The sequence below is a fragment of the Xenopus laevis genome, chromosome 5L (assembly GCF_017654675.1).
Source record: "Xenopus laevis strain J_2021 chromosome 5L, Xenopus_laevis_v10.1, whole genome shotgun sequence".
Classification (NCBI taxonomy): Eukaryota; Metazoa; Chordata; class Amphibia; order Anura; family Pipidae; genus Xenopus; species Xenopus laevis.
In genome coordinates, this window is record NC_054379.1 from 116,605,474 (window position 1) to 116,749,652 (window position 144,179).

At 37.7% G+C, this 144,179-nt stretch overlaps 1 protein-coding gene across 6 annotated transcripts; it reads left to right on the top strand.

Moving 5' to 3' along the window:
- The first annotated feature begins 8,882 nt into the window (after positions 1-8,882).
- On the top strand, positions 8,883-69,689 carry tbl1xr1.L (transducin (beta)-like 1 X-linked receptor 1 L homeolog). 6 transcript variants are annotated; one of them, XM_018261739.2, is made up of 18 exons: positions 8,883-9,267; positions 42,229-42,271; positions 47,917-47,981; positions 49,479-49,584; positions 50,963-51,108; positions 52,241-52,291; positions 53,260-53,479; positions 57,443-57,575; positions 58,088-58,229; positions 59,351-59,414; positions 60,032-60,129; positions 61,850-61,910; positions 63,947-64,068; positions 64,254-64,328; positions 64,661-64,788; positions 64,868-65,033; positions 65,211-65,312; positions 65,798-69,689. In XM_018261739.2, exons 4-18 carry the CDS (start codon positions 49,527-49,529, stop codon positions 65,822-65,824), a joined length of 1,593 nt encoding a protein of 530 aa, XP_018117228.1. In that variant the 5' UTR covers positions 8,883-9,267; positions 42,229-42,271; positions 47,917-47,981; positions 49,479-49,526; the 3' UTR covers positions 65,825-69,689.
- The last annotated feature ends 74,490 nt before the right edge of the window (positions 69,690-144,179 follow it).

Sequence of the window (144,179 nt, forward strand, 5' to 3'; positions counted from 1 at the left end):
TACTGGCACAGAAATAAGTATTCTCATGCCCACCTATGCACTGTAAGGAACATACAGTACTTTTCACCCACAATAGTGAAAAACACTATTTAATTTTTTTTTTTATTATGCAATCAATTTCCCTTAATTTATTTCACAAAGCAGCAGTTCTATCAAGTTTTATGGCTGACATTTTACCTAAATTGCAATTTTTTGAAAGCTCAGCAAGGCAGAGAAAACAGTCCAGTTTTATAATGCAACATATTTACGTATGAAAATAACAATTGGATTTATTTGGGCAGAAGACTGTCCAGCATTGCTTGAAACAGAGTATTCATTTAAGGTACATCTGTACTTAACAGGTTGATATAGTTGTTGGTGAGTCATATGATGGGAAAACTATGTGTGGATGAGAACAAGAAGCATATATTTAGAGAAAGTAAAAAGCAAGTGAAATCTAATGAAAATCAGGCTGCTTCAATTTGTGCCTTTTATAAAAGGAAGAGATGCTATGCCAAGAACACAGGCTGTTTTATATTCAGTTCATGGACTGTTATTTATAGATTTTCCTTTTCTTTTCCAGAGGAAACCCGCAGATCATGCAATTCTTCTTTGCTTCGTTGTTGCATGATTTGCCAATACACATTTTAAAATAGCAAGTCACAGGACACACAGACAAAGCACGTTCTTGCAAATAGATTGATTGTTTAAAACATTATTGGGGACTGTAATAAAAGTCGCAAAGAGAAAAACAATTCACACCAATAAGAATAAAAACTTGCATTTTGCAGTGTAATATTCTTCCTTAAACTGTTATTGCATTGTGAATTTTAATTGTGCATTGAGAATTTTAATTGCGCACTTTGGAGCAAACATAACTTTTTCAGTAAGACGTTTTATTACATTCACTGCGCATTGGCACAAACTATAACATTTGCAAACTTTCTTCCACTGTTGGAAGACGCTGATAAACAGTTTCCAGGTTTACAAAAGTTATATTAAATTTGTGCAAAGGGAAATTTGTTCACGCAAAGGCCTAACTTTTCACATTGCGAATAGTTTTTCCATTACTGACTTTTATTACATCCCCCCATAAGAAAACAAATCCTGCATTTCATCCCGGCCTATTTAATGTGGGTAAAGTTAAATATGATTTAGGGGGAGGATGTCATAAGACAATGTCCATATAAAACAATACATGGAGTGAGGGCTTTGTGCAACCTCTTTGTGCTGGCGTATAGGCAGACCAAAAATATTTTTGGAGACAACAAAAAAGTTGGTTTGGCAACATGGCCATTGAATTTATAATTATGTCACACACACCAAGGTTAATGACAAAAACACCTATCTATATATAAGAGAAAGAGACTGTGATCATATGCCCTTCTCAACAAATCTCAAAAAGAAGCCTCACTACACATACTCCATTAATGTAATTATAATATGTAGACTTTATTTAAAGATTTTCTAAATACAACAGAAATAATCATAACAGCATTAAAGTAAAAGTACAAGTAAACAAATAAAAACGTAATATAATATACTGTAATATAAAGGTTTAATATAATGCATGTTTAGCCTGAGCATCAACTTATTTTTTTAATAGTATTTACAGTTCAACTGAACCCAAATGCTCCCTAAACACTAAATAGGACAAAAGTTATCCTGAAGTCGGGGTTTTTGTGCCAAGGACTGAAAGAAGATATACAACTGAATGAGAAATCATTGTCCTTTAGGAATGTTGTCAATATTCAAATGAGGCAATAAAAAGCTATCAAAATGAATTCCTGTGAACATTTTGCGAATGAGCAAGTATTCAGTATTTTTTTATATATGTATCTTGCTATACAAATGTTCAATCAATGAATACACAAATACAGGACTAAATAAACAATGTTAATATAGTCACAAAAATATGAATATTTTTAAATAATACTGAGACCTACTAAGTTCAAAACTACTAATATATGTGTGGTAGATTTGCTTGTGTGATGGTGCTAATAGCTAAGTTACCAGGTGTGTATAATTTGTCAGTTACCTTTTGTCACAGACAACACTTGACTGGTAGGTGCTACTTGGTAGGTTAGGGCAGATGGAACTAAAAAATACTTACCATTGGAGAACAGGTCTTAAGACATCCCTAAAGACTCCTGGCTATGGTGAGCATCATGCCAGTGTCATCTTAGATAAAGAGCAACCCACTCGTATTTGAGATAAAGAATATCAAATAATTCTGTGTTCAGAGGCCCGGGGTCTCATACTCTGTGACCCACCAGCATATCTGCGCTTTTAGACCCTTTTTTTTGAAAAGCACCTACATTACATTCTGAAAGAGCTCAGATCTGTTGCCTTAACTACATGCAGATCTGGTGCCTACACTAATTGTTTTTTTTTTTATTAGTGGTGAGCACAACATTCCCTTGTTTGTTATAGTTTATACAGGAGCAGTGGCCAGCTCCATGTTGTAGCTCCTACCCTTCCCAGCTATAGTCAGGTGATCCCAGTGGTAGCCAATAAAAGGGCAACCATGTTGGGGAGTTTTAACCTTGAAAACAGCAAGTAAGTTGCAGGTAAAACTTAGACCCTGTGTAAAATGTATAATGAAGCAATATAATTCTTAATGAATCAGATGAAAATTGAGAGTAGGACTGGCCAGATATGGGATGATTTTGACGTAGTTGGTCAGCCTAAATATATTGCAATATATGGACAAAAAAAATCCCTGTTTTGTTTAAAGGGTAAGGCATATTTTTAGTAGCAGTATGCACAAAATGTCTCAATATCTTAAATATATTGATAATGGGTTGAGTGCTGAGGACCTCTTGTATTTGCCTGGGGCCTACACTACATTTTGAGAAAACACAGATCAGAACCCTACACTGCATTATGAAAGCACAAAGATTTAGCACTCTCTCTAAATGTAGTATAGGCACTAAAGAAAATATTTTATATGCACACCTGTTTCTAATGCCTATCACCACCCTAATTCCACCAAATCCTCTTGCCAGCACTCAGCTTTGTATTAAAGGAAAACTATATCCCCCAAACAATGATAAAAAGATATTGCATAAAACCGCTCATATGTAAAATCCTGCTTCATGTAAATAAACCATTTTTATAATAATATACTTTTCTAGTAGTATGTGCCATTGGGTAATCATAAATAGAAAACTGCCATTTTAAAAATAAGGGCCACCCCCTGGGATCATACGATTCACTGTGCACACAAACATACCAACAAACCATACATGTTAGGTCACATGAGCCAATTAACAGACAGAGTTCTGTCTTTTGCTTCAACACTTCTTCCTGTTACAGTTAGAGTTGTAGTATTTCTGGTCAGGTGATCTCTGAGCAGCACACAGACCATCACAAAATTGTGGCTCAAGGCAAGAGATTTAAAAAGGGCAAGGTTTACTTAAATATGTATACTAGTTTGGTAAGATTCTTTAATATGCCACTTAATTTGATATAAACTCTCTGTTGCTTAAGTATTCATTTTGGGGGTATAGTTTTCCTTTAAGAGAACATGGTATGTCTGGTGACCTATGCCTGACAATATTGCACCATTTACACACCTTGCAAATCTAATCATTTTAACTGTCTGATCAAATCTGATCACATTAAATAGATTGTTTTCTAAAATGAATAAAAGTACTATTTTGCACAGTAGAAATCATGTAAAGTTAATTCTAATGAAGTAGCATATATTAAAAGTACAACTGATGCTACAAAAGCATTAGTCATAAATTATACATCATAAATTAAGACATTAAAGGATGGTCTATTTCAGCTTTACTGCCATCAGTGTATACAAAACTGTTATCCAGCTAAGGTGATTCATCCCCACTGGAGGCACAAAAAGTAAAAGAACTTAATGCTATAGATAGAAAACAACCTATGCACATGATATCCTATTATAGTACATAAGAGCCATCAATATCCCATACATTATATCCATGACCTGTATAACACCTTTATACATTAATGGAACTCCTCTGTGATTTATATTATCCTTAAAGTTTACAATATGGATTATGTTATTCCTTATAGCAATATCCATTTTGATTTATCCACCAAATCCAACAGAGATCCAATGTTCAGTGTATCAAAGTAATATCTAAATAGTATATTTATCATTTGTGCACATCTTTCTTTCTTTGTTATATGAGGGAGTGCTTCCATACTGCTTGCAGCCTTGTAATTCTTCCAGTAAATAATTTAGCTAGAAATTAAAAAAGATTATATAAATAAAGGTTTCCTCTGATATGTTTCATGAGGCAGTTCCACAACTGAAACACCTTTTTTTCCCAAGTGAAACTTCTATAGTGATTGTTTCAAAGTGTATAGGACTCCTCCTATAATACTTCTTACCTCAATGTGTTGAAACCCAGGAATTGGCATTGGCAGATTATGGGGCTGACTTATCAATATTTGAGAACTGCTCTTGGATTTATTTTTTGAGCTTAAACTCATGAACTCAAAACTTTAATGTGCATATATTAGTGCAAAAATGTGTGCCAATGTAAACCTTCAACACCTAAAAGCTTGCAAGTTCATGTAGAAGTCAATGGGAGATGTCCTAAGCAATATTTAAGCAATTTTTTCATTTGGATTTTTTTTGTAGATGCATTGAAAATAATGAGCAGAATATGAAATCTATGCATTTATGTTTTGTTCACAGTGTTATTTAATCAAGTTTTTAGAATTAGATAGACTTGTAATGGGTAGAGGTAGAGGAAGTTGTTTTTGTACTTAGAATGAAGATCCTGCAGATCAAAAAAACAAATCAAAATTTCCAATGACCATTTGTAATTTGTTGTCACTACAAACAATGATGACTAAAAGCACAGAAACTTTTATAGACATTTCTTTTACTAAGTCTAAACAAAAAATTTACAGTGCATTCTTAAGCGCTTCATATTTTGCTGGTGATTTATAATCTATGTTATATTAATAACCTGGAGAAAATACTGGGAATAGAATGTAGGGACAATGCTGAGAACAGCCCTGGCAATCCAGAGCCAATTCTGCACACACTGATTAGTTGCTCAACATTAACCCACTGCCTCCACAAGTCATATTTATTCTTACAATTTTCCACAAACTTTCCAGAGAGTAAAGTTCAGGCCATATATTCAGAACTGTCAACATCTCGGCAAAAGGTGAAGGATATTCACTTACTATTCAGACTTATTTTGTTAAACTACTCCCACAGTACTTATAAAAAGTCCTCAGTATGTTTCACCAATACTGTCACTGATAGAGTTCACCCCATGCCTGTTCTGTGTCACAAATTGGGTATATATTTCCAGAAATGGTTGCAGAGCTTTCTCTTAAAACCCATTCAAAATCAACTTGATTGTCTGACTCCAAGCTAAAACTTGAGCTGAGAAAAGACAGACACAGAAAACATTTGTCAAAAAAGAAACTTAATGTTTGACCTAAAAGTTAGCAAATTTCAGTATTTAACCCTTTTTTCATATGAAGACATAAAAGCAGATCAATCAAAACAAGCAATCCATTATCATTTCATTTAGATATCTTCTTAGACTTATGGCTCACAGAGTGATTTGGAAAACAGCTTCAGGCAAAACACCAAAAATTGTCTGAAAGGTAGCTTGTGTTCAGAATTCAGAATAAATGTTTTAAGGGTAGGACAAAAATAATTCTCTTTATTTTTTTTTTTACAAAATTAAAGAAAAAAACAATGCAACATCATACAGGTAGCCAACAGTGATGTTTTCTCATAATCCTAGACTTATCCTCAAGCAAAGTTGTTAGCTGGAAAATTTACAGTTCCTAATTTCAGCAGTAGGTTGAGTTAGTCTGAAGGTATATGTTGATCTTTCTTGAACATCTCCAAAAAAGACCAAATATCATGGTAAGAGTCTAAAGCGTCTTCAAGTCAGGCCATTAGATAATACACAAAAATATGTACTAACATTTATTTATATAGCGCCAGTATATTTCACAACGCTGTAAGTAAATGTGTTTATACAACTAAATATAAAAATTCCAGGCAAACCGCAATTACTTTGTAGTTTACTACATGGGTGGACGTCAAATAACCTGTTCACCAAGGTTATAACTTGAACTCATTTCTCTCTACAGACAGCACTCCAAATTCTTGATTAAAATTCCCCTTTATTTATTCCATCTTAGGGCAGCATAGGTATACAACGTTTCGAGTGGCACTCCACTCTTTATCAAGCTTGAATGGAATAAATAAAGGCAAATTTTAATCAAGAATTTGGAGTGCTGTAGAGAGAAATTTATACAACTAAATAAATTAATTACATACATAGAACATATGGAGTTATATACATCACAACCAATACTGGTACAAAAGGTGAGCAAGGCCCTGTGCAAAGGAGCTTACAATCTAAAGAGAAGAGTATAAGACACATAGTGTGGGAGTGGGCAGGATCAGAATTAAGTGTGTGAGAGATGTAGTACTGTATGTGGTATTGAATTTGGTAGTTAAGCAGAGTGAGGGCAGGCTTCTCTAAAGAAATGCAAAGAGATCTTTTGAAAGCAGAAAGGTTGGGAGAAAGTCAGACAGACCGTTGGAAAGAATTCTAGAGGAGGGGTGCAGCCCTTGAAAAGTCTTAAATGCAAGCATGTGAGGAGGTAATGAGAGAAGCGTTGAGTAGCAGGTCAATAGAGGAGCGTAGCAAGCAGTTGGGTGAGTATATAGAAATGAGATCAGAGATGTAGGGTGGGGCAGAGTTATGAAGTGCTTTGAATGTCAGGGTCATTAATTTGAATTTGATTCTGAAAGGTTGAGGAAGCCAGTGTAGGGATTGGCAGAATGGCGAGGCAGAGGAGCGGTTGCTGAGGTTTATGAGCCTCGCAGCAGTGTTCATTATGGACTGGAGAGGTGACAGTCTTTAGAGGGGAAGGCCAATTAAAAGAGAGTTACAGTAGTCTAGACATGATATGACCAGAGAGTGAATAAGAATTTTGGCAGCATCTTGGGTGATAAATGATCATATTTTGTATGTTCCTTAGGTGGAAGTGACATGATTTAATAAGTGACTGGATATATAAATGCATTAAAGAATTGTAGACTATGGTACTACTACTGTAGTACTACTGCTACTACCTCAAGGGAAGTGATGTCCAGTGACAGAAGATAGTGGCTGGGCCATCTTTATGAAAAAATATATTAACAAAGCAAACTTTTATTTGACTAAAGTTCAATGGTATTCAATTGCTTTGCAAAAGTCCATTTCATAATGAATGCAATACATTTTGTTATCATTGCATTTATTTCTCTATAGACTCAGCAGAAATCTACAGCTTTTTGAGGGTTCAGCACAACTAGTCATACAGGTAATTGAATATGGATGAAAGTATTATTTTCTCTATATTTCTGATGATAGCAGCACATACATACAGCCAGGGATCTAGGTCGAGCTTTCTTTAAAAATTTTAAATTTTTTTCACTAAAAAAAAACCCTCAAATTTTTATTTGATTTTTGGGTGTTTTGAGGTATTTGACGATGGTTTTAGATCAAAAACTTGATATTCAAGTTTTAAGCCCATAGACATTAAAAAATTCAAGGTATTTAAGCCTAGAAACTCTAAACAATTGAGATATTCATAAAAACCTCAAATTTTTAGAGGTTTTTTTTTCAATCAGATTTTTTTAGAGTTTAATTATTAGTAAATTAGGCAAATTTGTGGATGGGAGTTAGGTTGAGTTTGTTATTGGTAAAGCTGGCCATAGACGCAAAGATCCAATTGTACGAATCGAGGATTCGCACGATCTGCATGTAATGACGATCGTACGATTTTCAGTGGGAGACAGTCACCAGCTTTGTCGGACATTACTTTTGTACGATTGCTGTCAGGGGCAGAAAATCGGCTGATCTGTTCTTTTACTACTTTATTTGATCGGAATGGTTAGTGGCAGGTCGGGAGATGGGGAAGTCCGATCATTTGAGGATTTGAACCATTGGATCTTTGCATCCATGGCCAGCTTTGGATATGAGAAAAAAAAATAGTTTTAGTAAATAACCCCCGATACTAATTTACAGAGCTGTCTTTATGTCTTGAGTGAGAAACTGTTCGCAACTCTTAATGATTGTAGTTTTGGTTTTCTCAGAAAGCAGTTCGTTATTTTTTCCCTCATCAACAAAGATATTTAAAGGGAATGTCCAACTTCATAAAAATGTAAGCAACTTTTCAAAATACATTAATGTCAATGTTTTTTTAAATGTATTTGAAAATCAAATTGAAATTGAAAGCAGCTTGTGACATTTGAAACAACGTAGCAGAAGCCAGTTCTCCTCCAGGTTTGTTAATCAGCTGGCTTATGTTACATTGTTTCAGGAGTCAGAGCCAGGAGTGCGGAGAATATAAACAACCAGCTACTGCTGTTGTTACATTAACAAATAGCCTTAAAACCATTGAACATTTTTAATAAATGCATATTGAGAAAGTTGCTTTGAATTACATTTATTATTCTTTCATTATGCAAAAAAAAAAGTTTAGGGTGAGGTCAGCTCTAATGACTATTGTGTATAATTTGTGTTTATATATTTACATGAATACACCCATCTGTTGTATAGTTGGTGCTGTATAAAAAAAAGACATGTTATATAATAATAATGCATTTTGATTGCAAGCTCTGCAGGCCAAAAAGAATTTCCTTTGATGCGATTCCCTTGACAATGCTTATTTATAAAGGAGCAGAGAGGCAAACAAATGAAAGCTTTGCCTGAGAATCCCACATACACAGACATCCCCTCCCCCCAGCTTGTCAGGTGAGCTAAGGCTTATTTTGCTTCTCTGCACTGTAGGACAGTGACAGAGAGGGAGCTGTCTCTGCTTCATCCTTTTTCCCAAGCAGGCAGCGGATAAATTCTCAGCCCTGGTGTGTTTGTTTTCCCTTTGGAATATGAGAGTGCTGTGGCTGCCCAGCTCTTGGCTGGGTTTATGTTGCTGTGTGCAGCAGTGACTGCTGGCCTACCTCACTTTTGCCTTGCTGGTCACCTCCGAGTGTTGAGTGTCTAAGAGCCGTTGGCTGCACTGAAACGTTTGGCTCTTTCTCTTAGTAACAGCTTTTTACATTCTGCCTCAATTCTTCTCCAATCTAATCACTTGCAATTGCCCCCTCCCCCCATCATATATCTCTTGGATTTACCCCCCTCCTCTCCCCAGCTCTGCACCCCCACCCCCACCCCTTTTTTTCACCAGGGTAATAACTGCATATTACCAGGCTTTGGAGCTGTGTATCTGCTTGGGGAGGGAGCTGCTTATCTTTGCAACAAAATCAAGGTAGGTCTCTTGTTTTGTCAGAGGCTTGGGTGGACAGTGGGGCGTGTGACCCTCACCCCTCCCCCCTGGAGGGGGAAGGGGGCATGTAGTGGGGATAAAGTGTGTATAGTAAGTAGGGTTGTCAAATTGCCCCTGTAAAACTGGACACATCCTACAGAGTTGATTAATTATTGGCAGGGGGTTTCAGGGGTTGCTGGGAGTTGTTGTCAACCATGGCTGGGGGGAGCAGGTTGGATAAACCTGTTCCCTAGCTGGGAGTGTTGTTTTTGTTGGAGGTGGGTGGGGGATGGGCAAGTGTAATGAATATTGTTATTATTTCCTTCTCCTAAACTAATTGTGTTTGCTCATGAATGTTTCTCCGTGCACAGAGCCGGCATTGTACATTGTGTTATGCCTTTGTTATGATTGTGTGTTTCAGAACCCAGACTGTGAGAAGGGGAATCCCTGACCTAGGAGCTCACTATCAGAAACAGTGTGGGGGGAGGGGTGTGTGTAGTTTTGAGACACCTTAACTCTTTCCTTCCCAGTCCTGCAATATTCCGGCTCTCTGAGGACCTTTAAAAAAAAACTGGGGTGGTTGGTTGGCGGTAAAACTGCATATATTATGCATATGTTCCCCCATATGTTTATTTAACTGTTTCAATGGCCCTTAGGACTCAGAAGCAGTCAGCCCCCCCCCCCCCAGATCATCTTAAAGTGAGCAGGGTTAGTGCTAGGGTAGGGCATTTAGATTGGTGTGCTAAACCTTTTTCATAAATTACCTGTAGCCATAGATAACATATACTAAAAATCCTCATTTCTATCAGTATGGATATGTGTGTGTGTGTATATATACATATATATACTGTATATACATATACACATATAGATATATATATATATATATATATGTGTGTGCGTATATGTAGATACAGTATATACACAAACACACACTAGTCCCCCTTGTGCAGATGTATCTATATATGTTGCTTCCAGGAAGCACGTGAGGTCTAATTACAAGGAAATGTACAGTATTGTAGTGCAGGAGAGGGGGAAGGGTGCCACAATCCCTCACTTGGAGAGGCTGCTTCTTGCAATGGACTTGGCACTTGTTTGTCTGGGTGAACTTTTCGTGGTCATCATGTTCTGTGATGGAACAAAATAGATTTTGCTGATAATACAGTTTATTTTGCTGATATAGCCATAAATAAGAAGGCAATTCAATTACTTTACTGAGTATTAGTTGTTATTTATGCTTCATGTTTTCTGTGTCGTGTTTCATATTATTTTGTCTGTTAAACACCACTTATTTGAATCAGTTTTATGAAATAGGGCCAATGTGCCATTTTTGGTGGCTGGACGCCCTACATGCAGTCATTCACCTTGATTCCAATGACAGTGTCTTCCTACTCTATTTCCATTGTGAACTGCAAATGAAGTGCACATATCTGTGTTCTGGGTACTTGAACCTGAAAGTAAAGTTTGCCATATACAGGCTCATACAGTATTAGCTGCTGACTGACTCAAGATTAAATCTGCAGCATATTGCCCATTGTATGATGTAAAAACAGTAGTCTGCACAACTGATGTTTACCTAGGGATCAACTAGATATCAACAGGCCAGACATGAAATTCCTATCAGGTAAAGACTACCTTGTGCTGTTTATGTGGTCCATTCCCAGTGGGTCTACATAGGTCACTGTTAGGATAAGTTATAACCAGTATTTTCCACCCCGATTCCAAAAGCTGATATAAGCAAGTGGGTGGGCAGCCAAGAGATAACTGAAGTGAAACCTACACCTGGGCTCCTTCACCGAAATGACCTTCTGCAGTGCCAGCTTGTAGTCTAACCTTCCTACTGAGTAGCAGAGTTCAAAATGCTGGATATCTCAGTGGATATCTTCCTGTAACTTCAATGAAAAGTGCAACAAGTTGGGTTTGGTTCATGATTCCTGCTTGGGAATGCTTCATTATACACTTTCATGCATCATTCACAGGCTGAGGCCTACTCATGTCATGAAGTGAACCATGGCCATCTGTGGCACTTTGATCAGCAATGATCAAAGTGCCTTGTGTGCTTTTGCCCAAAGGCTATAATATAAGTGAGATGTAGGTCAGTGCTCTGTTAAATCGCACTTGGTTAGTTGCTCCTGGCTATAGCTTGGGAATTATATTATGCTCTCTTGTGCAAGGATGCACTAGGCATGATAAATTGTCTATACACATTTGTTAGGATGAATGAATGGATCTCTGTGTCTTGGAAGCAGTGAAACTGCTGTATTTACAAGTATGCCTTTCTACTGCTAAATGTTAGTAATAGATCACTAATAGTGACTGCAGTATTTCTGCAATAAGTACACGAGAGCCTTGTCAGAAGAAAATACACATAACCCATTTCAATAAGTGATACTGAAGCGTTCCTTCATGTTAGTATAAAAAAGAATGAGGACAAAATAAAATACCTTACTTAAAGGAAAACTATACCCCCAAAATGAATACTTAAGCAACAGATAGTTTACATCAAATTGAATGACATATTAAAGAATCTTACCAAACTGGAATATATATTTACATAAATATTGCCCTTTTACATCTCTTGCCTTGAACCACCATTTCGTGACTCTATCTGTGCTGCCTCAGAGATCACCTGACCAGAAATACTACCTTTTGAGGAAGCAAAAGGCAGAACTCTGTCTGTTAATTGGCTCATGTGACCTTACATGTGGTTTGTATGTGTGCACAGTGAATCTTACGATCTCAGGGGGCGGCCCTTATTTTTTAAAATGTAAATTTTCTATTTATGATTACCCAATGGCACATACTACTAAAAAAGTATATTATTATGATAATGGTTCATTTACATGAAGCAGGGTTATACACATGAGCTGTTTTACTCAGTATCTTTTAATAGAGACCTACATTGTTTGGGGGGTATAGTTTTCCTTTAACCCTGAAACAAGCATTGATCATTGCCTTTGGGCTTATACACATTTAACTATGTAGTTCAATGACCCTTGGATCTGACAGCCACTATGTGCATAGGGTGGCACTAGCTTCATATAGGCTGGCATAATCTTTACAGTTATATGCCTGCCTATAGGAGGACTGGTCTGCCCCTAGCCCTGTGTGACTGATAGATCCAGTGCTTCTGCAAGTACACCATTAGCTTCTTGGGGTGTCAGAGCTAAGAGCTGGGTTGTGTATTTGGAGGGTATCTTCTTTAAAACAACACTGCCCAGGATGTCCCTTAGTGATATTGATGCTATTCCCACTATTGAAAGAAACATTTTAGAACTACTTTAATAGTAAATACCCTGCTATCCTTAAGAGTACCATCACACAGGGTTGATAAGCTCTTCTCAGCCCCTTGTGTCTGCACTGTTGCTATAAGGCAGACACTACGCCTGTCTGGGTATACACAGGAGTGAGCTATTAACTATATTAATATATATATATATATATATATATATATATATATATATATATATATATATATATATATATATATATATATATATATATATATATATATATATATATATATATATATATATATATACTGTTACAGCCTGCCTATGCAATTTTATGCCAGTACATGCTTACCTGTTGCTCTATCCATGTTACTAACTGAAATAAGACCATTGTATTAGCCTTTCCAATGAATATATTATACATTCCCAACACACACATGCTGCTTCTGCTCACAGTGTTCTTTATCCCTTCAATACCCATAAGATTTGCCTTCTCAGTCAAGCCACCATTTTATATTCTCTGGCAAAGCCTTAATCACTCTCTTAGAGAAGCATTATGGTATGTTTTGTATATTCTAATTTTTATAACTTTGTATTGAATGGTATTTAAAATGTGGCAGGTTGTATTTGAGCGAATATTTGCTACACTGGCCTTTAGAACTATATGATTCTGACATGGCTGCTTTATTTTTGCACCCGAGTGCATTTAGACATGGGAGTTTATTGTTGGCACGACCAGGGTGCGTAGGTGGTCTCTGCAGTTGCATGCAGCAGCTGTGACTTACATTTCAAACAACTGCAACAGACAGAGCATTTAGAATAAAATATGGCTTTTAGATTCTGTAATGGGTAAGGCTCCCTACAGGAGTAAATGCTTCAAATGCAGTGTCTAGAATTATTAAAATGAAAACATTTGTATATAAAAACAGCTAAGCTAAATAGTGACTGGGAAGTGGGAAGTTATTTCAGTAAGTGCAACCATGTTCATTCTGGTGGAGTATGGGAAGGTGTATGCAAGGGAAATTTGTGATGTTTTAGATTAAAAGTCTACATGTGATTTAAGATGAACAAACCTTTATGACCAACAGACCAAGCAAAGACTAAAACGACTGGTTCTACTAATGGCCCAGTGCACATGTATGGTCAGGAACTACACATACTTCTGCCTAGCAATAGCCTGATCCATCATGAAATGTTGCCCATGAGATCATCACTGTCCAGGAATTGGGGCCTAATGGGGCCAGCATTATTATGATAAAGGTCATCACACAGCAGCGAGTTTAAATCAATTGTTGGTTTATTCAAAAGTATATTTGAAAGTGTTGAAAGAGATTGCTACAGATGCTATAAACAAATGTAGAAAACTATTGGATCAGGTTCTAATGTAAATGAAAATCTGGTCTCGGAGATCTGCTGATCCAGGTTTAATGGATTTTGTATATACCAAAAATTAAATCAAAGGTTAGATTATAATTGAGAAGAAAAGTTGTTGATCTTGGGAAAAGATAAGCAAGTTATTGGTTTTACTGGTTTTATCTTTAACAGATATGAACTTTTAAAGACTGACAGTTTACATATTGAGTTTTATTATATTTAAAGGAATTTATTACACCACCACCTGAAATGCAAAATACTAAAACTGCTATTCATTTCAAAGGAATGGCATGGAGCCATATTGCTATTAGTTCCATAAGAATGGCATGGAATCTCACTGCTATTCATTCTAACGGAACAGTTCGGAACTATATTGCCATTCATTCCAACAGAATAGCACGGAACCATCCTGCTATTAATTGCAACAGAATTGCCGGGAACCATATTGCCGTTCATTGCAAAAGCATTGCATGGAACCATAGTACTGTTCTCTGCAAGAGAATTGCAGAGAACCATACTGCTGTTCATTCCAATAGAATGGCACGGAGCTGTATTTTTGCAACACTATGGTATTGGACCACTTGATATATCCAAGAAGCTCTGTATCATTTTATTTGCATTAGGAATTTATAGCAGTTTTGTCTTTCAGAAATGTTGGCCAGAGGCTAGCCAGCAAATAAGCCCCAGGCCATCCCTGCAAAAGGTTGGTTCTTAGCTGAATCTCAAGTAATAGAAGCATTAATGATGGAAAAATATCAATGTTGAATTAAACAGCTTTAAAAAATAAATATGTTTGAATTAAATAGATGCTCTCTAATGTTAGGTGTAATTATACTGCAATTTCTGCTGGTACTAGCTATATAAGCTTCTTTTACTTGTGGATAAATCAGGTGGTAGGTCCAATAGAATAAAAATTCTAAGAATGCTTTTAGCTAGCCACTATGTTTCTTAGAAAAATATATTGCTTTTTTTTTTTCAAATTATTTGATCAATCATATTCTATTACCATTCTTTTTTCTATGTATAATACATTTGTGAGCATAAATATGTTTGCTATTTAAGAGACAGTAACACCAAAAATTTAAATTGGCAGGTTTGATTTTCACATCGGATTGAGGACCGGATTGGCTCGTTGATGCAGTCCATGCCCCAACAGCACCATTCCAGTTTTTGTAATCAGATCATTTGGTTCTAGGGCCAAAAGATCAGATTATTCCGATATGACGCACCTTTGGTGGGCATATCAGGGACATAAGATGCACTCGTTTGGCCACCATTTGTGTTAAAAATTATTTTTTTTCAGAAACACTAATAAAACACTACTACAGTTTAAATAAATAAGATACTGTGTAGCCATGGGGATTACCCATTCAAGGTGAATATGGCAAAAAAGGGCACATGTTTACACTGCACATAAAAGATAAGCTGTGAGAAAAATACAGGACAGAACAAATTTAAACTTTTTGATGTTAATGTCCTTTAATAATGTCATAAACCCCAATCATATGTGTGCTTATCGTTATTTTCCTCCAAGAGGCTGGTGGTAGTTTCCATTTGCTAACAGAGTCTGTGCTTCTACAGACTTAGTGGGTTGTGGGAGTTGAGATAGGTAAGTATTTACCAAACAAGTGTGCATTGCCCTATAGAACTAGAAATCAAATATAGAGCTTTCTCATTTTACTATTTTATTTCTGTTTATAAAGTGACAGAGCAGTAGTTCCCACTATGTGCTGCTTGTTGCAAGTAAGGCTGGATGGCAGAATAGCGCCCAGGATCATTGCATCTGCCTGCCTGCAAATTGACAAGTCACTTTTCACTTTCATATCCAAAACACTATGCCATCAGCATTTTCAAGTTCCTAAGCTTACCTGTCTTATGTGGGGTATGCAAAAGCATATTTATAGTGACAAACAGCCAATATTAATGAACCTGCACTTGATGTCAGTATTTATGTACAAAAGACTTGCAAGTCAAGCTTCCGTGTCAGGCAGAACTTTGGCCATTGGGACTGGTGACACTAGTTTTATTGAAGTGTAAAGCTGAATACTGCATTACTTAGAATTGATAGGGTTTTTAGCGTCTGAAGAGTACTCATGTGAAGTCTGTACAAAGATCACAAAGCTTGAAAACGAACTATTTATACAAGATCAACAATTGCCAAGTGACATCTGACCCATTTGCAGCTGCCATGTAGACAGTGGTCATGGGTGTTTTACTAGTTGATAGCAATCTTTCTTTGGAAGGACGCTGCAGAAAGAATATTCTGAGGTTCAGTTGTGGATAGCTTAAAGAGGTGTATAACAGTAGCATACTGTCAGGGGCCTTGCAGCTCCAATCTTGGAGAAGTCCTGACCAAGGAGGAAGTTCTAGGGTTAAGTTTGTGGTAACCAAAGAGATCAGGAAGTAGCGTAAACAGGATTCAGGCAACTCTGAGGAAGTGCCGAGATCACAGGCACGAAACGCATTGCTATAATATTAACATATGTGCTTGAATAAAAGCCTACTTTGATATTAGAATGCCTCCTCTATCTGGATCAGCGCTCAGAAGCGAGGAAAATGCAGTACTGTTCAAGCTGGTAGAGAAGGGACCGGCAGCCAGCGATCACAGGTGGAAGCGAGGTTGGGAGAGCTCTGTAACAACCACGATAAGGTTTGCTGGATGTGAAGTCAAAGTCTAGGAATACAATTAGAATCAATTTACAACACCCAGGAATACAAGCAGCAATTCCTATAATCGGGCATTGAACCTGTGATCTTGGCATCCTCTTATTTAGCACTGGCGTCGTTGCCCACAAGAGTTATGGGCACCACCATCTTGGATGCGGCCCTGCTGGAGATGGGAGCGCCATCGGGCACTCCCGACACATACCAGAAATAATGATTTTATTTTTATTGGTTTCTATTTTTTTTTTATGAATTGAGGTTAGTTTCATGTTCCCCCTCATATAAACTGTAAGATGGCTTGCCACCTTTCTAAACTGTTATATTTGATAGAATAGTTGCCACATTGGAGATACTATAGACACTGCTGTTTGCTGCTGAGAAATGTATCAATTAATGTATCAAATTGTAGCAGTTTAGAAAACCAACACTGTGAGGGAGCTACTACTAAGCTACATGCTGGGATGGTAAATTATTATGATGAGTAAAGCTGGCCATATATGCACAGATAATAATATTTTTATATGAAAATATGAGTGTGTATGCCAGCCACCCAATATCCATGTACAATCTGGTCTGTTGATTGGGCAGTTAACAAAATCTCATCAGTGCATAGTGCATCGCAGGCGAGGAAGCTGCGGCTTTTTTTCATTTCCTGCTCTTCCGAATGTTGCACGCTAAATGAGCAAACAGGAAGGCAGCCTACCATATGTGGCCCCTCTGTTTGGCTTGGCATTAAATTAAAAGTGATTTGGGGGAACACACAAAAGAAAATACACAAAATAGACCAAAGAAGGCCTTGGAGAAAGATGTGACATATTCAAAACAGAATAATAAACCCCTGTCTTGTGGTCGGTGTCCACTTATGTGGACACCTTGTGCCAGATTTTTTTATCCATTGTGCAGGGGCAAACTTATGCAACTGTTAATGCCCTTACACACTTGAGCACTAATGGGCATGCTTTTGTCCTTGGTTATTGCAAACAACAGCACTTAGCGTAATATGCAAACAGGATGTGTAAAGACAATTGTCAGGATTATGACAGTATGACAATGTGTAAAAGCACCAAACAAAGGTGAACTTTTTGAAGGTCTAACAAGTTATTTGGTTCAGTTTAGTAAAAATGTGCAAGTTGAGGAAATATTTTCCTATTAAGGAAAATCCTATCTTTTGGCTCCCAAGCCTACCATCATATCAGAATGAGGGCCTATTGAGAACAGTATGAGGTCATACGGTCCTCGTCCAAAAACTTTTTAAACTTGCCTAATTTAAATCTGCCATATTTTTGGTCAGATACTGATCAGGCAGAACTTCCTGACGGCCCTATACACAGGCCAATAAGCTGCCAACTCAATCTGGAGGGGTCAGATCAGTAGTATTTATCAGGCCGTGTGTAACCAGCTTTACAAAATAAAAATAGGGGTAGATGGTAATTCTGTCTCTTTACAGATACAAACATTCAATTATTTTCACTTTAAATCATTATTAGCTATATATAGAATAAGTCACCATTGGCTACTTAATTGGAAAGCCCCATGTGCCAACAGTCACACACAGTTAACATTTACAAATGAAGCAGTGAACATTTTAGACAATAATTATGGGCACTGGATTGCAATGATAATTATGGAGGGGATAATATTTTTGCTATATTTATTTTGATCAGATATTTATGGTTGCAAGTTATTGATATGTTACTGACTGAAACATTTCTCCTAAGTAATGCCAGAAAACAAATCGCTGTAATAACCTGCAAAATATTTTTTCATGGATGTTAAAGATAAAAACAAAAACAGCAATTGGGTCTCTACCATATTTTTAATGAATGTAACACATGAACTTGCATCTACTGATTACATAGCAGCCGCCAGGATTTCCAACAGAGAAAGAGTAAAAATTAGATAAAATGTAGTCAGATAAGAGTAAACATACATTTAGGGCTAGTCCACACGGGGAGATAGCCACGCGTTTGCGGTCGCGGCGACAAAGCGCCGCGCCAGTCGCCGCGACCGGCGCAGGCGACAGTTTTGTATGGGCGCCTATGTAAAAACGCCTGTGCTAACCACACGAGGCGATGCGCTTTTCAACAGTCGCCTGAAAATGCCTCGCCTCTTACATAAGTGTAATGAATGCTGTAGAAAGGAAAGAGAGAAAAACAAAGGTACAGTTACATAGCACATATTAATCAATAAAATTGATTTAACAAGCAGGCAAAACTGCAAAATAAACAAATAAATACACTCAGGATTTAAAAAAACAGAATAGGTTAGTGAGCAATATTGTATACATAGTATGCCAAGAAATAAGTCTGACAGCTATGATGAGTCCCTGGGCCTTTCCAGTGTTATTAAAGGTATCTGCTAGTTTATGGGAACCCCAACTTGCTTACAATGGCCCAGTAATCCATTCAACTTACCTGCATTTTATTAAAAATCACTATGATTTAACCCCCCCCCCCCCAGTTTGGTCACCTGCTGTAAGTAATTTGCACCCAAATCTCAACTTTCCCTGCCACTGAAATACATAGAAGTGTCTCCTGAAACCTCAGAATCAGTTGGAGCATGGAGTGCTGTTGGACTGGACTAGAAGGAACTCGGTGTGACCTGTGAAGAATGGGGGACATGGCAGAATCGCATGGCAAGACACACTCAGATCCAAAGAGATCAAGTTTGGTGTATCAGCACCAGTAAAAGTAGAATATAGTATCTGGCTGTATATGTTTTGGAATCAAAGCATTTCCATCACACGACAATATTAATAGTATTGGCATCTGATTCACTTGGAGCAACCCAGTAAAAAAATCTTGAAATTACCGTCACGTTGAGGTAACCCCCTGGTGGTGGTTCCAGGGTTCTCTGGCATCCATGCTAGGAGCACATATGAGTGTATATCATATCTTCTGTAAATACTGTCAATGTTCATGTTTGTACATGGGCCCTCCTGTAGTTCAATAATCTACATCTATAGTATATCTTATACAGATAAGCGTGAGCTGTTGTGTCCAGACTAACTGAACCTTTGTTTTAATAGACAACTGTAAGTTGGTTAAATCATTTCATGTTTGTGAATATTTCTCTGTCTACTTTAAGCTGTAGGCCAAAGCTGTCCCAAGACCTACTCCAAGATGCAGCCTCCCGAGTGACTTTTATTGCCCACATAACATCACAAAAAACTGCACACTACAATAAAAAATATTGGACAGCACTGTGATGTTTAGATACAAGGTAGATCCCTTAGCTGGAAGTGCTCTGCAACATATTTTTCATTTAACGACGGGCATGCTATAGCTATGACAGTCCCATAAAATATTATTTTGTAAAACTGATTTTACAATATTTATTCACAGTTTTCCTGCTTTTAAAGGCAGCTGAAGGCATAAGAAGTCATTTTTTATCAATGCTGTCCTCTTGGGTAGAACTGTGGCAGTTAGAACACACTTCCATTTAGCATATGGCACACACCATTTCCATTAAGTGCTTATTGCTTGGGAATGCTGACTTCTCTGCTCCCAAGCGATATCTGTTTAATGAAAATAATGTGTTCCATGGGGGCATCTGTTTTTCCATTCACTAAAATGGGAAGCAACTGCTAGTAGGATCAGGCAACATGATCCCTGCAATTCTCTGTCTGCAGAATGCCCTTGTGCCTTGACCCCAAGGATATTATGTGAAATCTTTATACATCGTTTAACTGTTTGGGTTGGAATGGTCTTCATTTTCCTCAGAATTCTTCTGTTCCTTTCAGAGTAGTTTGCAGGATCTTTGCAGTAGCCTTAAAATGAAATTGCAGGAGCAGCTTTCTAGTGTGCTGAGCCGGACTGGGAATTTGCTACCATTTATGAGAGTTTTTTTCCCTAGAACCAGCAAATATCAGAATGCATCTGTATCTCTTTTATATCATGCTTCATTTCAATGTAACTGTTTTTGCTACACATCTTGATTGACATTACACTTTAATCAAATGAAAAACAACATATTTGTTTCTGGATATATTGTAACTTGGAAAGGTATTCAGATCCCAAATCTTGCACTGAAATGTTGTTCTGTGTGATGTGTTGATGTCTTTCTTATTGGTGCAAAAATAAATGTTGTATGTTTGCTAAAGCTCACTAGATGGTGATAATGACTTGTGGCAGAAAAAATGGCAGAAAAAAAACACCAGAGCTGAATTACTAAATTAAAAGCACTTCTACCACTGCAATTTTTTTGGCACACATATATAATGGTTATTATCATCACATCCACTTCACCTAAGCTTTTACACAAGGTTTACTAAAGACTATCACCATTGTTATCTTCAAATAAAAACAACACTGTAAGGGTAAGGTCACACTGGGCGTTTTGGAGAGATTTGGTCGCCTCTTCTTTACAGCGACCAGTCTCCCCAAAAGCCTTCCCTCACTCTGCGCTGGCTAAAATGAAAAATTGCCAGTGCTAATCACACGTGGCGATTCGTTTTCCGAGGTTGCCCGAAGTGATTACAACCGGCAATTTTTCATTTTAGCCAGCGCAGAGTGAGAGAAGGCGTTTGGGGAGATTGGTCGCCGCAAAGATGAGTCGATTAGTCGCCAGGTGACCAAATCTCCCGAAAACGCCCAGTGTGACCTTACCCTTACCAGTTTTTATCGGCACTCAGAAAGTGGCGTTATTACCTCTCGGGAGAGATAATGTAATGCGAGCAATGAAAATTATGAAGAAGAAAGATACCTACAAAATGCATTATTCATTTATTGCTAATAATGAATTAGTGTGAATATAATTTATTACAAATATTACTTCATTGGTCATGATGACATATAAATATTATTTTATATAAACTATTTATTATTCTGGTCATTTGCAGTGGTGACAAATCTACTGGATGAAATGCAGGTTATGCAGTAGGCCTAAATGAGCAGCAAAAATACTCATAACTCAATAACATAAATCACTGCCATGCTTCCGCAACTTACACCACTTATCGCAAATTACCACGTTGCAGTTTAGTAAACATATGAGTGGCATTAAATGTTGGCGGCGATAACAGGTGATGAGTAATAGTTTTTGGAACTTTAGTAAATGGCAGCCGTTGTAATTGTTTGGGCAGACTAAGACATAACCGAGGATCTCCCAATGGTCCCATACTAGGCTTTTTATTGAAATCCCTACAGTACTTACAGATACAGTGTTGCATAGTGGGTAAAGCCCTGGAATCTGTTTCAGCAATGGCTGGTTTCCAATGATTTTTTTTTCTATTTTGGCTGTTGGTAAATCAATAAAAAAGTTCTGTTGGTCAATAGTGTTTCATTGCACTTGATTATTGAAAGAGACAAATCTGTTTTGGATTTGATATTTTTTTCATAAATACTCTTTATTATGTCCAGTTTATGGCATATAGTTTTTCTCTCATCTATATTTAGTACAAGAGTAGTAAGCAAAGGTTGTTTGAATTAGCATAATGGATGTTTCACGCCATCACAGTGCAAATATCTAGAGATTTGCTAATGGCGCAGTAAGAATATGATTTGTTATAACTGAAGGAAGAAAAAAAAAGTGTAGCTTTATGCATGGAAAACTGGCAACAAATAACATGGCAAATAGGTTAGTTTATTTACATGTGTATTCCATTCATTAACTGGAACAAGGCTGCCTTATAATTAGGTATATTGAATTTTTTTCTAGTAAGAGACATTGCTTTGGCAACAATTAGGTCTCTGAGATTTAATTTAAGAAAAAAAAAACACATAGAGCAAAACAAGGTTATACTGTATTTCTATTATACCACAAAATGCATCTCCATAATCAGAATCAGAAAAAAACGTTGTATCATAAAATATATAGGAAACAAAATTGAATTGATATATAATCTTTCTTTCAATAAGTTTTTATTGAATTTTTCATTTCTTTTCGCAAATCATGTTACAAGTATTATAACACAATGCAAAAATAAACAAATAGAATGAACACATAGATTATAAAATGTAAAATAGGTAGGCTCTCTCTCTATTGGAAATCCTACAATGAGAGAAGTGTGGCAGCATATGTATCCCCATATCTATAAGTCAACCAGGGTTGCCAGGTTTTCTTGAACTTGGTATGTTTATCTAGGGTAATGCTAGTCAGTTTCTCATTTACCATTATACAGTCAACTGTACCTTTAAAATTCTTCTTTTCTTCCAGGATTACGCCAATGTCTGGCAAGCTGCCAGCAGTATGAAACTGACTAGTCGTAATTAGGCCTAAGTGAGGATTTCCAGGACCGCCCAATAGAGATTTGTCTGCATTCTTCCTCATGTTAACATGTAAAAGCTAATTTAGAGATTCGGGCTGGGTTCAGGTACCATATGAAGAGAACTTTGTAACCTGCTTCCAGCAAAACTGTATTGATAGAGCTGTGTTTCAAATTTGCTCAAAGTTTAAGCCACTGCTCCTCTTCAATACTATTACCCAGTTCTTGTTCCTAGGCTTTGATATAGGGTAGGTCTGTGACTCTCTTAGGGGACTTGATACTGTATGTAAATATATAAATGAGAATGCCATATGAGGAGGTTTCCCATTTAGACACCATCATTTGAAAAAGGTAACTGTTTGTTACTGAGAATTGGATAGTTTCCAATATGTGCTTATAATACACAAAAGCCAGGAATATTTTGTAAATTATATCCTTATAAACGGTGAGTTCTGATGTCATCAGTTATAAACGGTGAGTTCTGATGTAATTTCTGTCACATGACTCAGTGAAACTTGTGTATTATAATAAATAAATTACCACCAGTTGCAAAATATGAGAATATTAGAAGTTACCTCGGAGTTCCATGACCTGTATAAAAACACTCTTCGGCCTTGTGTTTTTATATGGTCATGAAACTCCTCGGTAACTTATAATATCCTTATAATTTACAAGAGGGGGTACTTTATTCACTATATAAAATGGATTTGGAAAGTTTGGTATAGCTCAGCTTCAGGGAGCTGAAAGTGTTCACATAGGGCATTGTGTAAGAACCCCAAGGAGTTAACATAGAATAAAAAGATTGAAAACGGTTAGTTGCAATTTTACCTGGTGCCGAATATATTTTTTTGAAATAGGAAGCAAATTGTTACACTATTTTAGACAACACTCCAGTTACTTGACCAGTTGATGTTTGTAGAGCTGTGATAGGGGTATGGAGTAATCTACCATTTAGTCGTTTAGCTAGTAGTTTACCTGGTTTGTTGGATTGCATATAAAATCACTGTTGTGTCCATTTGTTCGCTTTCTCAGCTCTAGTTGTCAGGGCCAGGTCCAGTTCAGTTCTTACCCTCTGGAGCTGGGTCCCGTAATTTATGTATATATAATTTATACTATACTGCAATGCAGTAAGATGATCTAGTTCCATTGTTAGTCTAGTGAGCTCAGCTAGCTGGCATTTTTTATGTTACCCCTTATCACCTCCTTATGGGCAGCCCAAATTGTGGTGGGTGATGTGACCGATGACTTAAAGAGGCTTCTATAGATTTCTTAACTTCTGGGATACTTTTTGATTGCTGAAATTAAAGGAAGGTTAGCGTTACTCGAGGAGTGATCTGTCCATGGCGTGTTCAAGATCCTAGAAGACTGAGGCAAATTAACCATTTTTTGGGATAACCATATATGGTCTATACATGTGTATAATCTATGAGCGTGAGAAAAGTTCATGCATGTAGCAATCCAATTTGTGACAGTTGGTTCTTTAGTACACGTGAGTAGTGATGAATTTTTCGCCAAGTTTCGCCCATAGACTCCAATGGATGAAAAAAATTGTCGCCCATAGACATCAATGTGTTTTGGCAAATTGTAACTGTTTCGTGGATTTTTGGATGAAGCGAAACTGGTCAGATTCACCCATCACTACACGTGAGTCTGAGTGGGATAGGGCGAAGTGGAAGGGGTCTGAAGCTATTGCCTATCCCAGTATCTATCAAATACTAAATTAGAATCCTCACAAGGTTAACAGCATCAAAGCTTAAGATCCTTTCCAGAAGGTGGGCAAATTGTTATACAATCTTAATAAAAAAAGAAAAAGTGCAAATTCAACTGCATTTTGTAGGGGTTTCTATTTAGACTGTGCATAGTTATGTTTATACTATATATCTGTAGTTCAGATGTGGTCAGTGCACCCATTAAATAACCAGTCTATAGAAAGTGAGGTATACTGTATATTAAACATTCCAGACCTAGTAAAATAGTGTTGAAAGCTAACTAATTTATATATTATTATATAAGCTATTTAATTTCCTTTATAACAATAGTTTAGGTTTAGCCACACTGCTTAACCTATCAATGTATTTAAAAAATGCTGCCTCTTTTGGTAAATGTAATTGTTCCATTAACATTCCCATCTCTCTTTCTCTAATCACATTCACTGCATTGCTAAAACCTGACACTTCGTTCTAGAGCTCCTCAATCTGTGACACTCAATATCTCTTCACTTGTGTCCTCATCAGTCCATGGGTGTCTCATTTGCTCTACAGAGCAGTATCGGACCAGGGGTGCAGTGCCCACCAGGTTTCCGTGTCAGAGGCCCCCACACACCTGCCACAGGCAGAGCCGCCTCTAACGCCCCTCCCCCTTTCTTTAGTGATGAGAGATGATCAGGGCCAGTTGGGGAGGTCAGGGAGCGTTGTGGGGCTATTGTCTTGACAAAGCCTCCCAGGTATCCTCTGAATATACTGTCCACTATCCAATCCAAGTATCCTGTTTGAGTATTGGTTCAAGTACCTTATAAGTTGTTCCTGCCCTATTCCTGTTGGCTTATTATCATGTCTCTCTACATGCAGAATTAGTGCAAAAGACATTTATTTTGTGGAATCAGTTATTTGAATGAGGCAGGAGTATAAAATTAATGTCCCAATAATTTTACTGTCTACTTACTGCTTAGCTAACTGTACTTTACTAATGAATTCTAATTGTGTGATGTTTAGATCAGTGCATATTTTACATATAGTGGGACAATTATTTGCCATTTGTTTGTTTGAAGGTTGGATTACATTGACATTATTGTGTCATCCAAAGAAAGAAGTGCTTGGAGAACCTCCATCTAGACAACCCAGGTTTAGATTAAACTTCATCTTTACTATTTTGTTACTGGAACATTCCACATAAGACCTATCCTTGTAAAATGTAGAAGTCTAGTTTGTTTTTCATTTTTATATTTTCAAAGGTAAATTCATTTTATTTATTGGTAGCAGTAGTCAATAATAAGCAATACTTGCTATGCATTTGTAACTGTTCCTCCACATTAATAATGCATGGTCCCCCCCCCATCCATGCCTTTTTTCAAATAAATCTAAAGCAGTATAAAAATTAATTTAATTATATAAAATTAATGTTGTTGCTAGCTACACAGATTCAGCAGTGAGTAACTCACGGGTACTTGCTGTTCGAGGCTCCATGACACAACGCTTTATTATAATATATCAATACAGAAAATGCTTAAAAAATCACCCTTTGAGAAATACATCCCTAAAAGAGCTGTAGGAGCCATTAGTAAGATTAAACTGTAATGAGTAATAATCACTGGTCATCACAATAGTATGAAGTGTGGGAGTAAAAGGCACATCTGTTCATTAACTGGCTAATATAACCTAGCAAGAATGTGTGTGTTTGTAAACACTGTGCCTCACACAAGTCAGAGGGTAGACTTTAGTATTTATAATGGTAATTTTTCTATATGGGATTTTCTAGTTAAACATTCTGCTGGTTTTTTGAAACCTTGAATAGTTGGAATTGCACTAAATATTTGATGATTTCAAGGCCTTCGTATTAGTATTCGGATAAGTTCCGCATTTTGTTATATTTATGTTCTGATCTGTTAATAAATGGCGTGGCATTTACGGGTTTATAAAACCACTAAAATCAGAATTATGATAAATGGGCCTCTAAATGAATTTGGGCTGCCATTGCATCTGAAAGTTTAGTAATGTTACAGTTCATATATATGGTTCCGGAATTTTAAGGTAACGTTTATAAATGGTGGCAGGTAATTTCCAAATTAGTTGGCTTGGAGTTAGCTAAGTATTGAGGAGAAGGTCATCTTCTAGTTGGAATCTCCTGGGTAGGTTGTCTGATTATAAAATATTTATAGACTGGGCCAGTATTGTTTTTTGATAGTAAACTTGATGAAGTTATAAAAAGTTAAGGGCTCCCAGGTGATATTGGAGTTCTAGCTTTTACTTCTTTTCATATGAAAAAAATGTGCTTTTGTGATAAAACTATTACAGATTAATAAAGGACTCCTTCTTTGTAAAGAAAGAAGTTATCTTAGCCATGAGATAGCAAAGAACATCCAGTCCTTAGTCATATTTTCATAATTGGATAATGTTATAAGTGTGCAAGGACTTTGTCAAGGTTGCTGTTTTGCCATATAAATGATAAATGACTGCTGCCAGACAAACAGATATAAAGTTTTGAGTTTTTGAGTAAGCTCCTGCGGAATACAAATTAGCAGGGTCTCTGACTTTGTGTTGTTACATTTATAATAATATAAAAGACTCTAGCATTTTTGGAAAGAATTGTGAATGGATCATATAGGGGCACATTTACACATTTACCCTCGATAAATACTTCGAATATCGAAGTAGAAGGATTTACCGCAATTCGTTTGATCGAATGATCGAAGGAAAAATCGTTCGATCGAACGATTTTAATCCATCGATTGAACGATTTTCCTTCGACCAGAAATTTGTTAGAAAGCCTATGGGGACCTTCCCTAACATTGATGTTTGGTAGGTTTTACTTGGCAAAGTAGGGGGTCGAAGTCTTTTTTAAAGAGACAGTACTTTGACTATCGAATGTTCGAATAGTCGAACGATTTTTACTTTGAACCGTTCGATTCGAAGTCGAAGTAGCCAATTCGATGGTCGAATTAGCCAAAAAATTCTAAGAATTTTTTATTCTATTCCTTCACTCGAGCTAAGTAAATGTGCCCCATAACGTACAAATAAGAAAATTATTGTGATAATTACTATTATAGTAAACCTAAAATGAATGTGCTGTATCCGATAGCTACAGCCCGAGGTTTCATTACTAATATGAGTATTGGTAGAGTGCAACCTTGTGGTATATCATTAATAACATTAAACTGGGGGGACTGATAACTGCTGGTTATCACTCATAAATAGGGTCAAATGTTCCTAGGAAAGTTTTGCTACACATTTTGTGCCAGTAGAGCACTAGTTGATTTACAGGAGGTCACAATAAATGGAGTAAGCTTTTGAAAACAGCTGGTCTAGGAGATACTCTTAATGGATTCTCTAAAAGTATTATATTTTTGCATTGTATTGTATGTTTGGATCATTCTTCAGATTAGAAAGTTCACAAAGTTTTGGGCAATATGCAGTTGGTTTGTTCGTATTTTGCGATCTTGTTTTTACATGATGGATTCTTGCTTGTTCGCTGACTAATCTCAGTTTGCTGGCTAGCAGTCTCCCGCATCTACTGGCTCAGAGTAGTACAGTTTTTTATGTCTGATATTAACTGAAATTTGCTTATTATTTTTTGTCATAAGATTTCCTTATATTAAGCACTCCTGTGAGGGGGATAAGTTTACTTTTATTGACTTCTGCAACTAGTGTGCTGTTGAGCTATTTCCAAAGTCAACCGAAGTTGCTGCGTGAGGCAACTATGGAAATCCAAAGCGATTCATATGCTATCCCGCCACCGATTCATATTCTTGCCGGCAGGAAGGCATTTTGGGAAGATTAGTCGCCCGCATAGAGAAGATTTGTCACTGGGCGACTAATCTCCCTGTCTGCCACCAAAGGAGTTGTACACCTATAAATTAATTTTTAGTATGACATACTGTAGGCATTCAGCTATTTTCCTATTTATTCTACACCTCTCCAGTTTGGAATTTAAACCACTGTCTGGTTGCTAGGTTCTTGTTTACCTTGGCAACCAGGCACCGGTTTGAATGAGAGACTGGAATATGAATAAGAGAGGAGCAGAAGAGAAGTAATAGGACTAAAAAGTAACTAATAAAATTGCAAGCTCACAAAGTTAATAGTTTTTTGGCTGCCTGGGTCAGTGACCCCCATTTGAAAGCTGGAAATGTGTAAAAAATGTAGGCAGATAACTAAAAAAAATAGGGATGCACCGAATCCAGGATTCGGTTCGGGATTCGGCCAGGATTTGGCCTTTTTCAGCAGGATTCGGCCGAATCCTAATTTGCATATACAAATTAGGGACGGGGAGGTAAATTGCATGACTTTTTGACACAAAGCAAGGAAGTAAAAAATGTTTTCCCTTTCCACCCCTAATTTGCAAATGCAAATTAGGATTCGGATTCGGTATTCGATAATCTTTCGCCAAGGATTCGGGGGTTCAGCCCAATCCAAAAAAGTGGATTCGGTGCATCCCTAAAAAAAAACATGAAGACCAACTGCAAAGTTGCTACAAATGAAACCTTCAAAACTAGATACATCTTGGCTAGTTCTCTTATTTTTTTGCCACCTGAAATAGCTACTGTCCTCCAAAGTCACCAAAAAATTGACTCAAGCTACTGTTTCCTTCTCTTTTGCCAAACTTAAATCAAAGCCTGCAATGTAAAATAGGTCCTCCTCTTACAAGCAAATTCAGTAGAGCAGAGGATTAGGGGAACATGTCAACATACTTCACTGTACTACAAATAAAAGATGCACTGATCACAGTGAAATAAAGAACTGCTGAGCATGGTGTAAAGGCATCTCAAGCACAATATAATGGGATCCATCAGTGCTTTGAATTCTGAAATTGCACAAGTGGGAGACAAGTGGGAGTGGGAGACAAATTCAGACTTAACTGAAGAAATATACTGACACATTTTCAGTTATATCTGTGAGCACATTAATTAGAGGGAGATAATGTTCACACCGTTCAAATGGTATGATCTTTCTATTGGCCTTACCAGAAGTAGAGATGAGAGTTTGCATAAATGTAACCTTTGATTCATGTTGGCACAGGTCACATAGATTAGTGCCACAGGCTTTTGCTTATCATCAAACTTGCTGTTTCCCGCAACTAGGCACAAACTTTAATACAGCATGGGTGCAAAACCTGCACTAGTTTATAAATGTCACATCATTGTATGCATCAAGTAGATGGGACATGCCATTCAATTAGTAAAATTTCATGGGCTCAAAAAATTGTGGACACAGTTTGCAAAGGGATACATGTACTTACTACTACTACTAGGTTGTGCCTTGTGCATCAGTCACAGTAACCAGAGCAATGGGCTCTCTTAGAAACAGGGCATAAAAAAGGCTTTGTGATGGCACCACTGTCATAGGCTGTATAATAAAAAAATATAATGGCACACCTCAGGTCATCTCATTCATTTTCTAAGTCGTTCTTGGGTCAGCAATGGCTATTTAGTGCTCAGCATTTCCTTAGAGGGCAGAAAAAGCCATTTGGATAGTGCTGTAATGTTTTAGAGATGTCAACTAACCACAAGTCATCAGGGAGGTATTGATCCAATCAAGTTTTTAAAACCTTATTCCTCTGCACACCGAATAGTAACATGATATAAGGCCTCAAAAACTCCCAAAGTGGATCATTATCTCCCTAATGGCATGGAGCTAGTTGACATAACTAAATATCCTTGGCAGAGATATGTGACTGTTTTTTCTAATGAAGAGCAAACGAAAATGAGACACCAAGTTGGCTCTTGCCAAAGGTGTAAATGATAATCTCTCTTCTTTGGTAGTCTAGCGAAGAATAGTACACATTTCTCTTGCAGTTCTATCTTTGATTAATGCCAATGCCAAAAGAAGACATTACTCTTGTCATGGTTCTCTGCTGACAAGGCTTAAATACAGAGAATAGAAATTACATTGTATCGACTAACACATTTGAAACTCTGTGAACTAAAGGTAACTTAATTACAAATATAAGGCTTTAGTAATTGGGACTAGGATTTCTGGCTCTGAGAATGAATGCTGGGTCATGAAAATAGCTGGTAGTCTACAGGACTCATACCCAAAATTTAAAATAAATAGAAAAAAAGGAAATTGTGTAGTCGTTGATGATAAATATTGTAGAGTACATTGTAAAGTACATTGTTAGGCACCCCCAAGTGATTGTATTGAAATCTCCTATCTCGAAATCTTCCGTCTTCTTCAAATTTCCCTGGGCAGACGCATGCGCAGTAGAAAAAAATAGCCGACTTTTTAGTTAAAGTTCAGCTTTTTCGTTCTACTGTGCATGCGCAACTGCACAAAGAAAAAGGAAGCAGGAAGAAGATCTCTCCATGGTGCTCACTAGTATAACCCCGGGCCGGTGCAGTTTTCTGCTGATAGGAGCACCGGTCCAGGGTTTCAGGTAAGTCAATACAATCACTTGGGGGTGGCTAACATTTGGCACCCCCAAGTGCAAACAGACTTTCCTTCTCATTAACAAAGAAGTATGCTAAAATGGTTCACATTATGTTTTGGGGATACCAAGTTGACCACAGCCCTTTAAGTGGGAAGATCCAGACCTCCAGTAGCTCCCCATCCTCTATTCTGATTTGGACTGCTGTCAGTTACCAGCATATATACACAGACTTGACACTCCTCATAAGACACAGTGTATATTTGTTTTTTTACTGAAACTACTCGACTAGGAAGTTGTCTGTAGCGACTATATACACTGTTTCGTCTTTACACTACTGATTTTGCCACACGATGTGGCAACAATGTATCATTCTACAGCTCTAAGGATATTATTTCGATACTATACTTATCATCACACTTACTTTACTTTTCTAGTTTGCAATTTATTTATTTATTTTGTATATCTCTTGTTTTGCATTGCTATATTGATGTTTCTACTTAGCCCTCCCACTTTCATTACACTGTATGACATCACTAATACCCTCTTCCTGCCACTGGTGTTTTAAAATGGTTGCTGTTGTTTGTTTTACTCACTTTGAGAAAGGCTAGGGACCTAGCCGAAACTTAAGTTATTTTTTTTGCTTGACTAAAACTTTTTTTCTCCACTTTAAGACTTGTGAGTGCTAACTTTTTTGGAGCCATTGTACATACTTCTATATAGCTCTGCACCCAGGCACCTTATACCTATACACGTGTTGTGCTGGCATTCTTTGCTCCTCTCTCTCTCTCCAATTATAATGTGAAAGCCAAAGTGGATTACTAATTAATCCAGATTAATTACATTGCAGCTCATAAATGCACATTGTATCAGAATATAATTATCCCTGTAGCACCAACCCATAAGCTTATTTGCAACAGCTGCTAAGACCACACTGAGCATGTGTGCGTGTCACTGACACTTCTAACAAAAACTCAAGATGGTGAGCTTCTGTGCACAAATAAGTATGCAGGCCTGGATCATTACTGCCATAGAGATGCAGGAATTCTAGGCTGGTGCAGTAAGTTCAGTATAAAAAGTACATAATTTTTAGCTATATTTAGAGGGTTCTTTATTATGGTTTGAGTTGTGTTTTTCACAAACATTTAAGTTTTTGTGGGTTTTTTTTTTGTAAAAAAAAACCACATTTGTTTTTGAGATTTTGTATACCAGACCCTGGAAATATCTGATTCTGAAAATACACCAATTTTGATAAGTCAAGTAGTAGTATTTCTGTCACACCTAAAGTTAGCATAAGCTGTCAGGTTATTGGGCCAAATAATTTTAAGATATAACAACCAAATTTTTTTAAAAAAAGAATGTTTACCCACACTCTATGGGGGTTATTTATCAAAGGATAATTGAATTTTAGAGCTTTGTGAGGTTTTTTTATACCTCGAATGAACTCACAACTCAAATTTTTAGAATCTGTGAATTCGAGAACAACCTGAAAACTCGAATTAATCGAAAAAAAAGGCTAGTAACATCTTCAAATGGTTCAAAGGACCTCTGCCATTGACTTTTACATGACCTCGACAGGTTTTAGCTGGAGTATTTTCGGATTCAAACTATTTCCAGCTTTGGGGTATAATAAATCTCAAAAAATATATATATATATTTTTTTTTACTGAAAAATACCCTTGAAAACTTACTTTTTTGGGTTTAATACAACGCGGACTTTAATAAATCTGCCCCTATAAGTGGTTGGTGCTGTAATTTTGTTGAGAAATCTTAGTTTGCATCAAGTACAAGGTACTGTTTTATTAATACAGAGAAAAAGGAAATTGTTATTAAAATGTTTTATTTATTATTTGGATAAAATGGAGTCTATGGGAGACAGTCTTTCTGTAATTAGGAGCTTTCTGGATAATGGGGTTCCATACCTGTATTTATTTCTTTTTTTTCATCTACATCAATGCTATATTCCCCTTTAAATAAATGAAAGACCATTTTATGCTACATGTTCCAATTCAGCACTTTAACATAATTTTACTATTCTCATAAATGCACTCAAGTTTACACTAAAAACATTGTGTGTGAACATAACATTCCTTTCCTTAGGTCCAGCTGTACCCCAGGTAAAAAGCCTTGGTGGTACACCCAGGGGGCCATAAAAATAATTCATTTTCTATTGCATTAATGAAGCAAAAAAGAAAAAAAAAATGTTACTTACACGGTATAGGTTATTTAAATTTTGTTTCATTCAGTACTTCACAGCACTTCACTATCACAGCAAGCAGGCAGCTGCAATTTTGTGGGTACTAAGCTTTTACTGGCAAGCTTAGCACCACCCCGAAATCTTGTGTATTCCCTAATACACAGTGAGTAGGCATGGACATGTGAGGAGTGCAGTGACACCTAGGAAATGCAGAATGTGATGGTAAATGCAATACAGGTATGGGACCTGTTATCCAGAATGCTCGGGACCTGGGGTTTTCTGGATAATAGATCTTTCCTTAATTTGGATCTTCATACCTTGTCTACTAGAAAATCAGGTAAATATTAAATAAACCCAATAGGCTGGTTTTGCTTCCATTAAGGATGAATTATATCTTAGTTGGGTTCAAGTGCAAGGTATTGTTTTATTATTACAGAGAAAAGGGAAATAATTTTAAAAAAGTTGGATTATTTGGATAAAATACAGTCTATGGGAGATAGGCTTTCCATAATTTTGAGCTTTCTGGATAACGGGTGATCACACTTCAAATTAAAATTGTGAAAATGTATCACTTTGTGGGTGTCCAATTTTTGGATACTGAAAGTTTGAATTTTAACTGCTGGTACCAGCACAATGCCATCAGTAACACACAACTGAACTCCAAAAAGGGATTTACAGGTTTTGCCACAGAGATGTGGACTTTGTGAGATTGTATTAGTTAAGTCACTTGCCAGGTGCCCCAAAAAAAGTGCTTGTGAATAGCACCTGTGGAGCTTTCCAGCTTTACCAGCACAGCCAGACTGGGTAAAATCATTAATAGGACATTCAGGTGAATTGTAAAAATCACATACATTTATACAATATTTATTCATTCTCTTACTCAGTGACATACGTTATGTTTTTTAGTATATATACTGTGACTTGAGCTTTATAATATTTGGGCTGATGGTATTTTCTCCAACGAATGTGTTATAGTAGGACGTCTCACTGAAATTCTTGCTCAAAAATACTCTAAAAACTGGTTTACCCATTTGCAATAAATTATTCTCTATTTGTTTCTTAAAACATGCCATGCTTACACTACACTATAGCTTAAAATCATATTCTTAAATTAATTTTGGGATATTTCAGCCAATTAATATTTGCATGTGAGTTGAATACTGAGCGTTCTGCATTAGATAATCTTCAGGATATCATTATTGCAAAATAATGTCCCTTGCTGTGATGAGCCGTGCAGTAGTCTAATTGCTTATTTAACTGTTCTGAGGGGGAATTATTGTTTCATTTCTTCTATAAATAATCATTGCAGGCTCATTACCCGTAATTTAAATTAATGCCTATTCACACACAAAATTGTTATCGCTGAAAATAAATCTAGAACTGGCACAAACATGTCCATAGTTTGATGAACTCAAAGCCTAGATGAGCCAACAATCTACAGCAAGAAGGTTTTATGATCACTACATAAACTATAGGCAACTTCGGATGCTACATGTATATACTGTAGATATGATTTCTGCATACTAGTAATTGGCAACAGAGACTGTTATACTGGGTCTCATTTACAAATGGTGGAGCAGGGTGCTAAGTACAAAAAAAAAAACAAGTGGGTTGAGTTTAGGGCGGGAGAGGCATTTCTGAAGCAAAGATAAATAAGAGGTACCAATTTTCTTTTTAGGAAAGTTGTTGTACGCCTCCCGCTTGTTAAAATAATTTTGTATGACACTGCGTAACTTATGAGTACTTATACTCATATGAGAACGTATACTCACTTATACTGGTGATATAAATAACTATTATTGATATGTGATGGAAAGGGTGACCTAGGCAATGACAGACTACAAGATAGTAAAGGTCCGATTTGCCTTTTGCTTTGTCCAGTTTACTGTGAGCAAACATTTATGAACAACAATGAGGCAACAAATTTCAATTTGCTAAATCTGTATACATTTTCAGTTCACTGCTTTTTTTTCCTTTTAACTTTCCCATCAATGCTGTAACGTTGGTAGTATCAATAATATATGATATATATTTTTTCTACTTCTGCCTAAATGTTTTAAGCATAATATTAAAGGCTATTGTATATGTGTGATATATATATACACACACACACACACACATATACAATATATATATATTTTTTTTATATGTGTGCCTGTATAAATAGGTCGGCATGAGTGTATGTATTTATGTTCACTGGCGTTCGGTTGGAGGGGTTGAACTTGAAGGACTTTAGTCTTTTCTCAAACCAATGTAACTGTTACTATGTAAGTGTATTAACCAAATCTTTATTGGTTCGTTTATTCTTTGTTGCAGATTCAGTAAAGTTATCAAATCTGCAACTAGGCAGGATCCCATAGCAACCAATCAGAGATTTGCTTTAAATATTCTACTCACACTTGGCTGAAGTGTACTGATTGCTACAATAGTGGCGTAATAAAGGGTTCATTTATTGTGAAGCTGATCATGTGGGGGAAGGGGTGTGGTTTTGTATGTTTTAAGGGAGGTGGGAGTAGTACTTTGATTGAATGTGACTTGAAACTGGAATACCGTGCTGTCGCAAAATGTTGTTTAATATGGTGCAACAAAAATACGTTTTTACATTACTCCTGGGCACCTTGGAGTTTCCATAAAGAAGGTTGTGAAAACAAGCTCTTAATGAATCATAAAATCCAGGAGAGTAAAATAATTTTGTACCAGCAAATTAGGGCAATTGTCATCTATTATTTTATCAGGGATGGGATTCTCACTTTTGTTAACACTTACAAAATCATTTTCCTCCCCAAAATTCTTTACATTCCAACTAAACAACATTCTTTCTCCAATCTGTTTTCATAAATCCATTCATTCAGTTAGTATATGGCAATTCTCTTTATCTGGGCCTATAAAAACCCAGATTTTCCTAGAAAACACTTAATGCTCCTCTATGTGACAGTAGCCTTGTACTTCCAGACCTCCAGATACACTTTATCGTTTCACAAGAAAAGTATACAGGGTGGTGGCTCACAATCAGCTTCTGGAACTAGGGGTCACTTGAGGGAATGGACGAAACTGTGTATAGACCTTTTTACAAAGCCTCTACTGGTCTAGCAGAGAAGTGAAAACACTGCAACGTTACTCAAACACTTTGCCCCCATTCACATTGTTCCAGTTGAAATATGCATGTAAAAATACCCACCAGGCCATCTATGCCAGACAAACCTCCAAAGGTGCTTTCCCAGATATACTGATTAAAAACAGAAGGGCCTTTTTAACTTTGCTTATGTTTAGTGGGATAGACTCATCCCATCTCTAGATGAGAACAACTGGAATGAAGTCACATCTAAACTTTCTTCCTTCTTTGTTTCCACAAGACATCACCTATTACAATGCAGAAGGCTGGCTTTCTCCATTTATTCTGGGACTGCCCATGATGCTATTTAGCCATTCCTGTCATACTGGAGCTTGAGATTTTTCTTGTGGCAAATTAATCAGGTAGTCCCCAAGAAATATTCGAGGGTGCTGATCTACACTGTTTTTTGTAAGGAATAACATGCTGCTCCATTGAATAGAACAAACGTTGGCTATACTTAATTGACTTTGGCTATACTTAATTGACAAAACCATTCCAATAATTAAATTACTGATTATGTCTGGTTTTATTAAAAAAACAATAACTAGATAACAGGTAGGTGCAATGTTTGGGACCTAGAGTTTTCCAAATAAGGAGCCTCATTAATAATGTTAATTATAAACAAACTCCCCAAATATTATGTATTGTGTCAATTTGTAAATAATGACTTTCTGGATAACTGCTTATTTTTGCACTTTTTCTTGCAGTTTAGTTGAAATTAAAAAATTTATGAAAAAACTTGCTTGAACCTGGCTGAGTGCACATTCTTTCTTTCACGTTCTTTCTTTTTTCATATAAACAGTTTTACCTCACAATTACATTTCCGAGTCTAAACAATGGACCAAATGTATTTAGCAGTTATCACTTGTTATAACCAACCCAAGCTGCTCCACTGCTACTTCAGTAACTGTAAATAAGTAAGAGAGAGGCTGGTTATTTTTAATTGTTTATCATGTTACAAACATCCACAATAGTATATATCCTGAAACTTTTAGAAATGCAAATTCATGTGACCCAAAACAATGTCAGCACAGACGTTATCCCCTGCTTCCACACACATATGTCAGTGTCCCAAATCAGTGTCCCAAGTATTTTAATAATATTGTTTTATGTAACTAGAGACGGGGTTGTATAAGTCTGAAGCTGGGCAGGGGAAACAATGAGCAATAGGTTCCATTAATTACAGCTGGTCACAAATGCCCAGATTTGGGTGGGTAGTTTTGCTTATTTCAACCATATTGCCAACCCTCTGGGCATGAATGGCAAGTCAAAAACTGAAATGCTATGAAGCACTCTACAATATTTATACTCCATGGAAACTGAACCCCCACACGGTCACGCACTAAAAACCCAAAGTGTAAAAGAATCAGAAAGAATATAAGAAGCAACACAACACCACATAACTATGCTATTCTGTGCTGGAACTAGGGGTAGGCAGAAAAGGCAGTGCCTAGGGCACAACAGTTGGGGTGAGGCATGTACATCTTTTCATCCCCTCGCCATCATCTTTGATCCTTGTCACTTGCCATATTGTCAATGCGCATGCAAACTTCCCTCACCACTGTTCTGCTGTTGTGTTGCTTCCTCCATTGTTTCTGATTCAGAAAATTTCAGTTCGCTGAAATGAAGTGGAGGAACCATAGCTCGAAAACTTGTCCACTTCAGTCCATTTATCCATCTTCCGCATCTTCAGTCTTTTTCTGTAAGAAGACCGACACTGAGCCATTTGGCACATGTGCAGTTTGAGCCAGACCGATATTTGCATAAAATGCGCATGCACCAAATAGTTCCTGAAATTGTGAAGGGAAGAAGACCGAAGATGTCGCTCTGCTGTGCTAATCTGCATGGATATGTGAGCATGATATTCAGGGACACTTTTTGGAATAATGTGCTCAGCGGGGAGGAAGCAGGGAGGGGGTTAGGTTAGTCTAGGTTAGTTGATGGGGCTTTTTAGGGGGGTTTAGCTCTCCTTTAACATCACAATGCCCTTACCAACAGACTCTGGGTTAGACACACTGAGGCCCATTTATTTAAATTCAAGATTTTGGTGGGGGGGGGGAGTCACATTTTTTTGTTTGCATGGGAAAAAAAGTTGCACGCTAGCAAGAATCACAGTGTTCCTTCACTTTGAGCGAGGGTGAAAATTTAAATTTATATTAACACGCATTTCTAAAACATTTTGCAGCGTTGTATAATAAATGGATATAATACACAAAAGCCATGAACATCTTGTAAATTATATACTTACTAGACATTAAGCCCGTTAAATTAACGGGCGCTAGAACGGGCCGCCAGAGATGGTCCGTGGGGCACATGCGCAGTAGCGCAATCCGACAAACACAGGGACTGGACGCAGAGACACTTCAACTTTATTATATAGGATAAACAGTGAGTTCTGATGTCATCAGTTATAAACAGTGAGTTCTGATGTCATTTCTGTCACATAACTCACTGAAACTTGTGTATTATAATAAATAAAGTACCCCCTGTTGCAAAATATGAGGATATTAGAAGTTACCTCGGAGTTCCATGACCTGTATAAAAACAATCGGCCTTCGGCCTCGTGTTTTTATATGGTCGTGAAACTCCTTGGTAACTTATAATATCCTTATAATTTACAAGAGGGGGTACTTTATTCACTATATAACTAACAGCCAATACAAGAAGTAAAGAGGGCCCTGCTCAAAAGAGCTTACAATATAAACAGCAAACAGCAAGATTGTAGGACGTTCCAATTCCATTCTGTTTTTGTCATGAAATCTTTAGACTTTATACAGAGAGAAGGAAACTCTAGTCTATGTTGAGAAAGAAAAATCACTGAGACCCAAGACTGTGCATAAATGAGTTCTAGTTCTGCATGTACAAGCAACATTGTTGGTCTCTTTTTATCTCGACGTGCAAAGGCTCACGTAGCAACCACCGCCTCTTCATTCATTTTAGCTTTCATGTAAACGCATTTTCCTACAACTTCGTTGGAAATTCATTGTAATGTGTGTTATCTCGCCCACTGAGCCGCCCCCGACGACGACAACCATTTAATAACCAAGCGTTACAATCACGTGACGCCGTCTTGTCTTTATTATTTCGTATTTTTTTCCCCCTTTCGAGAACCGGAAGTGAACGATCGCGTCACTGCGCCGAGCGACACAACCTAACCCGGAAGTGCGACGCGGCTTGGGTTGGTTGTTGTTGAACTCTTATGGGAGTGTAATTTGAATTCACTATCGAGCCTTTCGCACTGCTTATTTGTTGAAATAGTGTGTGTGCGCGCACGATCGGTTCACTGACTCTCTCTGTACCGAGGCCAGCACGATGGGTGTGTGACGTGAGATCCCGAGTCCGCGTGTACACGTGGTCACTCCAACAGGGCGCCAAGTATGTTCTTGGGGTGGAGACGGGGGGATTATTGTTCTGCGTTCTCGACTCGTGTTTCTGCAGCAAACGAAAAATAAAAACATCTTGAAAGTTAATCTTAGTACGAGTTTAAGGCCCGCTCCCTAGATCCCTTACACAGGCCTACTGGGAGCCCGGCTAGAGTTTGTTAGGGTGACTAGGAGCATGGCGCGATCTTTAACATACATACACGTATAATGTATTGTAGCTGCGCTTATGACACCAATTTTATGTAAAGCCATTTTTTATGGAAACAACAGAAAATGTGTAATTGCTTGCTGAATGGAAGCCAGTGATACGAATTGTGTGCTGCTGTGGTTTAATTTGCCATTGAGCCTTGCTGGTGTGTTCTTTTGAGGGTTTTTTTTAGCCTGTTTAAAGGGACAAGGAGTCAATCATTCTCTGTAGTTGCAGTGTATGATGTAAGGACAGTGGCACATGACCTGATTATGAACGTTTATACTACTTAAAGGAGAAGGAAAGGATTAAATTAAGTAAGCTTTGTCAGAAAGGTCTATATAAATACACCAGTAATTGTGCTTTGAGTCCTCTGTCAAAAGAAACACAGCATTTCTTTCCTTCTATTGTGTACACACGAGCTTCTGTATCTTCCTTCCTTTTTTCAGCATAAACCTCCAGGGCTTGGGCTTGAGCATGCTCAGTTTGCTCCGGTCTCCCTCTCCTCCTCCCTTTACCCCTTCCCTCCTCCTCTCTCTGCTGTAATCTGTGCCCAAAGCCATGATTGAGTAGGTAGAGACTCCGACATGAAGGGATGTCACACCAAGCTAATATGGCAGCTGCTATACTAAACAAACCGTTTTTAGAGCTGTTTATTTATTCTGCAGAATAAATATAGTGTTATAGTTTGCACTATTGTGGCTTATCTATTGGCAATAAACTTCTTTGCTGGCTTTCCTTCTCCTTTAAATGATTATTGGCTCCTCAATGATCAAATGACATCTCGCTATATTCACTTACATAGGAATAGCCCTGTAAGTGTGCTTACCTGTCAGGCAGTTGTCACTTGGAAATGTGGCACTCCGCAAAATCTCCAGGTCAGCAAGTAAATTTGAGTAATGTAAATGGGAGTGATTTTGATACTTTTGTTCCTCTGGAGTTATTTTGTTGCTGCAGGATAAAACTCTTGCTTTTGGTCCTAGCCCCAATTTCCAGAATGTCATCAATGATCATTAACATTTTCAAACAACATGCATCCCTACAGCTGTTAATGGCGATGTCACATGGGGCAATTCTTCTCATAGGTCGGGGGTTATTTACAAAGTTCCGGTCGGGCTTTTTTGGGCAAAACTCTTTAATTTTTAGTTTATTTTTTTAACATGAATTTTTTCGAGATTTATTAAAGCCCGATTCATCAGAAAGCCAGAATGCGAAAATACGCCATCTCAGACCTGCCGAGGTTGCGTGTAAGTCAATGGCAGAGGTTCCTATACAGTTTTGTAGTTTCTGTTGCCTGCACGATAATCCGACCATTTCTGGTAAAAATCAGTAAAATTCGGACTTTTCAGGAAAAAGCCTGAAAAAACCAAGTGATTCGGGGGGAAAAACATAAGATTTGAGTTTTCGCTAGATTTTATAAAGTTTTTTTACCCGAACCGATAAAATCAAGCTTTTTTAATAATAAATCAGGTAAAATTGGGTATTGGAGTTTGTTCATGGTTTTTTTATTAAAAAAAAATCGATAAATTCGGATTTTAGTAAATATCCCGCCCTATTAGCAAAATCATAGATAGTCATCTGACACGTTGCTGCTCCTGTAGATGCAGGCTATTCCTATAGGAAGCAGTTTGGTTTTGTTAGCAACCCTAAGGCAGGGGGTAAGGACAAGCCCCAGATGCGTGATGTGCGTCCTACCTTGCACCTCAATGACACACAAGGGAGGCGGGGGGCACCTATTTCTGCCTCTCTTGAATGGAGCACTGCCTAAAGAGGGCAGCGTTCTATTGAAAGCATGTTCTGCAGTCTTAGCACTCTAAAACAGAGCAAAGGTCTGGCTATATTTTGCACAATGCCCCCGAAGGGGAAAGTGCAAAAAAAATCCAATTGAGGCTTTTTAAAAAAAATTTTTGATGTCAGATTAATCATTACATTTTTTACGTGGTGTGTACGCATTCACATTTGTTTCATAGACTAAGAGAAAGTTGACTATATGCTAAATGATGGCTGCATAATGTTAAATGATAATAGTTGCTGTCCATATAATAGGATTTTATAAACTATTTGATTTTATAAAGTAATCTATGCATATTAACCTCTGACTGTGTGATTGTTGGGACTATATGGTCTCTATGTAACCATCTGGTAAATTCAGATAAGTTACCTTTTCTCCATAGATAACTGCAAATTATTGTATTCCCAACAGTTTTACCTTCACCATTCTAAGTAATGTGATATCTCTCATGTGGTAAGCCAAATGGGAAACTTTGCTCCAGGCACTGCATAAGATTTCCTAACCTAAGGTGTTATTTGCAGCATCTGTCAAAAACTGTTTTTTTTAGGGAAATTTTTTTTTTACATACACTCTGCTAGAGATCCTATGAAAGCTAATATTAAGTCTATTAATCAATCATTTGTTGTGAGGGTTTAGCTAAAGAAAAATTGCTTTACTTGCACAGTGTGACTTGTTTTACAATATTTACTATTACTCTTTCTCCAATTAACTCTTTGTAATTTCTTGCAATTTAATTCACAGGGTTTCTTCTCAGACTGTATCAATATCTATTAAAATATACAAGGTAAGAATGTTTATCATATGACCGGTTTTATGGTTATTATATTAGCATGTTTTATGTGTATATTAAATGAATCCAAGTGAGATTTCATGTTGTTATAAAATATTATGACTATTTTATTCATCCTTTCCTGAGTAGTTGTCTCTACTTGTGTAAGTGTGACTTTAGCATCCATATTTATTTGGGGGGAAATTAAGGAATGGTTATGCTTGCCATTAAATTTGGTTTTCTATCAGTAATATTGTTGGCAGACTTCGTCACACATAACTGGACATTTTAAATCCGTGACATGCAAAATATGATAATCTTATATAAAAACCATGGTGGTAAAAATACTCTGAATATTGATGGATACTTTCCATGAATCAGTACAAAACCTCCGTATCGTAAGAAGTCTCTGACTAGGACGAACAGGCATTGTGACCAATATGACATCTTATGTTTAGAGTAGGATTATGTTTTAAGTATTTTGAGTTACTGATCCTTTTGACTGGGCATGCTGGTTGTCAGACTGGAGTACCCTAGAAGTGTGGGAGACTTCAGTATAGCTGTGATAAAATAGTGCCTAACTTGATTCCATCGCTCTGGACAAGTTTAATTTAGCACAAATTGTTCTCTCAGGAATCAATCTCTACTGTTAATGTTCAGAATAGAATGTGTTGTTTGTCTGTGACCTCCATAGACTTATGATATGAGGCTAAAGACTTCTGAGTGAAAATTCAGTTTATTGCCTGCTCAGGATCAAAAGTAAACTAACTGAACAGTTATTTCCCATGTGGCCCCCCTTCAAGTTGCTGAGTTTAATATAGCCATACATGGGCAGATTTAAGCTGGCGATTCAGGTCCTTTAGACTGATTCAGCATCTTATCTGCCCATGCTATCCAGATGGACATCTGACCAGTTGTTTATTGGGCTCGTTTGATTTTTCCCCTCATAACGAGGCCTTTTCCCATTGTTGTAATCCGATCGTTTGGATATAGGGCCAACAATTTGATTAAGTCTGATATCGCCCACCTTGAGGGGGAAATTGGATCTTTGTGTATGGCCAGTTTAACAGATTAGAAAGATGCAAAGGAGGAAATTGTGTTCTAGAAATCTAACTTTTGGCACCTCCCAAGTGGTGTTCTGCTTGAATTTTAATTTATTTTCGGTATTTAATGTAACTGCTTCTGCTGGTAACCAGCATATCAAAAGAAGACCGTACGTGCACAACTGGGCACACTATGTGGGCCATTTGGACTGAGCTTGTACAAGGTGCTGTGGAGTCTGTGCATAAATCCTTTGACTCTCAACTCCTCAGTTTATGGTAATGCTGACTCCTCTGTTTTTAAAGGAACAGTAACACTAAAAGTTGAAAGCGTATCAAAGTAATTAAATGTACTATTGCTCAGCATTGTTAACGTCATTGTGTGTTTTGCTTCAGAAAGACTACTATAGTTTATATAAACAAGTTGCTGTGTAGCCAACAATGTAATTCTCCTACCGCACACCTGTAGTTCACCAATCCTGCAATTGGTGGTGCGTTCCTTCCGTTGACCCGGCCGGGTCCCTTAGCAACCAATGTGTATAAGAAACGGATCCGCACACACGCTGATTAATGCATTTGGGGAATATCTCCTTTTATTCAGCCACCAAACATCTGGCTGAATAAAAGGGGATATTCCCCGACTGCATTAATCAGCGTGTGTGCGGATCCGTTTCTTATACACATTGTGTAGCCATTGGGGGCAGCCATTCAAGTAGGGGTAAAAAGTAGAAAAAGCACAGGTTAAATAGGGCATAACAGATAAAACACAATTGTATTGGACAGGGTGTATCTGTTATGTGCTATGTAACCTGTGCCTTTTTTTCAACTTGAATGGCTGCCCCATGGCTACACAGCAGCTTGTTTATATAAACTATAGTAGTCTTTCTGAAAGGGCAAGTCAACCTCTAAAAAAAAAAAATGTGCCTAATAGTAGAAAACCTAATTCTAAGCAACGTTCCAATATACATTTATTAAAAATTTTCAGTGCTTTCAAAGTTATTTGTAAAAACCATTGCTATTGAAAGCAGCATTTGCCTAACTCCTAGTTGTTACTTTTTAAACAATTTTGCAAATATGTGAGTTCCACAGCAAAGGCAGGTCTGTTAATCAGCTGCTTGTCTTAACGTGGCCATAGATGCACCGATAATATCGTACGTAACGATATTTGGTGCATGTATGGTGAGAAACGAGATGACCAATATCGGCAGAAGACTTTGATAACAATTGACTTGTCAATCGGGTTGGCTGAAAACTTCACCCACTGTTAGTGCTGAATTTTTCAAAAACAGGTAGTATTCTATTGTTTCTACCTGTATATCTGATGATTCAGCTCTACACGTGTATTGAAACACTCAATCTCTCCTGGAAAGATGTTTTTCAGGACAATTGGAAAACCTAAAACAACTTGTACATTGAACTTGGTATATAGCTGTAGATTAGCTGTTAAATAAAATCCAAAATCAACTTAAATATTGTCCTTAGAAACAGAATTGCTTCCTTCATAGAAACTCTTAAATCTGATTTGATTATTTTCAGTGTTTGTATTTAAAGTTATCACGAGCTTGAGTTGGTACATTTTTGGCAACTTCGACTCCAGATAGCCAAAAGTGCTTCCAACTCAGACTCCACAACACTGCACATGGTATGGCTTGCCTTTTGTTTTTTCGGGTTGTTCATGTATAGAGCATGGAGGATCAGAACAGCAAGATGTAAAGATGACCTGCAATATGACAGCACCTTCTAAATGGAGGTGACTGAGTTTTAATAGCAGCACTCCCAACACAGTTTTTATCACCATTTTGTCAACGTTTTGTTGCCTCATGTGGTAACTGTATTCGCTATCCTCTGTGCACTGTATAAAAATAACCTGCCAGCTCAGTTAGCCGTCTTGGTAGACCTGGTAGATTATTAACTAGCTGCACTTGGCATAAGAGGACTCACCACATATATTAATGTAGCACCCCTTGTTTCACTTTAAAGCGCTCTGCACGCGCGTGTGTGTTAAAAAGCAAATGTATCAAGGTTTTTACTAGGGATACATCTAATCCAGGATTCAGTCTTTTTCAGCAGGAGTTGTCCTTGTGCCTGGCTGAACCAAATCCTAATTTGCATATGCAAATTAGGGGTGGGAAGGCAAATCACATAACTTTTTTGTCACAAAACAAGGAAGTAAAATGTCCCCCCCTTCCCGTTCCTAATTTGCATATGCAAATTAGTATTTGGTTCGATTTTCGGGCGAATAGTTCATGAAGGATTTGGGGATTTGGCGGAATCCCAAATAGTGTATTCGGTGCATCCCTAGTTTTGGACGCTGTTCAAACGACTAATTTTATGCCCTTATTCTACACCGCTTTAGATCTCAAATAATCATTTAAAGTCGACAGGGAAAATTCAAACCGCAAATTAGTTCCACCAGAAGTTGCTCTAGGAAAAAACACGTAAAAGCTGCGATGGGTGATCGCCATATTTTTTCCATAGCATTTTCAAGAGGCTGAATATAGTTACACTGGATTTGTTCAAGGAGGTACGCGATCACTGAAAGTCAGTACAAAACTTGATAAATACTTTTTTTTTTTTTTTTTTATTATACATGTCAATGTTCTGCAAATTTTGTTGCTTTTTTTTTTTTTTTTTTTTTTTTTTTTTACATAGAATAACACATAGGCCCCACAGCTTAGGTATGATGTGTATGGATAACATGAATGTGTATTTATAGTTTCCATCTCTACAGCAAGCAGCATTTCATTTTTACACCTCTGGGCTTTTTTCCTTACCTGCTAGGGTGAGCTGTGCTTTAATATAGAGATACAGCTGTGTGGAAGTGGAATACATAAACTAAGGACTGAATTATTTCCATAGCAACTGCTACAGTGCTTGAAGATGACCTTTGGATTTTTCTTTTATAGCTATCCTCACCAGGAGTAATATTTAAACCCAGTTTGTAGACAAAATTGAATGATAACTGCTACACTCTCATATAACTGAAAATATTCCAATATTCTTTTTCTTCCACTAACTGGAACTTTCAATTATTTACTGGATTAGAAAGCTGCCTTAGTTTTTCTGTGTATACATTGACATTTTAATACATCACTGATTACATTGTTGCTAAGTATTTACAGCATGTGTCAATGACGTTTCAACCTATTTTGAAGGAAAGTTCAAAAATCTATCTGACTCAAATGTGAGGAAAACTCCTACCTGACTCCTAAAGAGCAGTCCACTTCCTGGATCAACAATGCCATAAGATTTTTATTGGTAGCTTGGTATTTTCTCACCTACTGATCAAAACAACCATTTTTTTTTTTTAAACTGCTAGTAAGGTAGCTTTAGATACAGAATTGCCCAACTCACTGTAAAAGATTAATTTTGCACCTTAAGATGAAACCTCTTTCTAATAATCTTAAGGCATTCCCATGTTACTATAGAGTAGATATGTTGCACCCTATCTGTGCATGTGCATTACAAAAGTGCTGTAATGTGCGTAAGTAATGCGTCCCTTCCATTACCTTGATGCCTGGCAGATATCCACTACCCACTACCAGCAGATTTAGTGAAGAATTATCCAGCAGCGGTATATCTGATTTCAGTCAAACGCAAACATTTCTATGGATGATTTGAACAGATCCTGAACTTTATCTGAATCCCTATTTGCTTTGAATGACTGCATTTCTGATAGACGTAATTTATTGAGCTGGGCAACGTAAAATAATTTCTCATCCAACATTTTAAATGCTACTACCATGATTGCTGGGACTTAATGCTACTGACTAGTGGCGTCTGTCTGTAAGTGCCCATGCATGCACACAAGTGGTTTTGAGTATGAAATCCTCTCCATGGCAGATGGATGACATTATAATCAATAGCTTTACGGCTTGTTGGTCACATGCATGAGTGGGAAAAATACCATGCTTGACATTAATGTACCATAACATTCAATTGGCTTATTTCTAGCATGCAGTATGGGAAGATTAGCTTTTATAATGGTATTCAAGCAGGCTTCTTATATAGAGAACAGACAGGGACACAAAATACTGTCTTCTTGGCTTCCCCAGGGCCTCTCGCATACTCTGGTCCACCATATGATTAACACCCTGTCATTTTCAGTTCAGAGATAACGTCTCTATCAGCCAGGCCACACAGCCTACTTTCAAGACAGCTTCACTTTCATCAGGTACAGTCATAGGCCCCTTGGAACACTTTGTCTCAGGGTCAGGTCTTTTGTAGCGCTCTTTCTCTCAAGCTCAGGTCTCTTGGCGCTCTATGTCTCAAGTTCAGGTTTCACAAGCCCCTTGGGTTCTCTCTTAGGCTTCATCTCACACACTGGGACACAGCCAGAACACAGGTATTTGAGCTCAAAACCAATAATTGAACATTAATAAACAATTTGGAGGACACATTAACTTTAAAAGAGAACGTTTATTGTCACAACTTGAAAATTAAAAACACAACTCTCCTGAATACTTTTTTTAAATCATAAATGAGAGTTGTAAATATCCTTCTAAACAAACATTTTAAAAGGTGTGCAATGTTTGATAAATTAAACGATGTACTGCCTGTGCATTTGGGCTTGAAACTCTCTTATGATGTTCATTATAATATATATATTTTTTCTTCAAGCTGGGTCATCTAGAACTGATGTAAAACTATTTCAAGATCATTAAACGTCTTCTTCGTTTTCTCTGGTAAGTTAAGCTGTTTTTCTGGATCCATTTATTTAACCTATTTTTGGGGGTTCCACATATGAGCTGTTTCTTCAAGATTTTAGTATGGCATATTCGTCATGTCTTGCACAAAAAGTGTCCTGTTATATCTAGTGATGGGCGAATTTGTCCAGTTTTGATTTGCTGAAGAAATTAGCAAAACGCCTCCGGCATCTTTTTTGACGCCGGCGCAAATTCGCCGCAAAAATTTTTTTGGATGCTGGCAAATTTTCGCGGCACTTTCGAGAATTTATTCACCACCGGCGAAACAATGGAATTCGCCCATCACTAGTTATGTGTTCTCCCTATTGCATTATATCAACAGCTCATACAAAAAATAAATACTACAGATGTATTTACACTTATTGCTCATTAGTTTACACATTCTGTATAAATTGACAATATTTGACTGTACTAAGAATTATTCTCATCCAGTGCCCCATATCCCTTGAACAGTATTCCATATGGGTGGCTTATTTTAGTGACATATATAGGATGGAATTGGCCAGTCGTTTTTTATTATACTTTTCTGACTGATGCTATTTCAAAAAAAATAAAATAAAAACCTCACAGTAATTCTGAATATTGAGGGGTTTATGGAAAAAAATGGTACATCCTTTGGTAAATTTTCTGAAGCCAATAGCAACCAGTCAGCGGGTAGCATTTACTAATCATCAAAAGTGAATGTCTCAGATGTTGGCAAAGCCAGAAAATTCCTAACTACGTTTACAATTGACTAGGTGGCAAATGTTGAGATACAAGTAGTATAGATTCTTGATTTTTAGTTAACTCACGATGCTTTCTTAGATATGGAATTTGCTCTCGTATCTGAACTACTAGGCAATGTACTGTACATTTTTTTGCTAATCAATATAGAGATTATTTCATGCAAGGTAGAACTTTATTTTTTATTTTTCCTTTTGTTTTCTGTTTATATGTTAATGTTTTAACATGTATGAGAATATCCAGAACGATCTCTGCTTGTAATACAGAATTGCGGCAATGTCTACATATAATGTATTGTCTAGCACCTACCTCTGTAATGTACACATGTGATATCACAAGCATGGAATGTTTTATTTTTCTTTTCTTCTCTGGAGAATTTTATTCTTAATAAAAATGTTGTTACAAAAAAAAAAAAGTGAATGTCTCGTTGGTACCTATGGGTTGCTGCACCTGGGCAATTTTTTGTTTTTTTATTACAAATGCGGTTGACTAACTGTTTGGGAAAAATAAAAAAAAAATTCAGTTTTAAAGATGCCATGACTGGGGAGTCTGTTGTGACTGGCAGGAGGTACTGTGCTTTTGGGGCCTATTTATCATGCTATGTAAAACATTAGAGACATACATCACCAGAGATGTTGCCCATAGCAACCAATCCGATCTTTGCTTTTGTTTTCGAACTTGAAAGTTTAAAAACCATCAGTTTTGTATAAATAGTTATTACTTATTTAATATTTATGCAATGTATGCTTTTAGGGAACAACCACCGTTTGCTGTGAACTCATGGTTTAAGTGGGCATAAAGATGAGTATAAGCAGTGATGAGGTTAACTTCCTGGTGTACAGATACTTGCAAGAATCTGGTAAGTAAAATCTTTCCTTTCAGCTTTTGTAGATTAGCCCTTAAATTTTGGCTACACTAAATCCAAATACCCTGTATGCTAATACCCTAGGCCTTGCTTATCAAAAAGTCAGAATATGTAGTATTGTGAGCTAAAGATTCAGATTTGGTTGTGCTATAAGAATGCAACAAAATCCTGCAAAATGTGCTGGATCCCTACTAAAGGTATCTGCACTAATATTTCACATTGCATGTAGTGTGTGATTAGAATGTGCTCCTTAAAAAGTGAGCCCCTGGCTAAATCAATATCAAACTTCAAATGCTTCAGTACGCTAGTACACAATGGATTCTCAAGACATAAATGGGCTAATCATGCAGGGGGCCTATTTTTTTAAAAAAAATATTGTTTACCCACACCTCCACACAGTTCCTTTGACGTCCTTTGCAGTGCTAAAAACAAGTAAAAACAATCTTGGCTATCCCCAATAGGAAATTAAACAATGCTACATATTTATATTTGAGGGCCCTGTCCTAATTATCTTTAATTATTTAATTTTTGGATGTTCTCTTTATTGCTCTACTAGAGAGTCTGTTATTAATCGTCCCTTTCCTCCATATATTCTATATGTGCCCGGAAGCCTAATATATTTAATTTTGTGGAAAATGTATTAACTCTGCAAATATGCATCCTTCCCAAATTTCTCACTAAGCAACCAGTCAGCCCCACAGTTTGGAAACCACTGCCATAGAAGGATCACCAGCATGAAAGACTGAATGTCTCTCCCCATTCACAGAATAAGGGAGTCCAGCACTTTAAATACTGCATGGTTTGTTCCTATATTTATAGTAACTTCACTAAATGGGAGAAAAGGAGAAACATTGCAGGATGTGGTGTACAAAAGAAATTAACTGCCCTAAGGAAGCTTTCTTTAAAAATAGCCAATGCTATTCCAGATAAGCTTGAATTTATTTTAGTTTGTTAAAATAAATAAGCTTACTTTACAGAATTTTCTAGCCCACTCTTTCCTTCTATAGCTGAGTTTTTAAACTAAGGTGGATAGAGTCCCCGGTTAATTCAAAATGCCAATACTGATGGAACCAGTGAATATGCAAGAAATCCAGTTTACGCCATGTGCTTATAAAACATATTCGCATATCATCATAATTAAAATGTCTGATTGGTCTTCCAGCTTCTTCCTCAGCTTACCTGTTTATTCTAGTAAGGCAACCAGGCCCAAAACGTACTTTATGGGAAATTAAATTCTTTTGATTTTGCAATGTTGTGTTTGTCTATTTCTTGACCCAAACATGCTTACATGGTGTAGTTAGCCTAATTTGTGATCATTTGTACTGTTATGCAAATTGTGTTTCAACCAAACTAAAGGTGTTTATTTCTGTAGGGTTTTCCCATTCAGCATTCACTTTTGGTATAGAAAGCCATATCAGCCAGTCTAATATCAATGGTGCCCTGGTGCCTCCTGCTGCTTTAATCTCTATCATTCAAAAAGGACTGCAGTATGTGGAGGCAGAAGTCAGCATTAATGAGGTGAGTTCTTTCTTTTTGCTCCTTCAGTTTAAGTTATCAAACTGTCCGGCAACATACTAGAAAAATGAAAATCGAATTTAACAACACTGCATCAGTGCATCCTTTTTACTGTCCTACTGTATATCTTTTATGTATGCCCCTACCGCATGATAATTTCTAATGACAATTGTGTGTCATCTAGAATCTTTAAGCAGATGATTTATTCAGTTTTTCTGCTGCTACTGTGTAAAATATTGCCAATCATTGAAGATTTCCTCCTGCAAAATAAATAGTTGTCCAAACCAAATGTAATTTGCATTAGAAAATAAGGATTAGATGAGTGGTGGTTCTCAGCACTGACTGCCAACTAATTGAACAGGTTGGCGTTCGACTGCTCAGTTGACACGGTTATCTGCTTTGGTAAATGTTAGGTCATTTACAATTTCCTGACAGTGATGAAAGTTTTGAAACATTTTATAAAAATATTGAACTTCTGTACTTTGATCTTTAATGGGCAGACTTATCAAAATGTGAGTTTAAAGCTAAAATAAAAACTCGCCCACGTTCTATTCATTCCTATGGGGTTTTTAGAACCATATTTATGAAATGGTGAGTTCTAACTTTCACCCATTGATTAATACCATTCCAAAAATCCTCTATGAATGAATAGAGTGAGTTTTTATCTATTATGATCTAAGCTCACATTTTGATAAATCCGCCCCTTGTTATATGGAAATATTTAGCAGTTTATTCATGCCTTTTTGTACTGCATGATTTTATTATATAGAGGTGTAAAGAGTAACTTTGTAACAATATAATACACTGTTTATAAGATAGGGATCTCACAGTTTTATTCAAATGCAGTGTTTTTGGCTGACTAAATCAAAGAATGCATTTCTTTTATGTTGACATTCCCCTAAGGGCAATAGCACACAAGGACAATTGTTGCCCGCAGGAAATCTATGCTACCCGCGGGAGACAACTCTGAAAACATCTTGCCATCCGGATCCATTAGAATTGCCGAATTTAAAACCGTTCACATGCAGCAATCCTCTGTAATCATGAGAAAATGTCTTATGCATTTTCTTGCAATTAACTGTGATTTTAATGATTCTGATGGCAGTGTATTTTACAGTGATTTTTCTCCTGCTAGATGGGTGATTTCCTGTGGACGACAAATAGCTACGTGTGCCATTGCCTTAAGGTACATAAGCTTATTTAACATAATCACATTGAATAAACAACAGGCCCATTGTGTGTACACCTGCTCTACACAAAAACATTTCTTATTGTTGTACTACAAGTCTATATATTTGTATTATAATGTTTCGTTTTCCAAAAGTATTATTTATTTTTTTATTGGCGACCTTTTTTCTTTGTAAATTCATTGACCGTTTGCATAACATATTTCTGACATAATTAAGGATTGTATCTCCTTTCCTGACTTTTGTCAGTCACAGAGCATCTGTAATTGTCTCCAAGTGAACGCTCTGGGTACAAAGTCGTAATGGAAATGTCCCTAAAATACTAAAATGGCATATTTTCATTGAATTCAAACATATTATAACCTAGTGGTAAAATACAGATGTACTCTCCTCTCACATTGCCAAATAGAAGTTCTTTATTTTGCCTCTTCTCTTGGCTCTACACTGGCTTAGTAATATTTTTTTATTTGGCTAGTTGATGGCCAGTATAGTAAGTGGAAGTCTTGCAAAGAAGTTAGTTGTAGTTTTAAAACAGGCAAAGTTAAAAAAAAAAAAGTATAAGTTTAACATTCATTACTAAACATGTTGCAGTTCTACTGTAAATGCAGTACATTGTGAATGCATGTTGTATTTTGTTCTAGATTTCTTTAGCCATATTTCAGAATTTTTGAAGGCACCTGAACATCACCCTTTGTTAGTGCTGAATCGTCCGATACAGGTAGAATTCTGTTGTTTCTTCCTGTATATCTGTCGATTCTGCTCTACACGTATTGAAACCAACGATCTTTCTTTGAAAGATCTTTTCCAGGAAAGATAGTAATTGTAAACAGCTTGTTCTCCCAGTAATTAAGGATGTTTTGTATGCGAGTTAGTAATATGCTTCTATTTTCATGATGCCTGCTCTCTGTTAATCTACTCCCAATTTCTTATATAATTAGTGTGTTTGTCTGCTCTTTCGATTCCTCAGGATGGTACCCTCTTCGATGGCAGGCCTATCGAATCTCTGTCCCTCATCGATGCAGTTATGCCTGACGTAGTGCAAACAAGGCAGCAGGCTTACAGAGACAAGCTTGCACAGCAACAAACTGCCGCCGCCGCTGCAGCTACACCAAACAATCAGCAGCCACCTGCAAAGAATGGGGAAAACACAGCTAATGGGGAAGAGAATGGAGGACATGCACTAGCAAGTAGGTGTATGAAGTCTTTGACTTGGCCTGTTAAATTAATAATGAACAACCGTAACCATATTGTGCATTTCATAGAATATCCATTGATTTTGTACATGTATAATGATTCTTTTATGGTTCTTTGTGCAATGTATTTTCCTAGCAAGGCCTTTTCTCTTCTTAGAACCTTACTACTGGTACTTGCAGAGGGAAAGTTTCTCTTTAAAGGCATTTACATTAATTGCATTGTTCCAAACTTCTAACACCCTTGGTCTTTCTGCCCCCACCAATCCGGTGTCTTGAGGGCAGGCATTTGCATAGAATATATATTGGCTCTTTCTATTTTACAGAGCACATAAACATCTGTAAAACTTTTCATGCTTTCAAAGTAGCTTGCTTGACAATTTTGTGCTTGCTAATTGATCTAACTGGGGGTCATTTATAAACACTGGGCAAATTTGCACCTGGGCAGTAACCCATGGCAACCAATCAGATGATTGCTGTCACTGTTCAACCTGCAGCTCGGGAAGAAAGCTAATCACTGATTGGCTGTTATGGGTTACTGCCATCTTTCCTGGAAGGGTGACTAGGCAGTTTTCTACACTCATGAGTGAACCATAACAACTTGCAGCTCCTGTGCTCACAAAAATTTAAAAGTGGCAACTGAGTCGATGCAATGTGCAGTTTCCAGATGTTGGCTATTCAGTACTTGCATGGTCATTGCACACTTTATTAAAAGTAGCACACAATAACTTGTTTTTGCATTTATGGACACCAATATTGTTTGGGGATTACCCATTATGTAAGTATTTCTTGTCTGGTAGAGAACCAGGAAAGGTAGGGTAAATTTAGGAGCCATTATTTCATTATCAAACACATCATCGTGTTCATATTAGTTCTTTAAAGCGAAATTTGTAGAATTTGGCCCCTGGCCCAAATCTTTAATATCATATGTTTATGCAATACATGGTTTGTAACTGAATTTTGAATACACAGGTTAGATTGATTTTTTTGAAATCTTAGTATTTGCTGCAATTCAAGTATTACATTATTGAAGCAAAATTATTGTTATGGCCGCCACAGTGCTGTAGCGATAAACAGCAATGTTAAAAATACCCTTATCACCTCCCTATGCCAATGTTTCCCTAATGACTTCCTAAAATTATGATAGTTCATAATTGTTCATGTTGGAACAGTGGGCAGTTGGCAATACATGTGTATGGCCACTCAAAATAATATCTGTCCATTTGGCCTGCTGGTTAGCTTTGATACCATATTGGCCAGTATGTACACCATCTGGATACAATTATGAATTATATGATCTAGTCTCGTACAGAAAGATTCTAATCTTTCTGTATGAGACTAGATCATATCATTCAAAATTGTATCCAGATTTCAATAATTATAAAACTAAACCCACAATATACTTTGTTAGGCACAAATATAATAGATAAAAATGATAAATAAAATTGGTTTCCTTTACATACAACTGTATGGGGAAAATAATATTGTGGGGACAATTCTCTGTTTAATCAAAGCACAGCAGTCATTGAATCTAAATTGGGGGTTGGGTTTTCTTTAGGAAATCTAATGTTGTTTTCAGTTAAAAGGAATATTGCATACAAGGTGATATGGGAGCAGCCCCTGCTGGTTAAAACTGTGAAAAATTCTCTGCAACTCTTGTTTTAAGTTACAGCTTTCAGTAGATGAAGCCTTCATACTACAGATACGGACATATTACCCAGAATGCTTGGGGCCTGGGGTTTTCTGGATAACAGATATTTCTGTAATTTCGAACTTCATTTTTTTTCGAAAATAATTTAAACATTAAATAAACCCAATAGGCTGGTTTTGCTTCCAGTAAGGATTAATTATATCTTGGTTTGGACTACAGAGAAAAAAAGGAAAAAAAATTGGTTTATTTGATTATAATGGAGTCTATGGGAGATATCCTTTCCATAATTTCATGCTTTCGGGATAAAGGGTTTCCAGATAACAGATCCCATACCTGTATTGGCTTTCATGTCAGTGTGACATTTCAGAACCTGGTTTTGTTCAAGTCGAAAGATGTTCTCATAGAAAGGCATGTTGCATTAATAATTTGGTTTGAATAGGGAGACTAAGCATTTGCTGTAGAGAGTCAGTTTTCATGGATTATGCATAAAATACCCATGTTGTTTGTTTATTTATTTGTTCAATGTGTCTTGGTAATTACATTAGTTGTCTGAACTATTGTATATTGCTGAAAACATTATTGGTGAGCAGCATATACTCTCTGGCAGTGGACCTGTCACCCAGACATAAAAAGCTGTATAATAAAAGTCCTTTTCAAATTAAACATGAAATTCAAAATCTTTTTTTTCTTTTTTTTTTTATTAAAGCATTCATAGCTGTTGTAAACTCATTTAAAAATCTCAAATATTGCCTGCCCCTCCTCTATGCCTTATTTCTATTGTCGTTTTTAACTTGAAAATCGAGTTTATGGGAGTTTTGATAAACTCCCATAAACTCAAAATTTGAACTTTGATCAATTTTCTCCATAAGGTATGAAGATCCAAGTTACAGAAAGATCCGTTAACTGGAAAACCCCATGTCCAGGGCATTCTGGATAACTGGTCCCATACCTGTATTTTGGTTTACAGTTAAACCAGCCTTGTTTTATGTTGCCTGATTATTTTGTAGTGCCTCCCTTACGGGGCTCCTCAACCGATTGCCCAGACTAGTTCCTAAAGCTGCCCATAGACGCATAGATTTGATTGTACAAATCTCCGTTTCGTACGTTTTTTCGAACCATTTGTGGAGTGTGCCGACATTTCTCGTGCCATGGCGATCGGACAGGTTGGAAAATTTCTGTCAGCTACCGATAATATCTCTGTGTGTATTGCCAATCTGACAATATCAGTGGGAGACTGTCACCAGCTTTTGTTGGACCTATCGTTCATACGATTGCTGTCAGGGGCAGAACATTGTCTGAGATGTTCTTTTACTACTTTATTTGATCTGAATGGTTAGTGGTAGGTCGGGAGATGGCACTGAACGTTCGTCCGATATGAAGGTAAATCTGCACGTCTATGACCAGCTTTAGCTTTAGTTACTTTCAGTTTGAGATCCTGCAAGATCCGTTCTGCCTGCGCTTTGTACTTTTGCTGAGTGAACACTACCGATAGCGTCCCCCCATTTGCAGCTTGTCAGATAAAGAATGTTCCACCACTCCATCCATCGTAGTCAGTACAAATCAGGGGGCAGGGGACTTCCTACATGCACAGACTGTACCATTATAAGGTTTTTACACTGAGGTAGGGCACCATTCAGATAAGGGCACTATATTAATATGGGCTTCTTTGTTATGTAGCTTTTCTAATCTGTATGGTTTCATGTGCAAGTAGCCTTTGCAGAGTTGAATTTCTTCAGGGTCAACTTTTCCTCCTTTACTAAGGGCAAAAAAGTGCCTGAAAATACCTTATCTTCTCATTAAAATCACCACATTTAATAAACTTTGCTACACAAAGCAATCACACGAAAATGTGGCATAAGGCATTTTTGCAGGATTACGGCAGTTTGCTGCATTTAAAGTGCTTTATGTGTGGCAAATGTAGCGGATCTGTAGGGGAAGGCATGTTTTCGAGCTTTATCATCCTTGGGAGAGTAGGTTTACTTTGTGTCAAAGCACTCTGTTTCATTTCCCCTATAGCCTGTTCTTTCTCATCGGATTTGTCTAGCTAGGTTTAATGTTTTTTGTGACACGAGAGCTCAGATACTCTTAGGAACAATTCAGTCCAGTGCAATTGCAACATGGCAGTTGCTGAATTTCACCCCCCCCCCATTAACTCTTCTATTTTAGAGTGCTTGTACTATGTTGTGCTGTCATTTCCACAGAATATTCATATGTCAATAAAAATGTAAATACAATATATGCAGAACTGAATTTGGACAGTTGCTTATAGCCTACCTATCCTTACATTTTTCTCTTATTCTTATTTACAGATAACCACACTGACATGATGGAAGTTGATGGAGATGTCGAAATCCCATCAAGTAAGGCAGTGGTATTACGTGGTCATGAATCAGAGGTGTTTATTTGTGCTTGGAACCCAGTTAGTGACCTGCTGGCATCAGGGTAAGTTAATTGGTTGGAAATGTTACATTTAAACAAATAGCTTAGCTTGTCCTCTAGAACCACTTGTATTGCTCTGTAATGACAGGTTGCTTGATCTGCAGTCGGCAGCAAAAATTTCATTGGTACCAGAGCAAATTTCAAGTGCTTGTACTGTGGATTAAAAATCAAATATGCAGCTCTTAAGGCGGATATCCATACGCGGAAAAAAAACGTTGGTCAGACCTTGTTGGCATCTTTTTGGCCAATGTATGGGACCCTTCAAGGGGACTCCACAAAAGATATTTGGGTAGATGTAGAATGGGCAGGTTTGATTTTTCCCATCAGATTGAGGGCTCATTCCTCTTGTAAAACGATTGTTTGGCCCTATATTGTACCTTTTTGTGACCCTGCTGTTAACACAGCATTTTTTAACTTGGGTATTTACTATAACACAGTATAGCACAGTGATCCTCAAACATACTATTCTTTTTTTTTTTTTCCCCCCCTCACCAAATGAAGCTTTTGTTTTATAGGTCAGGAGACTCAACAGCCCGAATATGGAATCTTAGTGAAAATAGTACTAGTGGTTCAACACAGCTTGTACTTCGACACTGTATACGAGAAGGAGGTCAAGACGTTCCAAGTAATAAGGATGTAACTTCTTTAGACTGGAATGTAAGTTTTTCGATTGTACCCAAGATGGTGTGTTAAAGAATGCAACTCTGCATGTTTATGTCACGTTCAAGCAAGGGGAACACTTTTCAGTGTAATAGACATTGCACAATGGGAGCTTGGTGCACAGTGCTGGTGGCCAGTGAAGGGGAATTCTAAGAAATATTTAAACCTCAAGAAAGTCCGTTTACCCAAGGAGGGCAGCTTTAAAAGAAGGCTTAATGAAGCAGTTAGTGGAAACACACACCAACGCAGCCTTTGCTGCAACACAACTGGTTTATTAGCTTGACATATTTAGAGTCTCACAAGGACCCATAATAAACCAGTCATGTTGCGGCACAAGTTGCTCTGGTTTATGCTCTTTTCACTAACTGCTTGACTTCTCTCTATTGATTCTCTTACAGTGGGATACACTGTGGCAGTGTAAACTGGAGTTTTGAGAAAATTTGTGTTGCTTTTCCTTCAGAAAAGGGCATCTTATGATTGCAAGCATTGTGGTGTTTGATAGACTTCTCCAAACATTGCTTCTATATGGATTTCAAAGCATTGAAAAATCGCGCCTTTTCCGGTGCATGAAATATTATCAGATGTGTGTGTGCAGACTTTTGTTACCTAGTCTCATAATACATCCCTTCCACATGAGCCATTTAAGTTGACCTTTCCCAGATCTAGTTGTTCAACACAACTGCTGAATGACCAGATGTGTAACAAGTTTGGCCACATGAAGGAAGGACTTATTGGCATTATCTGTGCAAATGTGCTTGTCAGTCTGCTCAAAGACCAAATCACTGTGGGTTTGGACTCACTGATCATCAAGTGAACATACATCCAATGCAATTTTTACACCCCCCCCCCCCCCATTAAAACCTGTTCTATTACTGACACAGTTGGGTTGTTTGGGGCCAAACATAGAACAATGTCAACATCACCCACTCAAATAGGGCCAAACTTTATAAAAATCCGATCATTTATGGCCAACTTCAGAAAAATCACTGCTTCTGGATAACTTTTAAATATAAAGCCATTTATTATATGAACAATGGAAACTATATTTAGAATATACCAATAGAAGCTTTAACCAGGTTCTATCAGTTAATATTTTTGGATTTTTGTTTTCCTTACAGAGTGAAGGGACGCTTTTAGCAACTGGGTCTTATGATGGCTTTGCCAGAATATGGACTAAAGATGGTAAGTCTGAAGAGTTCACTTAGGATTGATAGGTGTAGATAGATGTAGCACAGTATTTGTAAAAAATTATTTTGTGCCTACACAGACAATTTAGTTGTAGTGATGGGAGAATCTGACCTATTTTGCTTGACTTAAAATGAAAGTCTCTGGCCGCGACAAAATGTTTTGACGCAGGTCATTTTTCCACTCCCATTGGAGTCTATGGGCATCATTTTTGTAGCGAAACTTGGTGAAAATTTTTTAGAATACAAAATTATTTATCCTGCCATCTTTGAAAAGTTAAATACAGACAGTGGAGCTGCTGGCTGTTAGCTGCACAGTGCCTAAAGGGAAGATGACTGGACAGTGACATAGAGGAAACACTTTTTCTTTTTGTTGATGCTGTTCAGACTTTTACATGTGCTAATGTATCTTTTAGTTATTAAAAAGCATGGGCCAAATGAGTTTGCCTAGACTCATCATCTCCTAGTAGGAATCTGATTTAATTTCCTTCAACTCACCCCTAGCTTTCTGACAAACAGCATCCCGGATTCTTAAATATTTATGAATCTTTAAAAGAATATAAAATGTTGTACTGCCAAATTTAAATTGATAAGAATGTTTGTTCAAACCTACAGGAAATCTTGCAAGCACGCTCGGGCAACATAAAGGACCCATTTTTGCATTGAAATGGAACAAGAAAGGCAACTTCATATTAAGTGCAGGCGTAGACAAGGTATAGTGATGTTGAGCATTTTACATTGCACAGATGTAATGTTAAAATAAAAAGTTTGCATGTTTTTGCAGTGTGTGCTTTTATATACACACACATATGTTGTTTTCCCAGAGACCATATATAACATAACCTAATGTATGTTACGGACAGTCTAGTCTACTAACATGAAAAATGCTTCCTGCTAGATTTACCTTGATTTATTACGATGGCTTAAAGGAGAACCAACCCCTTAATTCTAAATACCCCTACCCTACATAGACATAGTTACATAGTTAAATTGGGTTGAAAATAGACAAAGTCCATCAAGTTCAACCCCTCCAAATGAAAACCCAGTATCCATACCCCTCCATACTTTCACATAAATTTCATATGCCCATATCTATACTAACTATACAGTTTAGTATCACAATAGCCTTTGATATTATGTCTGTCCAAGAAATCATCCAAGCCATTCTTAAAGGTATTAACTGAATCAGCATCACAACATCACCCGGCAGTGCATTCCACAACCTCACTGTCCTCACTGTGAAGAACCCCCTACGTTGCTTCAAATGAAAGTTCTTTTCTTCTAGTCTGAAGGGGTGGCCTCAGGTACGGTTATCCTCTCTATGGGTAAAAAGGTCCCCTTGCAAGCGCCTTTTTTCCAGAGAAAACAACCCCAACCATGACAGTCTACCTTCATAATTTAAGTCTTCCATCCCTCTAACCAGTTTAGTTGCACGTCTCTGCACTCTCTCCAGCTCATTTATATCCCTCTTAAGGACTGGAGTGGGGGGGGGGAGTAGCAGGGAGGGCTGTCGATTTATGGTAAGGGTTTTTATAATTAAGGGTTTGGTTCTCCTTTCAAGCATGGTGGATCCATAGAATGCCCACTGCTGGTCATAGACTGCTTCTTTAGGCCCATTAAGGATAAATAAACCTTTAAAAAATGGAATGCGCTATTTAAACACTTTTGCAATTTACATTTATTTTTAATTCCAATCTATTAAGGGATACATGTACTGTTAATACGAGCAAGTTTTATTACAACTGTGCCACCTGATGGTCTGTTTCCAACCACAAAGTAATCTAGGAAGTTGGCAAGAGAAAGGAAGAGGGCTGATCTGATGTCTTTCTGGTTAGGGAAGGGTGTGAGAAAAGTTATCTGAGGATTCTAATGTTTTTCCTAAGCAGAAGAACATCAGACCAGCACTCTTTCATTCTCCTGACATCTTCCTCAACTACTTTATGGTGTGAAACTGACCAGCAGGTCGAGCTGTTCTAATGCAATTCATGCATATTAACAGCACATGTATCCCTTAATATCTTGGAATTAAAAATAATTAATGTAAACTGCAATACTGCTTAAAATAGTACACTCAACAATGTTATTAAAATTAAATAAGTAATCTAAAGTAGTAGTAGTAGTCTATACTTTGTCCAGCAGAGGGCATACTTCTGTCGCATCCGGCTTGACGCCTGCATTTTTGCTCAGCGCGTTGGATAGTGCCGAAAGCGCCTGTGTAGTCCTACCCTTAGTCATTAGTATGTGTTATAGGTTTAGTAAACAAGCCAAAGCTACTTTTTCTCACTAATTTAAAGACTTTACTTAGTCTCATATACTTTCCCTGGAAGGAAAGCACAATTGAAAAGAGTGTTGCTCTGGTTTATGTTAATAAATGAGGAATAAAGCAACCCATAATTTGGGTAAAACTTATCTTTTTCATACTTTTTTTTACAGACAACCATTATCTGGGATGCTCACACAGGGGAAGCAAAGCAGCAGTTTCCTTTTCATTCTGGTATGATTTGCTTATTTTCTTGAACATAACTGGGTATTCTCTTTTCCCAAAAACAAAAACCCCTTTCCATTACAAAGTACTAATATAAAGTACTAGGAAAGTGCTTACTCACTTTGGTGTTTCAGTCCTGGGTACTATAGTGGTGAGTCCCATGCATTCATCTTGTCATCTCTCCCAGTGATTCCTTGCTGCTGCCCTGGGCTGTGTGCTTGCACAGTAGAGTAGAATAGGACACTGGAAGAAATATTGTGCTGCATGTATTCTTGCTCCGTGGATAGCAATTATACCAAACACTAACCCCCCACCCCAATGATTAAGCCTTTAATTTTCCTTTGAAACCTGCACAGAACAAAATTCCATTGATAATGGAAGGCTGAAAGGCAGGATACAAGTTGCATATAAATAGCAGGTAATTGGTGAAATAAATATGTATATGTACTTTCGTCCCACTGTGTATTTTTTATATACAGTTGAGGTGACAAAATCTGACTACAGAATTTTCAGATGTTTAAAAAGTTTCTTCCACCAGAGGTAAAGGCTGACAGAGGTAAGGGGGAAACCATATTCTACCCCCCCCCCCCCCGATAAGCCTCATAGCCAGCACTGGGCTCCCTGCACTGGTAGGGAGTTCTAGGTCTGGGTGGAAATGATGGGGCACAGGCATACACATAATGAACGTAAAAGTGATACTATCGTGGAAAAAAAAATGTTTTTTTTTTTTCAAATTGCATTAGTTAATAGTGCTGCTCCAGTAGAATTCTGCTCTGAAATCAGTTTATCAAAAGAGCAAGATTTAATTTTGAAATCGGACATGGGGCTAGTCATATTGTCAGTTTCCCAGCTGCCCCCAGTCATGTGATTTGTGCTCTGATAAACTTCAGTCACCCCCCCCCCCCAGCAGCCTAACAACAGAATAATGAGAAGGTAACCAGATAGCAGCTCCCTAACAAGATAACAGCTTGCTGGTAAATATAAGAACAGCACTCTGTTAAAAATCTAGGTCCCACGGCGACAGTTACATTGAGTAGGAGTAACAGCCTGTCAGAAAGCGGTTCCATCCTAAGGTGCTGGTGCTTTCTGAAAGCACATGACCAGGCAAAATGACCTGAGATGGCTGCCTACACACCAATGTTACTACTAGAAAAATACACTTGCTGGTTCAGAAATGTAGTATTGTAGAGTGAATTATTTGCAGCGCAAACAGTGTAATATAGAAATAAAAACGACATCATAAAAATAATGACTTAATCCCTTTGAGCACTATAGCGCTGATTATGCATGTGATGTAGGATCAGAGGCCTCCTAATTATTGGGGGGTGTAGCAGTGCTGGCTAGGGGGCTTTTAGTGGACCAAAATAAGGAAGTAACATTTGTAACAATGTAAAGTGGCAACTGTGGTTACATGGAAAGTTTATACATATGTGTCAAAAGATGCATCATAAAACCAACATCATAATAGATTGACCCTATGCAAACATACAGAACCACGTAGGTCCTCATTGTGCAAAGTGTAATTTAAAACACATTTCAGAAACTGTTATAAACCATAGTTGTCAAACTCCTTACATAAACTCAATCTTGTGGTTCCTCCTGGCTGACTACGCAAATTATGTACCATCAACCACAACCTAATGCATACATGTATCATAATCTTTTACATATTCTAGGGTGTTCACGATTACAGGTCACATACTACATATTAACATCATAATCCCAGACATTGCATGATCTATTAACACTATACAGACAAATGACAGTGGATGCTGATATAATGTATTTGTGCACGTCGCTGGGATAGTTCCATGGGGTGATTGTGTGTAGTTGGGCGTTTTGTTGTGTAATGTTGAGGAACAGAGGGTTTGTGCAGTGTGTAGTATAGAGAAAACAGTCAACAAGAGATTCGTTTTTGTGGCACTGAATTGTGTCTTAAATTTAAGTAAACATAAAATATTTACCTAGATTTGGTACATATTAATTCCCATTTGCAGAGTGCATTTTTTCGACTATTATATTGTGCTTTATTTTCATTGCTTCAGCACCAGCATTAGATGTGGATTGGCAAAGCAACAACACATTTGCTTCATGCAGTACAGATATGTGCATCCATGTCTGTAAACTGGGTCAAGATAGACCAATAAAAACATTCCAGGGACACACAGTAAGTAATACTTACAAAATCCTATTGTTCACTGCATTACACTAATTGTAATCTGTAAAGAAATCTTTCACTGGTTTAGAGTATTTATTCCTTGGCCAAAGTTAACTATGTTTCAAGATTAACTGTTACAGCTTCTTTAACCATTTAATAAATGTATTATTCTCATCGTTTGCACTTTTTTCTAGAATGAAGTAAACGCAATAAAGTGGGATCCTACTGGTAACCTCCTGGCATCGTGCTCTGATGACATGACATTAAAGGTACATTGAAAACAATAATAGCTGGTGTCATGATATTAAACATGTTTATTATTGAGAATGTATGCAAATTAACATTCCTATGAGCATTAGTTTCCAAAAAGCTAACTGTAAATTTCCTGCAGATCACACTTGAAAAAGGATTGTGTTCACATGCTAAAATATAGCTATATCTTACCTGTTTATTTACATTGAACTTCACATGGCTTGGGGAGGATGATAAAGACGTTGATCTATTTTTTCACCAGATAGCTGTTGAGGAATAGAATGCCATTAGAATGCTTAGAAGCATTGTTCCTTATTTATTTTCTGTGTTTTTTGTTTTTTTAATGTAGATATGGAGTATGAAGCACGACACTTGTGTTCATGATTTGCAAGCGCACAACAAAGAGATCTATACTATTAAATGGAGTCCTACTGGGCCGGGAACAAACAATCCAAATGCCAACCTAATGCTAGCAAGGTAAATGACACTTTCAGGCTCACAAAGTTTGACTCTTATCCATTGAGAAATTGCAATTGCTATTCCTTTTATCTTGCAGTGCATCATTTGATTCTACAGTTAGGTTGTGGGATGTAGACAGAGGAATCTGCATTCATACGCTGACAAAACATCAGGAGCCTGTGTACAGTGTAGCCTTTAGTCCAGATGGCCGCTACTTGGCCAGTGGTTCATTTGACAAATGTGTACACATTTGGAATACACAGGTATGAACAGCATTGTCCATTTCATGTTTTTCATGGAATTGTACAGCTATTGGAACACACAGACAACCTGTTCTCAGTTTATCCGCATAAAGCAGGTTATTCTACTTTCTAAGAGTGAATCGGCATATAGGTGAAAAAAAACTGATTTTTTTTTTCCCGTTTCCTCTTTGTTTGCAGACAGGTGCGTTAGTTCACAGCTATCGGGGAACAGGGGGAATATTTGAGGTGTGTTGGAATGCAGCAGGGGACAAAGTTGGAGCAAGTGCATCAGATGGTTCAGTAAGTATGAAAATATTTTAATATGTTACTATTGCTCAAGGTTTGTTATGCATGCAGACCTGATCAGACCAGAGGCTGTTGGCACAGTTATATACATCTTCATGCTGCCTCTCTTTAGCTTATGGTCTTAAGTGTAAGTGCTTTGGCTTATTAATAATTGCTGTACTACCAAATTATATGATGTGTGTCAGGTGCTAGTCTAATAATTCACAACCGTTGCTATTACTTTGCATAGGCATGTAAGGCTATCCACATTAATATGGCCAAAAACAGGGAACATCCAGGCATTGAATCAGGAAAAATAAGTTGTAACTCAAATCTATCATTATAGGCATAGTAAGCATTACTCTGCATACCCTACATATTTATATATTGATTTGTTTGTATACATGTGTATGCATAATACTAAAGGAAAGCAAAGGTATTGTATATTATGCTTGCATTTTATGCCATGCCTCAAACTGGTTTCTTCTCTTTTTAAACAGGTTTGTGTATTAGACCTACGAAAATAGCGCTACTGGTTGGAAGCCATGGACCGACTATGAATGTGTACATAGCCAAAATGACTGTCCCTGACCCATGTACTGCTATAGTCCCACTTAACCATGGCCAGTCCACTTCAGCCAAACTGAAATTAAACCTATACATAGATATTTAAAGTTAAAGGCAAATCTCTGCAATATGTTGCACCTCCAGAGGACAGAGATATATCACATCTAATGAATATATGCGCTGGAAACGGGTTTCTCTCGAATATCATCTGGAAAAAAAAATCCGAAGAGCATTGACCATGAAACAGAATAAATATAGCAGACACAAGAGATGGTGAACATTATCTACATCCTGCATTTTTTTTTTTTTTTTTTTTTTTTTTTTTTTTCAAATTCCAGCTTCAGTATCCAGCAACCCATTGTTTTGTTTTATTTTAAATCAATTTGCCTTTACAGAGATCTTGGGCTATTTACTTGAGCAATAGTTTTGTTCTTGGCTTTGAAACATGTTATTTTATAGGGGTGGGGAAATTTCTCTTATGACTGCATTTAATCCTTTTTTCCTTTTCATTCCCTTTTACCTTCTTGGTCTACCCCTGCTCCATTTCTAAAAGATGCAAATTAGTTGTCTGGACTTCGTACAGGCACAAATGGTTTCAAATGTTTAAATATCGCTTATAAAAAATACACTGTCACATTTAAAAAAAACCAGAGGTAATATTCTGTTTATTTTGTGGTGATGTGGCTGGATGTTTATATGGGACGTAAATCTGCCAGACCTGAAGGGCACAAAAATAAAGATCAGACAGCAGACACTGATGTGTCTCTTGTTTGTTTAGACCATAAACTTCACATGGTTTTGTTGTGCACTATTGTGATCGGAGCAAATTTTTAAAGGTAATCTCCCCCTTTTTTTTGTTTTGTGAGGGCCTTTTATTGCAAGAACACCTGAAAATCCATTAAGCTCTAAAATGGAGAAACAAAACTTCATTATGTACACAACTTACAGTGTTAAGATGATTTATGTGATTCTCCGATTCCAAAGCTTTTTATATACCTGTACCTGTAACGCAGAAGAGGGAGGTAGCTAAATAAGTACGCTATGGCATACTGGGCATTTTAAGATCTTTTAGAGCGTTTGGTAAATTTGCCCAATACCGTTCCCATTGACACCACCAATGCTCATATAAACCTTTGTGGGGGCAAGCATCCCAATTCAATGTCCTTTCCCATAGACTTTATCCAAGTTTTGATTTTCTTGAGTTTTTCCAAGCATTTTCTGATCTGCAAGCTTTCTCCAGAAAATAGAAACAAAGTGCTCAGAGCTGTCCTAGAGAAGAGTCAGTGCAGATATGGCACAAACAAGAGATTATTGCCTCAGAATGTGAATTGCCACTTTTTGAGGAATCTCTTGCAAGTGCCTTACACAGCAAGTTCACCTTTAGGAGAGTCCATAGAATACAATAGTATGTGCCTACAAAGTATTTGTGCACTTAGAAACTATCTGCTTGTTTTCATTATATATGGATCTTAAGCAAGCTCTACTGGGTCACAGGCTCCAGCATTCTGATGCAGAATAAGTCAAGAGTTGGGGAAGTGCTGTTTAACACACATGGCTTCCTTGCTCATTGTTCCTTTTGGCTGTCAATATAACAATGAGCAAGGAAGAGATGGGGAAAGGCAGTTTAAGTTAAAGCCAGAACTCCTGACTATGCTTCCGAATTCTTTATCAGGGATGCCACTGAAAGTGGTTCTCAGATCACTTTAGTAGAATATACTTTAACAAAACCAGTGACATTTTTCTCAACTTGAAACATTGCTTGTTTTAGCACTTACTGGTGTATTTCATAAAACTTCTTAAAGGTGAACTTTCCCTTGACCAGTAGAGATTATATTTTGGATGTTCTCAGCCAGTTCTCTGCATTTTGCCTTATTACACTTTTGTGCATAGCTCTCCCCCAAAAAAACACACTGTGTGCCTAAAGACTTAAGGACAATGGCAAACATGATGCTTCTAAACAACAAAATGCAAGGAATTGTCTGAAATTGCTTCCCCATTACAATTGATAACAGAAATAACTAGTCTGAATATGTCAATTTCTGATTTATTTGTTCAAGCCCTATTTGGTCAAATGGGCCATAATTAGCCATTTTGGAAGTTCCTTCTATTTTGTTGCATGATTCCCAAGAAGCAGTAGTAGAAAAAAAGGCAGCACAGAGATTGTTCATATGGTGTTCTGTATATTCTGTAATACTTTCCTGCTTCAATGAGTTTCTTTGTTTTCCACCATGTTTGAATCTGTTTACTTTAGTTGTATCTGTGTTCTTTTTTTTCCAGTTTGTTACACTCTTTGGTGAAAGCCTCAAATCCATTCTCATCTTGTGATTCAAAATGAAGAGCTAAATTGTATTTTGCGTTGAGAAATAGTTTAGTGTTTGGGATGATTTGAACCTGAAGCCCAGTGAACTGCATAATTATAGTAGGTAAAGCCAAGTAAATTCCTTTGAGTTGGAGACATTTTGTAATATAGACAAAGTTTCGAAAGAGTCTTCATACTAGGCCAAAATGATAACACTCCTTTTATGTCCAGATAGAGTGCATAAACTATCGGGCCTTTATAAGATAGGTAACTTGCCCCAATTGAATTGTCCATGGCTCTCTTGGCAGTGGTGTTTTATGTTTTTGCTCAGTTTTTCCTGTTGTATGTTTATTTGAATTGTTACCAATATTGTATATTTCTTTTCCTTTTTTTTTTTTTAAAATACAGTTTTTTTTAGTTTTGAGAGAACATATGGTGTCCGGAATATCTGACAATTGATTTATGCCAGAAGGCCATGCTTTTGAGTTTTCTCGACAGAAAGGAAATCTGTGCAATAATAGAGAATAAATGTGCTCCCAGGAATAGACACAAACGTTGTGACCATTTACAATAAGAATAATTCATTAGAAGAGTCACATTGTCTTGCTCTTTTGTAAAAGATTTTTTTATTTTTCTCCCTTTAGAATTTTTAACTAGGCTGATTTTAAATTGACATGCCAGATATAAAACAACGGTTCAACCCAATGTCAAAGAAGAAAACTTATAAAAATAATATGAACAACAAAATCATATAAAAACAATTATTTTGTTATATCCTTGACACAAACTTTACTATTACCTCCAAATCTTCAGCTGTTTTTAGTTTAAACATCTCAAATCAATTTTACTTGGAATGCAAATCTATATTCCGACTGTCCATGTCTTTCGATGGTGCTTTTATTTGCCAATGATTTAAATAGGTTCATCGGGATTGTGTTTTCTACACAATGATTGGTGATATGACCCCTTACAGTTTCTACTTTGTCCATCCCTTGGTGTCACGATTTACTGATTGGTCTGAGGTATGTGCACAAGCTCATTCAGACCGCAAAATAATATTCGGCAACTCCAAATGTCATCACACGGTGTTGGCTATTTTGTTAGTAAAAAATAAAAAAAATAAAAAGATTGAGTCTAATTCTGTAAACCTACCAACCGCCCTGGAGATATAAACGTCTACATCATTTCTACTGTCTTTCAAATTAAATTTACAAAATGTAAAAAAAAACATGAACCAGCCCATGGCAGTTTTTGTACTTGTTAAATACTTTCATTGGTTTTCCGGTTTGTCTAACAACTATGACTTTTTGGTGTTCTCTACTGTCCTGGACCATGTTAATTACACTTTATGATGTGTTTTTGGTTCTACATCATAATAAGTTGCCCTGATTTCCCTCACCCCTCCCTACCTTATACTTGTTTTGACACATTTTCTGTTGCAGTTATCCTTTGCATTGTATTGCTCTGACAACTGTAATTTGAATCAGATCTGAAAGAGGTCCAGAATAAAATATATTTTGATATTATGCAGTCTATTGTATTTTTAGCCATCTTAAGTTTCTCTGTATCTCTCTAGAATATTTTCCTTTTTATATCATACATGTAATTTTTCAATATATATAAACATATATATTTCCTATGTATATAGACATTTGAACAATTCTTGACATTTTAATAACAAATCGTACAACCAAATGTTGTTCTGTGACCGTTTTATTTCAAAGCACGGAAACTCAACACGTTGTCTTATGTACTGAATCACTACACCTGATAATATTTTGTAGAGTTAACTCTTGCAGCAGAAACACATTAAAGCAACCCCCCCTTTTCTTTTTAAACTCACTCTGTTATGCTTGTATAAAAAGGTGCATAAACAGATGCACTATTTCTTAAGGCTTAAAGGAAACCATGATTGTGTGCACTACCCGTAAGACTGGCAGACTAACTTCATGTCCCAGATATTTTAACACTTTAACCTGAAACAAGGTGAGGTAGGGTATGAATGACTCTACCAGTCTATGGGGCGGTGGGGAAATTATGCCTGTGCCTGAAAGATCATTTCGTACGGTGTCCTCACCAAATAAAAAAATCTTGGGTATTTGACCAGCTTTCGTCTTATCACGTATCAACTCAATTGGGACAAAAGTCAGTGACTCCCAACAGGCATTTGGGCAGGGTAAGCCATCACTCTCCTTGCTTCTAGCTGGGCACATTTCTCTTTCAATGGAGTTAGCATTTTGGAGACGTTGCCAGATATACTATCAGCGCAGTTTTTGCCTCACTGATATGATCTTTAAACTATGGACATGTGGATGTGCTGTATTACTTCAGGTTGAATCTGAACAGAATATTTTGAGTTTTGCTTAATATTTACCTTCCAACAGCAAACATCAAGTGAAAATCCATGAATTGTATACAAAGCATTACATGTTTCCATAATAAACTGCAATTTAGGATAGTTCCATAATGAACCATACCATGAAAGAAAATGCCATTCAAAAGTGTTTGATAGGTTCCTTAATTATATTAACAAATAACAATCTGCTCTTATTATAGGCTAGATTAACTTTCACATACTTTAAATGAGGTTTTATTAGGAATCCTGTACAAGTTTAAGATTATTGTTTAAGATTATTGTTGCCAACTTCTCCTGAGCTTGAAATTTATTTCTGATGTTCAGATAAGACATCTGCTGTTTAGACTAACTAAAAATACTATAAAGTATCTGGCGAGAAGAAAAACTAAAATAAATGTTCCAAGTGAATATTCAAGCGTTCCTGCCTGCCCTCTCAGTTGTACTTGAAATCTTTATGGGTATCGTTTCTAAAGGGTCAGCAGCCTGTTTACGTCAAAACAGTGCTGATCTTTTTCCTTTGAACAAGAATATGATTTTTCAGGGAATGGTTACTGAATTAAGCTTTTGGTACAGGTATTTATCTGTATATCACGTGACATTTAGCAGAGGGACACTAAAGGAAAATGGAATGCCTTTGAAAAAAATTAATGCTGTTGCAAATTATTTCCCTTTTTTTGTTTGTTTAATTCATTTAGTTTACAGTGACTATCTTGTAAATGACAAGCTTCTCATTGGGAGGTTTGTCCCATGAATATGGCCTCTCCACTACTTGAAGGGACCAGACTCTCCTGAAACGAGAAACCAACTGTAATGTGGTGCAAGAGAGGCCTTGAAATAAATCTGTCCCCCGTAAACAAGGAAAAATTAAAACCATGTATTTGTTACTCTAAATAATTAAAAAGAGATCAAAATTACCTCTGGCTAAGGTCGAGTATTGTATTTAACCAGAAAATTTTTGCGTTTTTGAGGAAATTTTTCAGCCAAAACAAGAATTTTTGGATTAAAAAAAACTTGAATACTTCAAGATTTTTTATACCCCCAAGATGGAAATAGCTTTAATCTGAAAATAGTCCAGCTAAAATCTGTCCAGGTCATACAGAAGTCAATGGCAGAGGTCCCTTCAACCATTTGAAGATTTTTGTAGCCTTAAAGTGATCCTGTCATCGGAAAACATGTTTTTTTCAAAACACATCAGTTAATAGTGCTACTCCAGCAGAATTCTGAACTGAAATCCATTTCTCAAAAGAGCAAACAGATTTTTTTTTATATTCAATTTTGAAATCTGACATGGGGCTAGACATTTTGTCAATTTCCCAGCTGCCCCCAGTCATGTGACTTGTGCCTGCACTTTAGGAGAGAAATGCTTTCTGGCAGGCTGCTGTTTTTCCTTCTCAATGTGGGACATGGGTTTTTACTATTGAATGTTGTTCTTAGATCTACCAGGCAGCTGTTATCTTGTGTTAGGGAGCTGCTATCTGGTTACCTTCCCATTGTTCTTTTGTTTGGCTGCTGGGGGGGGGAAGGGAGGGGGTGATATCACTCCAACTTGCAGTACAGCAGTAAATAGTGATTGAAGTTTATCAGAGCACAAGTCACATGACTTGGGGCAGCTGGGAAATTGACAATATGTCTAACCCCATGTCAGATTTCAAAATTGAATATAAAAAAATCTGTTTGCTCTTTTGAGAAATGGATTTCAGCGCAAAATTCTGCTGCAGCCGCACTATTAACCGATTCATTTTGGAAAAAAATGTTTTTTCCCATGATCGTATCCCTTTAATGATGTTCGGGTTCTTTTCAGTGTGTTTTGCCCAAAAGCTAGATTAATTTGAAACCTGGGCAGTTTTTGCAAAAGTTGGGAAGATAATTAGATTTCTTTTCCGCCACTAAACAGGATTTTCTGAGCAACCAATAATAGGATCTAGCTAAAAAGCATTAGTTTCCTTTTCAGCAGTGTTAGTAGGCAATGGGTGAGTGATTTGTGTTGCCAAATAATGCCTTGAATTAGTCCAAAATCCTTTGCACCTCATTTTTGGAAGATAATGAAAACCTCTCTTCTCTGTTGGGCTAATGATTTTGAACCATACCTAGAGTTTTTCTCATCACAGCTTTTAGGAATACCACTGTCCTCACTGCCGTCTTCAATTTAGGATTCAGTTAAGGATGGGACAGCATTAAGTACCATTGCAACAGCCTCTTGAACGAATAACTTTGCTCTACATATAAATCTAGTTCATCATTAATGTTCGTTAAGCAAAATAAACTTTAATTATACAATTAAACAGAATCTTGTTTGTGCACCAGGATGGGGGACCTGATGTCCATCCCCCATGCCCTGGTTAAACAATTAAATGGTAAAGAGAGAGGGGGAATGTCGGGAATGCAGTGACATCTAGTAAGTGCTGAATGGAAAGTGAAAGTAATTGCCTGCCCCGCCTCTATGCAGCTATGAATGCTTTAATGAAAAAAATAATTTGTATTTCATGTTTAATTTGAAAAGGACTTTTATAGTATAGCTTTTTATGTCTGGGTAACAGGTCCGCTTTAAGAGTCATGAAAGTTCACATACAGGGGGTTATTTACTAAACCTCAAATTTATCTGGTCTGGCATTTTGGGGCAAAAACTCATTTTTTGTGGAAAAAAAACCTTGAATTTTTCTAGATTTATTATAACCCAATGCTGCAGAATGCCAGAATCTGAAAATCCACCATCTCAGACCTATCAAGTTCATGTATAAGTCAATGGCAGATGTCCCTATCCCAATAGGAAGATATTGTGGTCTGTGATGGGTTAAGCCAGATAAATCTTTTGGGCAAAAACCTGAAAAAATCATACAATTTGGATTTGCACTTGATTTTATCTGTTTTTTCCCCCCCGGATCCGATTAATTTGAGTTATTTTATTAATAAATAAGACAAAATCAGGGATGGGAGTTTGGTCGATCGTTTTATATCTAATTCTGATTTTAGGAAATAACCTTCACAATGTACCATTATAAATGTATACAGAAAAAGCTAAGAAAAAAAAGGGAAACAAAAAGCATCTGGATCCAGGGCCATCAGCATGCACAACTCCTTAATCCATAGCCACAGGGCCGCTCCTGCCATGAGGCAAGGTGAGAACCTTGCCTCAGGAAGCATGGAGCGGGCAGTTACCAGGGGCAGCAAAAAGCCACCTCTGGTAACTTTAAGAGCTGAATTTCCATTTTTTAACATGGAAATTCGGTTCTGCTAATGCAGCAAGCACAATAGCGCTAACTACACTAATGATGTGGCCTCTCCTGGTTCCACTCCAAAACAAAAAGTTGAAAGCGCAGAGCGGTAGGGGAGGTGGCATCAGTTGTGACTGAGTATTGTGTATCCACTGCCATAATTCTTGGCACCTACTGATCTAGTTGTCAAGAAATTCTTATTGCCCTTTGCAAATCTTGATACATTTTGTTAAAGGAGAAGAAAAGTGAAAAACCCGATCGGCAGGAAGCAGAGTTATTCGAAGGAAGAAACCATGTGTGGTTTTGGGACCTAAATGCTTGAATAGGGCCCTTAGTGTCTGCAATTTGGGGACAGGTAGCCTCTATGTATGATTTTAAGCATTATTTCTGCATCCTGTGTAGGTTTCAAAATGTTTGGTATCATTATTGTAGGAAGTTTATTCTGTCCCTGAGATAAACCCATAGAGATAGTAGTGGGGTCAAGTATTCTACAGGAACCTATGTATTCTGTGTATAATTGCATAAACTCCTGTGATGGCCCAACAGGTAGAATTGTTAGCCATCTATGTCATCTAAGTCTGCAAAAGCACAACCCACTTGGCCCTGTTTCAGTTTAACAGAACTTGGCTCACTCCTTGTGCAACGTGATCATTTTTTATAGACTTTCTTTAGGAAACTGACTAAAGTTTTCCTTTAATTTCATTTGTTGGAAGGACCATCTAGCAGTTTCCTTTTGACAAGCACAATTAATCTTTCAATAAGAGAGACGTTTTCAATATTTTGGAGTAATTTTTGTTAATTGTTTACAAGTCAGTAGAGCAGGCATTCTTACCCTATTAGTTGGCACTCAAAATTCAGACTCCATAATCCCCTTTAGTAATTCAAAGTTTCTTCCTCAAGAAGAAGGTAAATGTTTAGGGAAAGCTGGGTCCCCTAAGAAAAAGGTTTAGAAGCACTGGATGATGCAGACATTTGCAGACAAAAATAAACTCTTTATTTTGACAGGATTAGTCTTTACTGAGTTCCATAGGTTAAAAAGACTCTAATTTTGTGAATTTAACATGTCAGGATCTGAAGCCCGTCCGACTTACAAGGACCAAGGCTCCTTCACATGCTGTCAGTAGAATAGCCAGGGAGGAGAAATCCAGCGCCGCATTATGGATCATCGCCCTGTCGCCTTTTCTGAAGAGGAGCAGAAGCAGATTTTCGATAAGTTACTGTATTTCTTAATAAAGGCTTTGTTATTTTAAAGTTTAATTCGTGTTGGTGTCATTTTTTCGATGTATACTAACGAATTTAAAAAAAAAAAAAACATTTTGATGTTACTGGTCCTTTAAAACAAAATAAATGTTTTGATGTTACTGCTCCTTTATTGTTGTCCTTTGTGTCACTAGCCGTTGGGATGTTCAGATAAAGGGATTACTTTGATGGTAAATGAGATTCATCTGTCACTGATTGATTGACATGACTTTTTCTATCCAGAAGAGAAAAGTCTGCTTGCCTCAAGGATTGTGGCTGAAAAAAGATTCACTGATTACCTGAATTTGTTGTGCATCACCGTGACCTATTTTAACCCCTTTTCTACAGATTGCAGGTGATGCTTTTCCAAGGGAAATGTATTATAGGGCAGTGTTGGTGTTGGTAGGGGGATTCACTCAGGCTAATACCACACAGGGCCTGCGGATAAACACAGACTGAGATTCAGCCCCTTCGCTGGCATCAGCCTTCTCCTGTGATTGCAGTCACTGCATCAGTTTCAGGAACACGGAGTGGATTCTGGCACCAAAACATTCAAGTATGCATTTGGTGCCAAAATCTGCTCCTTGTGCCAGAACCTGGGCTGATACAATGGGGCAAATTCACTAAGCGCCGAAGCGCCGAACGCTAGCGTTACTTCGCTAGCGTTTGGCATTTTCGTTACTGCGCAAATTCACTAACGAACGCTGGCGTAGATTCGCTAGTGTTACTTCGCACCCTTACGCATGGCGAATTTTCGCTACGGACGTAACTACGCAAATTCACTAACACGCGCAGTGTACTGAACGCTACCTTTTACGCTAGACTTCCTTCGCCACCTCAGACCAGGCGAAGCGCAATAGAGTAGATAGGGATTGCTTCAAAAAAAGTCAACATTTTTTCTAAGTCCCAAAAAACGCTGGCGTGTTTTCTACATTATGGGTGATAGGCTGAAAAAGATCAAATTTTTTTTGGGGCTCCCCTCCTTCCCCCCTACATTTCCTGACTCATGGCAACTTACCTATACAGTGGGCACATGTGTAGGGCAAAATAAAATTTTTATTTGATGTTTTGAAGGTTTCCCAGGCATTTGTAGTGATTCTACGTATTCCTCCATTGAAATTTGAATTTGGCGCCGTATGCAAATTAACCATCGCTAGCGTAACTTCGCTTCGCTTAGCGAATCAACGCTAGCGCAGCTTCGCAACCTTACGCTACCCCTGAGCGCAACTTCGGATTTTAGTGAATTTGCGAAGCGCTGGCGAAACTACGCCTGGTGAAGTGCGGCGAAGTTACGCCTGGCGCAACTACGAATCTTAGTGAATTTGCCCCAATGGCTCTGGGTTCAGTCACAGGAGAAGACTGGTCAAAGGATGAGGGTTTACACATTCCAGGATAGTGATAGCTAGTAGTTCAAAACCGGTCAGGTGGCAACCCTAGTGATAGCATTCAGGAAAATTGTGATCTCATGCACTAACATAGAAAACTAGTTACCGTATATACTCATGTATAAGCCGACCCGTGTATAAGCCGAGGTACCTAATTTACCTAAGAAAACTGGAAAAATTTATTGACTCGTGTATAAGCCTAGGGGCTGATTGAAAATCAATCTGTACCTGCATCCACTGAATAACAATGAAAGGTAGGCCTGCCCACAGTTTAAAAAAAAAAAAATTGTAAGCACACCAGTCACAGTAAAATAACTTATAACTCAACCAGGGGCAGAGAGATGGAAAGATGCAGCAACTACATACGAGGCTCCTTCTGCGGCCCCAACAGTGTGCAGGACACATGTAAATGTTTACAGTCCGCAGCAAGAGCTTTGAAATTCCTCTGCTTATTTTGGTCACAAACTCTTCTAGGAGAATATGGCCTGGATGGGGGAAGGGGGTCCAATAATCCCATTATTATAAATAAGCCCCTGTTTAGCAGTTGGTGCTGCCATGCTGGTTCCTGTAGGGAGAAGATAATCCATATAGAATACAGGGCTAGCAGTGGGTGCTGGGAAATAACACAACACTTTATACAAAAGGGCCCTGGTCCCCACACCCCATTTTGTGAGCCTATGAATATCAATGAAGTGAGGAGTTACTAATGACACACCCAGGTGCTGAAAGTAGGGGTTATTTTCTTTCAAATACCGTATATACTCCGTATATACGCCAATCCCTCACCGGATCCCTCACCTCCCTCTCCCATAGCGCATCAGGACTCTGTGACTGACTGTCACGATCGCCGCCCGGAGCAGGTCCAGGCCGCCACGTGGGTAGCGGCCATGGGCGCCGCCATTTTGGAAGGACGCCGGCAGGGAAGGACGCACCGCCCGGAGCTCCTGGACCTGCTCCGGGCGGCGATCGTGACAGTCAGTCAGAGTCCTGATGCGCTATGGGAGAGGGAGGTGAGGGATCCGGTGAGGGATTGGCGTATATACGGAGTATATATGGGAGAGGGAGGTGAGGGATCCGGTGAGGGATTGGCGTATGACCCGCGTATAAGCCGAGGTCGAGTTTTTCAGCACATTTTGGGTGCTGAAAAACTCGGCTTATACGCGAGTATATACAGTAACATAATTAACATAGGAAACTGTTGCAGGCTCTACCCTGATGTTCTGCAAGAGATAAGACATGCCGAAGGGCCCTTACACACTGGTGTTTGAAGCTGCGCTCCGGTTTTATGCGTTCAGCCGCAGGGGAGCGCAGGAGTAGACGCGCTGTACTCACACAGAGGCATGTAAGCGCCGAACGCAGGAAAAATGCAACATGCTGCATCCCAACCTGCATTCGGCACTTACATAAGTCTGTGTGAGTAAGGCCCCATTGAAAAGAATTCAGCGCATCTACTCCTGCGCTCCCCTGCGGCTGAACGGATAAAACCGGAGCGCAGCTTCAAACACCAGTGAGTAAGGGCCCTTAATAACTAAAAAAAAATCAGTGATAATAGTTAATAATTTAGATTATAATATTGAAAAACAATGGCAAAGTTTCTCATGGTTTAAATGTGAATGTCCGGTGCTCTGTATACAAGTATCACAATACAAATACAGTCTTTAATAGTGTTGTTAAAGGGGAATTGCAGTAAGGCTAAAGACACGCAGGGCTGAAACTCTGCCTGCTGAAAAATTCAGAACCCCTATACTGTAATCAGCCCCTTCCGTAGGGATTTTGGAAACAAAACTCAAGAGTTTGTATTTTGGCGCCTAAATCTGTCACATATGCCTGCACCTGGGCCAAAGCAATGGATCTGACAAGGTAAATGGCTAATTCCAGTATCCATGTTTCACAAGTGTCACACAGGGAACTAGTACATAACACAAACAAACAACACTGGACAAACAGAATCAGCTATTGCCCTGGTTGGACGTGAACCCCATTTTCCCCACAGTGAGGCTACATTGACTGCGCCATCATGCTGTCCATATCAGATCTATATAACACTGAGACAGGACAGCTAGATAAAGCACATGGGCGTTGTGTGCCAGCTCTAGAGTTATTTCATTGCAAATGACAGTAAATGAGATCATTCAGAGCCACAGAAGCCCAGTATCATGCCGTGTACAGAGCCTTTAACTTTTTAGAAACAAATCTCATCCCTATAAATAATGGAGGTAAAGTCTAATATCCGGCCTCAGATTGTGTTTGCAAAGCCACAGAGCCGAAGGTGACAGTTTTTCATTAGAGGATTGTCATGAAGTGTTGCTTTACTTGGGTCCTGACCTAACAGCTATTTGCAAGACACTATTTCTCTCAGGGATATCATTTCTCATTTTCTTGTTTGTTCCATTAGCCTTTCCTTAATCAACATATTCATTTATCACATTTGTTTTTTACTGCTAACAACCACAGACCTCTAAGCTTTTAATAGATATTACATCTGTTTCCTACTTAGTGACTGCAACAACAATGCACCGGGTCAGTGCTATACAATTCTAACGCCATTAAGACAGTGACGGATGCCCCTGTTGTGTAATGGCTGTTAGTTATATCTTTTTTTTTTTTAAATTACAGTTAAGATCCAATGAGAACAATGTAGTATAAAATCTTCTTGCCGTTTGTTGCTGTTGCCAAAAGATGGCACTATGGCTTCACATTTCAGTCCATAGGCCTGTTGCAGGCAGTTTATTGATTGTCACTCAGGGGTTGTAATGGTACTTAGAATTGGGATTTTTTTTTCCTTCCTCAAGGGAATTACAACATTTCTAATTGTCATGAAATGGACTCAGTTCACTGAAAACATAATCGATTCAATTTAAACAGAGCAAAATGAAAGTATGCAGTTTCAGTATGTTGCACACCCGTGGGTGGGCCTGAGAATGGTGTTTAATTAGTGTGACTTGCTGCCAGTGTTTCCTGGATCCCCATGGGCTTTGGTCAACTCCCTGCAACTCCCAGCAGTGTGTGTTGACGCTTATAAGCACCTTACCCTCAGGTGGATCCTGTATGTCTCCTGATGCACAGACCAACCAGGTTGTATGTAACAGCAGTCCAGTGGGTTGCTTCAAACAAGTAACTTGTTTATTGAATACATGTCAGCGGATCTGTTCACAGCATTCAGGCAGTACAGATCTTCAGATACATTCAAGACACTCAGTAGAAAACCTTCACTGGTATTGCAAATAGATCCGTCTTAGTGGGTAGTGCAGCCTGTCTTGTTGATTTTCCCCAGCACAAGGGATCCCATGGGGTATCTCACTCCATGTCACTTTCCCTGCTCCTGAGCTCACCCACTTATGTCCCTGTCTGGAGGCTTTATCACCGCAAGGGTGCTAAGCTAACCCCATATACACTGTTGGTGCCAGAAGGCTGCTCACTAAATACACTACCTCTAACTTTTGCTCTTAGAGCGACTATTACAGAACTTCTGACACTAAATAAAACTCACCCTAACCAGGTACTGTAACCTGCTCAGACCCAGTTCTGCACCCACCTCCCACAAGGTGGGATCTAGTAAGAGAGAGCCCCGAGCAAGTGTGCTCTCCCTTTTATACTTTTAAACACTGCCAGCTACTGGGTAAGCAATGAACCAGATTAGATTACTGACAACATTCAGGAAAAGGGTATTACACCCAGCGCTCACTAAGGACCACAGGAAACTGCCTAACCCTCAGGGTCTCTACAAGTATAAACTCAAAGGCTTTATAACGGCCATAGCATGCAACGAGTCTATCCAACCTGCCGCCCATGCTTTTCTTACAACTCCCAGCATCCACTAAAAGCTTTTGAGTCTCTAATGTCCCAGGATCTCCTAAAACATCTGCTGTATGGTAGATGGTGGCACAATCAGGCAGGGATAGCTCATGTATGCCACTTTTCATTACCAATAGACCTTTGCCTTGCAGCGCATTTCCCATTTATGTCACTGCCTCTACCTGTAACTTTCAGGCTCTCCAACAGTTTCTTGAAAGGGTAATTGCACCTGTAGATGAAAGTAAAATCTCTTGACAGGGTGTCTCTATTAACCCTGCCCCCTGCCCGAAATTCCCACTCATTTCCCTTACGTGATATTGCACATTGCCTGATAGACATCTCACAAACTTCGAGGTGGGTCTCTGGACAGCCTGATGTGTTCTGACTAACTGCCAATCAGTGGAGATTGAAGAAAGTCCTTACTTTATAGTTTAGCCACTAAACTATAATTCTATAATTGTCCAAATATACACTAGCATTATTATTATTATCACACATTTGTAGTACACCTGCATATGCTGTAGCCCCAGACAACAGTCTATATACACAGGGTGTATATTTTTGGAATATATGACTTGCATACAAATACAGTCGGAGGGCCCTGCTAAATAAAGCTTACATTCTGAATATCAGAAGTTCATCTGCAGGTTCATCTTCAGCTGTTTCTGACTATCACACCCTCAGTGACATTATAAACCCAACTGGACTCCATCTTGGAAAGTGTTTGCGACACATGCTCAGTGGGTTCTGAGCAGCTGCTGAGAAGCTAAGCTTAAGGTTTGTTTAAATTATCAAGCAGAAAATAAGGTTGGCCTGAAATATAAGCTGATGCTGATGGGAATTGCCAGGACTTTATAATTGTTTTGCCCCAGTGTTTTTATTTCAGACAACAAAAAGTAGGGCCTTTGCTTCTTAATCTGCTGCTGGGCTCTCAAATATCTGCCGCTGACCTATTGTATCATTAAGGTGCACGTGAATAAAACCGCTTTGATTTGAATGTGTGTATTTTGGATTGTAAATGAAAGCTTGGATTTATACTAATAGTCAAGTTGGAATAAAGCTTCACTCTGCCTTTTCTATGTAGGATTAATTTTACCAAAAAGGAGGATACATTCTCTGTGACTTCTAAGGCTCCCAAGCAAAGCAGGCCTGCATAATGTTCACCAGAAAGTCATGCGCTGCATTAAGATCTTTTGCTTTGTGTGCAGCAGAACTTAAAAAGAAGACCTTTAGGATAGAGAAAGTGAGGTAAAATGCTAGTCAGTAGGCAAATAGAATGTTAAAATCTCCCCTCGGTGGATTCATGTTGTCACTGTTCTCTGCTCTCCTCACCATTTGCTTCTACTCCCTCCCTCACCTTTAAAGCTTTACCCCAATGCATTGCCATTGAAGTCATGTTTTCAGTTAACCTACCATAAAAGGTTTTTTTTCCTCTAGTTTAAATGACTTTCTTTTTTCTTTCTTCTCCTTTCCAGTGGGGATACCTTGAAGGCCTCAAACACATCAGTTAGGAATTCAAAGGCATTTTGGACAGTTAGTATTCACAAAGTGTTTGCATTTCGAGACAGAATCCAATAAATGTCTTACTTACTGTAAAGCTTTATATTGGGCACGCAGCCATTTATGTTATATGTGATGGTAAAATGTATTCCAGTAATGTCACAATGGGAATGTAGATGGGATCTGCACCTTTACAGAGCAAAGCAAAATAGATTATTATGGGAATAAAGCTTCAGTGAGGAATAGTAGACAATCGGAAAGCATTGTCTATAAATGTTCCATCTAGCCTTTTCCATAGAGCTGGCAATCTATGGTATCACATGGAGAAATCGTCTGGTCCTTTATAATGGCTGGAGCCATGCATATCTATTAGAGGGCCAATAGGAATAATATAAATAATGCATTCTGCATCCTTGGAGTTCATGGGCAAACTTAAGTTTATTTACTTTGCTGCAGATATGGAGATCTAGAGGCATGTGCACAAGCCCCATGTGTATATAGATCCTATAGACACAAGCAACATACAAATGATATCAATCATATGCAGTCATATCAGTTAACACAACCAAACAAATCACCATAGAACAAAGAAATAACCACCAACTAAAAGCAGAAATCAACTATAATTAAGTCAATAAAGAAATTGTAGAAAACAAAGATCTGATTGTAAGCAAACATTGGCATCAAGTGACAATTTGATAGGCTGTACTTACGTAAGTTGTTCACCTTTACGTTATTAACATGTATTTATATAGCGCCAACATATTTCGTAGCACATAACATATTTCGTTAACTTTTTGTATGATGTAGAACGTCATATTCTGAGACAATTTGTAATTTGGTTTAATTATTTTTATTATTTGTGTTTTTTTTTAGTTATTTAGCTTTTTATTCAGCGGCTCTCCAGTTTGCAATTCAAGCAATAGCCAAATGACATTAGCAACCATGCACTGATTTGATTAGGAGTCTAGAATTTGAATAGGAGAGGCCTGAGTAGAAAGATGAGTAATAAAAAGCAATAACAATACATTTGAAGCCTTACAGGACATTTGATTTAGATGGGGTCAGTGACCCCCATTTGAAAGCCGGAAAGGGTCAGAAGAAGAAGGCTAATAATAAAAAAAATAAAATAATGAAGTTGCTTCAGTTGCTTAGAATTGCTTAGAATTGGCTGTTCTATAACATACTAAAAGTTAACTTAAATGAGAAAACTGATCATTGACTGGTAGTGGTATTGTAAAGGGATGGCTCATCTTTAAAGGAGAACTAAACCCCCCTTTAGCCAAAATTCCCCACTGCCCCCCCCCTGCCTCCCCCCTTCACCCCTCAATTGTGTCCCCTCTAGAAATACTGAGCGAACATGCAGAGTCAGCGCAGTGGAGCTCACAGGCACCATCTTCGGCACTTCAGTATTGCGAGCAGCGTATTGGCGCATGCGCAGCAGGAGAAATCTTCCGGTTCGCAACAACTGCGCATGTGCCGGAAGCAATGGAAATTGCCGAAGGGACCCGAAAAATACCAAAGTGCTGGAAGATGGCGCCCATGAGCTCTGCTGAGCTGACTCTGCATGTGTGGTCAGTATTTTTAGAGGGGACACAATTTGAAGTTTTCCCAAAAAAACTTAGATTTTTCAAAGTCCACCAATTGACTCCAAATAGGTTCTCAGAGGTCCCCCATAGGCTGAAACAGCAATTCAGCAGGTTTTACATGGCGAATGGTCGAATTCTTAAAGAGAAAGTACATGATAACTATCCTTAGTCGAAGTACACAAAAAATAGCTCGAAATTTGATTTTTTTTTTTTTTTTCATTCGAAAATTCACCTCGACCTTTGATAAATCTGCCCCACAGTGTAGTTATAGAACCCCATGTAGTGGGAATTAAAGTTAGAGCGCTATTCAAGACAGAATTTTATCACAGTGGTAAAAATATAAGAGTAAGTGAAGTAATATGCAGTAATATACACAGCATATTGATAAAATACCAAATATATCTTTTATATTAATGTATTTCAGGGCAAAATCTATTATGCTCAAGGGACAATCAATAAATGTAATGTAAAAGTGTTCCTTGGGCCAAAGTATATTCATTATTTATATAGCTAATAACTAGGCAAACAACTGAGATCCAGCAATACTAACAGTGCAAATAATGTATAAAAGGCCAAATAATGCAACAGATGGAATGTGGCTTTATAAAATAATAAACCTATAGCATAGCAACAAATACATAGAAATGTACAAGAATGTACAGTATCTCTTTGTGAACTTCAGACATTTTTATTATACTAAGCGTCCGAATTTAAAATATTTAATTTCTACCTACTTGCTGCTAAGCTGAAATGGGCAAACTTAGCTATTGTATTGAGCTGTACTCATATGTAACTAGAACAAGGAGCTACTTACATGTATAAAAGATCTTTTCACTAGAGTTCCTGAGTTAAGGGTAAGTGCAATACGGTTTTGTTACTCAGTCACAGTGTTTGTTGGGGGACTAATGATGGATTCAGCATACAAATCTGTAGTGTAGGACTCACATACAGTCAGGGGCCTTAACAATGCATATGAGCTTGCTTACCTATCAACTCCACTGGATTGCCCTGGAGCAGGACCGTAAATAGGGGTAGGCAGAAGAGGCACCTGCCTAGAGTCAACAATAGGGGAACCTCTTAAATTGTCTTCTGCCTACCCATAATCTGTTTTTGAAGCACTCTTTGGTTTTCTTCTCCCCCCTTCCTTCCATCACACCCACCTCCCTGCAGTTGCTCTCTCACCTCTGTCCCTTGTCGTGCCGGCTGCTAACAAAGTAGCGGACAAAGTCGCAGTCAGGCGCACGCACACGCTCATGTTAGGGGTAGCAGGAGCTTGGCCCGGCCCTGCCCTGGAGTTACCTGATTTTACATCCCCACTTTTTTAAAAAAATTCCCCTCTGAGAGAGTGTGCACATATGCAGTGAGCATTCAGTGAACTGAAAAGCAGGAGAGCAATAGGCTACACCCCCATAGTGAACAGACCACACCCACATTTGTGGTGTTGCGCTATGCTGATCTCCAAGGAAAATCATTTTGAACATTGGTACCTTTCAGCTTACCTTACATATTTTGTCTTAAGTGTGGTACTCACACTTCTTTTTTAGTAAGGGTTGAAACTATGCACTGTCAAATCATTCCCCTTCTCTTTGTGTGCAAATAATGGGTTTATTTTATTGTTTCTTGCAACTGTTCGATTCCAGAATGTAGGTTAGACTGAGGGCCAACAAATGGGTGCTTCTGAGAGCTGGTCAATGCTACAACATAGGTTAGACTTGTGGTATTCAACATCATTCCTCGACAATAACAGAGAATCCACGTTTGGGATAAAGGCGGCAGCTTTAAATAAGAGAAAAACGTGAATATAAATAACATTATTATGACAATAATGGAAATACTTCAAATAGACATAGAACTGAAAGAAGCCACAGTGATGAATGCTTGCCACTACCCAACCCATTACCCAGCACACACCACCTGTCAGATAAGTAGATGGTCAGGTTGTGTGGGCTAAACCTTATTTCCTCCAACCAGATTTTATGTTTCACAGCTCTGTGGAGCATGGCAAAAGATTTAATTAATTTTCAGTGTCAACCAAATAAAAACAGGTTGCCACAATGAAAAAACGGAATTTCACTCCAAAATAACGAGCCAGAGAACACTTTACATTCCGATGCAAAAGAATGGTGCTATTTGTTTCATAAAAGCAGAATATTTATTACGTCAAATAAACGTGCACAATAAGTTGCGTTTTAAGCACCCCGAGAGAAAACACAGCATGCCTCGCTACCTCTAAATTAGATCACAAATTTTCTGGCAGATGATTGCGCCTTAGCGCTCACCCACAAGGCAAAGTTCTGAACAAATGACACTTTAATATTCCAGGGTTATTTACCCACGCTGAGATCACACAGAAAGAAAGAAATTCATGTACACAGATTTGTAGCAGCCCTAAAGAATTTAGCTGACGGAATTAACAGCCGCACTAAAACCTTTTTAGCATAATGCAGTGCTTTAAAAAACAGATGTTTTCCCAAGAAAAAGATTTTATTTTCAGAATTTACATGTTTGTTACATTTTTATAATAGTTTTTTTGGTATAGTAGTTTTCTTAAAGGACTGCTCTGACTTTTATAAAAAAAATCTTACAAACTGTATAAATCTGTAAATTGTAATACATCTGTATAGCAAATAGTATACAGTATGTATTTGTAAGTACGTTTCTCAACCTAACATTTTGTTTACAGACCATGCTGTGAGTCACTGACAGATTTCACCAGCTCTAACTGGCTGATTCCAGCATGAGTCAGCAACTTGCAATCCCTTACAAACACACTGCATGGCTGTCATCATTATTATAGGCAGGGAGGAGGCAGGGGAAAAGTGAGAAGTGGAAGGAAAGTCCAGTATGTGAAATAACTGCCGAAAGACTGAGAAGACAATATACTGTATGAATGACAGCAGGTATCATTAAATATCTTTATATTTAATAATATCAGGTATGGATGTCTAGAAAAAGTCAATTTGGGTTTCATATATCATATATACAGGTATGGGATCTGTTATCTATATGAAATGTAAGACCCAAGTGCTGCAAGGCAACAATACAAGCACTGATGCTCCATAGGGATGTAGCGAACTGTTCTGCGGCGAACTTGTTCGCGCGAACATCGGCTGTTCGAGTCCGCCGCAAGTTCGCGAACGTCGCGCGACGTTCGCCAATAGGCGTTCGCGTCAAAATCGTTCGACCATTCGATCATTTGATCGCTAAAATCGAACGATTTTCGTTCGATTCGAACGAAAATCGTTCGATCGAACGATTAAAAATCCTACGATCGTTCGAAACGAACGATTTTCGGATGTTCGAAGTTCGCGAACAGTTCGCGAACTGTTCGCATTTTTTGCCGGTGTTCGCGAACGGCGTTCGCGAACACATACTCGGCGGTTCGCTACATCCCTAATGCTCCATGCCACCCAACTACACTATAAATAACACAAAGAATGGTCATGATGACATCCCTAGAGATTCATTTCAAAACTCCAGAAAAAGAACTTGATGGTTTCTACAATAATTTCTGCAGTTATTCTCCTATTTAGTGTAAAAAATTGCACTTATTAACATCTAGTCATTTACAGCCTGGGCTGAAAGCCCAAACACGTCCAAGAATACCAAGGAGCACTAAAATGGCTCCTGTTTGATTAAATATGGCTTTGCGTTGCTGCAGGACTGTAGCCTGTTATTAACAAAAAAAACCTTGGAACAATTTCAGCAGAAAGAGATTTAATTATATGTATTTGTTTAACCGCACACTTTATTCTTTTGTGCTTACTGTAAAAATGTTAGTTGCTCAAGGCGTTTGTGCGGCAGTGTTTTAGCATATTCATGTAGGATAGGGTGGAAAAACCCAAGTTATATCAGATTTAAAGTGTTTGATAACTAAGGATACAAAGTGTATACGTTAAAGTAGGTGTTTGAGTTTAAAGGGGACCTGTCACCAGAAAAAAAATATTCCAAATCCGATTTTATCGCATATAAAGTATATCACTGTATAAAGTATTTGAATCTTATTTCCTTCGGTCTGGGAACTCATTATTATAGTAAACAGGCAGGAGCCATATTGTGGACACTGTTATTAAGACAAACCTTGCATCATCTCAAAACCTTGTTTGTGCACCAGAATGGAGGACCTGATGTCCATTCCAATGCACTTGTTACAACATTGAATAGTAAAGAGAGAGGGGGAATGTGGGGAGAGCAGAGACATCTAATAAGTGCTGAAAGTGAAAGTATTTGCCTGCCCCGCCTCTGTGCCTAAGACATAGAAGAGGGACAGGCAATATTTGATTGACAGCTGAGATTTTTAAATGAATTTACAACAGCTATGAATACTCTTATAAAAAAATTATTTGGCTTTCATGTTTAATTTGAAGTACTTTTATTATAATGATTTTTATGTCTGAGTGACAGGTCCACTTTAAAGGGTCAGTGCAACATCAAGCATACACAGACAGTGCTGCAGGGAGACAGGCTGATGGGGTTCTGCTACCCCTCCTACACACAGTACAATATGTTTTGCTTTCTTAACAGATCTGGGATCTTTTTCAAAAGCTGTCAAATTAATCCACAGGTTGCCTGGCAGACAGTATTGCCGCAGATTACGATTTTTGGCCACGCGCTTTTGTTGTGCCCGGTTTCGTTTCTGGATATTCAGAAAGATTACTTCAGGAAACAATATTAAATAAATGTCCTGTAAACCTGTAACTCCCACAAGGCATCAATGAATTATGAAACAGCACTGCCAGTTAAAGTGTTGAGCAAATATAAACAATAGCTGATTCATCTTCTATTTTTTCATGTTGTCAGCAGGAAACAAAACAAATCAAAGGGATGCCGACTCTCAATTTTTAACCAAGGCAATAAATGTTTCTATCAAAACTGGATTAGTATTGTCCAAGAACCTCTTAGCGCTTGAATACATTTGAATATAAACATTGTTTTTTCTGCCATTTTGGGATACATAAAAGGTTTACCACCCCAGGCCCACTGATGATAATAGGTTAGAAATGATGAATTCACCACCGATACACATAAAATGACCATCATGGATTATGTAGCAAAACAACTTTTTTTGTGTTGACTGTCCTGAAAGAAATATGTCTGAAACGAACAAAATAAATCATCCAGATTATACATGGCTGAAAGCAATAAAAACTGTAAATAAAAATATATATGCAACACATACAATTCTTTGTGCATACAGCTTCTAAATAGTAGAGAGGAAGAAATACTTTTATGCTGAAGTTCGGAGTAATAAAGCATCAATCGCTGATCCTTTACTGGACTGGAAATTAAATGTATTTGACAGATTTAACCTCACTTTATACTCAGCAGTGTTGTTTTCTAAACTTCCTAAGCATGCTTATCTTCAACTGCTCAGAGCATAATAAGCATGTTAAATGTCTTAAGGTGGCCATACATGGATAGATCCGCTCGTTTGACGATGTCGCCAAACGAGCGGATCTCCCTCCAATATGCCCACCTTGAGGTGGGCAATATCGGGCAGATCCGATCGTGGGCCCTAGGGCCCAACGATCGGATCCTAGCATTCGCAAACGGGCGGTCGGATCGCGGGACCGCATCAACGAACAGATGCGGCCGCGATCCGAAGGGATTTTTAATCCCATCCGATCGAGATCTGGCCGACTTTTGGCCAGATCTCGATCGGGGAAGCCCATCGGGGGCCCCCATACACGGGCCAATAAACTGCCGACTTGGTCTGTCGGCAGCTTTTATCGGCCCCTGTATGGCCACCTTTAGACACGTGAGAGCAAAAATGGGTTAAGGTGGATAACTTTGAAGGCATGGAAAGTTACTAGTAAAAGGGCAGTAGGATGATGGATTAAATCCTATTCATCAAGAATGTCAAGAGCCTAGCTTCACACTTGAACTTGTAAATTGTATTAACCCCAAGTAACATTATCCTCAAAAAAAATTAATATTGCAGGCCGTAGATACAGTATTTGCATGAACAAGGAATGGGTCAAAATTCCTGTCCCCTCCCCGTATTGCTAGACTAGGGTTGCCCAGCGCCAGCCATGAGATTATTGTTGCCATGGGACCCAAACATATCAGGAAGAAAGTTTCAGCACTCAATTTCAACTTGTGTACATATATGTACATATATCCATTGGATTAAAGCTGCCAGACTGCTTCTCTGCATCTGCTCCGCCTTTCGGGATTTATTTCTCTTCCACTACCACTGGGAGTTGATCTCTCCTTGGTGTATAGTGAGGTTCTTTAGTTTTCCTGGGGTGTCCTCCTGTCTTTGTTGAGAGATAGCGAGCGCATAGGACCGTGGAATTGTGAAGTACACTAGCGACATCGCATAGGAGGACAAGCTGAGACTTACCTCACCGCAGATCTGTTCTTGTGTGCAAGCCGTGTCCGGGAAATCCTAAGCGATCGCCAGCTGTGGAAGCGGTTTCTGGGTTACCATCTTCGGCTCCGGACCCTGGTGGACTATAGGGAAACTTTGGGACAATTGGGGGATACTGAAAGTTGGTGTATTTATTTTTATTTCTTAAACGGAAGCGCATATCAAACCGTTTGTTCTAATTTCTATTTTTGGGGTGGAATCCCTTTGTATTTTGCGCATCCGAAGTTTACTATATTTTTGCGCAAGATTTAAACCATTGTCTATTTTTTTTTGTGTACATATATATATATTGATAATGGGTTGAGTGCAGATGACCTCTTGTATTTGTCTATGTGAATTTTGTGGTCAAAGCCTGTCAGGAACTCCCTGGGCTTTAACCAAGGACCTGTGGGATACTCACAGCTACTCCTCCTGCTTTATCCATAGGAGGCAGTGTGGTGTCACTTTGAGATATTGGTGATAATTTTAGACTCTGCCCTTGTTCCCACTGATCTGATTTCCCAGTTTGACCTCTGAGTGTATGTTTGCTGCCTGCCCTTGACCTCCGGCCTGTTATACGGACTTGCCTGATTTAGCTTATTTATTAATAAAAAAAACTTGATTTAATCGTATCAAGAAATAACTTGATGAAATTGAGCGGAACCCCAACTTTTTTACAGAAAAGCTTGATTATATTTTAAGTTTTTGCCCAAAAAAAACCTAAAAAGTTGAATGTTCAGTCTTAACCCATCGCAGACCATGCAAAATAGATGTCTCTTCCATTTACTTATAAAGGACCTCCATAGGTCTGAGATGACCGGATCGGCTTTTTGCAGCATCGGGGTATAATAAATCTTGAAAATCTTTTTTCCTCTAAAAATGTTAGTTTTCTAGTGAAAAAAACTATTTTTCACAGATTTCACAACTCAACCTTTAATAAATAACCCCCTTGATATTTTTTTTTGAGTATGTTAGAACAAATTAGAATCAGTATCAATACAATATTGTCTAATTTTGCCATGTCCTTGTGTAATCAGAATGCTTTTGGGGATACTCTAATGTGTTGTGTTACTTTTTGCAATTAACGCCAGTGTTTCTTCCCATAAACAGTAGCTGTGGTTTATTTTTGAAACTGAAAAAGTTGGGATTGGAAATCTTATGTACAATTCTGTTGCTGAGTACATAATGAGGGCCTCCTCCAAACATGTAACGTTTGAGTGTTCCAAGCAACATCCGTCATCAAAAGCAAATGTAAAGTAAAGGGCTTGTAACAAGTGTAGGTTAAGAGCATATTATATATAAATATACGTGAAGCTCTTTCAGGTTTTTTTGTGTAGGCATCTGCATAATAGATTTATGATGATATACTACAATCCAACTGCCACTACTTTGCTAGAATAAAAATACATATTCACGTGATTCATTAATATTTCTTTTGTGTCTTTCCAGAAATCCAGAAAGACACTAACCTCTTAAAAACCAGAGGGATGCTGCTATTCTGCTTTAGAGATCTAAGACTCGATGAAAGATTGCACAAATATTATTATTTAATGAAACAAAACCTTTTGGTCCAATAAGTTTTTGTTTTGGGAAAACTTCAATATAGGTATAAGGAGTTTTCCACTTCTGTGTCTTAAAATTTTAAAAGAGGACAATTTATGACTTTATTAAGGTTTGTGCGCTTAGTATGATGCAGAATTATTATACACAGGCACTACGGTATCAGAATATAGAGTCTGAGAGAAAAAGCTTTTACAATAAGCCAGAATCTGCTTGTTTATTCATTCTCTCTCCAATCTCAGGTATGAAATGCAGTTAGTGTCTGGCAGAGCAAGTTTGTATTGATAACTAATATTAGTGGAAAGCTTTTAAGTTGTCAAAATACCTCTTTATGGACCAGTAACACCAGAATATTTCTGTTAAAATTATTTACTTTGTATCTGTTCATCAAACTCCTACGAATGAATTATTTCTTGCCCCCAAATATCCTATTTTATATGAGAGAGGTTTGTATTTTATACTCCTGTAGAAATCCATGCTTATCTTTCTGTGTTAGAACTAAACCCATCATATTCTACACAGCTTATCTGATCTGTATATGTGTATTATATAGCCAAATTCAACATGAATAGCTGCTCCTGCTCCAATGGCTACACAGCTGTTTGATTAAAGGAGAACTTAACCCTAAAAATTAATATGGCTAAAAATGCCATATTTTCTATTCTGTACTTATTACACCAGCCTAATGTTTCAGCTTCTCAATGGCAGCAATGATCCAGGACTTCAAACTTGTCACGGGTTGTCACCATCTTGGAAAATATCTGTGACACTCACATGCTCAGTGGGCTCTGAGCAGCTGTTGAGAAGCCAAGCTTAGGGGTCGTTGCAAATTATCAAGCAGAAAATGAGGTTTATCTGTAATATAAGATGATGCTACAGGGCTGATTATTAAATTCTGATGCTAGTTGCACTGGTTTCTGTGCTGCCATGTAGTAATTATCTGTATTAATTACTAATAAGTCTTATATTGTGACATTTCTATTCTATGTGCACTGTATAGTCCCTAAGCTCAGTAAGTGACAGCAGCACAGAGCATGTGCAGTGATTCAGCAGAAAAGAAGATCTACTAGCTACTGGGAGTTACTACTCTTTGGAGACACAGATCTTTGCTGCTAAAGGGCTGTGGTTGTCTTGGGCTGTTACAGAAGCCCAAAACATAATGTACAACATTTCTAGCCTACTTCTTTAGTTAAGCTTTAGTTCTCCTTTAAATAAACTATATTCAAGCCTCTGATATAACAGGGTAGGGTGCAGGGTAACAGTACTTCATATTAAATGCACCCTTTGATTTCTGGTATTACTGGTCTTGAGGTTTAACACTGCTTATAAAAGGTTACATCATTTGTGTTGGTATTCAGATGAAGAAAATATTTTGCTGAACCCGATTTTTGGATAATGTGATAACATGCACAATATTTGTTTCAGGCTATTCAGTTACCCTATGTGGATTGGCAGCCTAGAGGAGGCTCAGTTTGGCCATAACTCCATTTTTTATGCAACCAAAATTTGCCTCCAAGCCAGGAATTTAAAAATAAGCTCCTGCTTTGAGGCCACTGGGAGCAACATCTAAGGGGTTGGTGAGCAAAATGTTGCCCACGAGTCACTGGTTGGGGATCACTGCTCTTGGGTCACATAACCATACTTTATAAATAGTAAACAGACACTACTAATTTAACTGTTTTTGCTTCAAAAAAATTAACAGACACTGTTTGGCCCTGTTTAGACTAAAATGTGATGGCAGGTCAGAGCAATTGTGATCTGGTTGACAGTAAGATGTAGAAAATTGCAATGTTACGAATATTTATTTTATCCTTTTTCACAACATTCAAGTTAAGGATATTTTCTGACACACCAGTAGTCTCAAAGTATTGGACACCTCCCTGGAGATCATGTACCAGTGCTAATTATCCTGTCAAGGACCATTGTGGGGTGATACATAGCCATACAGACAGAATTGCAATTTTACCTATGTTGCTTCAATATGATGTGACAGTAAACCTTGACAGCTGAAGAATATTTGCTATGGCAACAGTGCACCCTTACTTTGCTTTAGATGAATCTCTTGATACTGTTAGACACTGCTCATTGGGATATTATGGCTAGTGATTGATAGTCGAGTGGTCAGAGTGTCAATTTTATGTATTTTTTATGCTGTCCATATTGTATTGTGATAACACTGTCCATTGCCAATGTCATTGACAGCCATGTGACTAGAATAACAATGTCATCTATATTGCTTCTATTTGGTGCTAAATTTAAACAACACTGTGTCAAATGCATTTGCTAAGGCAGCATTACACCCTTAAATTAGTCCATGGACTACTCCTATTATACATTTTGATGGTGATGGTCCACAAATGGACTTAACTGCAATTCCATTTTAGGTTGAGTATTGTCCCCAAAGCCATATTTATAATACTGCAAAAAGTTGGCAGAAATATTACTTAGAGAATCAAGTTTGAGTGCATTATTCCTTCCGCAGCTAATAAAATTACTGAAGATACACAAATGTTCTAAAGATTTACTGGTACATGTTGTTCCCAGTATTACCATTATTGTGTGATTTACTGGATACAAGTCAGTCGCGTGTACAGGCACAGCATGTTAGGTAGCAACATTTCCAAAAGGCTTTCATTTCAGGGCTACTTCCATCCATACAGATAAGCCATTTTCTCATATACCAATTGAAGTAGATACTTCCATTGTGAGGTAGATTATGTTAAAAACCTGTTTGATGGTCTTACTCAGGTTAGGTTCAAATACAAGATGTGATTTTTTTTTTACCAGTACGTGTGTATTTTCCATTCTGGGGAGATGCAAGATTGAAAATTAAGATACAATGTAAGAAGATATTTATAGAAGAACATGGTGGTACTTATCATCAGCAGGCAAGAAGGTTTAATTTTGCCTCTTTGTAGATCCCTGTTAAAGGAGAACCAAACCCTTTATATTAAAATACCCTACCCTACATAGACCCCCTTCCCTGCTCCCCCCAGCCTAGGTGTTACTCTCTGTAAATGCCCCTAACTCTTTACTTACCCCTCGTTGCAGATTCAAGGCATCAGAGTTCACGGGAGCCATCTGCAACGAGAGGTAAGTAAAGAGTTAGGGGCATTTATGTAGAAGTCAATGGCAGAAGTCCCTTCAACCATTAGAAGATGTTTGAAGCCTTCATGATGTTCGGCTTTTTTTCTGTGGGTTTCACACAAAAACTTGATTAATTTGAGTGATTCAAATTTTTTTTCAATAAATTCTAGTATTCGGGTTTTCCACCCCAAATTCACCCATTCGAGTTTCTTCTTAAATCAGAAAAGATTTCAGTGGTGAGTTCATTCGAACTATAAAACCTCACAAACCTCTAAAATTCGACCTTTGATAAATATCCTCCAAAATAAACCCTATAGGATTGTTTTGCCACTAATATGGATTTGTGCAGCGTAGTTGCCTTCATGTACAAGCAACTGTTTTATTATTACAGAGAAAAAGGAAAATCATTTTTAATAACTAGAATTATTTTCTCAATGGTGACGGCCTTCTAGAAGTTGGAGCTTTCTGGATAACAGGTTTCCTGATAAGGGATCCTATTCCTATAGCACATAAATATTCTGGGGGAAGGAGGTCCTTCCTACAGGAAAAGAAAAACAAATGCGGAAACATAGTACAATAAGGAAGGTGTGTGATTGTTTTACATGTTTTGTGATAATGTTTAGTGTAATGATAATCTACTGATTAAAAAAAGATATGCATCGAAATATTTCAATGTACTCTAAGGGCCTACACTAATATAAAATAGAATATTCACCCACTTGTATTCCTCATTGTGCACCTTAGACTGCCTCATGTCTAATGGGCGACGAAATTGAAAGCAGCGATGATGTGAGTCTATGACAAGCAGCGTCTTGTCCCATGTGAGAGCCTGGAATGCAAAGTAATCTGCAACATGTACCGTTGTCTTGGCAACAGATCCAACTTATAAATTTTGCAAAAAAAAAAAACACAGAAGCTTAATTCATCCATCACTGAATGCTGTGGAAGCAGGGAACATGATTGCAAATGAAAATTCCTTTCCATCTGGTTTAAAAATGTCAGTAAGGCTGTCATGTTATTTTCTACCTAATGCAAAATTCTAATATAAACTGGATGGAAATGAGTATTATAATAAAACAAACAAGTGACAAATCTAGATTAGTGCAGTTCTCCATATTTTTCTTTCTGAAGGTTGGCAGTGCACTTTCTTGAAGGGATAATTCTTAATTCACAACCTAATGAAATACTCGCCATTGAGCACATGTAAATAATAATCACACAGTTCTTTTTTCTGGGTGATTCCAAATAGCGATGTGATTGGCTATTAGTTCGCCCCTGTGTGAACTGACAGCCTACAGGGTTGAAGAAAAGGCATGTGTGGCTGAACTATTATGATATCATTCAACTGAATTTAAACATGATCTCTGTTAAAAATGAGCTATCCAACATAGACTGGATCAGCAGGAGGAAGAGGATTGAGAGTTATAGTAACCCCAATTGTTTAATTGTTTTGTAAAACACTGTCCACAATGAACTGATTTTGTGTCTCAAGATGTGAATTAAACATGGATCCCACATACATAATTTGTCTACTTCGTTCCTGTTGGTTTTAACTAAAGCTAACAAGATTGAATAACACACTTTAGGCCCATCGGTATATATACTATTTTCAGTATTAATGTAATAATGGGCCAGATTCAATTGTATGCGATAAATCTGGTATAAAGTAAAGATGTCTTTACCTTTGAAAAGTAATGCAAAGTCTTTCCAAATTAAATTCATTGTGATGTTGAAGTTCTCGAATGAGAGAAACGGCAAAGTTTGCGTTATCGCCACGTCCGGTTTTGCATATCGTTTTTTGCAGAAAGTGTCCTGCCCTCTCTACACCATAGTAAAAAGGCCACACAGACATCAGCGCTAAAACAGTAACCCCCCCCCACAAGTTATAAAAAGCCATTGGTAGTCAGGGCCCTCTTACAAGTTAAAAAAAATTGGTGGCTTTGGCCCCCTTCAGGTAAAAAAAAAATGGTGGCCAGCCCCCTAAATTAAAAAGAAAACATGGCCAGGGTCCCCTTTGAAGACCAGTGGTGTTCAGTGAGACTTTACCTTTAAAGGTCTTCTTCATTCTCCTCTCCTTTGTCTCTATTCATGACTTTAGCTGGCTTCTCCTCTGCTTCGGCTCCATTGGGCGGCTTTTAGTTCCTTTTGGCGACTTTTGGCTACTCCAGGGAAGTGCAACATAGCCGGGCCCCCCTTTCAAATTCAAAAACCACTGAGCCCGGTACAGTTCTCCCCCCCTGATGGCAGCCTTGCAAACAGTTCTAGATGTTTAAAATGTTGATCCATTAAAAGGGAACTTATTAACAAAGATTTGTAATGCATATTTAGGATTTCAGTGAATATTTCTTTGTTAACAGAGAATATATTTTTAAAAGCATATAAATAGTTTGTCTTTTTTATATTTGTCTTCATAGATTTTAAATGAGATCAATAACCCAGAAGACAAAATGTGTTCATATGTGAGGTTTAACCCTATAGTGTTATCGGCACATTGCAAAAAAACTGGCGTGTGGGTCAGGCCCTCTCCTATTCAAAGTCCAGTCTGATGTTTCAAACACTGGCTGCTTGCTAGGGTGAAAAATAAACAGCTGATGAAATGTTACAAAGTAGAGCTGATATAGTAAAAAATGAAAAATAAAACAAAAAAAGTAGTAGCATAAGAAAAAATGGCTTTGAATATGTAGTTTCATAGCATAATAACAGTTAATTAAAAGATGATCGGACACTTTAAAGGGATACTGTCATGGGAAAAAAGCAGTTAATAGTGCTGCTCCAGCCAAATTCTGCACTGAAATCCATTTCTCAAAAGAGCAAACTTATTTTTTTATATTCAATTTTGAAATCTGACACGGGGCTAGACATATTGTCAATTTCCCAGCTGCCCCAAGTCATGTGACTTGTGCTCTCATAAACTCATAACTCATAAACAGCAGCCTGCCAGAAAGCATTTCTCTCCTAAAGTGCAGGCACAAGTCACATGACCAGGGGCAGCTGGGAAATTGACAAAATGTCTAGCCCCATGTCAGATTTCAAAATTGAATATAAAAAAATCTGTTTCCTCTTTTGAGAAATTGATTTTGGTGCAGAATTCTGCTGGAGCAGCACTATTAACTGATTCAATTTGAATTTTTTTCCCATGACAGTATCCTTTTAAAACACTTGTGTGAAAATGCGCATGTGTCAGAATAGAAGACAGAAACAAAGTGAAAAGGCTGTTGTGTTCAGTTCAAGTTGGCGTAAGGGAAACCAGAAGATAACGCAATAAACTTCACATTTTGTGATGAAGTTAATAGTGAAAAATAAACTTTACTTGCAGCTTCAAAGCTTGTGAAAACTTTGGTAAGGAAAAGAAAAATCAGTAAATGCATTAAGAGTTTTGCATGCGAAAAAACCCCCACATCATACGAGTACAATATTGCATTACATTGAATCAAGGCCAAAATTTGAATAGTAGTAGTAGAATGAAGCTAGTTGTAACATATCTGCTAAGTGGAAAGTGTTTGACAAGAAAATAATTACTGGCATTTAAAAAATAGGGTTCCTTTTTAATGGCCATGAAACCAGAGCTCCTATACTGTCCTCGTATATAACTTCATAGATCAATGTCAACTGCTGTTACTTTCAAGAAGTAAATATTTTGCTAAGCCTATTATTTTAATCTGGCATATGAATATCTCATTGCAAAGAATTAACTTCATCTGGGCTGATCATGCAGATCTTTAGATCAATAGGCAACTTCTCTGAGGATTCTACTGGCACAGCTGTTCTCACATCTCATTCAGGGGTATTACTAAGGCAACCTAATCAAACTATGACTTTAACTAGTCTCTTTATTGCTATTATTATGTTTTTATATGCCCTTGAGTCCTCTTTACAACCCTTGCACATCTGGTTTGAATATTTTGTAGACAAGCCCATGGCAAATCCATGCATATACTTTTACTTTTATTCAATAACAATGGTTTGGATTGATAGTAGCAACGCATTTGAAACCTTTTTATTGTGAAAACCAGAGGATGTGTCTCAGCCCTCAGGGGTTAATCCTGTCCCTAATCCATGGACATTCAAATTCTGCATTGAAATCCATCTGCTTTGTACAGTTTTGCTCTGATCTACAATGATCTAATTTAACATGGGGCCATTGTACCATGAGGTTCATGGAAAAAAAACAACAATGGATACTGGTCCAGTGGTAGAACTCTTTGACTACTGTATAGTTAAAAAGATCAACATTTCAACTGAAGTGTAAGCCTACCAAAATGATTTAAAGCCTACAATTATCTTAGTCTGAAATACAAGCAAAGCTCTGAAGAATGACACTATGAATAATTGCACAAAACAGCGACTGACAGGAACAGATGTTAAAAGCACTGTGTTCTAGAAGAAGGTTTATTATAACAAGCTATGCAAATATGCATCTGTGAACTAAGATATGGTCACCCCCATGAACAGAACGACACAATCTATTCTCAAGGTTTGGCAGAGGGAATGTTTATTGTCTTGTTTCCACTGCAGTGACGCAAACGTTTTTTAAATATCTGTAGTACTTACCAGATGCCACCAATCCAGACCAAAGTTGAACAACTAAAGTGTGCAGCTGATGCAGGAGTATTGTATAGTATTGTATTCGTATTTTGGTCCTATCTTTCCAAAATTTAGTTTGTACCAGCAAACCTAGCCCTGTTTATGCATGATTAACCCAATTCCAGCCGCGTGTATAGAAATTTGAGGTTTTGGATGGGTCTCCTAGAGCACTCTTAAAGGAACAGTAACACCAAAAAATGAAATTAATGTACTATTGCTCTGTGCTGGTAAATCTGGTGTGTTTGCTTCAGAAAGCAACTTTAGTTTATCTAAACAAGCTGCTGTGTAGCCATGGGGGCAGCCATTCAAACATAGGATGCACAGTAGATAAAAGATATGTTCTGAAGAATCCCACTGAAGCTTATCTGTTATCTGTTGTGTATCCTGTGCCTTTTCTCCTTTTTCAGCTTTAATGGCTGCCCCATGGCTACGCAGCAGCTTGTTTATATAAACTAAAGTCGCTTTCTGAAGCAAACATACCAGTTGTACCAGAGCGGCACAACCGCATATTATATTTTCATTACTTTAAAACACTTTCATTTTTTGGTGTTAATTTTCCTTTAACCTGCCCACTAATAGAATACATTTTGCCTGATACCATAGAACTATACTGTGGGCTCATATACCAACCCAACAGGTGCATGTGCTGGAGCCTAAGGGACTCAAAATCACACCCTTAGTGCCATTTCACAGAGCACTTTTGTCAGTGGTGAAAGCCGTGGTCTTTTTGACAGTTGTATTTTGACAAAAATTTTCGAAATTGGGAAAAATTTTCGAAAAATCGTGAAATCGGAAAGGTCAAGAAAAAAATCATTAAATTCTGTCATTTTCACGATAAAAAACATGAAATTCAAACGTTTTCATGAAAAAAATCAAGCAATCAAATGTTTTCACTAAAAAATCAAGCAATTCAAACGTTTTCACTAAAAAATCGTAAAAATCGGAAATTGACGCTGGCGAATTTTCACAGACAAATTTTTGCGTGAGATTCGTGAATTTATTTTCGCTGGCAGCGAAAGGCGGAAATTCAACGCAAATTCGTGCCAGGTGAATTTATTCGCCCATCACTAAAATTCTGAAATTGAGATTGAACTATGTAACAGGTTTCAGGAAAGCAATGATTTGGTGGTACGTTAGGCTTGTACCGGTCTCACCTAGGCTGGGTTTAGGGCAGTAGCAAATCCCTGCAGCACCCAGTAGGCATGTGTTACATACTGCTCATCTTTCTCAGATGGGCCTTTGCTGTACTCTTAGAGGAAGAGTACTACACTGTATCTCCACCTTAAAATGGATTCTTCAAATAACTTGGGTGTTAGTGATTCCCAATGATTTATTGAACAGATGATTAAACATTTTTAAATATTGTGTTCTGACTTTTACTCCTAGAGTGAAATGTTACAAATTTTTCCTGGCCCTTACTTCTCCTACTGGAACCTACCTCCATTTCAGGCCCTGTGGAGCACATACAACCATTTTCAGCAAGTGGAAGAACCAAAAGAGACCTAGCACATGCGTACTTGCCTTTTTACAACCTAGGGGAAACCTGACACCTTACACTACTATGGGACCTTCTCCCCTTCCCAACTAATAAAGGTCCAAATCTAGCTGGCCAAGAACCCTCCTGGGAAAACCTTTACCCTTCTAAAACTATATGGGCTCAAACTATGTATGGTTCCTTGTCCTGTCTTGTCAAGACATCCTGATGAAGGGAGGGTAAAATCCCCCCAAAATGTTGATGCACGGGTGGTTAAAATAAAAGGGACAAGTTCCCCACCTGCAAAACATTATGGTGTATGTGCGGCTCTCTTTCCATGATTCTTACGTATGATTGACGTGTGCCGACCGTCTAGGGAGTTCAGCACCACCAGGCAGGACTTTCATAGGAAAGGAGAGGAGTTGCCGAATCTACAATTGTTGTCAAGACAAATGACTTTGCTACATGTCTCATGGATTTTTGCAACTATCTTATTCTGTCTACATCTATATTCAAGCTTTCTGTACTAATCTTGTACTGTTCTCAACTTAGAGTAGCTATTCCCAAAATGAAGGACTATGAGAGTTAGAAGCTTTGTGGCTATGGCACCCATCTGAGATCATTGCCAAAGTGGGGTTCTCTGCATTGGATCCATAAATTCTCTGCATGTGCCATAACTTTCTTTTCTGGGAAATGTTCCTATGTAAATTACACTAAGTAATTCCAGTTATTATTATCCTATTTGCCTACAATACAAGCTTTTACTGTACTTTTTAAATTTGTGAACATTTCCATAGCATAATACACCAAAAAGATGCATTTTCTTGATATTTCCTGCAACTTTATAAATATGTCCCGTTATACACATGAAGGATTACATGATGCCCAGATGCCATTAATAGATTATTTTATTTCTAGAAAGGCCCAGTAAGGGATACTTAACCAATGGGAATGCTAGGTATGGATTAAGAATTTATCACTTTACATTATGATTTCCTTTTGTTAGACTTCAGGCACAGCATAAAATCCTGATAAAAGTAAAATGTTAGTTTATTATGCTGACCAGAACTCCACTTTAACTGGGGATACATAAAAATGCAATAAGGTGCTAAATGCATTTGGGACTTTGACTTTGAGCATCAAAACTAAGAGAGAGAGGGAAATGAAAGATCATTTTAGATGAATTTTTAATGTGAATGTTTTTTTTCTACTCTGCTCAATCCTAACTGACACTGAGAGACTATGGGGAAATGTTGATGGTTTTAAATATGATAGCACACTATTCCATCTCTGACTGTGTTCTGCACCAGTGTTTGTTTAGGTTGACAAAAACACAAGTTCATCAAGCTCTGCCTTAGAATTTAGTCAATACATGTGGTCTTTTTGGGTGGGCACAAAATATTACCTAAGCACAAGCATATTGAAAAAAATCTTTATTTTGTTTCCATGTGCCCATAGGTACTCAATGTTGTGCCAGTTTACTCAAATACAACTTAAGGGTGTGTAAATGCCCATGAATGGGAATATGTCCCATTGTCCGCTCCTTACTTCATAGGCACAAGCTGCTCTTTCTCCTTGGACTTTGCAAAATGCTATACTACTGTTTATCTACAGTAGAACAAACATGCACAGTATGCTCCTGAGCTGCAAGACCTCAGAAATAAAATCACTACAAGATTTTTGCAGCTTGCTCTCTTGCTTGGGTTGATTTCTTGTGTTTTTCAATGATATTATGGTTTCTAGTAATTCCTTCCCCCTCAGTTTTCCTCATCATTTGTCCGAAGGCATCTATATTTTTTATGTCATTGCCAGATGTAAAAATATATGAAAGCCAAGGCCACACACTGCTGCCCGACCATTGCACTAAGGTTAAATGGTATTGACATTCAGTTAAAGCTGTCAGGACTGAAGAGAAATAAAACTCCCAATGGTGGCAGAGTATGAATGCACAATTTTCAAGATATTGAACAAATATATGTTGTTACGACTCATCTATAACATGCTTGTTTTTTAATTAAAATAAGTGGTGTATGAAGGGAACATTGTATGTGTGGGAGAAATATTTGCCAAAATTCCAAGAATGGGGTACGAATAAATGAATAAAGGGAAAGAGTTCTGACTGTGTTAAGAAGCATAGACTAGGGAAGAAAGAATTTGGCTGAGGTAGGGTTAAGTCAAGGATAATATGTAGCATAGGGATAATATGTAGCATTGGGATAATATGTAGCATAGGGATAATATGTAGCATTGGGATAATATGTAGCATTGGGATAATATGTAGCATTGGGATAATATGTAGCATAGGGATAATATGTAGCATTGGGATAATATGTAGCATAGGGATAATATGTAGCATAGGGATAACATGTAGCATAGGGATAACATGTAGCATAGGGATAATATGTAGCATAGGGATAATATGTAGCATAGGGATAATATGTAGCATTGGGATAATATGTAGCATAGGGATAATATGTAGCATTGAGATAAAATGTAACATAGGGATAATATGTAGCATTGGGATAATATGTAGCATTGGGATAATATGTAGCATAGGGATAATATGTAGCATTGGGATAATATGTAGCATTGGGATAAAATGTAGCATTGGGATAATATGTAGCATAGGGATAATATGTAGCATTGGGATAAAATGTAGCATTGGGATAATATGTAGCATAGGGATAATATGTAGCATAGGGATAATATGTAGCATTGGGATAAAATGTAGCATTGGGATAATATGTAGCATAGGGATAATATGTAGCATAGGGATAATATGTAGCATTGGGATAAAATGTAGCATTGGGATAATATGTAGCATAGGGATAATATGTAGCATAGGGATAATATGTAGCATTGGGATAATATGTAGCATAGGGATAACATGTAGCATAGGGATAACATGTAGCATAGGGATAATATGTAGCATAGGGATAATATGTAGCATTGGGATAATATGTAGCATAGGGATAATATGTAGCATTGGGATAAAATGTAACATAGGGATAATATGTAGCATTGGGATAATATGTAGCATTGGGATAATATGTAGCATAGGGATAATATGTAGCATTGGGATAATATGTAGCATAGGGATAATATGTAGCATAGGGATAATATGTAGCATAGGGATAATATGTAGCATTGGGATAATATGTAGCATAGGGATAATATGTAGCATTGGGATAATATGTAGCATTGGGATAATATGTAACATAGGGATATTATGTAGCATTGGGATAATATGTAACATAGGGATAATATGTAGCATAGAGAAAGGTAAAAGGAAGTCAGGAGGAGGGGGCAGTAAGGTATATGGAAGAGGAAGATGAAAATGCCATAGTGAGCCCTCTGTTTGTTGGGATCAGTGGCAGGAGGTCCCTTTAAGGGTGTCAGACTTCTTTGTTACAACTGCCGAGGTATGCCTGCTGGGGGGACATGCAAAAGTGTGCCAAGGTTGGTAATGGTTTCCTTATACAAGGGTTACAGGATAGAGGTGTAACCCCATCTTGGCTAAAAAGTGCCTTTCTAGGTAGTGAAGGTAGAACATGAGTCACACTGGACTTTTTTACCCAGAAGGGCCTTTTAGAAGTGAGAGGGCATCATACACCAACATTTTTCTGCTGTTTAGTAAAAACAAAAAGGAAGAACCATCCCTTCCAATCACTATATGAAATTGTGACAAAAGTGGGTAACTCTATGGGCCAATAACATAGATATGTAAATAATGTAACTTAGATACAAATGCTTCCGCCTAGCAACTAGGGGAATTTCTATCCATAGAGAGTGTTAACCCTATGGGTCCCTACAGAGGTATTCTGCCCACCTATGGAAGGTGGTTGGCAAGGCCAGTAGCTCATCATGTGGTGTTTTGTCAGCAAGCACTTTCCTTATCTATGTTGTATTGTTGTTTTTGCTACTAATGCTATTTCTTTCAATTGAATTATCTGTTTTATAAAAGCTGCTACCCATTATATGCCAACCTGGTTGTCCTCTTTGTCTTTATTGCAGGTGAAAGCTGGGTGGGCGGAGGAAAGGTTTGCAAGGTCAGCATTGATTAGACCCTGTATAATAAGGAGGTTAATCATTTTGTGCTGCCACCTCCAAAATATTCTCATTTTATCAATCAAAAATTACTAAATTAGCTTAGCATATTGCACCATGTCCAGTTAGTTAAATTGATATAGAACATTTGTTTTCCTGAACAGTTTAAATGATTATTTTGGGGTAAATATATATTGCATTTTAATTTCTAACGGAGAACATTTGCACTCCAAATAAATACATGCCACTTTTTTTAAACTGTGCTAAATGAATACGTGAAATCTTCAATTACAACAAACATTGTATAAAATACAATTATACCGCAAGTCAACAATATGGCAATGTAATGCTTGAATTAGAGAAGTGTTTGTTCTTTATTTTAGATTCCATGAGATAATTTTCTGCCGTGAACCCAGAAGTTGTAAATAGCGGCCTAGAAATTTTGCTTAATTGGGGAAGGTCTTTAAGGGAACCATTCTAGAATTAAAGGTTTTATGTCAACTGTACTCTTATTAGTTCCATTTTTCCAGGGCAACAGAGTTTTTTTTTAATATGCATTTTGTATTTGCATAGTTGCTGTGTAATTTACCAATCTGACTTCCTAAGGGGGTGATTAGAAAATTACTATGGAGGGGAATGTCTCAACTGCAAAGCAGAGAGGTTCTCCTTATTTGCACACAAGCTTAATATTCCATTAATACACCAAAGAAAGACCAAGTGCTAATCTAAAACGTGTCATTATTTGTAGAAATAATGATGTTTAAAGAAACAAAGTGGATTTTTCTCTCACACTGTAGCGTTGTGAACTAATGGGAGATTAAGGGTGATTCATTAATGTTGTACAATTGCTTTGTGTTTCTGAGAAACACTTTTTATCTGATTGAACATATAAAAGAATTCTGAACGCATCTGCTTCTATATACAAGGAATATTTCTACATTCCTTCATTCAACCTTGTCCTATCATGTGTCTGTCCTTCCTATACATCCTTTATCTAATATATTTTATCTCTATTAAGCAAAAAAAAAACAGCATACTGTTCTTGTACTGCATTGTTTGCTCTAAGCCATCCATTTTCCTATTATCTCCCAACTCTCCTTTCTTCCCCCTTTTGCATTTGATTTTGTCTTCTACATCGAACGCACCTCAGAATACATAATGGTTTGTGCCCCATAATCTCTGCTTCATCATTCTGTTTTTGAGTCTGCATATATATAACTGCTCACAGTAACTTTCTCATGACTCTTTCTTTGGGTGAAAATATCTCATACTTAATATGATCCTTAATATGATCAAATATGATCCTATTTTTGAACGGACATAATAGGATGTCTATTTGAAAATGGGAGTCATATTTACAAGTCAATAAGTAATACAAAATGACTTTGCTCCTAGTTTTTTTTTCTCTTACATTTGTGCTCTGTTTTCTTCTTACTTGTGGGGGCACATTTACTAAGGGTCGAATATCGAGGGTTACTTAAACCTCGATATTCGACCATCGAAGTAAAATCCTTCGACTTTGAATATAAGTACCCCAAAAAAACTTCGAAATTCAAAGTTTTTTTACTTCGAATCCTTCTCTTGAGCTTAGTAAATGTGCCCCGTGGTGTTATCAAGTTGCACATTTCCAAATTTCATCACATTTTAAACATTTCTTTGGCCAATGCATAACCTATAGGCATTTGCTTTCACTTTCTAAATCCTTAGCAGTTAATTTCATGGCAGTCCCTAAAAATAAACCATATATGTAGACCAGGTATGCAGTAGCACACAGCATGCAGAAGAAACTGAATGTGTATTTTAATCAAGTGTTCATTAAGGATCTACTTTAATTGTTTAGGGCTGATTTGCAGTGATTTTGGATCATGCCTCATCCTGAGCGCTTGCCCCTCTCATTGATTGCAAAATACCGGCTTAAAATAAGTCAATATAATCAGTGAAGTAACAAGATATTACTGGGCCCCACAGCAAGTTTTAAGGCCCCAACATATCTAGATGTTGTCCTGTTTTACTAATATTTGTTGAAATTGCTCTTTATTTGGTCCTCATTGGGTCCCCTATACCTCATGGGCCTTCCTGCAGCCACAGGGTCTGCTTCCCCTGTAGTTATCACTGACATTGTGCTACCTAACCTACCTAACCTTACTCCATGGTCTGTTAAATTATGTAATCAACAGTGATTCAAATCTGTCAGTCATGCTGTGCTAGGGGCAAAGTGATCCTCTGGTAGGCTGTTGTACAAATTTAAACAGTACTTCAGCCTATCTAAAGATACTACAGCTAGGGGATCTGTAATCCTGAAACCCATTATCCAAAATGCTCTGAGATACAGAAAAGGCTGTCTCCCATAGACTCCATTTCCTTTTTCTCTGTAATAATAAAACAGTACCATGTACATAATCCCAACTAAGATATAATTAATCCTTATTGAAAGTAAAACCAACCTTTTAGGTTTATTTAGGGGGTTATTTATCAAAGGTCAAATTTTAGAGTTTTATAGACCTCGGGTGGTTTGTAATTTAAGAAAAAACTTAAATGGAAAAAACTTGAATCAGCGAGTTCAGGGTTAACAACCCAAAAACTAGAAAAACAGGAAAAAACTTGAATCACACAAATTGATCCCTCCAAAAAAAAACACGAAAATTATGAAAGCTATTAACATTTAAAATGGTTCAAGGGACCTCTGCCATTGACTCCTACTTGACCTCGACAGGTTTTAGCTGGTGTATCTTCGGATTCAAGCTATTTCCAGGGTCGGCGTATAATAAATCTTGAAACATTTGTTTGTGTAGTTTTTTTTTGACCTGAAAAATTTATTTTGACAAAATAAACCATTGAATCCTTGAATTGTCATGGAAAACAACTTGAACTTTAATAAATAACACCTTTAATGTTTACAAGATTTTCTAGTAGACTTATGGCAGGGGTGCCCAGGACATCGATCGAGGTCTACCAGTAGATCTCATTAATGTTCCCAGTAGACCGCGACCTGTCCTTGGGATTGGACTGTCCGCCGCATAGCAACTGCCTCTGCTCGTTGTTACAAGCTTGGTCTGCTCTCTCCCCACGGCTCCTCCTGGACCCGCCAGCAACGCACACACAAATATCCGGGTATGGAAAGGAAAGCTCAGTCGCCATGACAACTATGCCTGCACCTCCTGTCAGGAGGACTTTCACCAATACTTCCTGGCCTTTTAGGATACGGAAGTGCAGTAGTGTTTGTCTTTCTGTGCCCGGCGGTGGCGGTCATGGGTATGTCACAGTAACTTTTCCTGCAAATGCATCCGGTACTTTGCTGACAGACACTAACTTTCCATTCCGCCCCTGTGAATAAGCCAATCCCTGTCATTTCCTACTTTTTGCTTCCCTACATCTTCCTTCCTGGCCTGCCCTGTGTAAGTACAACATTGTTATGAGGCTCCAGTGCAAGAGAAGTGTGTGTGTAACTGAGGCATAAAGGTGTGTATGGTGTGCATTGCAGCAAGGCTGCAGAAATGTGTGACACAAGTACACAAGTGTTAGAAAAAGCGGGACTGTTTGACACTGTGCATTTTTGTGGATTAGAGAGTGAAAGTTTGAATTAACCCCCCTATCCAAGTCCTACCGGGACGAAAACTGTTACAACCAGCTGTACAGCAAGTTGCATTTTTTCAGCACGGTCTGCGGCGTGGTTTTAAAAAAGCTGATCACCACGTAAATATGCTAACGTAATGTGCCATTGCCTAAGCTTGAAGCCGCTAAGTGAATTTGCACCATGGTCAGCTTTTTTAAAAACCGCAGCTCGGACTGTGCTGAAATAGCATAACCAAAAAACCGCATGTGTGTCCCGGGCCTTAAATCATCAAAGTAGATCTCCTGATGGGGGCCAGGTGTCGAGAGTAGATCCCAGGGTAACAAAGTCTGGGCACCCCTGATTTAAGGTATGAAGATCCAGATTATGGAAAAATCCATTATCCATTAACAACAGGTCCCAAGCATTCTGAATAACAGGTCTCATACCTGTACCAATCGGTGATCAGCAATAATGAAAAATAGAAGGATGTGACAGGGAGTGATGAACAAATTCGTCAGTGACCAGAGGCAGTTATCAGATGCCAGTACATAGACCAAAATCAGGAACAAAAATCTGACTTAAAAGAAAGTGCACCCAAGAACTGAAGTTGATACCTGTCATAAAACATGGCAGTAACTAGGGATGTAGCGAACGTCGGAAAAAAAGTTCGCGAACATATTCGCGAACTTGCGCAAAAACGCGAGCGGTTCGCGAACGGTTCGCGAACCCCATAGACTTCAATGGGAAGGCGAACTTTAACATCTAAAAAAAAAATTTCTGGCCAGAAAAATGATTTTAAAGTTGTTTAAAGGGTGCAACGACCTGGACAGTGGCATGCCAGAGGGGGATCAAGGGCAAAAATGTATCTGAAAAATCTGCCTGTGTGTGCTTGGAAGAGATAGTGTAGGGGGAGAGCTGTTAGTGATTTCAGGGACAGATGATAGTAAGTTTGCTGGCTAGTAATCTGCTTGATACTGCTCTGTATTGGAGGGACAGAAGTCTGCAGGGATTTGAGGGACATTTTAGCTTAGGTAGCTTTGCTGGCTAGTAATCTACTGTTCTCTTTAAACAACTGCCATACGTTGACCTTGTAGGCATTGTTTGCCCAGTTTTTTTGGACGCAGCCACTGAAGCACAGTTGCCAGAAAAAATATGCCATATAAATGCTGAAAATAGTCATTTTTCGCCATTACGTAAAATATATTATGGCTGCTTGAAAAAAGTGACTCCGGTGTTTTTTCTGGAGACGGTAATATTATGGATATTTAGACAGAATGTGAACAAGGTCACACAGCTCGATGGCGGGTTGAAGAAAACAGTGTGCAAATAATGCCTACAGGGCAAATAATGCCTAAAAGGTCAACTTATACACTACTACAGCGGTAGTAAAATAAAAAAAAGTAAAATAAAAAAAAATGAATATTAAAAAAAAAAAATTAAAGTTGGTGCTGCTGAACTACTAGGAGCAGCAGATTAGCACACCAGTCCCACTCCCCAACACTGCTAGACTAATAGCACTGGGCTCTTATAGTAGTAGTAGTAGTAGTAGTAGTAAAACAACAAAAAAATAAATAAAAGCAGTCCTTACAAGGACTACTGTTATTGCAGCAGTCAGCAGATGAGATCAGAAGCAGGACAGCTGCCCACTGCAGCTACATACAGAGCACTGCAGTAGAAGGTAGATTACTAGCCAGCAAAGCTACCTAAGCTTAAATGTCCCTCAAACCCCTGCAGACTTCTGTCCCTCCAATAACAGAGCAGTATCAAAACGATTACTAGCCAGCAAACTTTCAACTGTCCCTGAAATCACTAACAGGCAGCAGCTCTCTCCCTACACTATCTCTTCAGCACACACAGGCAGAGTGAAAAAACGCTGCAGGGCTTCGGTTTTTATAGGGAAGGGGAGTGGTCCAGGGGAGAGCTTCCTGATTGGCTGCCATGTACCTGCTGGTCTGGGGTGAGAGGGCAAAAAAAAGCGCCAACAATGGCGAACCCAAAATGGCGAACGTCGCGCGACGTTCGCGAACTTCCGGCGAGCGCGAACACCCGATGTTCGCGCGAACAAGTTCGCCGGCGAACAGTTCGCGACATCTCTAGCAGTAACAGCAGATTGGACTTTTAAAGACCTGTAAAGGAACCAAAATATAAAGCATGCACATGGTCTACCATGTTCTTATTAATATTTGCTGCAACACTTTATATGCTCCACCACAATACTGTGTTTATTGTCATCTTGGCATTTATGAGCCTTAACAGTAAAGTTGGCCTTTAAATACAACACTATTTTAGGGTAATTATGCTTGGGTAAGTGTTCAAAGGGAACTCCTGTTTTATATTCCCATTTATAGATGAATGGAATAAAAGCTGCATCTGTAAGGAGGCTCTGGTAATATCTTCTTCAGCCTTGACTTTTTTTCTTTAACGAACATACAGTATTTATGCTTTTGTTTAAGCACCCTCCTGTGAGCTATAACTGCATCGTTCTTTCAAGTATTGGCCCAGAGGCATTTCTCTGATTAATGGTTTAAAGTAATGTGATTGAGCAGAGCATAATGTGTTGCCAGCTGTAAGTCTATGCAAAACAATGGTCTGGATGCCCCTTTGTCTCGTTTAATCACATCCAAATGAAAACAAAATATAAATGTTTTAAGATTATAATTTACGGTAGAATCAAATTGAAACTCGTGATAACAAACCTGACGTGAGTTCCAGCGCGGGCTCCCAATTACATTATACATTTACAATACAGATGTGCCACAAAGCAAGTGGCAGCCTTCATTAGACTTTTTCTGATAAGTGACAACACCTCAAGCCCACAGCATGTCAGAACTTACTGAGCATTACTCTAAATATAGATGTTTTTCACATGTTTAGTATAGCGCTGAAAAGAATGACATGATTGTGGCATTTATTCTATAGCTAAAACGAAAATTTAATTTAAAATGAATATTTGGCCTTATTCTAATGTATCACAATTACAAAGAGTGTATCATTCTCACACATGCTTAAGGGGATACTGTCTGCAGCATAGAGGTCATTTTAAGAGCTCATCAAGTGCAAAAACATGACACCTTGCTACCCCAGGATTTGTGCTCATAACCCATAGGTGTTAAGCTTTGCACTTACAAAATGCCATAGTAGGCTTTAAAGGGATACTATCATCAAAAAAAAAAATTCAAAATGAATCAGTTAATAGTGCTGCTCCAGCAGAATTCTGCACTGAAGTCCATTTCTCAAAAGAGCAAACAGATTTTTTTATATTCAATTTTGAAATCTGACATGGGGCTAGACATATTGTCAATTTCCCAGCTGCCCCAAGTCATGTGACTTGTGCTCTGATAAACTTCAATCACTCTTTTCTGCTGTACTGCAATTTGGAGTGATATCAGCCCCCTCACTTTTCCCCCCCAGCAGCCAAACAAAAGAACAATGGGAAGGTAACCAGATAGCAACTCCCTAACACAAGATAACAACTGCCTGGTAGATCTAAGAACAACACTCAATAGTAAAACCCATGTCTCACTGAGTCACATTCAGCTACTTTGAGAAGGAAAAACAGCAGCCTGCCAGAAACCATTTCTCTCCTAAAGTGCAGGCACAAGTCACATGACCAGGGGCAGCTGGGAAATTGACAAAATGTCTAGCCCTATGTCAGATTTCAAAATTGAATATAAAAAAGTCTGTTTGCTTTTTTGAGAAATGGATTTCAGTGCAGAATTCTGCTGGAGTAGCACTGTAAAAAGAGTTGTGGAGCAACACAAATATGAAAAAAAGTTCATGGGAATGCCAAATAAGGGTTGTGATTGGCTATTAGTCTCTTTGTGGTCTGGCAGCATATACAGTAGGAGGCTCTGTTTGGAAGAACACTTTGATTTTATGCAACCAAAACTTGCCTCCAAGCCTGGAATTCAAAAATAAACACCTGCTTTGAGGCCACTGGGAGCAACATTCAAGGGGTTGGTGAGCAACATGTTGCTCTCGAGCTACTTGTTGGGGATCACTGCCTTAGACTATGGGCACACAGGGTCCAGCTGCTCTCAGCTTGCATACTTTTGCAGACTGAGAGAAGCAGATCTGCTCCCTGTCCCTACTACATTAATATGAAACTGATCAGAGTGTGTGTACTCACACACAGCAGAGTGAAGCAGAGGCCAGCAGGAGATGCCTCATTTTGCATATTCAGGCTAACCTCCACTGTGTGTATGTGTGTGTGGGCACACAGACTGATCAATTTCAAATCAATGGGGCAGGGAGAAATCCGCTTCTCTCAGCCTGAAAAATACACAGGCCGAGAGCTGCTGCAGCTTTTAGCCTGTGTGCCCATAACCTTAGTCTGTGTGATCTGAGCCCCATGCCTTGCCCTGGCCTGGAGTAAAGGTACAAGTACTCACCATTAATGGAAAATGAGTCCTTATTCTTGTATGTGACAGTGTAATGGTAATGATGTGCATACTTCCTTCCTGCCAAATAACAACAGTCCTACACTCAGGATCAAAACAACTCTTTATTCTGCTACCTTAAAATGTATTTGTCTCTTTAGCACTAGGTTAGATGTAGCTTTGGCTATCCTAAATGATTTCCCAGGAGACCCCAAATAGTTAAATATTTTCATGCAGATGGATAGACCTAGTTGGAATTTTTTTGGGATAAAGAGTTCCGCATAGTTTGAGCTGTTTGAATTTACCTGTTTGAATTCAGATAAGAAAAACGAATTGTATTTGCCTGAGACCTTTTGTTTTAATTAATTACATGATGGAAAATAATAATGTACCTGTAGATCAGGGGTCCCCAACCTTTTTTACCCATGTCGTCACATTCAAATGTAAAAAAGTTGGAGAGCAACACAAGCATGCAAAAAGTTCCTGGGGGTAACAAATATGGGCTGTGATTGGCTATTGGTAACCCCTATGTGGACTGGCTGTTTGGCTGTACACCTGATTTTTACGCAACCAAAACTGCCCCCAAGTCAGGAATTAAAAAATGAGCAGCTGCTTTGAGGCCACATGCAAGGGATTGGTGAGCAACATGTTGGGGATCACTACTGTATCAACCGCACCCTAAGGTTCACTGAGCCAGTGACAGTTTAGTGAACCCCCATGTAATATACCATCTTTTTACAGTATACAACAGGATCTAAAATTATAACTAAATTAGGAAGGGCATGAACAAAGCTCAAGTACTTTTTGCCACTTGTAAAAGGGCACATGGTTTAACGTTACCGGCTTTGGCATAAGTCTATTAAACCAGTCATTCATATTAAATCAATTATTATAATCAGTCTATCATATATTACCCTAAGCCACACTACAAAGTATGATGATGGTATGTTACCCTACATTTTAACCCATCCTAAAGTTAAAAAACTAGGGCAGGGAGGGGGAAGGGCAGGTCACATTTAGGGGGTTATCTACTAAACTCCGAATGCAAAAACCTGAAAAAGTCATAATTTTTTATATATAAAATCAGACTTTTAAAAAATCACGAATTTTTCGGAATTTATTAAAAAAAATCCCAATCTGAAAATCCGCCATCTCAGACCTGTCGAGGTTGCATATAAGCCAATGGGAGATATCCCAATGGCTTATGCCATTAGTGCGCTGGGTTTCTTGTTTTCGTGTGAAAATTACAAGAAAAATCGTGAAAATCTGATAAAAAAATCAGAAAAATCATGAAAATCAGATTTTTTTACCACAAAGAAAATTTTCTGGAAAATGTAATAATAAATAAGCGTAAACAACCAGAGCGGATTTAATCTGAGTTTGTATCAGAAAATATTGAGATGAATTCGGAATTTGATAAATAATCCCCTTAGGGTTGCCACCTTTTTTTGGAAAAAATTCAGACCTTCCTATATATATTTATATTTTTTCCCTATTAATAACATTGGGGTCAAGCATCATTTTTACTGGTCAGACCTGTAAAATACTGGCCAGGTGGTAACCCTAGTCACATTTAAAGGAAGTCTGTCATATAGTTGTTTCATATATATGTTTCTAGAAGCAGAAGCCTCAGCTATAAAACTTATTGCACCCAATATAAAGCCTCATGGATTGTGACCATTGAATTTAGCCTGAAATGGCAACGGTGTATGTGGACAGCCTGATGGGTGACTTTGCAACACTAATAAACTTTAAAATGCAGTTATTTAAAGTTTTTTCTTTTGAAAAAAAACCAATACCCTATATTTCACATACTGTATATAGATGCCACATCATTTTACTGTGCTACATGTATGACAAATGTATAATTATACGAGTAAGCTAAGAATTTATATCTCTTGCCTGATTCATCGCATATTGTCTGAGCACTAAAATAGTTAAAGAGGAAACAAAGACCTTTTGTCAAATTAATTCTAAGCACATTCTCAGAAGGAAGATGCTTGCACCTGATGTGATAACAGACCATGTGCTCATGTTTAAACGTCTGTTCTCTTGATGCTACTAACATTCCACGTTTTAATTGCCTTTTGTGATTGGGTTTACATTAGCATGCATTTAAATTTATGGAAGAGCGATGCTCTTTGACCAAACAATTTTATAGCACTAATGAATATCAGACATCAGGGAGCTCCCTGTATTTTTCATTTCAGTTTTCTGACTGTAGAACTGTCACACAATCTAGCAGCCCCTAAACGTTAAGACCTTTTTTTTTTTTTAATTCATATCAACTTTTTAATAACATATTCATGTTTAGAAAGACAGTTTCAGCTGTTTAATATTAGATCATGGTTTATCTAATATATATATATATATATATATATATATATATATATATATATATATATATATATATATATATATATATATATATATATATACAAGTCTCATGGGTGTCCGCACTCTTTCCTCTTGGTTTGCTGAGGTGCACGTTCAAATATTGTATTATATATATGATGAAGGATCAGCACACTCATTTGTAGATCTACAAATGAGTGTGCTGATCCTTCATCATATATATATATATATATATATATATATATATATATATATATATATAATGAACCAGTAACTGGAGAACAGTTATATTCTTCTTACTCTCATATGTACAGCAGCTAATCCCCATAGAAAGGCTCATAATAATTAGGAGGCTAGATCAGCTAGCTGCTACAGAGGGGGGACCCTCCGAGTAATTTTGAGAGGGCTGATAAAGACCGGAAAAATTGGGATGCTTATTGCCGTTTTTGTTGTTTTCAATCAGGGAGGTGCCACAAGCTTCTACTGGGTTCTCCACATTTGATTTACTGTATGATAGACACCCAAGGGGTCTGCTAGATGTAGCTGAGAGGGCTGAGACCTGAGTGTACCCATTTGGAGCGTCTGTCTTTTTGCCCAAAGGAAAATGGACATTGGAAAGGTACTGTGACTCTGTGGAGTTGTACTTTTGTGTTTGGCCGGGAATCCCAGTAGGGGACTGGAAAATAGAGAGGGAAAATACCCCGGGGCAAGGATTTTGTTTTGTTTTATGCCGCTTTTGCTCACAGAGTCTGTAAATGTGAACAATAAATCATCATCATCATTTATTTATATAGCGCTGTCAAGATACGCAATGAACTTTGCCCTGTTAAAGAACTGTCGGTTCGTCTGATCCTGCTCACAATCAGCGTCGGACTGGCCTACAGGGATATCAGGAAAACTCCCGGTGGGCCCAGGTGTCAGTGGGCCCTCCTGCTTCTAAACATTTGGCCAATTTCATGGTAATTAACTATTTCTATGAGAACAAAGAGGCTAAATAGATGGAATAATAGATTATAGTATGTAAAGAAAAGAGGCTAGGAGAATAGAGGTTGAGTGAGGGGAGGAAGAAAATAGTGCTGAGAGTGGGCCCCTGGTTGAACATTTTTTGGTGGGCCCCTGGTCTAAGGTTTTTTGGTAGGCCCCTGGTGTCCCAGTCCGACACTGCTCACAATATATATATATATATATATATATATATATATATATATATATATAAAGTCCGTTTGGGGCCGGCAATTCTCGCTTGGAAAGCATCAATTAAAGATTACATCGTAATAAAGCAGGAACACACAGCAATAATATGTTTATGCTTTATTACTATGTAATCTTTAATTGATGCTTTACTTCCTTTGTAATTGCTGGATGGTGATCTGGCTGGGTGTGCCCAGGGGAGCCTTAGTACAGCAAGGCCCAGAGAAGCAAGTGTTCTTGAGAGAAGTCGGGGACCAGGAAACCCTGTGAATGAGGTTTTTCTATAGTAGGGCAGACTTGTAATAGTCTCTCTAGGAAAGAAAGGTAGATAGGGTAAAGAGAAAGAGCAGTTGAAGCTCCAACAAGGATTTGCAGCAGGGAGTAGCTTCCCAGAGGCTCTGTGTGAATGTCTCCAGTGCAGGGACCTCAGTGAAGAGGGTGTTAGATTAGTTGTCAGCTTCTTGAACAGGGCACTGGATGGGATGGCGCAATGAATACTGCAATTGCCTATTACCTGATGTGACTGTGTGTCATGTGCTAACACCTCATCTGTGTACAAGAGTAAACCTGGTGATATTGTCATTCAGACTAATAAATAGTTTTCTTTTTTGCATCAAAAGAACCTCCTGGCGCCCAATCATTTTGTATGTTTTGTATGCACAGTAGCCTGAGTGTTGTAGTTGCACTACACCTTAGAGGGAAAGCTTCCACTTAGCGAAGGCCTTGATCCTGATGTGTGAGTCCAATGTAACCCATACTCATACCAATAGCTGGACAAGTTAACTATCTGTGGTATGGATAGCCCATATTGGCATTACATATATATACTCTTTACAGAGCCCCCTTCATCTCTGGATTGTTTACAAGACCGATTACTTCTTGTGACTTCTACTAAAACACTCATACTTGTTTAATTAAGGTGGTTGGGTTACCTTTAAACTGCACAAGAAGTCTCATTTCATTGTACAGGGAGAAGAGGAGAGTTGCACAACTTTGTGGGACATCCACTAAATGGTAAAAACTTGCAAAAAGATTTACAGCGATAATCAGGTATTTAAGGTAGCTGATTATGAATATATACTGTAGACAGACAAATGTATGGTGTCCAAGTGCAGGGAATGGGGCAAAATGCAAAAACATGTCCAAACCACTACTTTTTTTTAACTGTTACACTTCATGCATCATGGATCCTGGTCTTTGCTCTCCAGAATGGGTTTGACAGTGTTGTATTCAAAAGCGGAAGACTGGAACCACTTGCCCATCTGCATCTGCACAGCTCTTTGTACCTTGTGACAAATTTTGATATCTGTTGGCTTTTACAGTGGTCCTCCTAATCTTTGGCCTGCTTAATGTCCATTTTAGGGGGCTTAAACTCTACAGCTACACAGTTAAGAATGATACCCGGCTGGTATTTGACCAGACAAAGACTAGTACTTGCCAGTAAATTTGTAACATACTCTTGTTCCCAGATCCAACCCAACTTTGGCTAAATCTGATCTCTTTCCTGCCAAGACCATCCAGAAACCACAGCAAGCCCTGCCAATTTGTACCATTGACTTTGCTCATTACCTGGCCCCTGATATCACTGCCCCACCCCCAATGTTTCTTGGCCACGCACCAGCCGATGCTGACCAGTAAATGTATTTATAAAAGGTGGCAACCCTATGTGCTGTATCAATTATTATTTATGCCATCAAAAAAATATAGCTGGAAAAAAATCTGCTTTTGCTTCATACATTGATTTGAGAATTTGTTTGGAGGTAGGAGATCAGAATTGAGACCTGACAGTTGAACCTGACTCTTGGCACAAGGTCACTTTAGCAGAACTTTTTATCAAAGTATGTTATGACTGTGTAAAGCTGCATTCTGCATTGCATGAACTTTACATCATACATGTTCTGTTTACAAATGTCAATGTTACTAAAGAAAATTGCGGGTGAAAGCCGCTATTTGTTTTGGGGAAATATGATGGGACTGGCAAATGGAGGGGGTATATGCAGTACAAATGATGTGGCTTGGGTGGGGAAGATATGCCCAACTTATATACATGGTATGAAAATGTAGACTTTACATGTCCTTTAAGAACAGGAATAGCAATGCATATAATAAGCAATTAAGTAAGTCCTTATGGTTTAGCATATTTTGTAATCGTTGGACGTTGGACAAATGCGACCAAAATCTTCTCTGACAGTTTACCATCTTATGATTTTGGATAGAGGATAAAGCTAACTGAAGTAGAAAAGCTTCGGGGATCAAGTGAGACACATCCACAAAGATAATTTCTACATCCGTCTTTTAAAAAGTAATGCAGCAGATAATCTGTTTTGACATACAAATGCTGTGTGAGGAAGGAGCCACTATAAATCTACCTTTCAGCTGTTATGAATCTTCTAGCCTTTCTGTTCAACACAGAAAGATGTATGAAGTACTAATGCTGCCTATCAGGGGATGTTCATGACTAGCGGTATTTTTATAACCCTCAGACACTTTTGTTTGTTAAAAGAATGCCCTTGGCATATTGGACCATGTACCAATGCTACTTACTGGATATTTTACTAATCTTCTGTAAGCAGTCAAAAGATTCATGAAATTTTTTTTAACTGTTTTCATACTAAAGGAACAGTTTTTTTTATAAAATAACTTACTTACCGCTAACAGTAGTACCTTAACTCATCCATAATCCATGGCCCTCCTGCTGCCTCCAAGCAGTCCCTATCGGTTGATGTCACTGGTCTAATTCACTAGCCAGGGAGCAATTGGATGGCTGGTAGAGGGAGGGACAGACAAGGAAAGTTGGTAGCCTGAGAAGTATTTATATAGAGAAGGAGGACCAAGGAGCAGCCAGGAGTTGCCATCTATATCAACATCACCAGTACCCCTTTATATGCCATGTTGAGAGAGTAATAAACTAGCGAAGCAAGAAGATTTTTGCCCGGAGTTACAACTCAAAAGCTTAGGAAGTTATCAAAACTGGTATTGATAAATTTTATTTTGCTCGATGAACACAATGAAATAGGATTCTGAATTAATTCTTAGGATGACAGGTCCCCTTTTAACAGCTTTCATGTTCTATAGCACTTGAGGCAGAATCCCCTAGAGTTCCATATCACATGCTGATTTATCTCTGCTGGAAGAAATGAAAGCACAGATAATACGGCCAACTATCAGCCTCCATACTGGGCAAATATAGTCTACAAAATACTCGGCCACTTGCGACATTAGCCTTAAGCTCCTTGAAAGGGGCTCTCTGATATTTTTATTGAATTTTTAATTCTATCTATTTTTTAATTAAAATTTGTTGCTCTGTTTGCATTTAACCCTATGTATTGCATAGCTCTTTAAAAAATGTGGTGCTTTATAAACAAACAATAATATCATTATATTATTATTATATATTATTCTGAGCCTAGTGTTCTGGTGGATATCTTCACGAGGGTTGAGAAGTTCATTGGAGGAGATGGGCTTCTTTTGCTCCTTAGAAAGAACAATGCAGTATCCAAAGGTCCAGGCCTGAAGGCTAAAGTAGATTAGCAAGTGAGACAGAAGGTAGAAGTGAGACAGATCAATCAAAGTCAGGAGAAGAGTCAGGTAGCAAGCAAGTAGCTTTCAAGAAGAGGTACAGAGGCTTCAGGTAACTAGCTAGATAACCATGCACTGAACATGTGTTCTTATAAAACCACAACAATGTCATGGCATACTCTAGGTCGGAGTTCAATGTATGCAAATTACAACTGGAAAGCTATAAGGTAACCTTAAAACTTTACTTAAATAAATAATTTTACATATTCCTCTTAAGTAATACTGTCTGCCATATGACCTTTATTCCTCTAGACGTAGAATTTCAAGCATGAATTTGTACCTTTCCTTTTGGTGAATCTTTATAAGTAGTCTATAAAGCTGCCATCCCCTTACTGGGTAAACATTGAACTCTCAAAATATTAACTGGCTAAAAATATATGGCATTGTTCCATAGAGAACCCTTTTGAAATGTGTTCCATCGTTTTAAATTGTACTGAGTTTGTGGTGGAAAGCTAGTGGAGGATCTCTGGAGTTTAACACACGTTGCTTTTAAGGTCATAGCTATCTATTTTACTATAAACTAATTAGTAAACCAACTATTTGTTCAGAATTAAAGTTTGTTACCTTTCCATGCAGGAAACTTTAATACTGCTGAATATTAGTAAACTGCTGTTTAGTGAATGGTACATATTCATTCGATACCCTACATCCTTCTTTCTAAAATGAGAATGTACATTAGAAAACTACACGAAGAGGGAAACGCGGGAAGAAAATACATCTAGTACATTAAGGATAAGGCAGCAGTAAAAATATATTTAGTATAGCATTTGCAGGACATTTCTACTGAGAAATGCTACAAAGTTCAGCACTCATATATTGATATTGACAAAGACAATGAGCCACTTACTGCAGCGACTTCCACTTAAATCATTAACTTTGATTTACTGCAGCATAGAAATCTTTTTGAAGCATCTGTAGTGTCCTCACATTCTACTTTAATAGCAAGTGTTTGTAATGTAATATTTCACTGTAATAGGCAAATTGCTGCAGAAAGTAGTAAGTGCATGTGGAAAATGTATTAAAAAGAGAGAGAGGCATGCCAACTCAATTTAAAATATATGTAATGCCTGTATTTTCAGAAAACTAGCTTGGGATCCAAATAGGAATAACTTTTCTGGACAATTTAAGGCATGGCAGCATCCTTTAAGGAACATCAAATTATAATATCCAAGCCGCGATTCTCAATGCAAATTACATATCAAAGGCCCATGGAATTATTAAACATAAATAACACAAAATAAAATAAAAGAAATGCAATTTTTCAATTATTTACAAAGCACTAAATATATTTCAAAGTGTTTAAAGATTTCATTAGCATTGACAGTGATTTAAAATTGCAGTAATTTTAGTAATGGATTACTAAGGGTTTAAAAGAAGCACATGGTTATTGAAGTTAGGTGTAGAATAATTGCTTTTGGCTCAAAAAATTGGTGAATTTGACAGTAAATTGATGCAAATATCTGCATACAAATACAATAATTCAGGTTGGTCATAGGGAACAGTAGTGCATCAACGCACCACAGAGACTGAATTTGTTAGACTGCTCAATTAGGCCTGTCTCCAAAGGAAAGTTATTCTAAAGGTGGCCATAGACGCACTGATAATATCGTAAAAACGACTTTTCGTACGATATTCAGTGTGTGTATGGTGGGAGATGAGCCAAGTCGGCTTGTCGAAAAATTTTGATTGGGTGCCTATGAAGGCACCTGTACATTGGCCATTGTTAGTGCTGAAAGGTCAGATATAGGTAGAATTCTATTGTTTCTACCTGTATATCTGACTATTCATCGTGTATTGAAACAATCTTTCTTGATCTTTACGGGATCGTAATTGTAACGTCTATGGCCACCTTTATTTGTGTGTCCTCAGATGTGTCCATCAGTGGGCATTAAAACCCAATTTTAAACACTTTCTGCCCTTTTCCTTATATTAGGTCACTCTTTCAATAGACCTATGGGGTGGGGTAAAGTATTTTCATTAGATGAAAAACTCATTTGATCAATTGAATGAGTTGGGAGACAGTTTTAGAGTGAAAGAATCCCATTGGATATTGCTCTGGAAAAACATACAGGAATAGTAGTGCAACCACTATACATATCACTGGGCACAGAAATCTCTGGGCAGGGCACAGCGGCATAACAGCCCCCCCCCCCCCCGACATGTGCAAATTTGCAGATCTCTGATGGTTTACAATGTGCTAAAAAGTCACAGGTGAGAGACGATTTAATGTGCATGGCAAGTCACCAGTGACTCCCCCCTACACACCCCCTGGTTAAATAACCAGACTAAAAGTATTGAAAAAAGATTGATGAATGCAATGCCATAACTTTCCTTGATTTTCCTCCTGTATTTGACATGGTAGATCAATTACTTCTTGATATAATCAAGGAGTGACACTGTTGGTTTATGGTACACATTGCACTTAAGAATTATAGGTGTACCTTTATAATGCTACACTTAGTATGAGGGCTACATACACTATGGGGCCCATTTACTTAGCTCAAATGAAGGAATAGAGGAAAAAAACCTTCAAATTTTGAATGTTTTTTTGGCTACTTCGACCATCGAATGGGCTACTTCGACCTTCGACTTCGAATCGAACGATTCAAACTAAAAATCATTCGACCATTCGATAGTCGAAGTACTGTCTCTTTAAGAAAAAACTTCGACCCCCTAGTTCGCCACCTAAAAGCTACCGAAGTCAATGTTAGCCTATGGGGAAGGTCCCCATAGGCTGAGCAATCTTTTTTTGGTCGAACAAAAATCGTTCAATCGATGGATTAAAATCCTTCGAATTGAACAATTTGAAGGATTTAATCGTTCGATTGACTGATTTTTCGTTCGATCGAACGAATAGCGCTAAATCCTTCAACTTTTGATATTCGAAGTCGAAGGATTTAACTTCGACAGTCGAATATCGAGGGTTAATTAACCCTCGATATTTGACCTTAAGTAAATTTGCCCCTTAGAGTCCACAGTCATATTTATAGGAGGGAATTGACACGCCCTAATAGTTATAATAGCCACACTTGCAATTTATGGGTTAAGTTCACACAGTGATACTAACTCACAGGGGCCGATTCACTAACTTCGAGTGAAAGATTCGAAGGTAAAAAACTTCTTTTTTTGGGCTACTTCGACCATCAAATGGGCTACTTCGACCTTCGACTACGATTTCGAATCGAAGGATTCGAAGAAAAAATCGCTCGACTATTCGACCATTCAATAGTCGAAGTACTGTCTCTTTAAAAAAAACTTCAACCCCCTAGTTCTCCACTAAAAGCTACTGAACTCAATGTTAGCCTATGGGGAAGGTCCCCATAGGCTTGCCTAACTTTTTTTGATCGAAGGATATTCCTTCGATCGTTGGATTAAAATCCTTCGAATCGTTCGATTCGAAGGATTTTATCGTTCGATCGAAGGAATTATCCTTCGATCGGACTATCTGCGCTAAATCCTTCGACTTTGATATTCGAAGTATTTTAATTCCTAGTCGAATATCGAGGGTTAATTAACCCTCGATATTCGACCCTTAGTGAATCGGCCCCTAAGGGTTCTTTGAAGGTGAGGCAACACCCTTAAAAGATTTTAATTTAGAAGCTTGGCCCATACCTGATGATTAAAATATGTGAATAATCACAGGAACTATTATCCCACAATCCGAGTGGTAGTTTTAAATATTAATAAAATAATTATTTATAAAATAAAATCTCAGTTCAGTTCAATCAAACTCAATTTTAAGATATTTCTTGCAACAGTGTTTAAAGATATTCTGAACAATCATTTAGCTATGGTGTTACTAAGGGTTGAAACATAGTTACACAATATCTTGTTTTTATTTGTAGAATGGATATATTGTTTTAAATGTGATTGTCCATAGTTGCTATTTTTATATGTGCTTTGTAGCCTTTTTGACTTGTCTGCATAGAATGAGCAATATTTAAATGGTGTTACGTTTCTGTGATGATGTCACCACGTCAGATTCAATGTGTCTAGTTTCTCGCCAAACTCTTGTATTTATTTGCATATCTTCCAACTTTTAGACACTTTGAGAAAGGCCTCGGAGGAGGCCGAAACGTTAGTCTTCGCAATTAAAACTTTTCAGATTAATATAAGTCCTGAGAGTGCGGATCTTTTTTGCTTGAGATATATATATATATATATTTTTACATTGCTTTAGAAAATTATTTTGTGAAGCAAAGCATTTTTTTTTACAATGAAGAAACAAAATCAAGTAACTGTATCTGAGTTTGTTTTAATATAATAAATCTGTAAAGGTTTTGTTATGTAACACTTCTGCTAACTTTGTCATAGTAACAAGCTTGTTGAGAGTGATAAAAGACATATTTGTTGTGTTCAGTTTGTGCCATATCTTCTGTCTGAATTTCTCTTCTCCAGCGGGGGAAAGCATTCCATTCTTTACACTTAGTCTGATAAACAGTACAATTGTGCTATTTACGAAAAAAAAATAGTTTTAGATGAGCACAAACTTGACATATCTCTAAATGAAGTTTATCGGCAAATTCATTATCAGAAGTTTCTCTTTAATCTCTTTGAGGGTTTTAATGATTTCAGTGCCAGCAGCAGTGGCTGTGAGGAGGTTTGCGTGTTGCTCAGCAACACAGTTTTCCCACAAAACAAGCACAAACCCAAGAATTGTACAATCTACAACACTCACACTCTGGTACTATTGGAACAGATTTATTATTGCTCGTGCCCCTGGGCTTGAGCAATCGTTTATAGAAATGAGTTTGTGAAACCTGCTTCTGGAAAAAAAAAATCCAGCAGCAATCACAAGTAACTGACTCTAGAAAACTCAAGTAAATTCTATATGCTCAAGCCCAGTGGCTCAAATATTATTAATTTAATATTTTTTTCCATTTCATATTTTAATATTCACATTTCTTTTCTTCATTATTCAGACATACCATGCAAATTATATATGCCCCTGACAATGTTTAATCCTTAGCCATCAGCAAAGCACCTTGTAAGAGGGTGACAAAGAGTTGGGGAGAGTTATTTACTAAAATCCTAATTTATCTCGTTTTTTTAAATAAAAAACCAAGACCAAACTGTAATACCCAATTTGACCTTATTTATTATTAAAAAAGCTTGATTTAATCGGTTCGGGTAAAACCTTGCTAAAATCGAGCAACATTTCCCAAATCGCTCGATTCCAGCACAAACCACAGAAACTTCAAACTAGGGACCTCTACCATTGACTTATTCACAACCTCGAGAGATATGAGGTTGCACATTTTCGGATTCAGGCTTTTTGCTGCACCTGGCTTTAATGAATCTCGAAAAAATTGCGTTCTAAAAAAAAACCCCAGAAAATTTGAGTTTTGCCCCAAAGAGCCTGACCAGAGTTTATTAAATAACCCCCAAAATGTGATATATATTTTTCAGCAATGAACAAATGGCAGCAGAGAGTTTTGTAGTTAACAATAGGGGGCCGATTCACTAAGCTCGAGTGAAGGATTCGAATGAAAAATACTTCGAATTTCGAAGTATTTTTTGGGTACTTCGACCATCGAATGGGCTACTTCGACCTTCGACTACGACCTTCGACTTCGATTCGAACGTTTCGAACGAAAAATCGTTCGACTATTCGACCATTCGATAGTCTAAGTACTTTCCCTTTGAAAAAAACTTCGACCCCCTACTTCGGCAGATAAAACCTACCGAAGTCAATGTTAGCCTATGGGGAAGGTCCCCATAGGCTTGCTAACCTTTTTTTGATCGAAGGATTTTCCTTCGATCGTTGGATTAAAATCCTTCGAATCGTTCGATACGAAGGATTTAATCGAATCGAAAAAATCGAGCAATTCGAACGGTTTCACTAAAAAAATTGAGCAATTCGAACCTTTTCACTTAAAAATCGAGCAATTTGAACGTTTTCACGAAAAAATCATGAAAATCGGAAATTGACGCCGCTGAATTTTCACCGGTGAAGTTTTGCGGAAGATTCGCTGGCGGGAAACACAGGAATTTGCTGCAAATTTGTGGCAGACTAATTTATTCGCCCATCACTATTACTGAAGTCTGAAGGGGGGTAGAGTGGGGTAACAGCAGGAAGTAGGTATGCAAATACTTGGCATTAACTGTGGAATTTACAGCTAAACCTGCCTTATATAAATGTAACATCTGTGATCTGAAAATATGTGGATTATTGTACAACAGGGTTTGTTGGTGAAACATGTTCAAAGGGAACCCCTGAATTGGGTTGCTACCTGGCTGATAAAACTGATAATTGAAGCCATTGCTATTAATAAGGAAAAGAGAGAAAATATATATTTTTTTTCAGAAAAAGTGGAAACCCTACCCCTGAATGAGTGTGGCACCTTTCATTTATATGTACCAAGATGGGTACAGATTTTGTAGGTACTGAGGCTATGGTATCATAAACCAGGGTCTCATCTTAAATTTGTTACTGACGTCAGACTGTCATGCATTTTTCAACATTTGAAGATGTATTTGGATCTAGAGATGCTTTTGAGTATGGAAAACCCTTTGATGCAGTATGTAGAATAGTGTGCAATGTGGGGTAATTTTGCTAATTCTACATTCTATATGGGATTTTATAAGTTTTCATGAGAAAAAGCCTAAAACAGACTTTCCCAGAAGCAACATATTGGTTGCACTTAAATGATGACTTCTGTGTCTGTGAGGCACTAGAAAAAGAGATATGCGAGAACATGTAACTTCAAATAGAATAGCAAATTTGGGAAAGTGCTGTCATCTCGCATTTTGACATTTGCTCTACTCTCAGTGCTGTAGTTCAATAACAGAATCCAGCCCAGTTGTTCTCTGAACACTCTGAGATATCTGGGCTATGCCATGTTCCAAATACATTCTTCTATATGCCTCGATCTGAAAAATGTCACTTTCTCAAACGATAAAAAGACTCATATCAGTTTGAATTTTAATATACAGTACCTTAAAATTTGGAACCATGAATTCTTATTATAAAGTAAGCTTTCATGATGTGTGTTATCTTGCAAATGTGGGGATCCGTTATGCTTTGCCATTACAACACACATTTTTTTTCCTAGAGTAGGTGTTTCATTATACTGAAAGAACAAAGTACTGTATATTGTTTGATATGAAATGTAATTTTATAACCAGTGTAACTAGACCACAGTCTAAAAAGTTCTGGGACGTCACACGTGTTTAAGTAAAAATTTACATCAGATAAAATAAAGATTAAATAAGGAAGTGACATTAAAGACTTTTTCCCTCTATAGCTGTGTCTTTGTACGATAGTTCTAGAAACTCACTTGCATAAGGATCTCAAAGCTAAATGCCCCAACAGGCCTGAGGAAGCATATGGGACATATTTATGAAAGGGTGAAACAGAGCTCATCACAGTGCACCAGAGGAAAATTCTACAGCTCTCTGCTAATTTGTATTGGCTTATTGGGGCCAGAATGTATGTGAATACACCCCTAAATATCCAATACAAATGCACAGCATAAAATCTGTAAGACCTGTCACTGTTTGATAGATGCTGCCCAACAGGACTGTTTAATGTTCACCTCAAGAACTCACACTTGATATACCCTCATATAGTCTTATGTGTAGCACCATGAGTTCTGGAGAAACGTTATTTCATTTCCACTATGTACTGTATTACTGTATATGGCTGAAATGACAATAAAATCCACTTGACCTTGATTTGAGGAATGGAATATACTGTATGGCTGCACAACATTAAGGTTTTTTGTTTCACTTATATTTTAAGTTTGTCTTTAGTTTGCCTTAGTTTGTTTTCTTTGCACACAATAGGTGACCCCATGGACATATGTGAAAGAGTACTAAGGGGCGAAAGAGCCTTTACGTGTCTCCCCCCTGCCCACCTCTCATAAATCAAGCACTGCCTAACCCAGACAGTACTTGATTCAAGGTGCAGTATACAGGTCTCTGCACTCTGTAATGGAACACAGAGGCTTGCAGCTATTTGCCTCATGTCGTTTGTAAAGTGCATAAAAATGAAGATTGGGCCCTTTGCATTTAGCACACTTGGGGGTCAATTATCAACACTGGGCAAATTTTCCCATGGGCAGTAACCCGTGGCAAAATGCTGCATTCATTTTTCTACTTGCAGCTGGCTTTAAAAAGCTAATCACTGATAGGTTGCTATAGGTCACTGCTGGCATTGGGCAAATTTGCCCAGTGTTGATAAATGAGCCCCGAGGCATGGTAGATGACCGCTTATATTTCTCTGTCTGATGACACCAATGATACACACACATTGTATTTTGTGCTTCCATATACAACACAGTTCTATTCCTCCTCCAAGTTTCCCAAATTGCTATCCAGAGACTGCCACACTTATTCACATACTCCCCTCTGCCTATATTTTATTGGAGCTTTAGTTTCTCTTTAAAGGTGCTCTAACCTTAAATATCTGCTCTACTTAAAATAATTGTTCAGTGTAAGAAAAACTGGGGTAGATACCATAGAAAGGTTCTGCAAAATGAAACAAAATGTTTTCCATACAGTTAGCCAAAAATGTAATCTATAAAGGCTGGAGTGACTGGATGTCTAACATAATAGCCTGAATCCAACTTCCTGTCTTGCAGCTCTCTGATTGGTTACCAGTTAGTAACCAATCAGTGACTTGAGGGAGGGGGACACATGGGTCATAACTGTTGCTTTTGAATCTGACCTGCATGCTAAAGATCAGTTGCAAAATCACTGAACAGTTATGTGCCATGTGGCCCCCCTTATAGTCACTGACTAACTCAGAGTTAGAGAGCTGAAAAGCAGAAAGTTGTGTTCTTTTCTGTTAGACATCCAGTCACTCCAGACTTTATACATGACTAACTATATTAAAACCAATGTTTTGCTTTTATTTTTGTACTGAACTGTCACCCAAAAAAAATATATACCAAATCCTATTGTATCATTGTATCAAGCAAATCAAACTTTAATTACACTATATAAATTATTTGAATCTTGTTTCATTTGGGCTGGGAATTCATAATTATAGAAACAGACAGGAGCCATTCATTGACATTTTATTAAGGCAAAATATTTTTTGTGCACCAGAATGGGGGACCTGATGCCCATCCCCATGCCCTGGTTACACAATTACATGGTAACAAATGTGGAGAGTGCAGTGACCTCTAGTAAGTGCTGAATGGAAAGTAAAAGTAATTAAGGCATAGAGGAGGGGCAGGTCATTTTTGATTGACAGCTGAGATTTTTAAATGCGTTTACAAAAGCTATGAACGCGTTAATAAAAAAATAATTTGGACTTCATGTTTAAAAATAGCTTTTATTATACAGCTTTTTATGTCTGGGTGACAGGTTTGCTTTAACTGTGCCTAAGCAGAACATAGTATGGTTGAAATCGATTTACGTGCTCCCTCAGCACAACTATAGCCAAATGTATGTTACTTTGTTTGCCTTTTCCTACCATTTTACTCTGCTGGCCACATGCCCAATAAAGTCAATCAATGTCCCCTTTAGTGGGGAATATTAAAAAAAAATCTTTTTGGCAAATTTTAGGTGGCAAAATATGTTTTTCTTATCTTGTTTAGAAAATATATGGTTGACAAAGAAAAAATTGGAACCAAATGTGCTCACAAAAATGAATAAATGAAGGTGATTGTAACCGTGTTGTACAAATATGGGAAAGACTGTCTGTCCCCCCAAAATGAAGAGCAAATCTACTTTATAAAATGTCTGTTTATCTCATATTTGTACATTTTCTGTAGATAAGTTTTCCCTATATCACTAGGTAAATATTAAAAATATTAAAATGCCACTAAAACTATGTTATACCAAGAGATAAAGTGCCCCTTTAGTATATAACCATCGTGAAGAAAGGACCAAAACTGGTGATATAATAAAAAAGATGGCGTTATAAAAAGAATTCATATATTTCAATGCACATTTATCATGAGAATTTAACCGGCATAGTGTAGAATAATATATATAATGTTTGAATAAATAATAACTCTTTCCCTGCAGTCATATACACTGTCTTATATAAGGATGCACTGAATCCCTAATATTTAGCTGAACTGAATCCCAAACCATTAACGCAATGTGATTTCAGACAAGAAGTGGATCATGTCTGCTTAAGCGCGGGGCAGTTTTGTCTATTGTATTCATATTTAAATATGGTAATTAGGGGGTTACATTTGGTTTGATATTTGCACATATGCTTTATGGTCGATTCTGTATTCAGACGCCTCCTAAAATTGATGCATTTGGCGCTTCCCTATCCTCATTTCAATATACCTAAATATCATTATCTATTTTAGAATATAAGGCTCTCTTCCACAGAACCATTTTCAACCTTGTATTAAAGCAATGAAAGAAACCGAATCTGTGCACTCTATATATCTTCTCATTTCACGCACTGTCCCAAACTACGTCATATTAAGTTTAATGAGGCAAAATTCCCATCATACGTTGTTGCAGAAGAGATTATTTATAAAGGAAACCCGTTACAGATTCGGAATCTTAAATATGCATCAAGATCATTCAGACAGCCACAGTCTTATTTTATCGCTACCAAGGCAGTCTTTTTTAATGGAAACTTTTTACTTTGTGTTTTTCATGACATAACCCTTTATGAAACCTCTGAAAAGCCTGTGATGAAATTTTAATGCGGATAGTTTTCAGGAACCAGAATGATGTGAGAGTGCTCTTGACAGGGCGATCGCACAGAATGCAGGCAGAAAAAAAGATTTATGCACACTTTCGAGAAAATGTTAAAATGGAGGCATTTGATAGCTGACCTGAGATGAGTCACTCTTTTTATTTTGTGTCTAAAAAAGTACTTTAATGATTTTAACATTTATCTATTACATTTTTCTGTTTGATGTATTATTAACAGCTGCAGTCCACTGAGGGAAGAACATTAGTTATGTTTTCATATAAAAGCTGGATTGCTGCTCCCTCCCCTCCTATGTTCTCATGCACTGAGATATCCTACCAGGAATATCACTTGAATATAATATAACAATTCATATCGTTTTCCCCACCAGTTTTATTACAATTCCTAATCTGTTTTTTGTTTTTTTTTTCAAAACCATGCCCACATTAAACGATCTAAACCTAAAGGAAGTACGGTTGACATTTCTAAGGCAGGTTAAGTTAATGAATTTCTTATAACCTATTGCTTGAATAATACACATAGCTGAGCAGTTTTTGCCCCATAAATAAAAATTTTCTGCTGACCGTGTGTTGATGCTGTGATGGCTGCCATTGTTCAGGTTTACTTTACCTTATTAGCCCGAGGCAAGATGGAAATAGTAGTAAAATAGCGGCATGCTAGAAACCTCTGCTTTACAGAATACAGATGAACACAAAAACCCCCATAAGACTTTTGCTGTTGTATGCTATTTTTAAAACAGTACTGTACTAGGCCAAATTTAAGGGAATAAGGCATGCTTCTAACTATGGGGGAGCTGGGAAAAGCTATTAGCCTGCATGCTACAGAGGGAGGAAAAGGGCTTAAAGGGATACTGTCATGAGAAAAAAAATAATTTCAAAATGAATCAGTTAATAGCGTTGATCCAGCAGAATTCTGCACTGAAATCAGATTTTTTTATATTCAATTTTGAAATCTGGAATGGGGCTAGACATATTGCCAATTTCCCAGCTGCCCCAAGTCATGTGACTTGTGCTCTGATAAACTTCAATCACTCTTTACTGCTGTACTGCAAGTTGGAGTGATATCACCCCCCTCCCTTTTCCCCCCCAGCAGCCAAACAAAAGAACAATGGGAAGGTAACCAGATAGCAGCTCCCTAACACAAGATAACAGCTGCCTGGTATATCTAAGAACATAACTCAATGGTAAAAACCCATGAGACACATTCAGTTACATTGAGAATGAAAAACAGCAGCCTGCCAGAAAGCATTTCTCTCCTAAAGTGCAGGCAAAAGTCAAATGACCAGGGGCAGCTGGGAAATTGACAAAATGTCTAGCCCCATGTCAGATTTCAAAATTGAATATAAAAAAAAATCTGTTTGCTCTTTTGAGAAATGGATTGCAGTGCAGAATTCTGGAGTAGCACTATTAACTGATGCGTTTTGAAAAAAACATGTTTTCTGATGACAGTATCCCTTTAAGCCAGGCAAACTAACAAGGTACATCCACTAATAGGTGGACCAGAATAAAAGAGGGCAGATGAGAAAAAAACTGAGTAGGGTAAGGAGGGTAGAGAAGGGGAGTCCATGAAGAAAAAAAGAAAGAGTTATGGTCAAGACAGGAAAGTAGTAAGACTGCAGAGGATAGCCTGGATAGACAATGTGTAGGCAGAATATTTCTATCCCTGTGCTTTTTATGGACTAGAACCCCAGATTATAGAGAAATGTATTAGCTATTAGCAAATTCTTCCTAAGAAACTCCCCCTGCCAACTTCATAAAGTTAAAAGCCTCACTGGATCTCCTGCTTGTCTGTGGCAAAACATGTGAATTCTGAGTTCTAAAATAACTCTTTTCTTTCTCACTGCTGGGAATAAATGAAACACAAGCAACAAAAAAAGTAGAAAGGGGTTAATGCTCTGTGCTCCAGAAAGGGCGAAGAACCATAACCCAAATTGAAGATATCTGTAAAGAAAAATGACACTTGTCCATTTGGTGTAAACTTGATCTGCCGTGTAACTGAATTATGAAATAACAAATTCTATATTTACACTGGGGGGAACTTTTGTTGATTATACACATCATTTCAGTCATCATACTCGTCCATGTTTACTGAATGTAGTTAAACACATTTGGGTTCATTTATTATGTGTAGGACAAGATGCAAAAATAATTAATGGGTTTGGCAGCTCTATATTGATTAGGTACGGGTGAGTGCGGAACATGCTATATCTGAGGTCCAGAGTTCAGCCAGACCATGGGCAGAGAATCTCATTGAATGATCACTAAGGGACACACTTTTTCACCCCTTGTGGGGTCTTAGTAAATTATGTTACTTTATTTTTAATGGGGTGGTTCTGGGACATGGGGAGACATGTCGTTCGCTTAAATCTGTGCTACCGCAGGCGAGGCAACTTTGAAAAACAAAGTGTTGGGTGTGTTTTCCCAACAGCGATTTACTTTATTGGCAATGGGAAAGCATTTGGGTCAATTTGTTGCCCCTGGTAGCACAGATTTAAATGTGGGTGACAAGTCTCCCTGTGTCCTGGTACCCTTAAAGGAGAACTAAACCCTAAGGGGTAAATTCACTTAAGGATGAAGCGTTAATTCGCTAGCGTAGCGCATTTTCGTTAATTTGCCGATTCACTAATGGACACTGGCGTAAATTCGCTAGTGTTACTTTGCACCCTTACGCCTGGCAAATTTGCGCAACAGATGTAACTACGCAAATTCACTGATGCGCGCATTTTTCTGAACGCTACCTTTTACGCCAGACTTCCTTCGCCACCTCAGACCAGGCGAAGTGCAATAGAGTAGATAGGGATTGCTTCAAAAAAAGTTAAACATTTTTCTAAGTCCCAAAAAATGCTGGCGGTTTTTCTGGGTGATAGGCTGAAAAAGATCGAAAAATTTTTGGGGCTCCCCTCCTTCCCCCCTACATTTCCTAGCTCATGGCACCTTAACTATACAGTGGGCACATGTGTAGGGCAAAATAAAAATTTTATTTGCTGTTTTGAAGGTTTCCCAGGCTTGTGTAGTGATGCTACATATACTTCCATTGTAACTTCAATTTGGCGCCGTATGCAAATTAAGCATCGCTAGCGTAACGTCGATTTGCTTGGCGAATTAACGCTAGTGCAACTTCGCAACCTTACGTTTCCCCTGAGCGCAACTTCGGATTTTAGTGAATTTGCGTAGCGCTGGCGAAAATACTACTAATCAGCCTTATATTGTGACATTAAAATTGACAGCAGCATAGAGCATGTGCAGTGAATCAGCAGAAAAGAAGATGGGGAGCTACTGGGGCATCTTTGGAGACACAGATCTTCCCTGCTAAAGGACTGTGACTGCCTTGGGCTGGTACAGAAGCTCAAAATATAAAATACAAGATTTCTAGTCTACTTCTTTAGCTAAGCTTTACTTCTCCTTTAAGTTAACTTTTAGTATGTTATAGAATTGCTAATTCTAAGCAACTTTTCAATTGGCCTTCATTTTTTCTTATGTAGTTTTTGAATTACTTGCCTTCTTCTTCTGATTCTTTCCCACTTTCAAAGGGGGGTTACTGACCCCATCTAAAAACAAATGCTTTGTGAGACTACACATTTAGCATTATTGCTACTTTTTTCTTTACTATTACTACTACTTTTTACTCATTTTTCTATTCAGGTCCTCTCAAAAATGGCAATAACAATAAAAATGTTGCCAACTAAAGCTGGATTTTTTCTCCTTTTGGCTAAAAAAATGCTTTAAACTGAACCAAATAAAATGAAGTTAAAGGTGTTTTTACCTTACAAAACCTTTTTGGTTGTTTTCAGATTTTTTTTTACCAGAAATAAAGATTTTCAATTGCTTTCCATTTTTGACTGTTTTTCCGAAATTGACGTTTATAGTTTAATGTCCTTGTCTCTGGTGTTTCAGCTCAGTAATCCAAGTGCAGATTCTGAACTGTTACAATTTTCTACATTACTTCATACATTTTTCCGCAGTATCTGTGGAATATTAGCAACTATTGTATCCATTTTAACAGCTGCCTTTATTAAAATTTAGAACAGTTTCCAGAGTTAATGTCTTCTCCCCCTTCCGATAGCTGCTTTAGAAACTTAAGATGGTGAAAACTAAAAACAAAAGTAACTGAAAAAGTCTTTATTTCCTTACCTCTGAACTTCTTTTTCCTGCAGCCTCTTTAAATCTTAACTCAGGTCCTACCTCTGTCGCAGTAGAACAGTATCTTGTCTTTTGTGTATAGCAGCCCTTATAACCTTCTTATTTGTGCATATGTTACCCACGCATTTAGATTGTAAGCTCTACTGAGCAGGGTCCAACCTCTTCCTGCATCTGCAACACATTTACTCTTTGTAGCTCTATAAATTTATATCTGTTACTGTAATGATCCTCCTTCCTGTTTGTAATTCTACTGTATTATAAAAATGTACAGCACTATCTATTCAAATAGCTCTTTATAAACAAGGTATACATATTACGCATCCTGGAAATATACATATACAATAGGAAGGCAAATAAAAAACAGAATACTCGTTGAAACGTTGTTAAGAATTCTATCACATACAAGAAGTTAATATAAAGTAAATTTTCCTTATAAACTGATCTTAGCTGGGACACATCTTAGCCAACTGAACAGCACTCTACTATCCTGCATTGGCTTGAATGGGAAATGCCTGAAACCACCAGGACTGTTTTAAGCCTGCAAATAATCGCTGAAGCACAAGAGCACTAGTTTTTTCTTATTTCAAGGGCCTAGAACTACTCCTTTTCTGATTAAAACAAAGTTGCATTTGTTGAAATCTATGAAATGGCTACTTTCTATAGCTTTGAAAAACAGCAAACCAATCTCATTCCTGTAAATTTGCTATACTATTACAAACATAATGGTGCATCTGAAATGAAGAGAAATTGTGTCTGCTGATACAGCCATGTCAGAATGATATTATTGTGGCATGTTACCATTTTTATACACAGCCGCTTCTTAACAGCAACTCGCTGCAGTCGATTTATTTTCCTCTTGAGAGTACAATGCAGGCTGCTACTTCCATTCAGGAAGAGTCCTTTGTCCAATAACCCTCGTTTCATTTTCCTAGCAGCAAAATAGAACAAGCTAAACTGTCACATTCAAAAAAAAAACAGCATACAATATTTTTTATTTACAACAGAGAGCTTCACTTCACTTTTCCTATTCAACATGCAAACATTCATTTTTATAGCTCGTCTATTGCTTGGCCATTTTTTGGAACACAATAAAAGGATAAAAGCAATGTTGGCAGTAATCACTGTTTACTGATATAAATCTAACACATACAGTTGATGCATCTTGTTCTCTAGAGACATTCTAGTTAAGGCTCAAATATTATATTTCAGTTAAAAGAAGAAAGTAATAATCTGACTACCATCAAAAGGATATGTTGGCCAGAGAGTCATATAAAAATGTTATAAGTATGACTCAGGGCACAGAAATCTAGGGGCCCAGATGTATAAATATATAACATAGTAACATAGTAACATAGTAAGTAAGGTTGAAAAAAGACCCATGTCCATCGAGTTCAACCTTTTTTTTTTTTTATATATATATTAACTACCTATCTGCCAGTTGATCCAGAGGAAGGCAAAAAACCCATCTGAAGCCTCTCCAATTTGCCTTAGAGGGGGAAAAATTCCTTCCTGACTCCAAAATGGCAATCAGACTAGTCCCTGGATCAACTTGGACTATGAGCTATTACCCATAACCCTGTATTCCCTTACTTGCTAAAAAGCTATCCAACCCCTCCTTAAAGCTATCTAATGTATCAGCCTGTACAACTGATTCAGGGAGAGAATTCCACATCTTCACAGCTCTCACTGTAAAAAACCCCTTTAGAATATTTAGGCGGAACCTCTTTTCTTCTAATCGGAATGGGTGACCTCGTGTCAGCTGGAAAGACCTACTGGTAAATAAAGCATTAGAGAGATTATTATATGATCCCCTTATATATTTATAAATAGTCATCATATCACCCCTTAAGCGCCTCTTCTCCAGCGTGAACATCCCCAATTTGGCCAGTCTTTCCTCATAGCTAAGATTTTCCATACCTTTTACCAGCTTAGTTGCCCTTCTCTGTACCCTCTCTAATACAATAATGTCCTGTTTGAGTGATGGAGACCAAAACTGTACGGCATATTCTAGATGGGGCCTTACAAGTGCTCTATACAGTGGAAGAATGACCCCCTCCTCCCGTGACTCTATGCCCCTTTTAATACAGCTCAAGACCTTATTTGCCCTTGATGCTGCTGACTGGCATTGCTTGCTACAGCCAAGTTTATCATCTACAAGGACTCCAAGGTCCTTTTCCATAATGGATTTGCCTAGTGCAGTCCCATTAAGGGTATAAGTGGCTTGGATATTTCTACATCCCAGGTGCATGACTTTACATTTATCAACATTGAATCTCATTTGCCACTTAGCTGCCCAGATTGCCAGTTTGTCAAGATCATGTTGCAAGGATGCCACATCCTGGATGGAATTTATTGGGCTGGATCATTTTGTGTCATCTGCAAACACTGATATATTACTTACAATACCCTCCCCTAAGTCATTAATGAACAAGTTAAATAAAAGTGGACCCAATACTGAGCCCTGGGGGACCCCACTAAGAACCTTACTCCAAGTAGAGAATGTCCCATTAACAACCACCCTCTGTACCCGATCCTGTAGCCAGTTTCCTATCCACGTGCAAACGACTTCATTAAGCCCAACAGACCTTAGTTTAGAAAGCAGTCATTTGTGGGGCACAGTATATATTTGAATATAGTTATCATATCCCCCTTTAAGCTCTCTTTTTCCAGGGTAAACATTTCCAGCTTGGTCAGCTGTATCCTATTTGAGCAGAAGAGAATAAACCTGCGATGCATATTCTTGATGGGGCCTTACCAGAACTTTGTAAAGGGGAAGAATTGCTAAAACCTTGTTTGGAATTGCAGCTACTACTAATTGAAATTACTTGCAACAGTCAACTTTATTATCTAGACATACCCCTAGGTCCTTCTCTTTCCTAACACAGTCCCACGAAGGGGAAAAATGACTTGCGTATTTCTACATCCAAGGTGGCAGATCTCATCTGCCACTTAGCCACCCAGACAGACTGCCAGATAGTCTGGATCCTGCTGCAAGAATGTCACAACCTGGATGGAATTAATTGGGCTGCATAGTTTTGTTCATCTGCAAACACTGATACATTATTTACAATGCCCATTCCAAAGTCATTAGTATAAATAATAAATATTAATGAATTAAAATAAAAGAATATTAAATAAATGTGGACCCAATACAGAACCCCGTGGAACCCCCCACTAAAAACTCTACTCCATGTACATCTACATTACTAAGACCAGCAGACCTTAGTTTGGAAACCGTAATTTATTTAACACGCTGCTGAAACTCTTTGGCAAAATCCAAATAGATCTCATTGACTGTAACCTCTATACACAACTTCCCATTTATCTGATCTGTCATTTTCAAAATAAATACAAAAAACCCCCAAACTGACCCAAGTAAAAGCAGTTAAGGCCCCATTACGACTAAAATGAGAATGTTGACAAATGGGTCTCCCAGTGTTATTTGGCATGTTTGGTGCCTCACCTACCACGCAAATGTTTTTTTTCTGGATGCAATGTTTTTTATTTAGATGCTTTTCCCCAGTGCACATATAATGCAGCTACTTGTGTTATTATTATTATTACCCAATGTGTTGCAGGTAGTACTATCCACAGAAATGATTGCAATAATTTCTAAACCTGCAGATGGAGTTGCTAAAACTGGAGTTGCCATGAAGGTGACTTAAGCTGTTCCTGTAATTAGCTACTTCTCGTATACCATATTATGCATATAAATAGTAATGAGTGAAACTGTCTCATTTTCCTTCCCTGAATAATTCACGAAACACAGGAAAATTCACAAAATGGCAAAATGCATTAAAGTCTATGGGCGTTTTTTCTTGGTGACTTTTTATGCCCAAAATACACTTGGTTGACAAAATACATTGGAGTCTAGGTATTTTTTTTGTAGCAACATTTTCTGCACAAAGCACATGGATATCTATGCTCACTTAAATTTTTTCTTGTGCAACATTTTTGCTGCAAAATTTTGCAGTAATTTCATGAAAATAATAACCAATAGCTCATCACTACTACATATAAACTAAAGTGATGAGAGCAAATTATAACTAACTCTGTTGAAAGCAACTTTTTAAACTTGCCATTTCTATAAATTTTACTGTTTTTTTTTTGAATTTGAACAATATATATTCAACCCCAGTTTCTATCAATATCTCTTTAAGGGGCAGATTTACTAAAGGACGAAGTGAGTAACTCTGGCGACGATTCGCCAGTGTTACTACTTTCAGGCACTTCGCGATTTACTAACGGGCACAGGCGTAACTTCGTTGCGAAAGAGACAGACGCTAGCGGTCATTTGCACTCTATCGCCAGGCAAATTTTCGCTCTGGCGAATGGACGTTTCTCTGCAAATTCATTAAGATGCGTATTTTACTGAACGTTACCTCTTTCGCAAGACTTGCCTTCACCACCTCAGACCAGGCGAAGTGCACTGGAGTGCATAGATCTTCCTCAATCTTCTGTTACTTACATCATTTTTTTAGTGGAAAAAGTTTCTAAGTCCCAAAGAATGCTGGCATCTTTTCCTTTTTCAGAGTGATAGCCAGCAAAAGTCCTTAATTTTTTTTTTACATAACATATGGAACATAAATTATACACTGGGCTCATGTGTAGGGCATTAAAACAACTCTATTTTCTTTATTGAAGTTCCCTGGACTTGTGTAATGTAATGTATTTGCTGCAACATATACGTCCATTCAACTTTATAATTTCCCACCGTATGCAAATTAGACCTCTAACAAAGTTGAGCTAGGCATAATTGAATGCTAGCGCATCTTCGCTTTGATTGCCGAAGTAACGCTAGCAACAATTCGCCAACTGGTAAATTTACTCCTAAGAATGTGTTCCAAAATGATTTTAAAAAAAGCCATAATAAAAATTTACAAATTGTCCTGTAGATGGCAATATGACATAAACAAGTTCTAATATATTTTCCTACTATTATTGCCATAGAGCAGCCTAACACAAAGCTTTTCTACTACACGCAATAACAGCAAATAACCCTGACTTACAGTCAGGCATATTTAATGTATCATAGATGTTATAATTACAGGTGTTAAAATCAGAAGGCTCCAATGTTTATCTGGCTGAATGACTGCTATTCAATAACCAGTCCATGAAGCAGATGTTAGGGTCAATGTTATACAAAGAAATGGTTTGTTTTATAATGATAATGATAACACTGGGAAGCACATTTACTGTATCAAGGGTCAAATTTCGAATTCATGTGAGTTTTTTTAAATTTCCATAAAATCCCATGAACTCAAATTTCGACCAATCAAAATGTATTAATAAAATCTAATTTTCTCTGCTCAGGCAAATTGAATCGACTCGAAAACTCAAATTGAATTCGATTCAAATTAGAAAAACAAATAAAATTAAAAAAACTACATTTTCTCAGGAAGAAATTTGAATGTCAGGAAAGCAGCAAACATCACCAAATTGATCCCTGAAACTCTTACATTGACTTATACAGCAATTTGGCAGGTTTAAGGTGGGAATAGTCGAATTCGAGTTCTTAAGGGGCCAGAGTATGATAAGTCTCGAAATTCAAATTAAAACTTGAATCTAGTTTGGATAAATCACAATTCGAATTTGAGAGTTTTGACCAAAAACATGCCTAATGTCTGAAGAAGCAATGTACTGAATGAACTGAAGAAGCTGCTCAGATGAGTAGTGAAACGTCTTTATTGATTACTCAGCAAGTCCAGTTGTTGTAGATTTACCTATACTAGATACCTATGGGGGAATGTAATAAAAGTCGCTAAGAGCAAAACAATTAGCACAAATAAGAATAAAAAGTCTCATTTCCTAATGTACTGTAATACTCTTCCTTAAACTGTTATTAAAAGCGAATTTTAATTGCGCATTGCTACATCTATAATTAATTGCGCATTGCCCACTTTTAAGAAGTGTTTGAAGGTGTAATCTTTTGGACGAGGCATAACTTTTCGCATTGCAAATATTTTTTCTATTACATTCCCCCACTAATGTCCAACGTTTCTCTACACTAGCAACTGTACTTCAGGATAAAATAGACTTTTATAGATGTGGCCTTGTTAACATTTGTGCTCACTTCTCCATTCCTAACTGCTGAACACAAAGCTATCGATGTAGTTATTATATTAAATAATTAAGTTAATTTTGGTAATTTAAAGAAGAAAAAAAAGAATTTTTGACGCCGCGCAACGCGGCGTGTGCATGCGCGCAGAGGGGGCGCCGCACCGCATGTCACAGGGGGGATGAGGGGGACGGGGGGCCTGTAGGGGGGCCCTGGGCTGCAGTACCGGTGGGCCCCGGGCCCCCAGTCAGACCCTGATTTTGTTTGTAAAATTCAAATAGCCAAGTTCTACCCTTTCAAATGATCTCCAGTGCAAAAGCTTTTTAGTATGCTCACTGCAAACAACTATTTGCTTTGCTTAATTTAATTTCTTTACTTCATACAAATTCTAAAGTCTTCTAATGTTGTTCTGAGCATTTATGTTGCTAATAAGTTAGATAGGTAAGTGGTGAAATCGAACATTTTTAATTGATTTATGACTTGCCAAAATTGGAAGGAGTAGGAGTATAAAGGGTCTAATGGGGTCCTGGATTGATCCTTACTTGTAATATACAGTAAAGCGCGTGAAAGAAAATATCACCCCAATGGTTTGATGAAAGGTAGAAGTGCCCTTGGGCTCATGTATCTAAACCAGACAAATTTGAACCTGTGTTATAACCCATACCAACCAATCAATAATTACCTTTTTTATGCGAGTAACATGTAGTATAATAAATGCAATTTGATAGTTGCCATGGTTTTTTTTCCGAGACGCAAATTTTTCCTACCTTGATAAATGATCCCCAGCTAGAACCAAATAATGAAATTGTATAAATGAAAATGCAGCGTTGTTTTGTAAGGCAACGGGAAAACAAGAAATGCATATTTGAGTTATGGAAAATAATGGCATAAATCCAGAAGCCACTAAACTATAATTAACTGCCTCTGGAAATCATAACCGATCACTCACATTTATTATTCCCTCACAAATGGCATCCACAATTCATTTTCACGACTTTATCAATGATCATGACATGTAGTTGAGATGTAATGAGAAAACAAAAGGTGTATGTGGTGTGTGTACCAATTAGAAATCCAAAGTAAATGTCATTAGCTTGAGCAGACAGAGCCAAATCTACAGTAAATGTCATACTCTCAGTGCTGTTCCATATCATGTTTATGACTTTCATGTGAAGCAGTTTGTATCTTGACAGGTGACTGTCTTCTTAATTAAATAGTTCATTCATGTAATTGAAAATTACGGTTTTGAATCACATTCTTGAACAGTTTTCAAGATATCAGTGTGACAGAACAGTAGCCTACAATTAACACTACAATGCAAATCATGTCAAAACGATTACTGATTCCACACCTTAGGGTGCATTTGCAATGCTGATTTATCACTGTCTTGGGATGGGGTGGGGCTATTAAACTAAATAACTTTGTTTTCAACTAACATAGTCCAGACACTTGGGGTGGGTTATTTACTAAAACCAATATAAACCAAACTCCTATCCACAATCTTAACTCATTTATTAATAAAATAACTTGAAAAATTCAGAGTGGGAAAAGACTCGATAAAATCGAGGAACAACTCAAATTGTATTGCTTGATTTTTTTGGGGTTATCGACTGAAAACCAGAAATTTTTTGGATTATCAGCGCAGATTACAACATCTTTACTTTTTTACATTTTACGAACAAATTGAGTTGGGAGCACCTTCCACCATAGAGAAATAGCCAATGGTGTGAAAGGTCAGTCGAGTATTAATGTAGTGTAATGTCCCAGAGAAGAAAGGAAAGAAATAAAGACCTTAAGGATTGCACCACCCCATTGCAAATTCAGTGTTTCCCTAGAACAAGTTGAAAAATTAAAATAAACCGTAACTTTTATTTAATACAATTAAAATTCAAGTCCAGGAACTTGGCAAAAGGTTAATATTACAATTAGGACTATGGTTAAATCAGGGCTGGATGTCACAATAGAACCTGATAGTTAAGGGGTTAAACTAATCGTTATTGGCCCACTGCCTGAATTGTCCCCTCACAAGGATTGACTTCTGCCCTGTGATTGCCTGGGAGCAGCACGTGCAGACCAGCAGAATAAACCCCACCACTCCTAGATGTGTACGAGAACCTAGAGCCTGTGCCTAGAACAAAGGCGTATAGTTCTGTCTTCCACAGTGCCGGTTAAGCCGCGCTTCTACCCCGCACCACCCCCCCACACAATGCCGATTATGCTGTGTTTCTACCCGTGCCAGTCCCCCATAGTCAGCGGGTTAAGCCCGCATCTTTCTGGTATAGGTTTTACAAAGAACCCTGCCTAACTGCACTAAAAGAATTAGAGCGCCTGATGCGCGTTTCACTCGCACAAGTGAGCTTTGTCAAAGGCTTTTAGATTTTATCCTCAGCTCTCTCAGCTGCAGCCCCCACAAACTGGTTTCTATTCTCTAATTATTATATGATTCATTAATATTAATCCCAAAACCTATACTGGTTTCTCCAGATTAAATGTCTTCAGTAGCTAAAACACAGTTGCTAATTGCATCATCATAATAAGCCCTTGTTACCTCTATAGCCAATGTGTCAACAATCTAAACACTTCTGTCATAAATAACTAATTTTACTATGTTAACATCTTATTTTACTCTTGCCTCCAGATATACATTGTGTTCTTCCTAAATATAAAAAAAATCGCAGTGATGACCTTGTAGGAACTTGATCTTTTTCTAATGAAATGTACAGTATGTCTTCATTGTTTTTGCACTTTTCGGCATTCAATAACAAGTCTATTTATATACAAGGTCTGTAATATAGCAATGTCATTTCCCATGGTGTTCCATTTGTAAGATAAACCTTCTAAATAATTGTTTAATTATCAGGAAAGAGTAACTTTTGTAGAGTCTTGATACTCTCAGCTATTGTCAGGTTTGGCTACTGACTGGTAGGTAGGAGTCTGTATGCAAAGTAACCCGGGATACACCCATTAATGGCTAGATAATGACTGTCCATTGTATGATGGTATGATGAAGAGAAATTTAATGAATAAAAAAGGAAAGTAAAATGCAATATAATACAAACGTAACCACAGGCCTGTGTTTAGACTTGTATCTAAGGATAGAGTCGGGCAAAGGCAGAACTCAATAACAAGCCAGGGGAATACAAGTGAAGTCCAAAAAGGCAGGCAGAGGTCTGGACAAGCAGCAGGTAAGTGGAGTCTGGAAACAGGCCAGAGGTCAAAAACTGATGCGCTGATTCCTCCCTTGTAATTTTCTTTTGATTCAACAATATTTTTAATGAATTTTATATTTTTATGCCACTGTATCTTCACAATATATACAGTATCTGTACTGTGTTTGTGTAGGGGAGAAAAAAATCAATCAATGTATAAGTGACTGACACAGTAGAAAAATAAGATTTCAAAAAGACCAAAATGCGACGGCAGAAAAAAAACGATGGACTCTCACAGGTTTTTTTTCTTATTGTTATCATGTGATCATGGAAAAAGTCATGATCGCAATTAAAAGTCATGATCCGGTGACCTGCAATTTGCAATGCAGTCTGCTAAACTGCTACTCTAAGATTCCTAAGATTCTGTTTTATACTGTGTTATCCTTAGTTTCCAGGTAGGCATACTCATTTCAGCCTTCATTAATTGGGAAACAGATGCTCCAGGGGGCCTGGAATGGATCTGTGATCACTGCAATCCGTTTCTAGCACTTGGCTGCCAACAGGGCAAATAAATAGGTTCCAATGATTAAGGTCAACATTCCCAAAATGCATCAGGCCTTGTGTTCATTGCATCCTACTGAATAAAGACACCATTCTTCCTTTATGAGGTCTCAGCCTCCTTAAATAGTTGGTTTTGTTTTACTTTAATAGTACTTTTTTGGTCTTAAAAGTGGTACATGGAGAGAAATATGGAAACTCAGCTTAATTTAGAATAAATGCTAGTTTTGAAAGCTTTA

Excerpts from the sequence above, each read along its gene's own strand:
- tbl1xr1.L (XM_018261739.2), top strand. The coding sequence starts at position 49,527 with ATGAGTATAAGCAGTGATGAGGTTAACTTCCTGGTGTACAGATACTTG. Across the intron at positions 49,585-50,962 it reads CAGATACTTGCAAGAATCTG|GGTTTTCCCATTCAGCATTC; the intron begins GTAAGTAAAATC and ends TTATTTCTGTAG. Across the intron at positions 60,130-61,849 it reads TAAGTGCAGGCGTAGACAAG|ACAACCATTATCTGGGATGC; the intron begins GTATAGTGATGT and ends TTTTTTTTACAG.